Source organism: Neltuma alba, unplaced genomic scaffold (assembly GCF_004799145.2).
Source record: "Neltuma alba isolate B1F8T4 unplaced genomic scaffold, ASM479914v2 tig00012699_pilon, whole genome shotgun sequence".
Taxonomy (NCBI): domain Eukaryota; kingdom Viridiplantae; phylum Streptophyta; class Magnoliopsida; order Fabales; family Fabaceae; genus Neltuma; species Neltuma alba.
The window spans coordinates 127,907-245,140 of record NW_021637126.1 but is presented as its reverse complement, the minus strand read 5'-3'; the positions used below and the strand labels follow the sequence as shown (position 1 = coordinate 245,140).

Below are 117,234 nucleotides of genomic sequence, written 5' to 3'. Positions count from 1 at the left end.
ATCGCCGAAGAGGAGGAAGAAGGTGGGGACAGTCTGAAAGGCAACAGGGCAAGTGGAGAGGCCAAGTGGGAACGACGTCGTGCGGACGTGGAGGAGAGCTATTGGTGAGCTAATGCGTAATGCTGACAAGGAAAGCAAATTGGCTCTGAAATGTCCTTTTTGGTGTTTGTAATTATGTGAGTAGATGCGCGTGCCCCTCACTCTCCGGCACATCGGAATTTTGAACCCAAAAAAAAAAAGAAGACAGAAAGAGAAAATAAGTGAGTGAGATGGGGTGGATTTGGATTTGTGAATAGAACAATTTATTTGTTTGTTGAATATTATAATGATAATTAAGAGGAGTATTTCAATTTGAACTTGGACTCTTGGCCCCTCTTTTTGTTCCTCAACTAACTCCCCAGTTCTTTTGGGGCGTAAAGAAAAAGCAACACAAGTACCAAATGGCTATCCATTAAAAAAGTCTCGTGTTGGGGAATTTGTCTGAACTTAAACAGGAGTTATGGATATCATGCACCAATCCTTTTATAGTATGCCAAATGTCCAATGCTTCTGCACTCATGTTTATCTTTTCAGTACTTTTTAAAAAAAAAAAATTTCTATTTACAAGAAAACTTTCGTGCCATTAAATTCTAAAGGCAAAAAAATAACTAAGTATCTTTATAGTTTTGCTTATATTATCTCAATTTTAAACCCTAACTCCATATAAGTTAGTCTTAGAGCTTATTACAACTCAATCTTTATAATTTTAAAGATTTAAAATATTAATCCCTATGCTTTAAGAAATAACTTTAGAGTAAAATAAACATTTGACGCTCAAATTTTATTTGTGGTACACTTAGCACACTAACGTTATTTTACGGTGCGTCCAGGACTGTAGATCATAAATAAGATTAGAGTGTTAAATATAAAAAAAAGTTGAGGATGCTAAATGTATTATAAATAAGATTAAGCTATTATGATACTGGATGCTACTAAAAAATAATATTAAGGTGTTAGATGTTACTTATCCTAACTTTAATCCTTATAATTTTATTTTCTAAAAGAGACCAATATTTAAATGATTAAATTTTAGGAATTAAATTACATTGAGTCAAAATTCTATAATTGAGTTTTACTCCTTTTATCCTACTTATAAGTCACTTTCAACATGTTTCATATAGAGTCAAGAAAAATCTTAAGCTTCATTAAATCTCATTTAAAACCAAAATAACTTTTCAACTTTATCTCTATTTGTATACATTATATATTGTGCAAACAAAATTAACATAATAATAAATGAAAAGTAAAATTACACTTCATATGAAAATGTATTCTCTTCGTGCTGTATAAATAGGACCAAAGAAGTAAGTTCTAATAGGGTCAAAATTATAAGGAATTGGATTTTTAACTAAATCAAGATAATAGGTTAACTGTAACTGTGATGTTATTGCTCTCATTTGGTTTCTTTGATTCTCAACTTCATCAAATCCAATTTCAAAATCAGGTTAAACTTGGAAATAAGTTACATGTTTAAATTTCTCTCTAGTTACTTGGTCCCTTACAAAAATGATACAAATGATCCCACCTCAACGTGTTGAATAATAATGAAAACTCCAAGCAGCTTTTTGGACATTCTAAACTCTAACCACACACACATTCACTGATATAAGAGAACACACGGCATCCACACGCTTGAATTGAAAAATCTAAGCAAGTTGACAATTGAAGGACGACGGTTTTCCTTTTCTTTTTTTTCTTTTTTTTTTGTGAGTGAAAGGATGACAGTTTTCTTTGGATAAGAAGATTGACCAAATTAAATTTGTAAAATCGGTGGGCGCACATGGTATTGTGCAAGACGCAGCGTTTTAATTGTGAATGGGAATATATTATGGGCACGAGTTTTATAATTCGAACCTTGAACATTTTAACAATTGTGTCATTTTTTTTTTCTTCAATAATTTTGCTCATTGAGTTCGCTTTCAAAAGGAACGGTGCAGCACGCGTGCCTTGCACGGGTCCACCCGTCATTATTGTTTATTGTGATGCAACTATCCCAACTTGTCCGTTGCTTTTCTTCTTTCTTTTTTCAAAAAATTATTCAAAGTGTACACTAATAAATAGAAATAAAATTGGAATTATTTTTATTAATAACTCTCTTAACTACCTCAAATTTCATTTAACCATTTAAGTTTAAAAAGTATACTTTTAATTACTAATCTTAATCTAATGAAAAATGCTGACTCCTTCAATTTAAATGTTGACATTACAAATTAAATGTGCACAAAGTATGTTTTAAATTTCAATTCTTTAATTTAGTATAATTATTATGATGAATCCTATAACTTAATTTGGCTTCTTTTTTTTTTTTCGTCTCATGATGATTGCTTTTATAAATTAGGAGATTTTCTTTATAAACTATATTATATTAGCATTTGAAAATTAAACTTAATATATTAGTATTTAAAAATATTTTATTACTATTTAAGATCTTAAATTTATCATTTTTATTAATAATTTTTATATTAAAGGACCAAAGTATGTCTTTTAAAGTTAGGAACCAAATTGAAATCTTATATAAAATTAAATAACTAATTATATACTTTAGCCCATGATTGAAAATGGTATTTTAGAAAAATTAACTTGTACTTGTTACTAATAACTAAGTTAATTAATTTTCTTAACATACTCAAATTAGTTAAGTAGTTGTTATATCTCCGATCCTAATATAAGATTTAGTTGAATTAGATAGATTAAAAAAATTACTAAATTACTTTAACATATTTATATTTATTATTTTTTAAAAGCTGATTTGACTCACTTATAAATTAATATATAATCTAATAATATGCATAAGTATTTTAGAAATATAATGTAATATAATTGGGTCTTATATTAAAAATCATTAAAAATCAGAGGTAGTAAGAATTACATATAGTTTAACTTGAAAATTTTAGTAAAAATCTTAAGAGTTAAGATGTTGCATAGAACTAGTAAATATGCACCTCACACCGTAATATTTATTTGGGTGTAAAAATATTTATTAAAATTTTAAAGGAATGCAAACGTGTCATAACCATTAACTTAAACACATGTCCATTAACTTTTATAAAATAAACAGACGAGAAACCACTATTAAAAAGTAGCCTATGTTTGCTTAAATAAACCGTTGTAGCATTTTGTCATCCTTCTAAAATTTTTTATGAGCATTTTTATAGCCAAACGAATATTATAGTGCTAGGTGTGAATTCGCAAATATTTCATAAAAAGTTTAAATCTTAATCCTAAAATAAATTAAAATACTGCTTACTCATTATTTTAATTATAAGATTTTATTTATAAACTATGAAGGTTTTAATTAAAATAGGAGGGTAGTACAATATAATATTTTTATTCTTAAAATTTATTAAGAAAAAGACATAAAAGAGCAATGATGGAACTTCTGACTGTCGCAGGAGACAGCCTTCAATTCCCTTTGAATTGTTTTTTGGACCCCGAAAAAATGAACATTAAAAAAAAAAAAAAACAGTTCGTGCGGGGTAAGGCTATCCCCAAAGTCACCCGCACGAGGGCTCTCAAAATGACAGCATGTAAAGCCGTGACAGTTAAGCCGACCCTATCCCTAATGTTTGAATTTGAAACTTTGACTTTGACTTTTCTTTCTCCAGCTTTCGACCCTTCCTAAGCCACACGCCATTTATTACTTTTTTAAAAAAATTATAGAGTACTCTACATCATATTTTTTTAATAAGGAAATATGATTTTATAATTTATTTATTGATTTTTATCTTATAAAATAATATAAATGTATTTGAATCAAATTTCACAAAAAAATTACAATTTTTTCCATACACACGTTCATCAGTTACCATGTTTTTTTTTTTTTTTGGGTCAAATCATCTTGCATTTGATATTTTAGAGTAATCAGGATTTGAGAGGGTGAAGCCAATAATAAGGCTTAAATCTGAGGCTTTGTTAAAAATAACACGTGTTGAATTTTTTTTTACCACTCGATTTAACAATGATTGATTAATTTTGCTCCTTTCAATGATTCAATAAAAAGGTAGAAAAATAATTGATAGAAATCAGTGATGCAACCTTTTATTATTAAATTAATAAAATATGGACAAACACAGGAGGGTCTTGCTTGCACGCATTCACATTTGGACTGGGGAGCTGTGTGAAACCGCGACCGTCAAATTGCTTTTCGTGAGATTCTTTTCATCATTTATTTTAATTAATTAATTAATTCACTGCACTGATATTAATATTACTGTTATCAATGGGGTTAGGTACAGTGAAATAGGCTAATTCTCAGTAATGTGTAATGTGATTAACAAATGTTTGAATCTTTATTCGAGAGATACTCATATTTAATACTCTTCCGGTCCTTAATGTAAAACCCATTTAACTAATTTGATTAGATTAAGGAAGTTAGGTAAATTAGTTAATTATAAGAAAAGTGACACATTTTTCCTAAAACACCATAATCATCTTTCTTAATACCCCCTCTCTCTCTTCTACTTGATTATAGTTGAGGGAGTATTCATAGGGGTAATTTAGAAAAAATTGATAAATATGATAAATGGGTCTTATATTTAGGACAAAAGCCAACTCAAAAATTAGATCCTATATTAAGGACCGGAGGAGTACTTAATAGTGACTTGAACATGATTGCTTTTAATGAAAAAATATCTGTGTCTACCAAAAAAAAATACTCCTCTAGTTATTAATATAAAATTTAGTCAACTAATTTGATTAGATTAAGAAAATTAGGTAAGTTAGTTAATTATAAAAATGTGACATGTTTTTCTTAAAATACCATAATCATTTTTATTAATACTTATTCTCTTTTACTTGATTATATTTGATGGAGTATCTATAACGGTAATTTAGAAAAAATTACCAAATATTCACACTGTAATTAAATCAGTCACCCTCAGTTATCTCAACTCAACAGGTTTTATATTTAGAACCAAAATCAACTCAATAACTAGGTCTTATCTAAAAAACCGGAGTATTACTGTTTTGTTTTCACATTCACGAAAAGTCAAAGAACACGCAGCACACCATTGTCAAATACATATTCACACTGTAATTAGATCGGTCACCCTCAGTTATCTCTTCAAGTCGTTGAGTTCTCAAAGATGTTGATTTCTTTGTGGTTTACGTTAGCTGCGCTTCTGGAAAATTTCAGACCACATGTTCGATCCGTTCACAAACAAATGGCCTCTCCTCAGTTGCTTAATTAAAAAGACAAACAGAAGCGACTAGTCACTAGCAAACAAATCAAAATTTTTTTTTTTCGTCAAAAGCAAACAAATCAAAATTTAAAATCTTCATTGACAGAGGTAGACACATACAGTGCTTGACAATATCTTTAATAAGATCGCTTTTAATAGAAAAATATCTATGTGATCAAATGAAAAAAAATAAAAAAAGTTTCCATGGAATCATGTCATGTGAAGCGCTCAATTATATGTACTTCATTATTAATTTTCAAAAGTAGTCAGGGCAAAGCTTTGGTGAACTGGGTAGGGAACCAAAAAAAAAAAATTTCAGAAGTATCTAATTAAAATATATCTACCAACAGTTTTTGTCTTAAATATATCTTCCCATGGATGACTAATTTCTTTGTTGTTTAAGCAACGACCCACAAAAATTTCGTCTACTTGAGAATCATTTCCTCATTTTCCATTGGAAGAAATATTTTAGTTAGTTACTCTAGGCGCGAACAAATCCCTTGAGTTTTTTGGGATCAACGTGCCTAATCACTGCACTAAAATCACTAAAGTATTTGGATTATTAGTTATATACTGCTTCCGATTAATAATATAAGACATATCTAACTAATTCACACGTAGCAATAACAATAGTTAACATGAAATTTGTCATGAAATTTAAATGATTCCTAATTTTACTTTTACTAACCCAAAAAAAAAAATCCTTCTTGAAGACTCATAATAATATAGACCAGAGGGAGTAGATATTTGGCTTCATGTTGTAAATCGTTAAAATCCTTTCCTATTGAAGTAAATTACTACTACTAGTTCTAAAATCACGATTTGAATGGCTTTCGATGTGAAACCAAAGAAACTATAAGCCGCCACATTGAAAATCTTAATTTTCACTTAGACTACTTAAGTAGGAATTTCTTTGGCCTGTAGGAATTACACTTTAACTATTCTCATCGCTGGTGGACCACATTTTAAGTTTAATTAGTCAAGCAATTAATTTAATTAAAATAACAAGAGATTAATTATCATATGTAGCCAGTATGTGGCTATGCTCACCAACTTTCTCATGCCATGAATCAATTTGCAATTCAAATAGCGTAAACCTATTTCTCTCATATTTATGTTTCACATAATCAGCCTTTGAGCTAGTAACACTCGTAATCCCAACCCGCGGATTACATGCCTAGAAGCAAGAAATGCCATATCATTTATTTGGTGCCAGACAGAGACTTCCTCTTTCTCAAGATTTCCCTAAACAATAGGCAAATTGGGGAATTTTTTTAATTTATCTGTTTAGCAGGAGTTGCTTGGATGCCCCTTAAAACCATAGTTTTGAAAAAACCCCATCCAAACATCACGATTTTTCGTAAAATTATTTTTGGAACGAAAACTATGATTTGGGAATATATTTATGGTTTTCCATAAGTGATTTTTTTTTGGGGGGGCTTTTGGAGGCATAAAACCATGATTTGATACTTTTAGAGTATATACACATATTAATTATTAATTAATTATATCAATAATACTTCCAGTTCTTAATATCAGAGCTAATTAAAGATTTAATTTGATTTTAAACATAAGGTTATAATTCACTTCAACCCTCATATTTATTTATTTATTTTTAGTAGTTCTCACAGTAATTACACATCATAATATCAAATGATAGTTTTAATGCGTATGATTAACAATAATTTTCAGAAAAAATAACACACATTTATCATAAATAATTATCTTAAATAATTTTTTTATTATCCACAAATTAGTTATTAAGATCTCATATGATAAAAAATTGCCCTTATATATGGTTATTTAACTTTTCTAAAATTATCGTAACACACCCGGGGAAAAACAAATAACGCATTAAAAATTTCCAATGTACAAATATACAGAACGTGAAGAATGAATCGCGTGATAATCTAAGCTATTTGGTGGTTAACCAAATAAATTTAAATTAATTAAATTTTGCAAAATTGAATATTTTAAGAAATGAGAAGATAGGTAGGTGACAGCTATTTACAAATTTATTATTTCATACAAAAGTATAAATTAAAATATATATTTATGTAATTATCATATTAATTTATGTCATTTTAGTTTGCATATAAAAAGAGTGATTTTGATTATAACTATCCAAATATTTTTATTTTATCAAAATTATTTTTTTTCCTTACAAAATTTATTCTTCTAAATCTATTTCCAAAATAACTTTTTTCTCTATAAACCATTTTTCAAACTATAATTTGGTTTCCCTCAAACATCTCCTAAGTTCTGACTCGTATCTTTTAATGAGTTTTGATTTTGGTTCCTACATTTTTTAACGAGTTTTGGTTTGGTCATTGAGCTCGACAGTGTTAACAAGGTTAATACTACTAAAAAATCACAATTTGAAATTATAAATAAGGATGAAAATCAAAATTCAATTAAATTATAGAGATCAATAATAGCACTTACAGTAATTAACTACTACCAAAATCATGATTTCGATGGCTTTCCATGTGAAAGCAAACGAATTATAAGCCAACTCTACAAAAATCTTGTGTAAGAGTTTGACATAAGCTTTTTTAACGAAAGCAGTAACCATTCTTAACTATTGTTGCTGCTACTAGGGCAAGCCACATTTTAAATTTAAATGGTGAATACATGATAATCATAAAACGGCTATGTTAAGCAATCAATTTACATCACAAGAGATTATTTATTATATTTAACCAGCAATGTGGCTATGCCAATTTTCTCATGCCATGAATAAATTTGAACTTCAAGTAACAGAAACCCGTTTCTCTTGTACTGTTGTCATTTCTTTCATGTGACATAATCAGCCTTACAGTCATGCTAGATTCTTTCTACTGACCAGCCCCAGAACACTACTTTAGTAAATTACTTTCTTGTTAACCCAAAAAAACAGAAAGGTGAATGCTTTCAAGTTATGCACTCACCAAGTATCTATAACCACTCATGATCACCAAGTTCTATGTCCTGTTCATTCCAATATGCAGCCAGAAGTAGCAGTGAAATAATGATCCTTTTACTCACCAGTGTACTTTGGTTTCCGCTTCTCAGCAAATGCAGCCAAACCTTCCAACCGATCTTTAGTATTCAGCACCTCATCATAGCATTCTTCTTCCAAGGCCAAACCTGACTCCAGATCAGTTTCTACTCCCTCATTAATGGCTCTCTTTGCCATCCTAATTGCGACAGGACCCTGTTAAGAACAGAATTACCATTTTTCAAGTAGAATTATCATTTTGACTTCATAATTGCTCATCGTCTGTCACAAATTTTGTTAGAACTTACGATGAGACCAATAGAAAGAAACAAAATAGATATTCTTTACTTAGCAGATATAAGTATCAAAAGGTTCTGAGACCAAATTATACAAGATAAAGATCTGAGAAACTAGGGTCTCCTCTTGATCTGTTTTTAGTCCTCGCAGGCAGCAAAAGTCAGAGGAACAAAGGAACAACATGTAAACGATAACCACATACCATTGGACCAAAAAAAAGAAAAATCTTTTTCTTTGTTTTATTGAAGTTAGCTCCATGCAACTTACAAATTTTAGTCAACTACAAAAAAAGAAAATGCACCAAAAAAAAAAAATCCAGAAAATCAGTCATTACCATTCATGTACAGAAATTCAGTGGCACATAGCTTTGGCTTTAGTTATCATTTCAAGCGCAAAAAGGTTTTGCTAGGGAGATACCTTCTGACTTATATCCTGAGCGACAGCAAGTGCCTTTGAACGAGCTTCACCAGAAGGAACACAGTAATCAACTAAACCTGCATCAATGTAAGCTTCTTCAGTAAGTATTATTGATCTTATTGGTAGAAAAAATTGGCAGGTCTCGTTTGGCACAAAGCATCGAAAATAAGGAGTAAGGATTGGAATTGAGATTGACAAAATCATTAAAAGAGTGTTCAGTATGAGAGATGACTTGTTACTTGGGATTGAATAAATTGATATAGGTGGAATTGGAGAATACCATGGGGTGAGGTGGTATTCTCTAATCCCACCTACATGGATTTGTTTAATCCCATATAATAAGCAATTACTCATACTAAATATTCTTTTAATGGTTTTTCTCAATAATCTCTTATTCTCAATGCTTCATACCAAAAGATATTGCAGTTCCTTGCTTTTTCCTCCAAAAAGGAAAAAAACTAATAATTTGTTAGTTTTGAAAAGTTGCACATTGGCGCTGATCTTTCTCCTAGCTTCCCAGGAATTCACTGGTGATGGTTAAGACTTCCAGGATGTTTGCAAGAAAGCCTAGGCAAGCACAATAGGAACCCCAAAATATGATACATCTCCTAGAGTCAATACAAAAAGGAAGCTTGCTGAACACTAGCTGGGAATTCTAGTTATTACTTTGCGAGGTTATGTCTTTTTGGAGAACCTACCTCCGCATTCAGGATTCTTTTTTTCTTCTTTTTTTGGGGGGGGGGGGGGTGCTCTTGAACTAAACTGTAAGTTTAGAGGAACAGTATGCATGTAGCTCACAACAAAAAGGTGGTATATTATGACCACAAAAAATGATGCTCTTTTGACCCTGTACTTTGTGTTTATTGAGTTGAACAGAAATTTACCAATCAGCCAACTAAAACTCTGTCGAATTTTATGAACATGGATCAGAAATTTACCAATGAGAGAATGAAATGAGTCAAATGCCCAATTTACATACCCATAGACAGTGCATCTTTGCTATTAATCTTTCGACCAGTAAATATAATATCCTTAGCTGTTGCCTTCCCAACCAATCTAGGGAGTCGCTGTGTCCCACCTGCCCTGTGCCAATTAGGATTCCATCAGAGCCAATCTCATTTTTCAGCAAAGTTAAAAGTGCTATCTCCAAAATTTTATCCCACCGACCTAGACGATGAAATATAGTTTGATCTCTTAACAACCAATCCTTGATTTATAACTTCCCACATTTTTAGGACTGTATACTTTACTATCGAAAACGCAGCCATGTCTCCATCCATAATTAGACGGCAGAACTGATGAACGCAGTTACAAATGGCAGTGTTAAGGATAGAAGAAGTGAGGAGAGATACCCTGGTATTATAGCAAGTCCTGTCTCCGGCAAACTCATGAGAGCATCTTCTCCTACGCCATAAAAGAGAAATAATCTAAGTCGAATACTCATATGATGTATCACATTCCAAGCATACATAAAGAGAACATATCAAAATGCTCCACATTTAACTACCACATATTCGAATATCACAAGCCAGAGCCATTTCAAGTCCACCACCAAATGCGACTCCTTCAATAACAGCAATAGTTGGTACGCAAAGTGCCTGGATAAAGCTCAAACAAATTCGTATAATGTTAGTTTTCAAGTGTCAATGAAGATGAGAAAGATGGAAAAACAGAGATGCCATGAATTATGCGACAAAGTACAACTCAAGCAACAACCAACAAGCATCACTGACAACCTATAAAAGCTCTTCAACGGAGATATATTCATCAATGCAGACCAAAAAGGAAAACAAACCGAACATGTTTTGCTTTCTTTTTTTTTTTTTTAAAATAAAAAAAGGAGGCAAAATCACACACATGTTGGATGTGAGTGGTCAAAAATAAAATTGTTAAAGACGGAACTGTCAGAGAATGCAAAAAGGAAATGGAACTAAAAATTAGAAAGTTTATGCTAAGAGCTGCCTTAGGTGTCGTCAGCCTGAATTACACATGGTGCTTCATCTGCTACCTATTCATTATACATAATTGAAAACCAATTAATGATGTGAACTAACCTCTAGAAAAGAGAATGTAGAGCGAAGAGAATTCACAAAATCTTTAGTCTCTGATGGACTCATTGTCCGGCGCTCCTGTGATTCAGTAAACATAAAACTCTCAGACGCACACATTAGCACATTACTCTGCTGTGTGAATACAAGTAAAAGGAAATCTAATCAAGTCTGTCTCATAGCAACAACCAAATCAACAGTTGCGAAGGCATTTAAATGAAATTTATCTATTTTTTGATTTGGCATAGCTTGGATACATTACTACATTAGTTCTAGGCTTATAAGAAGAGTTGAGTTACAAAATACAAAGAACCTAGTCTTCTTTTCAAGATGGACATGAAACCTCGTGAACTACCTTTAAATCGGCCCCAGCACAAAATACCCCAGGAACTGAGCTTCGGATCATGGCAACCTTTGCAGATGACTCTCTATCAATGAATTCTAATGCATGCCTCAGACCTCGCAGCATATCTTTCCCTATAGCATTTTTAGCTCCAGCCCGGTCCAAGCTAACTTCAAAAATACCTGTAAAATGTTTAAATGATTTTAAAATGGACCTGTAATTCAAATTACACCCTTCAAACTGCATTTCAAAATAATGCAGGAAACCATGAATAAGAGTTTTTGTGATCATGAGGATATCTCCTTCCCCCCCACCGCACACACGTAGAGGAGCTTGATAAAGTTCGTAGAGTAGCACAAGATCGATGCAAGAGAGTCACATGCACAGAATCAAGAAACGCCATTAAAAATAACTCATACTTAGCCCTTTTATTTTCATCAAATTTAGATTCGAAGAGAAGGTAATATAGTAAATCGCAAGCTGAATCATTTTCATTTTTTTTTTGGGCCAAAAGCAACCATTTTCAAGTGAATCCCGACAGAATATAGAAAAACAGTCAATCAGTTTGATTTTTATGTACTATTAGATATAGATTAGAGAGCCACTCGCAGCGATTTTTGGGGAAAGCTTTACCGGAATCCGGGTCAGCGAGTCTTTGAAGCTTGACGAACTCAGAAGCGAAGGACTCCAAAATGAGAGTCCTATGATTCTGATACTGAAACTGCCATCGATCGGAATTGCATGGAACAATTTGCTGAGATATAGTCATGAAGCTTAGAAATGGCTGATTGCGAGTGAGGTAGGGTTTGGAATTTCCACGCAAGCAGCGTCCTAGAGGCCTTGCCAAAACCCTCAAAGCGCCCATTTTTATGTTTTATGATTACACCATATGAGCCCTGCAGGAAGTTGGAATCGACGCTCTCTCCTGCTATGGATTAAACAACAGAAAATTTTGCAAGAGACCGGAAGTCCTCAACGCAATGTGTAGAATGACATGGTGAAAGTGACAACAAAGTGCAGTAAACTCCAACAAGTGTAGATATCCTCAAACTTCAAGTTTTATCATTCCTTATATTTTCTATTCTTCACCATTTTAACAAAAAGGTTTGGTGGCTCAATATTCACGAAAGTTTTGGTGGGATTTGCACCTTGTTAACAAAATAGATAAAATAGCTCGGTGGCGTAATTTTAAGATCCAAGAAGTGGTTTATTATTTTGTCACCAAAAATCATGGTGACAATTGGAGTGGTTGGCTTCAATAGAGAGCAGTCACCTGTGGGAGTTGTCGACAGCACCGAAGCCCTGGTGTCGATTAGTGACCAACACCGGGACGACAAAGGGGTGGCGAATGGCTAATTAATGTCATAATTTTTTTTTATTATAATCACATCTCATAAAATACATTGAGTTGTGCCGTAAACTCTCCCTGTTTTTTTTTTGAAAATTATAATCACTTCTTATAAAATACATTTGAGTTGTAATGCAAATTTTTTCATTGAAAAATATATTTAAAAAACTTTTCAACCACGTATCACTTGAAAATTTTGAAGTTGCGTAGATAAAGTTATATCCTTTGAGTTATCTCAAAGAGTAATACTACTTTTATTTTTTAATATAAGAGTTAGTTAAAGAGTTGAGTTTAGTTTTAAATATAATATCTCAATTCATTTTATCTCCTAAATTTATGATTTTTTTAAAAATCTAAAATGTCCCTATTGATCGTAAGAAGTTCCTAACAAGGAATGATTCTAATGCACATGATTAGATAGGATAGTTTAGAAAAATCAACGTAAATTTATTATAATTAACCAACTTACCTTATTTCCTCAATTTCTCTAAATTAATTATTTAATTTTTAATGTGTTAGGTTTAAAGCTTCTCATGTTAAGAACCTCGGTTTTGCTCAAACACGCACTTATATTCTAATTTACTAAAAAATATTTTAAAATTTTCAAAAAATTGGTAAAAATTAATATCAATGCTAGTTATTATAATTCATAGTATGAGTGTGTTGTTATTTCTATCATAGCAGAGAGCGCATTTGCCGTTTAAAACGAAAGAAAGGGAAGAGAGCATGGCCACCGGATAGCAAACACGAAGTCGCAGCGGGTTTAGCGCAGCGGGCGAGGCGTCTTTGTGCTCTGCCATCGTTAGATTGGCTTCGCGATTTCAGACATCATACATGAGTCTACGTGAAATCAAACAACAAATATATCTTTAATGAGGCCTACATAGAAAGAAGTTTAAAAACCTGGTGTACAAATTGAACATGATTGATATCTATGATCTAACTTAAAGGGGAATATGAGAATTCCAAAATTTATGCTCAATCATTCACGCTTTATGAGCCTTTATTAGTTGATTCTTTATTGTTGCAAATGTCTTGATTTACCTTGATTATTTTTTCTATTTTACTCTCCGCGTGTATAATACATCAATACAGTATAATACGAATTACTCAGAAACCGTCTCCTTGCTCATAACATCACCAATATAAGGAATTAGTGTGTGTGTATAACTGAGTAAAGCAATAACTTCTTTGAGACACCAATAAATAATTTTATTGAGTTTTTAACCAAAGAAAAGTAAACAGCTTTGGAATGTTTTGGTTATGGTTAGGACGTTCCTGTTAGATCCGAAGAGATTCCACTCAAGTTACACATGTATAGATGAAATTATTAAATCATCTTTGTCTTTACCAATCCGGAGTAATTTAATTGATCAAGCTTTGTCGACTTATATATATATGCATATAAAATAATTGAACCGTTTGTAATGACAAATTCTAAAATAAGAAATGACAACTTCTAACTTGTTATTATGACTTTTTGATTGTTGTATTCTTTAGGATCTTATTGTAATTCTTCTTATATATATTTTCACACATAGAGATAAATTAGTTTTATTTTAATACATGGTTAGGGATAAATTGTGCAACAAGACAACAAAATCAGGTTCTGCCAAATCTTAGAAAGGCTTCTATCTTTCTCCTTATATCCTAGTCTGTTTTCAAAGAACAAGTTTAGACTCTTCTCCCTAGACTAGAACTTTGAACCCTATGTAGGATTTTCCCTCTAACCTCAAAGCAGAAAGTAACAATGAAAAAAAAATATAGTAACTAAAAACAGGAAATGCAAAAACTAGTCTCTCGCCCCAAATTACTAGAACTGGGAAAATGGGCCAAGATCGTCCGGTTGGCCTGTTTAAACGCTTTTAAGTTGAGAGCCGGGCTTGTAATTTGGGATCTTCAAATAAAACTTAGAGTTAAAAGGACTAGTCCTGTAGGGCTGAAAAATAAACGGGTTGACTTGTTTAAACCTGCCAACAGTAATTTTTTTCTTAATTTATATTTTTTTTCTTGACCCTAACCTAAGTCCTTGCCATTTTACACACTCTCCCTCTCTAAGTTTCACTTTCAGTCTTTCACTCATTCTCAGCTCACATCTCATCCTCTAATGATATTAAAATAAATAAAAATATATTCTCCATATCATAAATCAGATTTTAAATTTGTATTTATTTGAACCAACAATTACATATTAAAATAAACAAAATATGTTCCCCATATTAAAACAAAAATTTTAATGATTGAACCAACAGATACATATTAATTTGTATATATGTTAAAATTTTAATAAATAAGTTAACCCTTTTTTCTACATCAAAATGTTTACTTTATATTTAAATAGAGTTAGACAAGTGAGCTAGACAAAACCAAAGAAGGCCATCCTGAACAAAAAAAAAAGAGATGAAATAGTTAAAAGCATACTATGGATCAATGCAAAGTGCTAAGATATTTTAGACTTCTTATAAGACTGTGCAACAAAGTGATTTTCACAATTAAAGCCTAAGGGAAAAAAATACCTTTGCTTTTAATTATAAGGCCTTGTTTGTAGGCCGAAGGTAGTAAGCAGATAACACAGAATTAATCCCCAGTGGTTGCTAAGTTGAAACCTATAAAACAAACTTAACATTGATACTTTTAAATAAACTTACTGGTGGGCAAAAAATTCAGTTCAAAAAGACAAAAGAAGACATATTAAACTCTAGAATAGCTAAATAATATTGAGAAGAAATCATTGATATTTTTGGAAGTTAAGAAGAGCCTATTATTAGTGAAACACAATCAAATATTTTTACAATTGATGATAGTGATGATAGTGTTTGTCCACAGTTTTTTTTTCTAGTGAAAATGTTTGTCTACTTTTAATAGAACTTTTGGATGTCTCTGGTATTGACTTATGTCTAATGGATGTTTTAGACTTTTGGTATGTTGACGGACATTTAGATATGATGATTTTTGTATTTGTGACTTAATTTTATTCATATTTATATCTAAAAATCATATTTACGTCTCTTACTATGTTGATAGCCCTAAGCCCATTTGTTTAAGGGTTGGAATAGCAAATTGTGGTATTTTTTAAATTTCGGCCTTGTAAGGTCAGACCAACCCGTTTTGCCAACTCTAAGAATTACATTGAAAGTGTTGGAACTTTTTCAATTCTATTTCACAACTAAAACTAACAATTGACTTATTTCAGAATTTTCAATTGGAAGAAGATAGTGTGAAAAAGTAATAAAAGATTAATTTCACTAATTGTATTTTTTTTAGTAGATTTGACATGAGAATACCTTTCCCATGATCTATGCATTTGGTTGATAGATTTGACAAAGAAAGCCACATAAATGTAAAAGTACTAGATTCCATGACTATTATAGCATGTGCTTTCTCAAGGTATAAAACAAAAACATTTTTTTTTCTTGGTGAAAACCCTAATGGGCCAATAGGTCGTCTGTCATAAGTAACCTAGGGTAAATCTCTCCAGATTATTTCCAAAGTTAGGTAGCCTAAAATTATGGGATTTAATTCCTGATTTTCCAAGATCGTAATTCTAATTTTATTATATCATAATATGAGGCTAGCATCTCATCGATCTCTCTTCTCTATTATTGAGAGCTTGCATCTATTTATACTTTGTGCTTGGTCAAACCCAAAAGCCAATTTGATGGGTCTTGTAGCCACAACTTAGCCTAAAGGCCAGACCCAAATTGATACCAACCATGTCTCCGTCACTATTCATTGACTAAATGGAGAGAACTATTTACAGTGGGCAACAAGTATACGGCTCTATGTCATAGGAAAAAGGAAATACAGTTACCTCACAGGTTCCGCACAAAAGCCTCTAAAATATATGAGAAATATGCGACTTCGGAGGTAGAAAATTCAATAGTTCAAGCATGGCTGATCAATTCAATAACCACTAAAATTAGTAGCAACTTCTCGTTCTTTCTAATTGCAAAGGAAGTTTGGGATGCTGCTTAAGACATGTTTACCTTACTAAAGAATAAAGTAGCCTTGCTAGAAATTGAGAGCTTCCTTCGTGACTTCAAGAGAGGTAACATCTCGGTTACATAGTATTATATTGAGCTATTTGTTAAATGCAATAGCTTGACACATACAATGTGCATGAGTGAAAGCATCCTAAAGATACAACTCTCTACAAAAAGATAAAAGAACAGAGTCTTTAAATTTCTCCTTGGCCTAGACACATAGTTCGAAGAAGTAAACAGGAGAATTATAAGTCAAGAAGTTCGTAGAACCTAATGGCGTGATCTTTACTATTTGACAAGAGAAAAGCATAAAGAAATTAACTTCAGGAGAGTCTACTACTGAAGTACAACCCAATGCCCTAGTCATTAAAGGAGGGACACAAGAAAGGGACAAGAACAAACAAAATCAATGGTGTGATCATTGCCAAAAGAAAGGGCATGCCAAAAAAGTTTGTTGGAAATTGCATGGAAAGCCTCTAAGGAGAGGAAAACCAAAAGGGAGAGCATATGCTAGAACTAGTGCAAGCCTGAATAAGGACGAAATTGAATTGCTGTGAAAGATACTGGATAAGCATGAAACCTTAGAAAAGGTGATACCTTTTGGTTATGTTGTATACACAGGTAAATCTATTCTAGCCCTCAAAGCTAACTGTTGCTCTATCTACTGTTTCATCCAATAAAGATGTGTTACTATCACACTATAGGTCACGCCACCTAATTTTCATTACATGTCAAAAATTCCCCCCCTATGAATAAAGATACTTGATCCTTTTCTTGTGAATTTTGTCAACTTGCAAAGCATATTAAAACTACCTACAAAAGTCATCCCCACCAATTTTCTCAACCTTTCAATTTAATTCATAGTGATATTTGGGGACCCTCTTGCATAACATCTCTTTCATATTCAAGGTGGTTTGTCACATTCATAGACGATCACACACACCTCTTATGGATTTATTTCATGAAAGATAAATCTGACCTTCCTTTTACCTTTCTATATTTCCACAAAAATGATTACCAACCAGTTTCAGACTTCTATTCATGCTTTAAGAAGTAACAATGGGAGAGAATACATGAGTGGAACCTTACAAAATTACCTCAAAGAAAATAGGACTCACCACTAAACAAGCTGTGTCAATACCTCCCAACAACTGCCAAAAGGAAAAACAGACACATGCTTGAAGTAACTAAAGCAATAATGTGCACACATAATGTTCCCAAAAACTTCTGGGAAGAAGCCATCCTCATTGTAGTTTACCTTATAAATCGAATGCCATATAAAACCCTAAACTTTGAAACTCTTATTAACCTCCTCCTTAAACACTACCTAGATACTACCCTTGAAACCAACATTCCAATGAAGGTATTCAGATGCCTATTAAATTCATCTTTCTAGGATACTCCAATATACAAAAGAGGTATAAATAGTACTCCCCTAAGTTAAAGAAATTTTTTGTCACAATGGATGTCACTTTTGAAGAATACCTGGCCTACTATCCAAAGCCATTCATTCAAGGGGAGAGCAATAGGGAATAGAAGCCCTTAGATACACCAAACAAACATGAAATTACACCACATAGCCCAGAAATTATACTAGACAGCCCTGCAATGGCAACAGATAGCCCTGAAATTCCTACTATCAACCGTGAATCAAGCCAAAGTGCCCATCACAATGATCAACCCCAGTTTGAACCATATTTAGATCCTCAAAATGCCTCTTTAATGCCCATTAACACATTAGACAATGGGGAATCAGCAAGGAGGTGAAGAAGAAGGAGACATCAATGAGACAGAAGTCCCAAACAGTGATGTTCTATGCAAAACCAGGAGATAACTCCAATCCCTAAACCTGATGATCTTGGGTGGCCTATTACTTTAAGGAAAGGAATAAGAAAATGTACGAAACATTCCATAAGTAATTTTTTTTCTTATAATAAGTTGTCTCTATGTATGAAAAGTTTGGTAACTAGGATTGAAGAAAAAATTCCAGCTATATTTGAAGAAACAATAAAAGATCCTAGGTGGTATAAGGTCATAAATAAGGGGTTAATGACCCTTAACAAAAATCAGACATAGAGAATTGTGAACCTTCCCATGGGAAAAAAGACAGTTGGGTGCAAATGGGTCTTTACCACAAATATAACCCTAATGGCACGATCAATACATTTAAGGCAAGACTAGTGGCAAAAAGGCATTACCAAACCCAATGAATTGATTATCAAGAGACATTTGCTCCTGTGGCAAAATTAAATACCATTTGACTTCTTCTCTCATTGGTAGCCAACCTTGATTAGCCTTTACATCAACTAGATATAAAGAATGCATTTCTAAATATAGACCTTGAGGAAGAAGTGGATATAAGGATACCTGAAGGTGTTGCCAAATATGGAAACAAGAATTTGGCATGCCAATTGGACAAGTATGGACTGAAGCAATCGCTAAGAGCTTGGTTTGAGTGGTTTACCAAAGTAGTAAAAGGATTAGGACATACACAATGCCAAGCAGATCACACTTTGTATGTGAAGCATATAGGAGGAAAAGTCTCAACTTTGATTGTTTATGTTGATGAGATTGTAGTGATAAGAGATGACCTTCAAGAGATACAAAAACTCAAAAGGAAATTGGCCACAATATTTGAAGTAAAAGATCTAGGAGGCCTAAGGTACTTTCTAGAAATAGAAATTGCTAGATCACGTTAGGGAATTTCTATCTCTTAAAGAAAGTAGAATGCTTGGAGAAACCCATCACCAGTACTAATAGACCATTCCATTGATTTAAAATACAAAAGGATGGAGTGCCAGTTAATGCTGAGAGGTACAAATAGTTAGTTGGAAAACTAATCTATTTGTCCTACATTAGACCTGACATAAGCCATGCCATAAGCATGGTAAGCCAGTTCTGATCAAAGCCACAAGAACAACATATGAAGGCTATATACACTATCTTAAAGTAATTAAAAATGACACCTGGAAGAGGAATCTTCTTCAGCAAGTCAACAGCCATAGGAATAGAGATATATATAGATGTAGGACATGGGCGTGATCTAGGGAACAAAAGATATTACCTTTGTGTAGGGTAATCTTGTAATGTGGAGAAGTAAAAAACAAGCTATAGTATGAAGAAGGAGTATAGAAGCTTAACTTAGGGAAATACCAAATGGAGTATGTGAAGGAATCTAGACCACACGAGTACTACAGGAATTAAAAATCAACACATAATTGCCCATAAAGATATGGTGCTACAGCATGTCAGCACTGTAAATGGTTCACAACCTAGTCCATCATGATAGGACTAAACATGTAGAAATTGATCAACATTTTATAAAGGAAAATATTGAGTCAGAAGTAATTCATCTATCCTACACAAAGTCCTCTCAAGCAGCAGACGTTTTCACCAAACAACTAGACAGAGGCAAATTCGAGTTTTTCATAAGCAAGCATGCTAGCTTGGGAGGGAATGTATGCCCTAATGAGCTATCTGTCATAAGTGACCTAGGGTAAATCTCTCAAGATTATTTCCTAAGTTAGGTAGTGACAGAACTAGTCTTTGTATTGCTATATAATCATCAATAGTTGGCTATAACCCTTCCTCTCACGAGAAGCAGTAAACAAAGATAATAAAATAACTATAGCCAATCCCAGAGTTACAATCAATGAAAGTAATAAGAAAGATAGATAAGACCAGCAAGCTAGTCCTCCAAGAGATTTGAGAGGCTGGAGCTCTCCACCCACTTCCTAGTCCTTTTCCGGCCTCCTCCACTTGTACACCTCCCTAGATAACTATCTTGCCACTACTCTAGTCACTAGTGGTCCCCTGTCTCGAATCCTTAGCTACCTTGTGGTCCCCCCTCTTCTCTCCCACCTCGGCTTACCTTTGGGTAGGCCTTTGTAATGTTTCCTCTTGTAAGTTTGAGCCGGAGCAGGGTTGGGCCCATTATCACCACCCCCTAAAAGTTTCACCTTGTCCCCAAGGGAAATTGAGCTTCCATAATGGTCATATCTTCCCACGTGTTCTCACAATCAGGTAGGTTCTGCCACTTAACTAAGACTTGTCTGGTTCCATCGGTCATAGTGCAAATCTTGAGGATTTTTTTCTAGTTTGACTTGTAGCTTATATTCTTTTGATAAAAAACTAGGTAGCGGTTGTACTGAGACTGTGGAGGAGAGTGATTTCTTAAGTTGTGACACATGGAACGTCGAGTGGACCCTTGCTGTAGGTGGTAATTTCAATTTGTGAGCAACCCTTCCGATACGCTGTAGTATATCGTAAGGCCCATAGAATTGAGATGCCAATTTTTCATGCTTCTTTTTGGCTAGATTCTTGAGTTTGTAAGGCTGTATCCTTAAGTAAACCTTGTCCCCAACCTAAAACTCCACATCTCTTTTATTGTCCGCTTGCTCTTTTATTTTGACTTAGGCTTGTTCCAGATGAAACTTGAGTTGCTAAAAAGTTTCATTTTGTTCATTCAACTGGTTATTGACCTCTTCCACCATAGAATTATCTTCCTTCCACTTGAAGATCGTGGGTGGATCTCTCCCATACAGTGCCTTGAAAGGTGTAGTACACAACGAATGGTTATAAGTAGTATTGAACCAGAACTTAGCCCAAGGTAACATTTTGATCTATCTTTTCGGGCACTCTCCAGTAAAGCATCTCAGATAGGTCTCTAAGCTTTTGTTAACTACCTCTGTTTGGCCATCTGTTTGAGGGTGATACCTTGAGCTTAAGTGTAGTTCCCGATTGAGTAAATAATTCCCTCCAAAATTGACTGATGAATATTCGATCTCTGTCCGAGACTATAGACTTTGGGAATATGTGTAACTTGACCACCCCTTTGATGAAACTCTCGGCCACATCCTTAGCAGTGAATGGGTGTGAAAAAGGGAGGAAGTGAGCATACTTTGTAAATATGTCCACCACCACCATAACAATATCATACCACTGTGCTTTAGGTAGCCCCACAATGAAGTCCATGCTTATGTCTTCCCAAACTTGTTGGGGATGAGTAGAGGCTGTAGTAACCCAGCAAGGCTGGTGGCCTCATATTTGTTGCATTGACAAATTTCGCATCATGCAACCTGATCCTGAATATCTTTCTTCATTCCCTCCCAATAGACCATCTTGGCCAACCTTTTATAGGTGTGTAAATACCTAGAGTGTCCCCCTAGAGGGGAGTTGTGGAATTCCCTAATCAGTTCTACAGTTTTAGGAGAATGCCGAGATAGCACTATCTTGTAGTGGTACATCAAGCGACTGTTCTTCAAAGAGTAGCCCACAGGTACGTCTTGGCCCAGCAACATTTACTGTCTAAGGGTGCTGAGTTTCTCATCCTTGGCCAATTCTAATTCAAACTCTTCCATCCCGTTATACTGCTATAATGAAAAAGCATTCATAGCCTTGTTGTGCTATTCTTTTCTCGACAACGCGTTCGCTGCTCTATTCTTTTTACCCGGTTTATATTGAATTTCAAACTTACAGCTCATCAATTTTGAAATCCACTTCTTTTGATCTGGGTCCATCACCCTTTGCTTTAATAGGTACTTCAGGGCCTTTTGATCTGTCTTTATGATGAAAGGTTTTGCTGTTAAGTAATGTTGCCATTTTTTAATGGCCAACACGATAGCCATTAGTTCCTTCTCGTAGATAGACCCTTGTTGAGCCTTTTCAGATAATTGTTAACTAAAGTAAGCAATCAGACGGCCTTACTACATCACTGCTCCTACCCCTATTCCACTAGCATTAGCTTTTACTTCAAAGGGCAACTAGAAATCTGGCATTGCCAAGACAGGGGCATTGACCATAGCTTGCTTTAATTTTTCAAAAGCTAACTATGCAGCACTTCCCCATTAGAATGTGTTTTTTTTTAGTAAGGTCGTTAATGGAGCAGCTAGCTTCCCATAATCCTTGATGAACTTACGATAGTAACCCATGAGCCTAAGGAAGCCTCTCAAACCCTTGATGTCTCGGGCACTGGCCAGGTCAACATGGCTTCAATTTTAGTGGGATCGGCTCTACACTCCTCCAACCGAGATGACATATCCCAAGTATTCCAATTGTCGTTGCCCAAAACTGCATCTCTTAGGATTAATGACGAGCTGGTATTGTTGGAGAATTTTCAGGGTGGCATCAAGGAGCTCCATATGCGATGGGTGGTCCCTGCTATACACAAGTATGTCATCAAAAAACAACAAAATAAATTTTCTCAAATAAACATGAAAGATATCATTCATTAAGGACTAGAAGGTAGAGGGGGCATTAGAGAGGCTGAAAGGTATGACCAGAAATTCGTAGTGTCCATCGTGAGTTTGAAAAGCTATTTTATGCTCGTCTCCAGCCTTGATTCGAATCTAATGATACCTTAACTTTAAGTACAGCTTAGAGAAAATGTAGCACCCCCAACTTATCCAGCAATTCATCCACAGTGGGTATAGGGTATTTATCAGGTACTTTGACCTTGTTGAGAGCCCGATAGTCCACACAGAAGCACTAGCTTCCATCCTTCTTTTTAACCAGGAGCACATGACTTGAGAATGCTCTGTTACTGGGTCGGATAATCCCTGCTTTAATTATCTCCTTCACCATCTTTTCGATCTCTGTTTTGTGCAAGTAGGGAAACTTGTAAGCCTTACATTAGGTATCTTTGCTCCGTCCCTCAAAATGATAGCATGATCCTTAGATTGGTGGGGAGGTAGGTTAGTGACTACATGACAGAGTGCACTGCAACAATTGTTATATTTAGGGGGCAATTTGCGTGTCACCACCTATTGCTTTAGCCTGCAATTTCATCCTATTTATTTCTAGCAAATATCCTTTAAAATTGCCCTTAAGGATCCTTCAACAGGCCTTACAAGTTGCTTGCATATGCGTCAAGTTCGAGTCCCCTCTCAAACATACCCACTGTTCCCCATTCTTCATTTTCATATAAAGCTGCCTCCAATTCACTCTTACTTCGCCCAACGATTCCAACCAAGCAATTCCCAATACCAAGTTGATGTTGGCCATAGGAAAAGGGGTAGAATATTTGAACCACACTCAGGCCTTGTAGGTTCAATGTCAAATCCGAACACCTTCTGCTTTCTAGAACATGTTAGCCATCTCCCACTACCACTAAATAGATTCCGGTTAGTGTCACCTTCACCCCTAGGCTCTTTATTAACTGATGAGAGATGAAGTTGTGAGTTGCCCTATTGTCAATCAGCATGACCACGACTCTCCCATTGATGACTCCTCTGACCTTCATGGTCTTATAACTGGAGATGCCCAGTATGGTAGTTGGAGATAACTCCATGGCAACATACTCTTTGTCAGCATCTTCCCATTCTAATTCTTTAAAGTCGCACTCATTAATGTTGTCCCCCGACCCTTAATCGACTACTATTAGTTGAAGCTGCTTCTACTTGCATCAGTGATTCGGGCTCCACTTTTCTTCACATTTGAAGGATAATTCCTTCTCCCTTCTACAGTTCATTTTTGCCTCTGACAGTCACCGTGTACTCCGGTTGCTGCTGCTTTTGCCATGGGTCATCAAGTTTTGAGTGGCAGTGGTGTTGCTCATGACTTCAGAAACTTCAACACCTTTGCTGGAGTTAGTATGATTCCCTGATAGAGTGATAGGGCCCTCAGATGTCTTAGTGAATGGTGAAAACTTGGGTTGCAGAGATACTAGGTTCACCCACTTAGCTGGGTTCTCCTTGCGTCCTAGCTTGGATTCTCGTTTCTGCCTAGCCTTTTCAAGGGTCTGGTTTCGACCCTCAATTTTTATGATAATGTCCATAAGGTCTTGAAGATGATTGGGCTTTAAGACCCTCAAATCGGCCTTGACTTCCTCCTTGAGCCCATTCATGAACATGCCCATTAGGGATGCCTCGGACACATCATCTAGAGTGGTTGAGATCATTTCGAAAATTTCCTGATATTTTGCCACCATCCCACTCTGTTTAAGTCTGGCCAGTTGCTCGTGATTGTTCCTAGTCTGGGCGATGTGAAACCACTTGACTACACTCCGCTTAAACTCCTTCCAACTCGTAATCGGCGACCTCATCTCAATCCATTAAAACCAATTCAATGCCTTTGCCTCTAATCTTACCACTATAGCGTCCAACTTCTCCACCTCCGATACTGCATTAACAAAGAAATATCACTCCATTGAAAAGGTCCACACTATTGGGTCTTCCCCATCAAATATGGGCATCTCGATCCTACGGAACTTCTAAACTTCCTTCTCCCTAACAACCTCAATTGTCGGCAGTGGATGTCGGCCACCGACCACCAGTGAGGGCTGAGCGTTTTTTTAAGAAAAAAAAGACGAAGGGCATTTTTGTTATTTCACCGAATTTCAAAATTCCAATTTGGGAAGGACTTCCCTCTTTGTCATTACATTTTCTTAGCTTCCCAAATTAGAATATCATATATTCCACTTTCTTTATCTATCATTTTCCCAAATTTTAAAGGTTTAAAAGCTATCTATACCCTGAAAATATTCATCAATGATTAATGAGTATTTAGAAATTTTTTTTATCGTGCCAAATATTAAAAAAAAACAAAAAGGAAAAAGAGTAAAGCCACCTACTCCATTTCTTTTGTCACTTTTAGCTTTTCATTTATAAATAGTTGGTATGCAAATTAGAATTTCATAGTTTTAACTTTTAGACTTACATAAAGATTTATATATTTTATTAAATACATATAATTATGTATCATATATATAAATAAATAGATTTTTTAGTATTTTTAATATATTAACTCTTTTCATTTTTATAATTTTAATATTTTTCTTCAAAATATTAAATTATATGAAAATTTTTTTAAAAAATACTCAACCACAAATAAATTACACAATTTTTGTTCAAACCTTAGTTTGCAAATTGTAATTTGTGCAAACTTCAATCTTACAAACCTAATCTAAACAAACTGCAAATCTTAACTACTGCTCTTCATCTTCTTTTCTCTAGATGTGAGTGCGCCGATGACTCAAATTGTTAAATTGAAAGATCATTCTCTATTACCTTCAGCCGTTAATATAACAACTAAATAACTAATTTGAAGATATTAAAAAAATTAGTTATATTGGTTATTTGTAAAAAAAAATGTGAGTTGACTTTTCTACATTACTCTATTTAATCATGTACATTGAAACTACCTTTTTTTTGGTAAAAACCCCTTACAAGCAATAGGAATATTTTTTAAAATTTTTTTTTATAAATTTAGGATACGAAGTAGATTGAGATATTATATTTAGAACTAAATTCAATCTCTCAATTAGCCCTTATATCTAAGACAAAAAGTTAATATATACTATTCTATATATTCAAATATTCTCGCAACTTTCAGCTTCTCAACTCTTCCGTTGCAATACCAACGCACCCATATACATTAGCCAAGCAATATCAACCCAGATTAGAACCCCCAAAAAAAAAATTGTTATTTTAATACTAACTTTTGTATTTAATATAAGACTTAGTTTAAGATACATGAGTTAGAACCATATAATTCATCCAACGTGCATATTCTGAGAGCACCAGGATGGCTTACCAACCTGTGAAGCTTACTTCCTGGGTAAAATGCTGATTCGGGAAACTTCATTAATTTATCAGGGACAATGAAAAAAATTGTTGAAGGATACATTGAGTTCTCTCAGTTAATCAGGAAAATCATCAGGAATGATACCTTCAAATTTGTTGTTACATAGATTGAGGCTTGCCAACCTGTGAAGCTTACTTCTTTCTGTAGGTTAGTAGGTAGATGCCCTCTCAAGTTGTTGTATGAGAGATCAACAGACACAAGACCAGAGTTTTCAGCAAAAACTAGCAGGTAATTTGGAATTTGTTGAAAATATACTGATCCGAACATTGTGTGAGAGGTTAAGCACAGTCAATTTGCCTGAGGTGAAAAAGCTTGGAAGGAGGACCCTAGAAAGTAGGCTTTGGCTAAGATTGAAGTATCATTCTATTTACTTTTTAAAATATAAGTCTGGAAGTGTTACAACCTAAACGGATCACAAAATAAGCATGTAGATTAAAATTTTGAAATTTAATTTTCGGGTTACTATTTACTGATAAATTCTAGATTTTTTATACAATCTTAAAAATTCATAACTAATTAGAAAAAAATCGTATTAAGGTGATTTAATTCTTTATTTAAAATTCTTTCAATTCTCTACAAAAAAAAAATACTCATTAATTTATTTCCTTATTCATTTCAAAATTAAACATAAAGTTGTACTGTTTATTTGGTCAAACAATACATTTCTATATTCTTTGCCCTAACTTTGAGCAATCATATCTCTTAGTACACACATCCATTTTAGATAATCTATTACTTATTTTAAAGTTTAGGATGTGTACTAACTGCTCATCAAATTTCATGAACAGATTTATTCGTTTACTTTACCTTTATTCTATCACAAGTTTATTGCTCATGATGAGAAAGTTTATCCCTTTACTTGCATTAACATGTTATAAACTTTTTTTTTATTTTGCATGCTATCATTTTAACATACACTTGATCATTTTCATGCGTCATCAAACTCATTCATGCATGCCAATATTATAATTCATCTGTATATAACATTATAAACATATTCATTACATCTATCATCGTAAGAAATTACATAACATAAAATAACATAATATAACATAACATTTCTTAAATTTTTCTCTTCGTTTTGACTTCATACATTACCAATCATCTTCCTTGTTCATGAAACCTACTATGATTTGTTAAATGAGGGTGAAATTTCAGAGAATCTCATTAGTAAACAATAACTACCCAAATATATATGACAAACTTAACATTCATAATATGTTTACAGCTTAACATCTTTATAACATAACGATATGTTTGAAAATCATCATACATTTATGATAAAACACATAGGCCAATATTCACATTCATAATACATGAGTTCATAAAATCATATAATTATACAAACATGCCATATGTGCAACCAAATACCAAACATATAAAATAAGATAAAGTTTACTATTTTTCGCCTTTTACATTTAATTTGTCTTCTTGCTCTATTTGCTTCCAACCATCAAGATTGTTTGATCAACCTTTTCTATTCATCTTTCTTAATGTCACATAACTTTAATTACATTAACACATCATTTCCATTCATTTATGAGAGTCATATAATAATACTTTGCTCTTTAACATACTTTAACATTTAACTTTTGAGCTTTCATTTTAATTTTTTTAAAATTAATTTCACATACTATTTTCTTATAATTTTGCATGTAGAATTTATCTGCAAGCTCAAATTAAAACAAAATTCAACTCTTTCCCAATGAACTCAATATAGTCGAAAGTCTTAGAGTTCAAAGTTTCCTTTTTAAGTTCTTATATTTTCAAACTTACTTTCTCACCTTTATCCCACATAATTTTTCATTTAAATACATTAAAATTATCAAAATCATCAAAATTCAATTCTAACATCATTCCTAGTCTTGGCCAAAAATATACATAACATAAAGGGAAATTAGATTCTTTTAATTTTCATCACAAAATCACTTGATTTTTGTTCCTTTTTAGTGTTTAAACATGATTCCATCATCAATCACTTTTTTCTATGACTTCAACATATTTGGACAATACCTTCTCTTAGAGTTTCATGTTTCCAAATATCAAAAATCATAGTTAAACTTTGCAAGACATAAAGCATCATAAACTACTTAAAAAACTATGATCTTACCTTGTCTTGAAACATGGTCTTGCATAAAACTTGAAACTCTTCATCTTTTCCTTCTTGGCCTCAAATTTCATGCTCTCCCCTCAAAACCTCTATTGGCCAAAATCTCATTAAATGAGAGGGGGGAGGGAAACTTATAATAGTCTTTATTTACTATGTTACTTTAGGGTTAATTCAAGTTACCACTTACCTTAACATGTGTCTATTGATTAGGCCTTGTCTTCCATGATCTTGCTAAGTGTTTCATCGAGTTTGCTATGTGTTCCCTTGCATTATCATCCTTACATCATCTACCTGACATTATTGAACTAGGTGTCTTTAACATATTTATCATATACCTTATAATATATTATTTTATTTCTTTTTCAAGGTTTGCCTTTGACAAAATATATAATTCTACTATAATTTTGACTAAATACTTTCTAATCTTTTCTAGCTCCAGAAATTTATAACTCTACTTCATTAACTCCCTTTCATTAAAAGAAGTTTCTGTAATTTTTCTTAGGTCAAAACCCAATATATAAATACCTCTTTTACAAATTTTCCAGATACCCCCCTTTTTTTTTTTTTGTAAAATTCAGCTTTAAATTTCTTTAAAGCAAATTTCTATACTTTCAAGGGTTAAGGATAGTTTTACAATCTGTCATAATCTACAAACTACTTTTTTTCTCATTTTTTCCTGATTATTCGAGGCCTCTTCATATTTTAAATAATTAATTTTGACTAATTTTTTTTAATTAGGTAAAATTCTCATAATTAGCCAATTTACTAAGAATCCATTCTAAGGACATTTTTGTTATTTTTAACCTTAAATGGGCCTCAACACTTTCATTTCCCATTTTTTGAAATTTTTCTGAATTCTACTATCTGATGTTACTCTTTTGAGCTTGAAGTTTTCAAAATTACAATTAAATTCTTACTAGGGTCTAGGTTCAAGAACCATCCCTTTGAAGTTTTTAACATAACCTTTGACCCATATTTATCCTCATCTCTCTTATTCAACCCCCTAGACTTCAATACAGCCTTTAACTTTTTATCTCTTGATCTTAGAAAACTTTTCTTTGCAACTTGATCCTTAAGAATCCTTCTTATCTTTTCAGAGAACTTCTAAGACTCCTTCTATTCAGGCTATTTCTTCCGCCTCTAGGCTCAAAATTTGAAATGTTACACAAAGATCAATCTCTTTTAGTTTTGGGCATGTTCCCAAGACTTAAGGGCGACTACCCTCTACTGAGTTATTAGATATCTTTAGTCAACCTCAAAACTTGTGTAGCTTGGTTAGGAAGCATTCCTGTCAATGAATTTGAGCTAAGCTAAATCACCTCCACATAATTACTCCAATACTGAATTCTCGACAAGTTCCCTGATAGCATGTTGTTGCTTAAATCTATTATGGCGCCGTGGCCCGCCTTGACAGGTAAGGGCCCTGACAGTTTGTTTGAAGATACATTAAGCTTCTTCAAAGTTACAGGAGTAGTGCTTCCAACAGGACCTGCAGAGAAGAAAAATAATGTCTTTAAGGAAGAGAAGCAAGGGAAAAGGGGATCTACTAAAATATCAGCAAACTCAACTGGATCATAGTATAGGACATTGCTACATGTCAAACTAACATTTTCTACTTGGGAGAAAGAATATGATATGTTTATGCATGAAACTTCGAACCAAACTACCGTCAAGCTTGTTTTGACTAAGATCCAGTTCAGACATCATTGAACTCTCCTTCAATAGACCTTCTGGAAGAGAACCAGGTAACTGGTTGCATCCAAGCCGAAGAACCCTTAAGAGATACCACAAATGTGCAGGAAGGTATATTACCCACTAATTGATTATTACTAGCATCAAAGACCTCTAAACTGTCAAGATATGGCATCCCATCATGAGCAAACAGATCACCAACGAGGACAGAAAAGAGCTAATTCCAAGTCCTAAATCCAGTGAACCAGAAAACCTGTTGGCGCTTAGGTCAACATGAACAACGCCACCCATGAGAGAAAAGATATGCATAATATCAGAAAAGTTATTAGAGCACAAATCTAAATACTTGAGTTTGCCAGAGCCAACAGGAACTGTACCATCAAATTAATTTGATGAAAGATTTAAATACACTATATTATGTTATTCAAGCAAGTCAAAGGGTCCCAACCCATGAAACTTTTTGACTAAGAGATCAAGAAATTCTAGTGATTCCGTTGGACCAAAATGTGATACACTTCCCATGAACTGGTTGTTTGAAAGTGACAAGTTTTGAAAACTTTTACGCCCATTAATGGCAAGGAAATTAAACTCTCCAACCAAACCAGCATTATCCAGAGTCATCGATATAACATTGCCTTCAGCACACGATATCCCATACCAATTCTGAGGACGTCCATCAGAAGCCAAAGATGTGGAATCCCAAGAATTAAGTAGTCCAGAAGGGTCATTCTGAATGCTCTTCTTGATTTCAAGTAGTGCATCAATATCTGAATTCCCTAACACAATCATTTCATGCAAGTAAGAATACCAAACAGATGGCCTGCATGCCTTCCCAAGTAGCACCTACACCAAGCATCAACAGCGATATGAGGAAAGTACAACATTGCACGTAAAACAAACTTGAACGCATTATCGCAACGATAATTAAGGATCATAAAAATATTCAGAGATATCTGGATTCCAAGAGGCATCCAAAAAGTCTGGTATCATCCAATACACCAGAGCACACAATTCGAACAATAGGAATCTCACATCCCTACTATATGGTCTTTGAACTTTCATCTCAATTCTCATGTCAAACAGGAAAATCTGAAATATCATGGAAAGCATGGAATGTGAGATAATAATGTACCCAACTGCTACACAAAAGCAAACGCACGTCCAGGTAAAGGCCAAACAGTGAAAAAAAGACAGTCAAAACATTCCTTTTTGCTCCTATAGTTGCGAATCTCAACTACAAATTTTGCAAAATTGAAGCTTTTACTGGGTCAACTACCGCATGAATGAGTTCAGCACTCTGAGCAACAAATCACAGGAATTAGAACACAACTGAGAAATGCACTACTTAAAGTTAAACTTGCTGCAATTACAATGCAATCCTACCTCGTGGTTGAAACCCAGTGAACTTAAATGACGAAGCATACACGCGTGAAGCACAAACCCAGAAAACCACGGAACCCCAGTGAGAAAAAAACAGAGAGGAAGCTGCGCATCGTGAGGAGGAAAAGGTATAGTAGTACATTGCTGTGAATGGAGAGTGAAGAAAGAGGAAGAATCTTCTTGAGAGAAAGCCATGATGAGAATGAGTGAGACGGAAAGAGTAAGAAGAGGCACCGATAAACTGAGGAGTTGGGGGGTGGTGGTTTGGCTTTAGCAAGATTGGGAGAAACAATAGAGTGACTTGTTTGGTCAGAGCAAAAGAGGAGAAGTGCTTCCAAAAAAACGAAAGAAGAGGAAAATTACGGGGCGTTGGATTTGGCGGAAGATGCCCCGAATCCTACGGTTCTTGTTACTTGGGCCCACCTAGAGTCTTTTTTGCGGTTCTCATCTTGCGCAGTTGTATAAAATGAATGAAAATCAAAATCAATCTTCCCCACGATATCTTCCTAATCTGGTATGCCTACGCATATCATCTTCAAAATAGAAACTTTCCGAATTTGCTTCAGACTCGTTAATTTCTTCGTTTCTCTTTGATTCACTTCCTGTGTCATCAAAATCTTCCAGACTAAGGTCTGATTTCGAATTTAAGATTTACGCTCATAGCTCGAAAACCAGTAGTAGCGTTGGCAGGCTCTGAATCTATAGAGAAGTGACAATAACGAGTTTCAAGCTGTTTTTTGGTTTGCTGGATGACTATGAAAGTCCTGAGAAACCTGAGTACTTCTTTTTATTCCGATCCCGCACCTACATGTTTTCAGAAACCACAAAGTACACGACATTATTCGAATCGGTACAAATCAAAAGGGAGCGAAAGAGAGGACCAAGAGCACCTAAAGCACAAAAGGGGCAGTGGATTGAGAAATCGGATGCATCCAAGCTCTGTTTGATTGCTGGTATTGGTGGAAGCAGCACATAAACGTAAGTTATGCTAATATACGCTATGCACCACGAGATTCGGTCGGTAAAAATGTTTTCTCGACATGTTCTTGCAATCAAACAAATGGAAAACTGTTATACGTGAGGAAATTGATACTTGGGAGTTGCAGCATTGAAGACTGGGGTTGAATGCATTAGCGGCGGGACCAAACAGCGTAAATTGGTTTGGCCGTGCTATTTACTTTATTGGAATGTTTTATGGTGTTCTCCAAAGATTTTGAAATTTTTTGATGTAAGATTGGCGCTACTGATCTTTAAGCGCATTTGTTTATACTAGGAAGATATTTGGACTTTTTTTTTTTCCCCTGTAAATGTTATCGACTATAGTACACATTTTTTTAATACCGAATGGTTGTTTGGAGATTCAGATATCTGGCAAACGTCTTGACGAACGTAGGTAGAAAATTAATTAGAGTTTTGCAACATCAGTTTCCATATAAAATTTCAATTAAAGGATAAATGATTTGATACGACTGATTCAGAGTAAGTTATATTTTGTCTTAATCGAATTAGTTGGTATGACGACTCTATGTAAGCACGGTCTTCCAGGCCACTTTGGCATAACTGCTTACTCGGTAATTTTTCCAATGAATATTCATCAATTTTTCATTCCTTTACAGCTTTAGAGTTTCAGTTTTTTTTTTTTGGGTAGTTTCTATCAAAATATTCCAGCCAATGCAAGGCCTTACCTCTTATTTATTATTAGTTTTGCACGACATGATCACTGCAAGCAGTGAGCTTTCTAGTGTGTTTGAAAGCTCTTGGAGGCCAATGAGGTCAGTTGGTATTTGCTAATTTTACATGTTCATCAAAACTTGTTGAACGTAATTGTTGAAATCTTGTCGTGTTTATTATATCTATTGATTGCAAAACAAGTTGAGCACCTGATTATGTTACTAGGTACATAAAAATTGACATATGTAGAAAAGTTTCTGCCACAGTTTCTTTTTTTTTTTTTTTGGTCAGCATATTAGTTTACTCGAAAGCATGCAGCAAAACTACAGAAAATAAGCTACCTTCTGACGAATTGGACTGTGTTTTATGCACTTGCTATTCAGTTTGTGCTTTACCAGGTGAGTTGGTGAAATGCTAAAACTCTTGCATGAGATTTCTTATGCTTAACAGTAAGATCTTGTTCTGCATACTTACAGCATTATCAGACAACAAAACAATAGAAACTGCTAATAATAAATTCTATTCTCTGTTTACCATGCAAAATCTTTAATATAAGACCTATTTAACTAATTTGATTAGATTAAAGAAGCTAGGTAAGTTAGTTAATTATAAGAAATATGGTATGCTTTTTCTAAAACACCATAATCATCTTTCCTAATATCCTCTTTCCCTTTTACTTGATTATGGTTGAAGGAGTATCAATAGGAGTAATTTAGAAAAATTTATAGATATGATAAATAGGTCTTACGTTTAAGACCAATATTAACTCAACAATTAGGTCATATGTTAAAGACCGAGGAGTACGACTTTAAATGTTAAAGAACATGATAAAATATTTTTACCCGGCATATTAAGGTGTGAAAAATTCTCAGCTAGGCCTTATGTACATTCTTACTCCTTTCTGTCGCACTGTGTCTCGTCAAAAAATGGTGCACCTGGCAGGAGATTCAAATGATAACTCTCTTATCTTATTCTTATCACTGAAGAAGTGGTTTAAATGAACTTAATAGCTGTGTAGCATGAGGAAGTTTACCATTAAAAGATGGATTAGACATTGAATGAGTGAAATAGAAATGCTTTGGGCAAGTATTATTTGATATTCACTTAGGTTTCTCAGTTGGCTGTTTGACTGAACTTACTCTAAATAACATAACACTTGGGATGTATTCTTGCTAGCTGTTTGATGAGAAATCAATAAGATATGCTTTTTATGGTTTTGTCAATGCAGATTACTTAAACCAGAGGGGGACAATGCATTTGCACAGAATTTACAATGAATGATTCACGGCGGTGCACGCATGTGTGCACATACTAATTAATATTAATTTGATTCGATGCGACTATCTAATTACTTTTTCTTTTTTTTTTTTTTGGCAACATGGAGGCCAAGTCCTTTTCTACATAAAGACCTCATAGGACAGACCCTTTACTTGCACAATTGCCTTAGGGAGACCCATTTCAAATTTTAAAACTTTCAAGTCAGTGCTAGCAGTGAATCACTTAATAGGACAAGTTGCTTACGATCCCAATTTATTACCCAGTGTCTTGTCCTTCCTAACAGTGCAACGTATCCTTTTCTTTTGACAAAAGCACAGAAAAAGAAGAGCACTCTTTCGGTCTTCCCCCGGTATCAATCTTCCCAATCATATCTACTTATATAACAAATTGCTCCACCTAATTGAAACATTTGTGGCAAAATTTCTTAACAATTTTATGCTGTGCAGGCGTTTGATCAATTTATAGATCTGCTTCTGTGAATTTGCCCATCGAGAATTTAGGGTGAATATCTTGTTTCCGAATCAAAGGCAAGTTTTTTGCAACCAATTTCAATTTCTGATATGGTAGGAATTCTAGGGGACAAAAATTCCATCTCACCTGCTCACGAAAGAGTTCATATCGTGCCTTTGAATCTCGCAAAGGGCGCTTTATTTATGCATACAATGTCCATTACTGTGTTTTTCTTGATTGATACTGATGGAGGCTTGGTAGTATTTGATATTAAGTCCCATATTGAGTAGGCTGGGATGCTTAATAGGCATTTTAAGTGAATCGGTTGTCCTAACTCAACGGCCTTTTGGGTAGAATTCCCCATCCCATTAGCTACCTATCAATTGATATAAGAGCGAGGTTGTTGATGGTTCCAGAGAGGGCTGTCATGATCTAATTGACTTTCAATCTTTACAATTCACCGGTGTAGCTTTCTGCATCTGTGAATTGGACATAATTTTTGCTATAATCTTTTCTTTAGTGACATTTTATCTCACAATAGATCTTATCTGAAAAGTTCATTTTTAGTCTTTGAAATATACTTTTACAATCTATTGAAGAAAAAATAAAAGATTCTTTGTTTTGGCCCACCCTAGTTTTATTCTTGAAGAAGCTTTCAGACAGGAAGTTTTATTAGATAACAATAAAGGTCTGTTGATTAGAGTCTTGCCTCCCACTATTTATTAATTGAATTTAGTAATTATAATGAATATTCCAAGAGAGATAAATTTGACAAAAATGGCTAACTTAAATGAGAAACTATGGTAAGTCTTGATCTTCATAGTTTGTTATGAATATCCCAAAATTGACAACATGAGTCCATTTAGACAGAGATATTAGCAATTTGTAGCATGAGGAAGTAAATTGATGCCAATCATTTCCAGTAATTCAAAAGCTACTGTATGAAGAATCAAATATGTTTGCAAGAAGCATGTTACAAAATAGTTGTATTTGCATAGAACAAAGTTGTTGCTTTGGGTTTCAGTGATCTAAGACGTAGGGAAAGTAATTTTGTTTGGATCTTGTGATTTCAAGCAATAACTTTAAAGGAGTATTTTATCAAATTGAAGAACTGAATTATTACTCAACAAATTCAAATTAATACTGGGTGAGATCGCAGCATGTTGCAAAATGGCTAGATTCCGCAGAAGGAATTTTTTTGGTTAGCCTTCAGTGGACTAATAGCGAATAAAGGGAATGTAATTTGTTTGGGTATCGTGTTTTCAGACAACATGTTGCAGAATTGTAGATCTCTATAGAAGATGGTTATTGGTTTGGTCTTCAGTAGTCTGATACCACTTATAGGGAAGATTGTTATTGTTTTGGGTCCTGTAGTTGGAGCTGTTTGGCTACTTACTTTCTCAATTTATACCAGTGTACCAAGGTTGAGGTGGGCAGATATGATGGTTGATGAAAATTCTTTTTATCCAGATCTCTCTTTCTTTCTCCTTTCATCTATCTTTCTTCTTTTTCATGACAAATGGTATTGGAGCAATAGTCCATCGACCATGAAGCCATGTGTTTAAAAGCTCCAATGAGAGAGCAAGGGGGCCAAATTTGTCTTCCTATGGAGCAGTGAATTGCATATTTGATCGATCAAGTTCTGTCAAGAATGGAGCGCAGGATGTCAAATATTCTAGAACTGACAAAAGAGATATCAAAATAGATAACCTAGTTGATGAGGTCAATGGTATCAAGTGGACAGCGTGTTTGGTATTCATGGGCAGGTAAAGACTCTTATCCACATGATCATCCCCTGAGGAACTTCCAAAATCTTTTCCAGGGGATGTGCTTGGTGAGTTCCAAGGTAAGAGATGTACATATTAGTGATCAAAAAGACGAAAGATCCAATAAAGGATATGATGCCACTGAGGCAAGGGGGAGAATTAATGAACATTAAGACTGAATATGCTATCTTTTAAGGTATATCTTACTTGAATCGAGCTGATCAGTTGCTTCCTGCGTGGACTAAAGGAGGAAATTTAGCAATGGGGTGTGGCTATTCAGACCACAAAGGGGATGAGAAGTAAGTTACCTGGGTAGTTGGAGCTTAGGGCTAATTACTCTCTCAATATATACCAATATGACAAGGGCTGAGGAGGAAGATATGACGGTTAATAATGATTCTTTTCATCAAAATCTCTCTTTCTCACACCTTTCATCTGTGTGTGTGTGTGTGTGTGTTGTTCTGTTTTTTTCAGTAACAGTTTTTCAATTTATGAGGGACCACTCACTGCTTATGTGAAGAGTAAACATTTAAATGTTGCCTCGTGTAACAAATAGTGATACAAATGAACAGTTTGGTCTTCCATTAATATTCATTTTTTGATCCATTTAATTTGATTTGCTGATTCATCAGTTAGTTAAATAACTCAATTTATTTTTGTGGATTTATGATCATAAAATTGATTTACAACATACGAAGAATTCTTCTCTGCTTCCGTTTTTTCATCACTTAAAGATTAGCAGTTGTAACTACCATGGGAGTTAAAACTCTTTGCATGCTTTTATCAGAGCCGAGCTGTTTGTTCCTCATCATTACTCTAGGAAAGTTGCTGGGACTCAGCATTTGAATAATTTCAATAAAAAGATGGGTAGAAATACAAAATGAAAGGATAATAATCTGCATATGGTTATAATTTTTCAGTCAGTTCTTTTTCCCTGTCGCAGATATTTTGGCAGAGGTGACAATAAGAGAGGAGAATCTTGAGTCACTAAATAAATAATATGGCCTACGCACTTAGGCAAAGAAAGCAAAACACTAATTATGCAGATTCGGACAGTCCTGGAAGTGATTCAGTTGGTTCCGATACAGACTATTTATCAGGGAGCTTTAGTAGACAAAAACGGAGAAGGAACTTGACATTATGCTCTCCAGCTACTAAGGAGACTAAAACGGCAAACTCAGGTGTAAATTTGACAGCAAGGCATCGACGAGGTCGAACCTCAAAGAAGAGGGCACAGGAAATAAAAAACAAGGAAGCCAGTAATGCTACAAGTTCAAACAATAAAAACGGAACATTATCTGCTGAACAACCAAGTTCAAACAAACTAACCATTTTATCATGGTTGTTAGATTGCAATGTTGTCAAGAAGGGTGAACATGTCACCTACTCGAATAAAATAAAGGGAAGTACGGCAAAGAGAGGAACAATTGCCGGAGGTGAAATTCTCTGCAGCTGTTGCCAGAGGGAATATTCTGTGTGGGCCTTTGAGAAACATTGTGGAAGTGACCTTAAACAACCCTATGAACATATATACCTTCCTGAAAAACAAAGATATCTTCTGGAGTGCATGGTGATTGCTTTGTGTGAGAACAGTGAACCGAAACATCAGGAAACACATTCCTTTGTATCCAAGAGAAATGCAGGAGATAAACATGATTATGCTTGTCCTGTTTGCGGAGATGGGGGAGAGTTGATCTGCTGTGACAAGTGCCCCTCCACATATCATTTAAACTGTTTGAATTTGGAGGTAATTAAAATCCTTTTCGTTTTCTTTAAGGGTGGATTTGGGGATCTCCTTGAGTATTTGGAATTTCTTTTTGGTGTAAGTTTGGAATTAGTTTTTTGTTTATGGTTTAATATTTCATTTTCTGAACAAATATTGTGGATTCATGGCGTTTGAGTTGCAGAGGCTTCCTGAAGGAAAATGGTTCTGTCCTTATTGTGTATGCAAGCATTGTGGGCTTAGTGATAAAAGCAAGCAACTGATTAAGTGCTTCCAATGTAACAAAAAATGTAATATTTTTTCCTCATAGTCCATTAAGCATCCTTATATAGAGGTCTTGCAAAGATTTACTGCTTTTTTCACATTTCTATTTTCCCTCCAAGTCTCCAACTTGGTATTACTGACAAAGCAATTTTCCGTGCTTCTGTAGTTGACTGGGGATGCTTTAAGGAATTTGAGAAAGAAGCTCTTAAAGATGCCTTAGACATTGACTGTTCGAGATTATACTGTCAGCAAAGTTGTAGAAAGGTATTATTCTGTCTAAATATGTCTGGGAACTCTATTTATTGTGTACTACCTCTAGTCCAAAATATAAGAACTAGTTAATAGTGTAATTAGGTCTTAAATATAGGACCAGAGGTAATAAAAGTTTTGGGGGATTTTATGCAAACATAGAAAGTTTCACTTCTCAAGGGGCTGAGATTTTTCATGTATTTTGACATTCTTGCTTTACTTGTTTCAAATTATAATTCAAACCATGAAATTTTAAAAGTTACTTTTAGCAATAAAAGAAACTTTGAGTGGTCATGCTCTCTCCATGGATTACTCTAAATACAATGTCCACCACCTTTACTATTCTGACTGTCTGCTTTGTGAAAGACCCATGAGAAATTGGAGAGTTTAGTTGGAGTCAGGAATGAAGTCGATGAAAGCTACTCTTGGAGAGTTATTCGTCAAATGGAGAAAAGAACATCAACTGTCTCTGAACACCAATATGTTGAAAATAATGCCAAGGTTGCAGTTACATGGAAATTAATGGATGAAGCTTTTGAGACAATAGTTGACAGATATACAGGCCTCAATGTGGTTCGAAGTGTACTATGCAGTCTTCGGTAAGCACATTGATGGCGTTTTTCTACACTGTTACTCAGCTTTTCATACTTTGCACTTTGACCTATACAACTTACTGCTGCTCCTTTCGTCAACATATTTTATTTTTTCATTCAATGCTTCTCTGATTCTATATATTCTACTGCGACCACTTCCATGCTAATATCCAATTTAGTGCCTTCTGATCATTCCTAATTCTAATGCAATTCAGGTCAAAGTTACCCAGGGTTGATTATAGCCGTTTCTATACGTTTATACTGGAAAAGGATGATGAAATTGTCTCTGCTGCTTCTGTGAGGTGTGTTTCTTTTCTTTTGCTTGTGAACACACTTTTTTTAACACCAGGCCCTCGTCCCTCGCTACTTACATGTAAATCTTAAATTCTGTATCATCTGAGATTAAGTTGAATATTTTATTAAACTTCCACAAATTAATTCTATAGAATCCATGGGCGGAGGCTTGCAGATATGCCCTTTATGGCCACACATAAAAATTATCAAAGAAAAGGATACGGTAGATATCTTCTGGCAGTGGTGGAATCGGTAAGTCATAAACAAGGTCACATAATCTCCTCTTGTATCTTAATTCAACCAAGTACAGCCGTGCAAAGGTTATAATAAAGGTTCAAGCATCAAGTTAAATTTTCCCCTGGCATTCATGAAAGTATTCTTTCTTCTGAAACTCCTTAATTTTTTTTTTTTCCCCAAATATAATTGCCAAAAAAGGTAGATGTTTCATTCTGATTCAGTTCTGTGACTGGTAATTAAATTGTCAGAATCATAAAAGTAATTGAATTTCTTGGTATGATCTTTTAGGTTATGAAGGTTCCTTTTCCCTTTCTTTGGCTTAGCCCCCTCATGTAATTTGATTAGGATATTGATTTGTTTAGAGTAATATTGAAAAGTTCGTTATACTGACAGCTTTTTATGATGACTAACTTTCTAGTTGCTCCGCCATCTTGAAGTGCAAAACTTAATTATTCCCTCCATTCAAGAGCGCGGTAGCATGTGGCGGGAAAAGTTTGGATTTGGTGATCCAAGTTTAGAACTGAGAAGTGAACTAGCGTCATGTAGTATTTTAATGTTTTTTCAGTGTTTAATGCTGTGGAAAGACTTAACATTGTCGCCCGCAAAATCAGGTCAATAACTCTCTCTCTCTTGTGCATGAAGTTCTGCTCCCTCATTTTTTCTTCACTCTCATCTTCCCCTTCTACAGTTAGCAATGACCAAAAAGAAGAGAGGCAAATTGGCATTCTGAATGTCGAGGAACCTCGAAATAATCCAATGGACCGTTCCCTTCTAGACCTTAACATATCCCCTCCTGAAGAATGCACAAGGACTGTGGAAGATGATGCGTAGTTCGCGGCTAACGTTGCTGATTGAGTAGTTCTTGGCATTGAAACTGTTAGTGGCTGGTGTTGATATTCCTACCTATCTAATTGGAGAGGTTCAAATAAATGTTTCTTTTGGTAAAACACTTTCAAGAATGTTTGGTAAAACATTCTTTTCCTGATTTACATTTTATTTTAGGATTAATTATTATACTGGATGACATCTTTGTGGGTCAGCTTAAGTGCTCAGCTATCATATTCACCAATCTTTTAAAAAAAATCCCTCCAGTGTTGAACAATATCAATATGCACTAGTCATTTCGTAGTAGTAACAGCTGTTCTATGGTCTCACAAAGCTTTCGTAAGCCTTCATATGGTGTCTTTTTGTTCATCAAAAGACACCAACAGCAACAACTATGCTCCAGTAGATAGCAAGAGCTTCCTGCATTCGAATGAGGAACAGTCATGGTCATGAAATTAGTATTCATGAGTTTGGTACACATGCCAGTCAACGCACTAATTGCGAATTTGAATCCAGCAATTGTATCTTTCTTGAAGCAGATTTCCTTGCCACAGTTCATTTTCAAATACTTGGTGGATTTTCAAAAATTGCCTATGATGTTATTCATTTAATTTGTTTGTGAGTTAATTCACTCTGCGGACTGAAAAATCAATATGAAGTCTTGCGAGAGGTCAATGAATTTACCTATTAGTCTTTTCGATACACACGCTAATCTCTATGTTAATAGGGATATATTCCAATGCCCAAGGCCATTCTTATGATTATGATTAATTTTCATCAACGTGTTACTCAAATAAGTTCGATGTGTTTTGAGAGAACCATCTCCCCCTTTTTTTAATCTCGTTGGCTTGTTGCCTCCCTTCCTATAAACTATGTTTATTCCCTAAAATCTTTAATATTAAGGCCCAAGAAAGAGCATATTTCAATGTTATGGTTTCATCCGCATCGTCACGGGAAACCAAAATGTCACCCTCGACAATAAAAATGAGAAGTTTACCTTTTCAAAATTTGGATTTTGAACAGTCAGTGCACCGTCTAGTTAGGCTATGAAAGGATGTTTTAAAAATATGTTACAAGACTGACAATACTTACCCTCCGTTTGGATGGGGAAAAAAGTTGGGAAAAAAGAAAATGAGAGGAGAAAACAGGGAGAAGAAAAAACTGGAGAGAAAATATTATCACATTTCATATTTGGATAGACAAGAGAAAACAAAAATGAGAGAAAATTAGTAAATATATGAATAACTAAAATACCCTTGCTACTATATCAAAGTATATCTTGATTACAATCAAATTAAATATCATAATAAAAAACCATACATTAACATAATCAAATCATTTAAAATCAAATTATTTGATAAAGATATATTATCATGTTGTAATATTTTAACATCAAATACTTTTGTACAAGAAAAAAAAAAAAACATTGTGTGATGTAATGCTAAAAAACCACCTTTCAGTTTATTTTAGAAGGATTTTTACAATTTTAGTTATTTTATTTTTCAATCAAGCAAACACAAAAAAATAATAATAATAAATAAAGTGAAAAAGAAAAAAATAAATAGGCATTATTTTGCTGAAAAGACACATATAAGGGTGACGAGGGAAAATATATGGAGAGAGAAAAGTTGGAAGGAAAATAGGATGTAAGACTCACCTTATTTTCTTCCCAACTATTCTTTCCTCTCACTTTTCTTCCCTCCTTTCCAGTTTTTTTTCTTCTCTCATTTTCTCTCCATCTAAACATAGCATTAGTGATTACTGGGTTTTAAAGGGACAGACGAGAACATAAAATTAAGGTAGCTTAGATGAGAATTTGGTGTAATATCTATTAAAGAAAAAAATGACAAAAAAATCTATCAAAGTGATTAAGGTACGTACAAAAATGGCCGCCAATGAGGGGGTGAAACAGACACCTGACTTGGTGATACGAAGTTTTGACAGATGCCACAAAGCATTAAAAAACGGTTGAGAAGGAAAGACCAAATTTCACTTATATAACAAAATGATACATTACATCGTTCAAATGTAGTTGAAAAAATAATTAATAAATTACGATTGGAAATACAAGAATAAGATTGTTACAATCAAGAAAAATACAAAGGGAAGATGGTGTGAACTCTGTCCCTTGAAGCAGTTAGCCTTTAATCTTCAATTTTTGCTCTCATCAGACACCTCGTTTCTGAAACTATCTAGAACTATACTGCAGTTGTTCATTGTGGAAGCATCAAGAAGGCCATGATTCCAAAGTTTGATCATGAATAGCCTCCAACACCTGCAGCAAGAATATTCAACTTCAACTCAGAATTCCGAGAATAGGCTAGTACTTAGTAGCAGGCGACCAAAGAACAAATAAATAAACAAATAAATGGTTAGGCACTTCAGGTTTTGGTCTCATAAAACCGAAATGAGGAAGAAAACTATGATCAAGGCATTGGGTACTCATCAAGATAACGACCATATAACACTTGTATGTAGGTTCGGTTAGCATCTCTGAATTGAAGGACAGGAAGTGGAAACAGAAGTTAAGATTCTGTTGTTTGGCATCATTGATTGCATGTGGAAGCCAATGCCGTTGAAAACCATGGAACTGGCTTCCTCACCAGTAACCCATCATGATAGAAGTCTCCAAAACTTCATGTGACACATCTGCCCCACCTCAAACTCCACTTCCCTTGCCACTTCATTTTGTTCCTTTCTTTTATGTGCGTGCGTGTGTGTCCACAACACAAACCAAACATCCCCTAAAGGAAAATTAATCAATTCAAGCAGGAAAAACAAAAGTCGTACCAAAATAATGCAGGAGATGAGATCAACTCCTTTCCATGAAGCTTGGAAAAGGCCTCACAGGCCCAGGGAACATGACCATCTGCCAGCACACTGCCACGATGAAAAAATACATGATAAGTATGCACATTATACAGATCATTAATTTCACTCTACGTGCAAGAACCAGCTAGCAACCCAGTGTTACTGGTAGGAAGAAGAGAAACAAATAAGAATAGAAAGTATAAGCATCCTAATAGGGGAAGCAGTAGTCACCTTTGCCTCCTCACAAAAGAATTCCAGAGATGCATGAGCTGCTTTTCATCTTTGGAAACGTCAACAAAATCATCAAGCATCTGCAACATGACAGTTTGATTTTAGGTTTTGGGGACTAATCTGACCAAGTTCATAAAAAAGAAATACCCAAGAGCAAAGCTGCCAAAAACCTTGAGGAGCAATAGGATACAGAGGGTACAAAAAGAGCCAAAAATTCATGTTAAAAAATGGGGGGATGTCTTCAATAAATATTAGTCATTGTGACTCTTAGTATTACACAAAACTCATGAAGACCAACGTAGTATGAGATGCCAAGTCTTATATTGAGTAGCTTAGTTGGGGTTTTCCAGTAGTTGGCCTCCACCCCCCACCCCAAACAGCTAGATTTACAGGGAGTCAAAACCGCACTTAATTATTTGCAATTGCCATCAACGCTGGTGGTTTGCTGTTATAGAAAGGGCACCCACTGAGAGCTCTAAACACTAGTGGGGCCAGTTGAAGGAAGCTAGGGTAGTAGGGGATGCCTAGTTCCCACCTTAGATGGGATGATCAATGGGATATTTAAGTGAAACATAATTCTTATGTTCCTTACAGTATTGTCTTATGTTGGATGACAATTTCAATTTGATAAAAGAATGGAGAAAAGGAAATAGAAACTACAAATATTTTTCAGCTTACTCTTCGATCTTCAAGATCTGCAATGTCATCATCAACTTCATCTTCACTGTCTCGATCTGATAACACTTGTTCCAGTGCCATAGGCTTCAAATACCATAGAGCAGAGTAAGACGGAGAAATGAGAAGCAAATTAAATCAACTATAGTATGCCACACCGAACAAGCATTTAATATTGAAAACAAGAACTACTACAACAACAATCCCTATACCACCAGCATTTAACATTAAACACAGTTAATCCTATGTCATTAAAGCTAGATTCACATGCAGGGAAACCACATGAGTAGAATTCAATTAGAAACCATGCTAAACAGAACAAACAATAAGTATCAATCTCTAGTAAAACTAACTGCTTAGACATCAAAACATCCATAGAAAGTCAATAATTCTCTCTACCATGCTGGAAAATGAAACCCCACGTGAAAATAAATTAACTAGCCAAAGGAAGGGAAGGACCCAAGGGGGAAAAAAATTCAAAGAGATCTAAGAAAACTAGTCACCTGAACTCTGTGAGAGTGAAAGAACTGTCTTTTCTGCAGGAGCATACGACTGGAGAAACAAAATTTTACAGGAAAAAATAGATTAGCACACTTATTAGGAACTTGACAAGGATAACAGGAATTATTGCCATGAATAATCTCTTTCAAGCTAATCCTATAGTAGAGGAATTAAATTGATTTAAGAGACAATCTTCAGATATTTTCCATCATATGGCTGATGCCAAAGGTAACAAAAACATCACATAGGCATGGTTAGAGAAACATCATTGCAAAAGATAGGTATCATATTCAGAATTCGGTTATAATCTGACATGCAAAGAAAGTAATTACAATATAATATAGACATTACATAGAACCAAGCTGACGGAAGAAACATCATTGCAAAAGATAGGTATCATATTCAGAATTCATAGCATGCACCAAAGAGATTGTTCATAACATGATAAGTAAAGGGGAGAAATAATTTTTTTTTTCCAATCATACAGCCAGCACGCTTTTTATCTTTTGTCAAAAACAAATGAGTGGAAAAAATTAAAACTCAAAAACTGCAAATACACACACACACACGCACAAGGTTTAAGTCTTTTCTAAAAACTGAATATCATTCTTAAAAAAACTAATCACAAGAATAAAAATAAAGAAGCAGGCAGTAGGTTATATGAGAATACTTTCTTGAGTCTGACCGATCAATGTTCATCTTCCTTGTCTTGGCAGGCAAAGCAGAATCACATCTAGATACTGATTTATTACATTCAGGGTCCCTAGAAGTTTGGGGCATGGCAATTGGAACACCTGGAATGTTGAAACTAGAAGCAACATGTTCCAAGTCATCTGTAGTACCAGGATAATGAGGACCATATTTCTCTCCATCCAGTCTTCCATTCTGCAATTCTTTCTGACTGGGAGATATCTTGTACAAGTCCCCACCTCTGCCGGACAGGGTGTCTACAGAAAACTAAATATCAGTCTAACCCACAAATAATGCATTGATAAAAAAGTTACATGAAAATTATAGCTGGGAAAGTGAGGACTGCTAAATATCAAGGTTGTGCACAATACGCTATATGCAAGGGGCAGGTATTTCATACTTCCCAGCTATGCGGTCTCCACTCGGGTATCAAAAGAGATGAATGGAATTTTCTATTCTCTCATATCCCTTCCAATACTGCTTTGCTAGCTGTCGATTAACTTAATTTCATTTTTAGCAGGCCATAGATTTGAAGTACAGTGCAAATGAGTCTACTTTCAAGTTACCGGGTATCTCAGGAACATATCCATTCTTATAGATAATAGTAGTAGGCACCCAAGTACAATCATTACCATGGTGCTTCTCATGAAAACCATTCTGCATGCCTTCTGTAGCCAGCATGGGTGAATCCAGCTCCAGAAACTGTATATTAGCACACTTATCATTTTGATTAGAACCTTTGCGTACACGTCGTCGAGGCCTTGCACTGTTCAGTTAGTCGTTAATTCAACATTTCAAAGTCAATAATTTCACTAAAAATTATATGAATTTGCCAGTAACTGCTTTGAATATAGATACACAACCAACCAGAAGAAGAAGGTTTGTGACTGTGGATTTATCCCATCAGTGACATTCTGCAAAGTGCAAATAGATAAATGTTAATACAAATGATAATTAGCACATAACATTCTTTTCAAATGAAAAATGAAGATTTCACATAGGCTGACATAAGGTTATTCCCATCACTATATCAAAGTGAAGCCAAAAATTATTCACAGAATTCAAGTCAAAGTAAATACCTAACAAATTTAAGACAAATTATTAGTAAAAAGCTGCACAGCATAACAGATTATGCATGTAAATATATACTCACTTAAATTTACTGTTCATTCTTTTACCCATTGCCCATAAGAGCAAAATTAAGTAATCGTTTCAGGCAAAGGTGAGACTAACATAATATACATCTGTATACAAGGTATCAAGATGCTCTTCTTAAGGTAAGGCCATTAACTAAGCTTTAGTTGTAGAAAACAAATATTTGGATAGATATTCCTTAAAAATAACAATTACAAAACCATGATCAATGCAAAATGAACAAGTCTTATCCCACCAATTAAGGTCACTTGCAAGGATTGCACAATGCCATTAGACTCTATCACAAGCTAACTCTTCATATATATCCTTCACCAACAAATCCTCTTAAATAACTTCCTTAAGTGTTCTTCTTCTCTCTATCTATCTATATACACACACACATAATATATATAATCTTTTCATAGAGCTAAAAACCATTATCAATACAAAAGATAGAAACCAAGAAACTCCAGTAGAAGCAATCAAGACAAGCTAAGCTAAATAAAAGCACTCTTCCTGACTATCACTGCAGAAACCAGATTCTAGCGGAATAAAATATTATGAATCCAGCAGGAGGATGCACCCTCTACAACTCTACCTGAGATAATGACCAAGTTATCACAGGCCTCAATCCCAACTAGTTGCTTGTGATTAACACTACATACGTGTATTAATCCCTAAGGAAATCAACCACTTCCCATTCTTTAAAACTAAATAGAACCTGACCTCTGATCTCAATATATCAATCTTCACAGAGACGTTGACCGCTTGATAGTCCTCAGTCACCTACAAAATAGCTAAGTTTTAAAATATATCCAATAAATTAGTAAATAAACAATGACATTATAGTTAAAGTTGCAAACCCAAAACTCAAAGTTGAAGAGATCATGTGATGCACAAAGATGAAATCGCAAACCCTGCACCAAATAAGCCATAGTAAGTTTTGCTCCTTCAAATGATAGACCAATGCTGAAATTAAATGCCTTTTTCCACCCAGGAAGGTTCTCACCGTCATTCTACAAACCAGGATAAGTGAATAAACAAAGAGTGATAAAATCCCCCTTCCTAATCTTCAAAACTATAAATGGAACAAGTGATACAGGAATAAAGCTCACAATATACCCTATGTACCTTAAAGCTTGCGCATTGCATCAAGCAAAATGGACAAGAAAAGTCCTCAGTCACTGCACTTAAAAAGAGTTGGGAAAATTCAATCAGTATTGCCCGGATCTAATCCCTTCAAGTAATAAGTAAATGCAATTCTTCTCCACAACACTTTCAGCCACATGATGCAACCACAACATCAGTACACGGTAACAAAGACAAAAATGATGAGTTGCTGACCAAATAGTTTAATTGCACTTTAGAAAATATAATTATTGGAGGCAGTGATAAGATGCAATGCAACATTGAACCTTACCAAAGAGAACAAACAATATCCATACCTTCAGTCTTTCGAATCGTGTTGTAACAGTCCCTATAATTGAATATCACAATTCCAGCTCTTAACCTACACAACAGTGCAAAAGAAACAAGAAAATTTATAACGTATAAGATAAAGCTTGATTTACAGGTGCTCTTTCATTAACAATACATATATTAAAGAGTCATTCATATTAACTCATCACCAGCATAGAGAAAGATAGTTAAGAGTTAAAGTAGAAAAAAGGAATAGGTACCTCTTTTTATGCCTTCCTCGTAATTTGTAGCGCAGACATCTCCTAAGAAATGAAGGCTGCTAAGAAGATTAATCATAAATCAGAAAGTTGAAAGTTCTAAGAAAATTACACGGATAATTCTTGAAGATGTACAACAGCATCTAGGTAAGTACGAAGAGCAAGGTGCCTAGGAGAGGTATCTATAATAAGTAAATGGATAAATTTTGGGCTCTAAAAGTTTGTGCCATGAGAATATACCTAAGTGAAATACGGGCCACCCTCACAAGTTTAAATCGTACGGGGTCCAAACATAAAAACATGCAAAGTGCGCTAATAATGTCAATACAAATTTCTAATTCAAGTATTCAACGACAATATACACAAGAAAAGAAATACAGGGTTCTGCTCTTCAATGTGAGACACGCTTTCTAATTATGGCGATTAAAAGTAGCATTCCGATTGTCCCAGCATAAATTATAAACAGTAAGTAGAACGCATTATATTACATTATGAAGAGAACGGCGGGAGAGAATATTGTACAGTTCAACAGGCTTGCAATAAATTAGAAGGCTCTCATCAGCTGCGGTGTCTTCCTCAGTAGAATGGTGTACAGGAGAATTTTGACGGCACATGTCCTCCTCTAAAATAATTATAACCTGCAGAACATTATGTATATTGAGATGAGAACAAGTGAACCTTAATGCCTCGTACATATCGTCACATACTTTTTCCAGAGTTTCGGTCAATCATCAAAAGAAAAATACCCCGTCATCTATTGAGAAGGCTACGTTGATACATAAGATTGTTCACAAAATGCAGAGATTAGCAATTAAAAGGGGGAAAAGCAAAGATAAACACAATTAAGTATTTGGTATGGAAGAATGAAGGTTTCCGTTTTGCCCTTTCATGATCATAAATTAGTCCAGGTCAACCCTCCCGAACATTCATATTAACAATTCAAAGATCGAGCTGATTTTTCCGCTTCCTGGTATATTTCGAAAACAGAAAAGGCGGAAAACGGAAAAACGAAGGAGACAGACTTACAGTATGAAAAACGAGGAGACAAAAAACGCCGATGAGTTGTTAGTCGTCGATGTTGGGATCTCGCGGGGAAGAACAAGAGCCTCAGTCGTTCAAGACTTCAAATCTGGAGGCCTAGAGTTAGACGACAATCCAGTCCAGCAATAGTATAGTGGGCTAAAGTCTGGGCCATAATGATGGGCTTCAGCCTGGCCCACAATAAGATCTGGAATCACAGCCCAAGTCCTTCTTTCATAACGGCCTGACCGTATTTATATTATAAAGTTGACATGACAATATCTCTGTCAAATACTACTAGGAGGGTAATTGGGTAAGAATAAAACAATGATTTCAGAAATACTTTTACGGTATACGAAGTAAATATGTGGAAGAGTTTATCTCGATTTGCGAAAAAATACTTATGGGATTACCCAAACATCTCCTAAGATTAGATTTAATAAAAGAAGCTAGTTTCCCACAACAAAGGCCAACCATCCAACTAGTTTTCCATGTTGCGAAGCAGAGGGAGTATACATTAGAGATGTGCATGGATTAGACTAAGTCGGGTTTGTTATCAACCTGAAGTCTGGTTCAATAAAGACCTCAGGCTGAAAAAGACAGCCCGAGGTCTGGTCCAATCCAGTACCAACTTGAGGTTGGTTGGACTGGACTTGGTCCTCTAGACTGCTTGGACTGGATCTAAATTTAATTTTTTTTAAAAAAAATTTCTTTAATAGGAGGCAAGATTGTAACTTACCATATAAAATTTTGCATATATTTTAATCCAAAGTTTATCAATTTTGATCATTCCCTTTCAATTTTCCAATAATGTCATGTTTTATTTATTAATCCTCATTGTAGTAAATATATACACATGCTTATTGCTCAAGAAGTTAATAGATAAATCTTGATTATTTGAATAGATAAAAAACTAATATAAAAAATTAAATCATATTAAAATTATATAAATAATAATTGAAAATTAAAAAAACCGGACTGGACTGGACTAGACTAAATGGTCTGAAGGGCCAATCCCTAGTCCAGTCTAGTCTAGTCTTGTTTCGTACCAATTTTTTTATAAATTGGACTGGACTGGATTTGTTCAGGTTAGACCAAACCATATCGGACTATCGGGTTTCTACAGAGCCCCATATATATTACACTCTGAAAGAAAGCAGCTGGGAATAAATGAATAAATTAATTAGTAGAATTGTACTCGGCTTCGCTGACGAAGAACAAGTAGGTGAGATGACTGATCAATCTGGGCCTGGGTCAATTGTCTCTCCCAGCACACATAAGTCATAACGGACCCGCAATCATGTTCACACAATTATCAACTTGACTTTTGAGTTTTTATATTAATATTTTAATATGGCAAAAGCAAGTGTTATGAACAATTATAACAGATTGGCGAGCAAAAAAAAGAAAAATTATAACAGGTTTTTTTTGGGGAAATTGGGTATAGATCCCAATTTGAAAAATTTATTTGGGCATGGTCCCTAGAAATTTGTGAAGAATAAATGTCCACAATGCCCTTGATGAGGATAGATTGCATACACGAAAATTTTAGTTGCTTTTGAAGGAATATACTTTGCACGTATAGAAGTTCAGTTGCACTAACATATTTTGAATAAGATAAGAGATACGGTGCATAAAAAGAATTTAGTTGCACTTAAAGAAAGATATTTTGCATGTATAAAAGTTTAGTTGCACAAAAGAAGTTAAAATATATTGCACACAAGGGAACTTAAATTGCAGTAAAGGAAAAATGATTTGCACATATGGAAGTTCAATTGCATGAGAGAATGGAAGTTATGTTGCACAACTTCTCTTGTGCAACTGAACTTCCATCCGTGCAAAGCACTTCCGTCAACTACAACTAAATTTATTTGTATGCAATGTATCTTCTCCTGTGCAACCGAATTTTTACACATGCAAATCTTGTGTAACTGAACTTTCATATGTGCAAAGCATCTTCCATCAAGTGCAACCAAGTTTCTTTCTGTGCAATGTACCTTTCCTTATGTAATTAAATTTTTATACGTGCAAAGCATTTTTCACTTAATGCAATTGAGTTTCTTTCCATGCAATCTATCTCCTATTTTATTCAAAATATATTATGTGCAACTAAATCTCTATACGTGCGAAGCATCTTCTTTAAGTGTAACTAAACTTCCTTATTTATTCTATTCAGAATATGTTGTGTGCAAACAAACTTCCACCCGTGCAAATAATTTTCCTTTAAGTGCGACTAAGCTTCCTTATATGCAATCTATCTTTGCTAAGGGCATTATGGTCATTTCTTGAGCATATTTATTGTCTTGAAGGACCTCAATCTTTCACAAAATTGTAGGGACCATTCTCCGGTAAAGTTTTCATATGGGGATTTATCCCCAATTTTCCCTTCTCTTTTTTTTTTTTGGGACTATTCTTCTTCTTCTTTTTTTCCGTAGTCAAAATATTGTTCCAATTTCTTTCCACAAATTCTTTGGTTGATAAATGGGAAGGGAACAACATTTAGCTTTCTGAATATCAATATCAATGTATTCGTGCTTGGCCAGTATTTTTGGATATCAATGAATATGTGTGTGTGTTCCAACAAATTAGGTTATTAATAATTAGATGAGTAATGGAGTCTTATTTTTTAAACAGAGTAAAGTGTTTGGGTACTTCGAAAATATCTATGAAGAAACACTCAGTATCTGAAAGTTTTTTTGGCTTGTATACACCTAAAAAATTTACTTTCATAACAAAAATATCCTGATCGTTATCTATCATTAAGTTTTACAGTTAAATTGTGCAATTTAACTGGTGTTTTTAACAGTTATTAACAACAAATAACAATTCAGAATAGACATGCTAGGAGAAAAATTCTAGGGTATATAAAGAGCTAAAAAAAATTTCAAGTGCTAGATGCTCTTTGATAGATACTTTCTGATTATTTAAGCACCTTATCTTTTTTTTAAAAAAAAAACTCCTTGCAAGGCATAGATTTAGTATTTTATTTATATTTAATAAATTTATGAGTTTCTCTTGACCGAAATTTTATAGTCATACTTGCAAGTCACACATTGTTTGCATAAGAATAAAATTAAATTAGTAGATCTCAAGAGCCAAGGACTAAAAGTCATGCTACATGTTTTTTTTTAACCTTAAAAATCATATTATTTGTGGCTTGCTATGAACCGTGATTTTAAGTATTATACATATGATATTATATATCGATGATTGGCTAAGTGAACACCTTGCACCTCATGGCTTCAAGCACCACATGGGCATTTCGATTTTTTCACCAAAAAAGAAAAAAAAATCAGGTCTTAGAAGCTACTCCCTTTTGATCCAAAATATAAGATCATAAGATAATTGATAGTTTTTCACTTTTACCTCCTGTTATAAGAATGAGAGAGTTTAAATGCAAGAGAAAAAGAAACAAGAATTTTTTAATAAAGATAAAATAGGTAACTTTAATCAATTTAAAACACACTAGATGATTTAACTAACATTCCTCAATTTGCGAAAAACAACTTAACTAGGATTTATAATTTTATAAGCACCTTATATGAATGAATATATAAGGTCCTTATATCTGCAACAGTATAATATTTTAAATCCATGGCCTGGTGGGCCATGTAATTTAGCTAAATTTTTACTTGAACCAACAATTTGAGTTAGATTACTTAGATCAATTTAGGGAAATTTTCTCCGCATAGCACCTAAAACCAAACCAAATCAACCGATTCAATTGGAAAATCAGTGAACAAACCAATAGTCCCGTCTAGTTTAAGTGTTAAACTGGTAAGAAGTCCCACCAGTATCAACTCAGTCAAACCAATGTGAACCCATGAAAATTGATGATGAACTGGTTTGGATAATTGTGTTGCCATTGATTTTATTTTTGCTCATCCAGCTCCAAATATTTTAGTAATTAAATATTTGAATGAATTTTAGTGATGATTTTTGTATCAATGATTATGAATTTTAGTTATTTAAAAATCGTAAAGATCAAAATTCTCAATATTGTTATATTTTATTATTGTTATAATCAAACTATTCTTTCCTTGTATTTTGTTATTACTAATTATTAATGTTGTTATATTTTGTTATTTTTAATTAAATTATGTTATTTTACTATGACTGGTTCAATCCCAAGTTGACCTCGATCTAACTCGTTAACTTTTGAGCCATGATTTAGTGTCTGATCTGGTTTTTTGTTCCTTGATTATCTGTCAGCCATGGCTTCACAAATAGAACAACCGTTTAGTCATATTTGTTGTTGTCATTTTATTTCATTTTATTTTTTGGGATGAAATGCTTAAATATTTCAAAAATATCCACTAAGAAGCACCTAACACCTAAAAGTTTTTGCAGCTCTTAGATGTCTTGAAAGTTTGTTTCTTGAGCATTTCTACCCTGAACTATTATTTATTATTAAGTTTGACTGTTAAAAATACTGGTTAAACAATATAATTTAATAATAGTAAAACTTAATGACAAATAATGGTCAGGATATCTTTGCTACAAAAATAAACTTTCAAGACACATAAGAGCAAAAAAAAAAATCCTAAGTATTAGGTGTTCCTTTGTGGATACTCCCAAAGTATTCAAATATGATTTTTTTTTTGGCCAACAAAGGAAGCACTATATATAGCATAGGAAAAAAAACGCAATGCATAGGTTGATTAATATTAAATTTGGGTTGAGATAAGTTGGATTATTTGAATATAAAAATAAAAGAAAGGGATGGTTGAAAATGAAAAACATATGGCTGTTTGAAAATCTACCACGCGTTCGCGTCTCATATTATTGTCACCATCTTTAATTACGTGTCAACACCGTGTCTGCAAAATGGGAGCGAAGTGGAAAACGAGTTGAACCAAATCAGGACTATGATAATAATGCAAAATAACTCTGTTCAGGTCGAAGGTACCGCGTATGAGTCTTTATTAATTAATTAATTAGTAGTAGAATAAAAAGGTTGGTTAAGCAGTATTGGTTAGTGGCTGGCCCAAAAAAAAAAAAAAGCAGTATTGGTTAGTGGTGGTAAATATTAAAATCACGTTTTGAAAAATAATGAGATTAATTACGGCTTAAACAAATTAGAAGTCAACTTAATTAATTAATTAATTAATCGTTAGAGTCAGATCAAAGAGGGTGACTACACACACGCATCCTTGGCAACACCAATTAGATGTAATAGGAAAATTTTAAATCCATAATTATAATTATAATATATAATCACATGATTCATAATTTCATATACATAGTTCGATTTAGGCTGCATATGTTTTAGGTAATAATAAATAGGAATAATATAACTTTTAGTCTCTAGAATTTCTCTTTATTATCGATTTATTAGCAGTCCCTGAACTTTAATTTAGTAATGGTCATTGTAGTTTAAGGTAAGGGTTTATAGAAGTGGGTCAGAGAATTATAAAAGAATCAGTTTATATGTTGTATTCCAAATGTATATGTTCTAATTTGTTTTATCGTGTGGCTAATAAATAATAATTATTCATTTTCATTTTTTATATTATTGGTTCTTTTTTTTATCCATATAAACTCATACATGTTTGTAGAGTTCAAAAAAGTAATTGAGAGAATGTCTGATCAAATATACCATCAATTGAGATTTTTTTTTCCTGATTTGTCAATGAACAATTAATTAAGATCAAATTTAACCATTTTATTTATAAACAGCAGATACAGCTTATGGGATAAAGAGAAGAGATAATCTTATTCATGTGTTTCAACTCATTGTGACTATCCATTTTAAATATTAATAGGTTGAATGGATGAGTGAGAGGGAAACATTTACGATAGTAAATATTATTTTACATCTTATGAATCTTTTGGATAACTGATTAAGTAGTTGGTATTAGAAATATTTTCTAACCTGTTATAATATTTTAATTAAATAACATACTTTGGAAGATCAATTCAAATATGTGATCTTTTATTTAGACAAAGCTAATTACAGCATTTAACTGATATAATCAATTAATTAATTACTCATTATTTTAATATTATGTGACAGTATTTGATTCGGCTAAATAATTTCATTAAAAATCTTCCGCGAATAGATTATACTTCGATCAGACAAATTAAGGTACGACCTAGAATTCTCTTTGTTGCATTAGTGGATGAATTAACTTAATTTGAAAGAATAACAATTAAAACTAGCTAGGGTAAAAACACAAACATGGAATAAACAACACCATTCTTCTTGCTCTTTGACTCTAACTAGGTAATAATTAAGCAAAATCATTGAATAAGCTAAACTGATTAAGAAAAGTCACAAGATTAATAATGAGAACTTACCGATTTATATTCATAATATATATATTTATATATAGTAGCTATGGCAGACAATTTGGATGGTTAGTGTTCATTAATAATGACCATTAATTGAGAGAGAGGCCATAGCACGTTTAATTTGCTGAGTCGCTTTAAGTAGTGCCCTAGCTACCTTCTTTCACAATGGAAGTATCATATAGGAGTATAATATATGGTGGGTGTGTGTGGCAAAAGTGGCTGGAATAATGCTGGATGTGTTTGAATGCACATAAACTGATAAGGAGTTTTCGAATTAATTAATTAATGATAATGATAAATTGATGATGCCAATTACACACCCGGAAGTGGTGAAAGTGGTAGGATTCCAATGATATATCCATTCGGTTTTATATAATTCTACCTCTTATCCTTAATATAAGATCTCGTTTGACTTTTATTTTGATCCTAATTATAAGACTCCAATCCATTTTGTCTCTCATATTTAAGCATTTTTTCCTAAGATAATCTTTCTAATAATAGTAGTTCCAGCCAATACATTTGATTAGCAAGGATATTTTAGAAAAAATAATACTTATTTATTACAAATAACTAACTTAACTTATTTTCTTAATCTCCTCAAATTAATCAACTAGCTAGTTCTTATAATTAGGACCGGAGGTAATACTAGTTCTGATAACTGGTTGACTAATTTAAATAGATTAATAAAATTAATTAAATTAGTTATTTATAATAAATAGGTGTTGTCTTTCTTAAAATATCCTTCCTAATCAAGTGTATTAGCTATAACTACTATTATTATAAGAACTATTTTTAAAAAAATGGATAAATATGAAAAACCAAGTGAACTGGGTCTTATATTTATAATCAAAATAAAAATCAAACGAGCTCTTATTTAAGGACCATAGATAGTATATTAGTCTTATTTATGAGTCACATTATTAAATTTTTAACATCAACACACTGATTTAGGAATAGCTTGTTTACATTCATAATAGACACTAATATTCTATCTAAAATTTTTAATACCACTTTTTATTTTTACGATCATAATTATTGGTTAGTACAATTGCATTAATTATCTACGCTATCTTTCCCTCACACAACCATTTTTCTTGTGGATATACAAGATGTTGATAAAGTTGTTCATATCTGTTATGATAGATGTTCCAATTAGAGATGTTTTGCTGCTGTTACTGTTAAAATGCATACGTACACTTATTGGTATCTTGTAGAAAACTTGGATGGAGGAGTACTGTATGTTTAAAAGCTTTGAGCACAATTTTTTCATGCGATGGTGGCGAGTATAATCATCATCGACCCACCATTTTTTAATTCGGAGAACGTGCATCAATATAATAATTAACTATTTCTTTTTGTTCATAAAATCAAAGATCAAATCATCACTCCAGCATTGCGCACTTATCTTCTAAAACCTCATCATCATTTGCTTTTGAAACTATTGCTTTCACTTTTTATTTGCATCCATTACTTTATTCTCGTGAAAATATTCTAGAATAAATTAATTAATTAATATTATGCTTTATTAATCATTCAGTTATTTAGAATTATACTAGTATATTATTCAAGATTATATTTGAATATTATATTATCATGCCTTAGAAGAATAAATATGAGACATTAGGATTGGATTGAATTAGTTAGTATCCTAAGGTTAATTTATTAGCTTATTGTACTTTTCTTCTTTAACGATTAATAATATTCTAAGACCTTTATTTTTCTCAACTTTCAATCCTTCAAATTGTAACAATTTTAAAATGTATTAAGTGGGCTTAATTAAATGTATATGTGTATACATTGTATTTAGCCATATACAATACAACTATTGTAATCTCTGTGAGACCAAACCCGAACTCTTGTACTTATAGTTTCTTCTCTTTTAGAAACAAAATTTGATGTTGGAAAGTCAGGTATAGGATTATGTTAAAAAGGAACTGAAGAGAAAAATAATCTCATATTGAATAACACTGAAGTCAAATATAAAATATAAAAGGTACTCCTCCGATCCTTAATATAAGACCCATTTAACTAATTTGATTAGATTAAGAAAGTTAGGTAAGTTAGTTAATTATAAGAAATGTGACACGTTTTTCCAAAAATACTATAATCTTCTTTCTTAATACCTCTTCTACTTGATTATAGTTGAGAGAGTATCTATAGGGGTAATTTAGAGAAAATTGATAAATATGAAAAATGGGTCTTATATTTAGGACCAAAACCAACTCAATAATTGGGTCCTATATTAAGGACAGGAGGAGTATATAAATAGAATAACCCATAACAAACAATGCTTTAAAGTTTTGAAAAAAGATATATTATATGCATATATTAGGACTAAGGTTGATCTAGAATTCTAATAAGAGTTTTTTTTTTTCCAAGCATGTATAGCATATTAAAATATTTTGTAGTTCATCTAGCTTTTTGAAATATTTTTTCAAGTATATCTAACACCATAAAATATTTTGTTATTCATCAAGCAATCTAAAATATTTTTTCACATGCACCTAACATTTTAAATACCCTAAACTCTAAATTAGGGTGCTCGAAGCATCCAAAAAAAAAATCATTCAATGTTTTAGAGATACTTGAAAAAATATATATTGAATCACTAAATATTTTTGGGTAAGGCTATTCACAAGATGAGACTAGACCGAGACAAGCCAATCCAGATAAATAGGAACAAGACAGGATTTCCGTCACACATCCCATCTTGTCTTGTAAATTTTTATCTCATGTCCCGTCCCGTCCCATTCCAAAGCCGATAGGATCAGGATAGGACACGGAATAGGATGGGACCTCTTGTTCCCTTTTTTTTTTCACAATCCATTGTACTTCTAGGCCTGAATCTTATTTTTATTTTATGTTGTAATGTTTGTTTTCATTGGGCCTTTGTACGAAAAAAATATATTATGTAGAAAGTTTAATTACATAATATAAAAACAATATCGTAAAAAAAACCATAAAACAAATACTATATGATAGCTTTATGAATTATTTTACTGAAAAAGAAAATTTTGTTGAGATAATGGTGCAACTTAAGAGATGAAGAATACTATACAAATACTACCTCCGATCCTAAATATAAGAGTTGGATTTACAATCCAGCTCTTATAATAACTATTATTAATAAGTGAATTGAATAATCTAACAATAATTAGTAACAAGTAAATTTTTTAGGAAAAAAAATGCTCGGGATGGGACGACCCCCATCTCGTGTCACATTCTGTTCTAGTCACTATTTTGCCCCGTCTCATAATAACTATTATTAATAAGTGAATTGAATAATCTAATAATAATTATTATTAATAAATAAATTTTTTAGGGAAAAAAACACTCGGGATGGGACGGCCCCGTCTCGTGTCACGTCCTGTTTTAGTCATTGTTTTGTCCCATCCCATAGTTATTATGTTACAGTCCCAAATTTTTTTTTTTTTATCCCATCCCATCTTAAATTGATCAGCACTTGGACAACGTCCAAGTAGAAAAAGCAAAAGGCATTCAAATTTCAATTTTGAATAGTATTGTGTAGTGCAACATCACAACGACTTTTTGAAGCCGAAAGTAACAGAAAAGGAAGAAAGAAAAACAAAGAGAGATTTGGCCTTTTGGTTACCACCATTCAATGGTATTTGATGGAAAAAGGTGTTGGGTACAGTTCCCAGCATTGAAAATGATGTTCACATACACTCCCTTTCAAACTGTATTTCTTTATTTTAAGATTTTTTTTTAGCTTTTATATATTCTGAAAATTTTATTTCACGGCATTTCTGCCATAAACTATTATTTATCATTAAGTTTGATTGTTTAAGAGAAAGGTTAAATTACATAATTTAACGGTTAAACTTAACAGAAGATAATAACACCCAAAAGTATGGGTTGAAAAGCATCTCCTTTTATTAGTATCTTAAAGTTTTGAATTTATATACACAAACATCAATCCTTACATAAATGATTGGTAATAAATAAGTATTGTTTTTCACAAAATAACATTGTTAATTATGTATATTAGAATGAAAACCTTTTAACATGTCCAATCAACTATTTGGAAAAACAATAAATAAATATGAAAAACAATATAGATTAGAGTCTTATATTTAGAATCAAATTGTATTTTAACCAACTTATATTTAAAACTAACATATCTTAGAGAAGCTTTAATTTGATTAGACTTTCATTTAGAATGGTCCCTTGGGATCCCGCTATAGACTAATACAAGGGTTTTTGTGCTTTTTTATTAATTTTTCTATTGTAATCTGATGTTGGAGTTATGTGGAATTTTTTTGGAACAAAAAAATCTTATCATCAAATACACGTATTTGTAATTTTATTAGGGAAGTTCAGACTAAAAGTTGGTAAAGCGGTCAAGTTAATTCCAAACTTACTCTAAGCAACCGACTCTTAAATTATTATCTCAACTGATTTAATGTTTGGTTTGATTTTTTTTCTTGAATTTTATAGAAGAACCTCTTTCGAATCAAATTATATTTGTTCCTAGCATGTTATAACATGACGTGGAGAGTGGTTAAGCACTCGAACCCAATAAAAATTGCACTAAATTTCAACCAAACTTTGACCCGTCTAATTCCAACGAGACAAAGCCAATTATCAGATACCTGCAAAGCAAACCTAAATTATCATTTTAATTTTAGGTACACAGCAAAATTAAAGTTCAGCTGTGTCGTGCATGTTCTCGACCAAAAAAACAAAACGAGGACTAGGAAAATAGCAAATAAAAATAATTATCAAATAAAAGAAAATTAAAAGAATGGAGAAGAATATAGACCAGACCACAATGGTCACAGCGTACGGCGGCTTCGCGGTCAGCCCAACAAGCGCCTGCTGAAAAATATACACCCCGAACATAAAAGCAGCCTTATTTTAAAAACAAACTGACAAATTACGTAATCCATAGATTTTTTTTATAACAAACAAATAATTAAATTATATAAGGATAACATTTACTTAAAATTAATTATATATGTAACTTATTTTCAAAAATACCTTTGTCTATGGAAAGAAAGTGAGTGAGCAAAGAAAATAAATAATGTAGTGAGACAAATTATTGGGAGTAAAAATAAAAAAGTTTTATTAAAAATTTAAGGCAAACTATAGTACTGCCTCTTATAAATAAAACATCATTTACTTTATAAATTAATTCAAATTTAAACCAAGTCAAGACTCCAATTGAAGCTCCCGACATAAAGCTATCTTTCTTGTACAAATAATATATGAGAAGTGAGCGCGTGTGAGTGCATGGTATGACTTCAATTAAATGGAATATTCAATGCTACCAAATCTAGCTCATATATTCTGCGTAAACGCGTGCAAATATATAAAAAAAATAATACTACCTCCTGTTCTTAATATAAGACTTTGTTTAACTTTTATTTTAATCCTAAATATAAAATCTCAATTCATTTTGTTTATCATATTTACTTAATTTTTTCAAGACAGTTCTTGTAATAATTTTAGTTTTAGCCAACACACTAAACTAGTAAGGATATTTTAGAAAAGACAATACCTATTTATTACAAATAACTAATTTAACTTTTTTTTAATCTTTTTGAATTAGTTAACTAGCTCTTATAATTAGAACCGGAGGTAGTAAGACATAATTTTTAGACCAACAAAGAAGAAAAAGATATTATTTTGCCAATGAAAGTGCTGACTTGTTACAACTTGAAACAAACGTACGACTGTATATTTATCCATGGGAAATTATTTTAATTACTGGTTTATTTGCTATATTTATAATTGAGGTAATGGTTGATGCAATGAGAATTGTGAATATACTATGACATGAATTCAACAGAGAACATTATTTAATTAAATGAAAATATCTGGCATGCAAGCCTAAGGAATTTGAGGGTTTTTTGCCTAAGCCGCAAGGAATTGACTCTTGAATTGCTCAACTTTCTGTGTGTTCAATGTTCAAAGTTTTTACGACAAACATTCCACCTATGAAATGGCCAATTATATGCTAGCTCGGATGATTAATATAAGAAGAAGTAGATGGCTAATTTATAAATATAAAAAAAAATTAATTGAGTTAGTTATTTATAATAACTAGATGTTTTCTTTGCTAAAATCTCCTTGATCATATATGCGTTTAAATTTCTCCTTGATAGTAATTTTATAATATGTGTAATTATCATAAGAATTACTTGAGGATAATTTGGCTAAATATTGAAGACAAATGGTTTGAGATTTTAAATTTAAGATCAAATTAAATCTCTAACTAGCTCTGATATTAAGGACCAAATATAATCCTTTTTAAGATATTTCAAAGCATATATGCACACAATCATACACACGTCAAAGAGCTTTTTTTTTTTTTTTGGGAAGCCAAGCATTACTATTCAAATATACATATTTTCTCATACGTGCAGGAGCTAATTGAATAATTTGTTGACTCCGAATGGATTTAAAACTTCAATTTATTTTATTTCCTAAATTTATTATCCCTATTATTGCATATGTTAACCTGAAAGTGGTTTTCATTGTAAATGATTAAAGAGAGTACCTTTAAAAAATCACTACATATTTTTTCTCCAAATAATCAATATAACTAATCTTTTTAATATGTATAATTTAATTATCTATTATATTTATATTTAGAAGATAACATGTGATATTTTTATGTGTGTGTGGGTAAACGGACTTTTACCAAATCTATTTGGAGCTGGGCATAAAAGAAAATTCCTTTTTTGGAGATGGCCCCAGCAACTTGATGCCGTGATGAGTCTGACCTCAAAAAAGTTTCATTATTGCGTCACACGCGCACATATAGGAATGTTTACATATTCAACGACAAATATTTAAAGAAATTCCTTATTAATGTCTCCTTTTTTTTCTTCTGTTGGACCAAAAAATTGCGTGTAAATTTTGATTTACACTTAAAAAATTGCTACGATTTTGAACCGGGTGACACACTCGCACACAGGACATTGTTCCTAATTACTTCTAATCTTAGGTGGAGAATGTTGATATTTTGTTAATATTGTAACAGTAATGTTGTCTTATATTATCATGTTTTTAATATAAAAGTTAGATAATTAATTTAAAAATATTAAAAAAATAAGTTAAATTGGTTAATTGTAATACATATGTGTTAATTTTATATTTAAAATTTTATATTTAAAATTAAATCTGACACCACTAATTATAATTAGGTCAGGGCAGTATTGGGGAATGGCAAGTGTCAATTGTCATTACTCACCCCAAGTAGCAATTTACTATTATCACATTAGAGCTTAGTAACGTCAAGTGACGTAAATCTGATGGGCAAAATGGTCAATTAGTAATCCACCATATTCAGGCGTCTCAACTAGACCGGAATGGTAACCTATTTTAATGATAACATAATCATTAATGCGAGTTTATTTGCAACAAAAATTAAGGGAAAGAATTATTTTCACTACAAATTAAAAATTTAAACGAGTGGTCATATTTTTTAATTTATAAATTTATAAAATATCTGTTCGCAAGATCCAAAACTCAAAAAACAACAACCAGTCGCGGGGGCTTATGGACCGTACTCGGATTGACTTCATTTTTTTGATCCAAAAAAGTCAAACCGCATAATTTCCAAACAGATTGCTCTGACATATTTATCCCCTCAGGGACAAAACAGTCAATTCCGCCAAAGCGAGTGACGCCGTGAGCCCGCTGCGACGCCCTTCCCCGCAGACTTTCTTGGAATGAGACTGTTCCCCACAAAGGAGGTAACATTTATTACTCCATTTCGGAGAAGAGGTCATCATCAACGAATTTCCTCATTTACCCCTCCACCCGCTTCTATCGTATTATTTTAATCCTCCCAGCTTCGTAATTATCTCAAAATTCAGTGGCAATCCTAGAACAACAGTGTTTAAATACGTGCCCTGGTCGTTTCCCCTCATTAGTTGGTTTGGCTTGTTCAAGTATTGACGCTGTCCTCACCTGCTCTCTTCTTCTTCTTCTCTCCGAATTTCAAGTTCAAGCACACAATCGAAGTCTTATTACATACAAATCTTTACGATGTTGCAGGTCAGTTCAACTATTCCATTGCACAACCCTCACATGTTTCAGGTCAGACGTGCTAGCTTTCGATGCCAATCCTCTCCGTTGAATCCTTCGACGAAACCGTCGCCGCCGTCTTCCACCGACTGCACTCGCTTGCACCTCGCAAACCTCGACAAACTCCTCCAGAAGCAGCCGTCTCCTCCGATCACCCAATTCGAACAACAACAACAACAACCACAACCAAAGCCTTTCCAGAAGGAAACTGACAACGAAAAGAAAGTGAAGAACATAATTGAAGGCCTCAGTCTAGCGAGGCTATGGCCAGAAATGAAGGCCACAGAAGAGATGTCTCCGAGGCACCTCAACCGCTTACAGCGTCTGTTATCCATGACGGCGGAATATTCCCCTCGGAACGTTCTCGGAAGCCTTTGGAGGGAATACCACGGGAGTAACGATTGGAAAGGACTCCTCGATCCGCTAGACGAGAATCTCCGGCGAGAGGTTGTACGGTACGGCGAGTTCGTACAAGCTGCTTACCATTCGTTTCACTCCGATCCCGCCATGTCACCGGAGGAGCCGCCCACGCCCCAACGGGTCGTTTTGCCGGATAGGTCCTACAAAGTCACGAAGAGCCTCTATGCCACGTCATCAATCGGGTTGCCCAGATGGGTGGACGACGTGGCTCCCGATCTCGGATGGATGACCCAGCGTTCCAGTTGGATCGGGTACGTCGCCGTTTGCGATGATAGGAGAGAGATCGCAAGGATGGGACGGAGGGACATCGTAATATCTCTTCGCGGGACAGCAACGTGCCTGGAATGGGCCGAGAATATGAGGGCCCAATTAACTGATGTCTCCCCAGAGAATGATGATAACTCAGCTCCGGCCCAAGAAAAGCCCAAAGTGGAGCGTGGGTTCTTGAGCCTGTACAAGACCCCAGGAGCTCACGTCCCAAGCCTAGCAAAATCTGTGATAGAAGAAGTGAAAAGGCTCACGGAAGTGTACAAAGGTGAGACCCTCAGCATCACGGTGACAGGCCATAGCCTCGGTGCCGCGTTGGCATTACTCGTCGCCGATGAGATCAGTACATGTGGTACTGACATGCCGCCGGTGGCGGTAATCTCCTTTGGCGGGCCTCGAGTGGGAAACAAGGCATTCAAGAATCAACTAACAGCAAAAAATGTGAAAGTATTAAGAGTCGTAAATTCTCAAGATGTGATTACCAGAGTTCCTGGCATGTTTGTGAGCGAAGAAGTTGAACAAAAGCTAAGGAAGTCTAAGGTAGGAGAAATGGTAGAAAACATGGGGTTGGGATATACGCATGTGGGAGTAGAGCTGAAAATAGATACGAAGATGTCGCCGTATTTGAAGCCGGACGCTGACATGGCATGTAACCATGACCTAGAGGCTTATTTACACCTGGTGGATGGGTATCTGGCATCAAATTGTCCGTTCAGAGCAAATGCCAAGAGGAGCTTGGCGAGACTGATGCAAGATCAAACATCCAATATGAAGAAACTGTATACAAGCAAGGCAAACGCTTTGAGTGTAAATCTTGCTAGAAAAAGCTCTTTCTCTATGCCTAGTTGTTTACCTAGTCCATCTTAAACTATACTATAACCAATTAAATGTGAATATGCAAAATTTCACCCATATTCTGTGTTTTGTCTCTTCATTTCTGTACCTCTATCATACCCAGATATCATGCTTGGAAGACATATTAAACTACACAAAACTTAAAGCATATGCAAACTTCAATTCTATCAATAAAATATCAAGCACACAAGCAAACGCTATAGTTTTTCCCTCCCAATCAATGAGTATCTCAGAGAGAGTTACTTTCAATAGTTCTGATGTTTGCTTCTAGTTATGAGGCACATTTGCTTTTGCTTGTTTTCAGTTAAAACATCCTGAATGTGTTCTTAAAGCACCTATACCTGGTTTTAGTACACATAAAAATAACTAGACCATTGCACACATATCTATTCATAACTAATCAATAATGTGGCTGGCAAAAAAACAAAACTAATAAATAGTGTGATTTTTTCATATACTACCTCCGATACTGAGCCAGTTGACTAATTTGAGGAGATTAAAGAAGTAAGTTGAGTTAGTTATTTGTCCTAAATAGGTATTGTGTTTTCTAAAATATCTTTGCTAATCAAGTGTATTAACTAAAACTCTTATTATTAGAAGGGTTACTTTGAAAAAATATATATAAATATGAAAGACAAAGTAGATTGTGGTCTTATATTTAGGACTGAACGTAATATTAATGTATTTATATATGTATCTACTAAAGAAGTAGGATTGTGTCGGTGATTTGGGCAGAAATATTAGAATTCAAACAATGCAATTTTGGTGCGGAGTTGACACTTGATTAAATTTCAATTGAACATTTCAAGATGTGACTGTATACATGAAGAGAGAGAGGAAAATAACCCTCCAGCCTCCAACAACCAACCAACCTTCAACTCATGAAGGTGTGGTGAGGATGACGTTGAAAGCGTAAAATGGCCAATAATTCAAAACAAAGTTGAGACTGACTCAGTTCCCATCTTTACATTCTTATCATATGCCTTTGTCTCAAAGGCTTCTGCTTTTGCCATTTATCATTTTTCAATGAAATATTGCTTTTTTTCAAGTCAAAAGGAAAAAATAAAAAGAACAAGAAAAGAAAGAATACTCATTTCAAAGGTCGATATTTTTGTACACGGAGACTTTTCTAATTTTGTAGAAAATCAATACCAGACTTTTGAGGAATGGATAGAAGTCAATTGAAAAAATAAATATGATTTTTTAAATATCGTTATCTCAAGTTTTTTAAGATCTGAAGCAAGTGTTTCTTTGAAATAGGTGCATTTACTATTTGACCTAATTACTGACAATTGCATGAATCAAGTGGGATTAACGTACAACCAGACAGGGAAATAGTCCCAAATAGTGACCGCTTTAACTTGCCTAGAATGATATCCACCAATGCGATTACCGGTGATACTCGATTCATCCAACTTTTGAATCTGCTAAGAATATTTTGTTAAATATTTCGAAGATATTTTTATAAATAATGTTTTATATCAATGACTCTAGCAATTGGCAGATGTGAAAAGGTCTAAAGACGAAGGGCGATGCTCTAAAAAGGACGAACAAAATAACGATTTTGGGAGGACTAGAAGATGGAGTTTCAGAACAGAAGGGAGGAAAAGCTAGATCAGCGCGATGCTTGAGCATTAGGGAGGATCTCATTTAGCACCCGTCAAGGACTTTATTTCCAGCTATCTCATGCAACGTTTAAAAACTATGGTCCCATTTAGTACGATTGAAAATAAAAAGTAAGGATTGAGATTGAGATTTAAAAAAATATGTTTAAAGAGTATTTAGTATTAGTGATTGTTTGTTACTTGGGATTGGGTAAATCTATATATGTGGGATTGAAAAATATTATGGAGGGATGTAGTATTCTCCAATTCCACTTACATAGGAGCGTAATTCTATGTAATAAGAAATCATTTGTACTAAATATTTTTTAATGATTTTTCTCAATCTCAATCATAATCCTTGGCCAGACCTATACCCTTTTCAAGGTAAGGTAAAATTAATTTCTAAAATGAAAAGACAATAATAAACTTAGAGAGAGAGAGAGAGAGTGCAAATTCACATGTGGCTGGGAATGCTCAAGAGGAACAAGTTGATTTAGTGTCCGTTTGCTTCACTGAATCCTTGGCAATGTAATGAAATGTAATGCAATGATGATTACATAAGTTTGTTTGGTACATCATTGAAAAAAGATGATGCATAGGCATAAAAACGTTTAGTTGGATTATAAAGAAAAGAAAGAATAGATAAACATAATATATCAAAAGAGAAAATTGTCCTTATTTACATATACAAATGTATAATGATTTAAAGTTCTCTATTTTTTCTCCAAATATACATGATAACCCTATCCATATATATATAATAATAAGTTCAAGCAAAAAAAAAACATAGAGTATATAATACACAAACAAATATAATAATATATATGTATGCTTTCCCATTATCTAATTCTCCCTTGCCACCAATTAATATGTACAAATATATATATCACCAAATATGTAGCAACCATTCAATTAAAGTTTAGTAATAATATGTAGCAGTGTGTGCGACTGCCAATGATAGATCAAAACTTCCATGAAAGCAAAACAAAAAGGCCATCAAAAACTGGAATTTTAAGAAAGAAAAAGACGTGACTTTCATTGTAAAAGAAACATAGCAGGGTTAATGAATGAAATATTAGTCCGGCAACGGACATAATGGCAGCAGCAACAAAATGATTGCTGATAAAGATGATAACAGCAGCAACAGAGATGACCAAGTAGCGATGACTCCTGTTCCGAGGTGATAGCAGTAACGACAAAGACGGTAAGAGTAGCGGCAAAGAGAATGGCTGAATGGACAGGCTATCAATAGGATTTATCTATGGGCACATTGGTCAATTTTAAAAATTATAGTGACAATATTGTCTTTTTAGCTCAATTACAAGCAGCATGCATCTCCATTCATCGGTTTTAGTAGTGTAATCCAAATGCATTCATTTGATGTAATCAAGATTACAAAATGTAATTTCTTTTACATTACATAAGTCTAACCAAACGTATGAATCAGCCCATTACACAAGGATTACATGTAATCTTCTCTCACGAAATCCAACCAAACAGGCTCTTGGCTTCCACAAAAATTAATTCTATTTTAGTCCCTATGAGTCCAGTGAAACCCCGAACTGTTTTGTGGCTATTGAAAATTGCATTACTTTCGTGGAGGGCTGTTAAAATTCTCCCTTAGCATTATGTTTTGTTACATGAAATTAGGATAGATTTAGTGTCTTTGACGGCCTTAATTTTATTGCTCAGCGAACAATGCAACTTCTTACACTAATATTTTATGTTAATGACAAGTTAACAAATGGAAATTGAATTTTGAAAACTAAAAAGAGGCCTATGCATTGCGACTTCTACTTTTGGAGCGGACTTGAGTTTCCGAAAGACTACAATAGAAAAGACGTCCCTATAATCAAGATAAAATAAAAGGAACAACAACAACAAAGCAGCAGCAGCAGCAATAATAATAATAATAATAATAATAATAATAATAATAATAGCTGATGAATGTTTTATAAACAAAGTACTGCATTCTAATCCGGACGACTGAAGGAAACAAAACCACAATACTATTGAGAATTTGCAGAAGCTAAAATCAACTTGCCGCTGTTTATTTAAATACTGGACTAGAGCTATTCAAATTAAATTGCACAAGCTGCTACTACACATGTAGAGAATGGGGCAAAGAATAAGGTAAATACTGCAGCTTACCAATTCCTAGTTCTGTACAAATGTATTTTAAAATCAAATACATTGAAAAGAATGGAAGTTTTAACAACGAGCTAAATCACAAAAAGCAAAGCTTGATGAACAAATTCTTCATATGATGAAAGCATGATGTGAAACGAACTAGTTTTACATGCCACGCAGACACATAAGCCTTCGCTTCAGACCACCAATACTTGCCTTCTCTAATTGGAGCAGCAACCACTCTTCTGATTCACAGGCTGTCCCCGAATCTGCACTGTTGGAGGCCTGGCATTGTTCGTTGGTTGGCTTGCCATTCTGTGCAGAATGAAACAATCAAGGACGACAACACACAAACACACAAAGTGGTCAAATATCCAGAAAATGTTCTCAGAGTATTTACAACTCCTATTGGGAAATATAAATCTTGAAAACCACACACCAATGACTACCAAAAAATCAATATGAGAACACATAATAAATCACCTGTTTTTAATTTCAGCAGCCATGGCCATGAAAGCCTGTTCCACATTGGTGGAATTTTTAGCACTAGTTTCCATGAAGGGGATCCCAATTTCATCTGCAAATGCCTGAAAAATGAAATGAAATGAAATAGCAAGCTCAAACATCAGACAAGAATAATAGAGCACCTTATAGGATTGCGAGGCTTCAAAAAATGAACCAGTCCGCACAACGTAGTAGTTCAAGGGACAATGGTCAGACTAGTCATAATTAATCTAATATATTTCTAATTATATATCTTAAATTAGGTGTAATATTTTATAAAATGATACTATACAAAATTAAATTTATAGGGCAAGTTTAAATAATTTTTTACTTTTTTGTTACTAAATATTATTTCATCAGCACATAAAAATTGAATGGCAAGAAGGTAACAGGTTGCGTTCTCTTCAATCTAGCAGAAATATTATTATTGGCCTTCAAGAATATAGGAAATAATTCTGAGATGTGATATTTATATAGTATATAATTATTTTAAAATTTATAGTTTCATAATAAATATACATATGTCTTGCGCATTTCCACACTAGTTTTTTTTTTCAATGCCTAAATGTATAGATATGCATAAAATATAGCTTAGAAACATTATTTGAATTTTTTTAAAAAATTTAAAATTAAAAAATTTCTGACCGGTTCATATGAATTCCTGCTTCACTGGTTTTCTGACGGTTCAAATCAATTCCTGATTTTATCCCATTACTGACCAGACCGTAGGTCCATTCCTGGTTGAACTAGTCAAGCTGGTCTGGTCCAGTTTTAAACATGGTAAGATTGTCTTTTGTTTTCTTATCTAGAGTAAACCAATGAATGTAAAATCACCTTTGCAGTCTCATAGGACACGACTTTATTTGCCGTGAGGTCACACTTATTTCCAACTAGAAGCTTGTTAACATTTTCACTGGCATAACGGTCAATTTCATTCAGCCATTGTTTGACATTGTTGAAGCTCTCCTGGTCAGTAACATCATAAACAACCTGCCAACACAAAAGGAGGATCACCAAGGTCACCCAAAATCCAGAAAAAATATCTAGATAAGGAACAGTTTGAAGACTCACAATAATGCCATGAGCCCCTCGATAGTAGCTGCTTGTGATAGTACGGAAACGTTCTTGACCAGCAGTATCCCACTATGTAACCAAAGAAATGCAAGAAACCTCTCAATAATAATTAAACTGAGAACAGTACATTGGGGGAAAAAAAAAACAAAACATAAATTTCTTCCTTTCTGTGGCCCCTGACTAACCAATAATTAAAGGCAAATCCCTCCCTCCCAAAGAGTAAAAGACCCCCCCGCCCCAAATAAAAAAAAGAAAAAGATTTCCATCAGGCTGTTTAAACACAATTGGCAAACAGATGCAATTTATAATGAGATAGTGAGCACAAAAAAGATTATTAGATGTCAAAAACAATCAAGGGGATTTTTTTTTTCTTTTAATGAAAAAGGGACAGTGATTAAATTTTTTAACATCAGAGTTACCTCCAAATTGTGTTTTATAAAACTAACTGACAATTCAAAGTCAATAAACATTACTTAGATTCTTCTTAAAGCAGAAAGACTTGACAGTAACTTCACAAGGTTTCCCATCAAAACCAAAAATGACTAAGATTTAAGCTTAGCATCCTTTGTTTAAGCACCCCAACAAAAGTTAAAATTCCGAATAACATCAACATTGTCAAGAACTTACAATTTGAAGTTTAATAGTCTTCCCGTCTTGCTCAACAGTACGAATTTTCTACAGAAGATAGCACAGCAAATAATTGGTCACAATATCTGTGTAATTAATAACATGAAATTGAAGCTTCATGTTAAATATAAATGCTTACAAAGTCAACACCAATGGTACTGATATAGCTGTCAAGGTATGAATCATCCTGGTAAAAATAAATTAAAATATTAGCAAGTATATTTCTTTCAATTCTCTGCAGGTGTGTGAAAGGAGTGTGTAAAATTTAGATTATTATAGCAACATACATCAATATGTAATACCACGGCTCTAATATATTATGGTTATCATTTTCAACATTCGCAAACCTTCCATTCTCTAATTCTTACAGCAGAGTTCAGCTTTTATAATATATAAGGTACAGTGGACAATTCAATTAATTTTTTAATTGAGAAAAGAAAAAGACAACCATGCCCATAGAATTAATTAGAAAAAGTACAAGCAAAAACTTACAGCAAACCTCAGAAGGAGACATGATTTCCCTACACCAGAATCTCCAATAAGCAAAAGCTTGAACAAATAGTCGCTGCAGTGAAAAATAGTGATAGTCCGTTCAAAGAGAGAAGACATTAAAGAAATCACTAATCCTTTTGCCAAACAAGGAACACTAGCACAGCAACACAAAGAAGCAAATAAGCACCATAGAAAAGAACAAAATTTGAGTGCCTTAAAGATGGCACATATTCTGCTATGAGTTTATGACAACATTCATAGAACATAGAAGATTGCAGGAGAGACTAAAGGCTTTAAACAGAAATGATTGGTCTGTTTTCTTGAGGTGTTGACAGGTAGAACATGGCGTTGCTAAAACTGACTTTGAATTATTAGATTGATTATTTTAAGGAGGACCAAATGTTGTTAGTTGGATGAATTTCAACAATCACTGAATCACCTTCTTTGCATCAGTGGAAACTGATAAACCGGATGAAAATGATTTAAAGTTAAGATACCATGTCACTAATTATTGTCACAGAATCGGAAACACACGGACAAGACCGTAACAACTTTTATAAGATGGACATTTAAGACTCATTTGGAATGACTTATAAGCGGATTTTCAATCGTGATGATTTACAGAATAGGAGACTTGTATCCAAACAGGCACCATGGCCATTATGTTTTTTTTTTTTTTGGATCTGCCACTTTGGCTATTACTCCCTCTGTCCCTTTTGTAAGCAACAACTACCATCTCCCTCTTATCCCTAAATATAAACAACATTCGTAAGTTGTCTTAAATTTTTGCAACAAATTTCCTATTTTGTCCTGATTAATTACTTATCTTAATATATTTATTATCTCATTTTCCAAACTATCATCTCTCTCCATCACACATTTCTTTTTCTCTCATAACTTTTTTTACTACAATAATTTTCTTATTGTCTTTCTCATACTCTTCCCCCCATAAATAAAGGCATTTTCAAGAAATAACTTTCAATTTCTATACTTTTATTGTCTTTAACCAATTTTAACTAACTTTTTGATCAAGTCCAAAATTGCTTATGAAAAGGGACGGAGGTGTTTGTGCATCAGTGTGTTTTTCCAACATCACTTGTTTTCTTACTAGATGAATTTTACAAAATTTACAAACATCACTCAGAATTATGAAAATTTAGTTTGCTCATGGACAAGTTCAAATCTCCAACTACATGCAAACCCAAGCCATGCAGTTTTCCCCCTTTTCCTTCTGCTTTTCTTTCTTTTTGTTCCTTTTTTCTGTGATTAGCTATGTGGTTATGCCGTGTATATACAAACAGGTCACTCTACAATACAAAATTCCCAAACGCGGAAATACCTATTGAAGAAGACATGTATAAATCAGATCACAGAAATATTTATATAAAATTTCCCAAAAAGCAATTCAGATGTGCCAACAGATCTTCCAAATTCCAGATCCAAATCAGCAAGAAAAGTTCAGAGTCAGGATCTATACACAGACGGAAACAAATATAATAAGCCACGATCAAAGAGGGGGAAAAAACCTAAGAAAACAAGACGGATCTAACAGAGCTTGAAAAGGTGGGGGGGCCTAAACGGAAATTTTCAGAATTCCGTACTAAAGTTAAGGACTTACTATTCAGGATTCATGGCGGAGCGAGGTTGAAAGCGGTGTGAATTTCAAGAAACAGAGAGGAGTAAGGGGTAGCCGGCGAGGAATTTGACCGAACTCTGAGACAGTCGCCGGAGGGAATACAGAGCGAATGTAAAAAATGAGCGAAGGGAATGCGTAATAAAATGAGTCAGATGTAGGAGCTGAGTACGATTCAAGGGTGGGAGTGTGATGACGTGTCAACTTCAACTGTGCCTTGCCACGTGTATCCCACTTGCCCATTTGGATGCTTCTCCCATCCTTTTACTTCTTTTTTAATTAAATAAACACAACGGGCATTTATTTTAATAAATATAATTTTGTAGTATTTAATATTATCAGGTGATCAAAATTTAAGTATTATCAAATTTTCTGGTAAAAAAAGTATTATAAAATTTAAATGAAGTTTCATTTACAATTTCTAAATTATCAATTGAGGTCATTTCCACTTTCAGTTCTCTACCATCCACTATGCTGTCCCTATTTTTTTTCCATAATTTTATTTTTCATGTTTTTGAAAATGTCCATTTCCCACCGTTTTAGAATGTGTTGATGTATAATCTATATCCAGAGAATATAGGATCCATGGTAGCTGATAAAGCCGTTTTAAATAACAATGAAAATTTGAAAAATTAAACATACGAGATTTCTTAGCAGATTGGGTTAATGATTAAAAATGAACCAATTTGATTAATGAGAAGTCAATGAGTAACATCTTCAGTTATCAACCTGATTTTTTTTTTTGTTAGTTCATATTCTCATTTAAACTTACTCCTCTCATCCTACTTATAAGATATAGAGAAGGTTTATTTTCCCTATTTATGAGTCATCTAATTAAACTTTTAGTAAAAATGTACTATTTTATTCTTTGTTTATCATAGGATAAGTGATTTTTTTAAAAAAAGTGTATATATTAAATAAAGATACAATTTTAAAATTGTTATATTTTAAAAGAAATCAGTTTAAAAATTTTTTTAATTTATATGAAATATGTTAAAAATGCCTCAGCTAGAACAAGTACTTCCGAAGTTCTAAATTAAAGAGAGAGAAAACATCTTTTGTTATTAGAACGAATATAATAACACACGCATTCTCATCACGTGGCTTTGAAGCTTTATGCATTGTTACTTTTGATTGTTATCTGATAAGACAATAACAGAGGGGGGAAACAAAAAGAGAAGCAGGGTATGATTTGAAAGCAAGCAATTGACTGCCTTTATTGATAAATAATAATAATAATAATAATAATAGAGGAAGAAGATGGAGTATGCTGTGTTTCAATGTTGCTTCTTCTTCCTGTAATGAGAGACGTGTACGTCGCCACTTCTGCAAATGCATACCGGATAGAAATTCTGATCATTACAATGGTCTAATATGGTAAAACCGGTGCTTCCGGGTGGTAGATTCAGAAGCCAACTTACCCCAAATAACAATAACAAGATGTATAATCTTTATCATATTATATTATAGAGATTGACTAAATTTGATGCAGTTACTAGAAGTTGCTCACAAGGGGGTCACAAGTAAAATTTGTATGTTCCAGCAATGGACCAAGCCTAACAAGTTTAGGCAAAACAATATTGTTCCTAACAGAGCACACCGCTGGGTTGTCCCACTGCAGAATAGACCCAACAAGGTTTGCACGTATGGTCAAGGGAAACACACGGGGCCATCTCTCCCTCCCATAAGACCTAAAAGCTGCTTCAATTTCAGCATCATTATTATCAGACTTCATTGCCTTTGCAAGCTTCGTAGCAAGAACCACAGAATCCTCAAGTGCACAACAGGCACCCTGACCAAGGTTCGGAGTCATGGGGTGCCACGCGTCTCCCACCACCACCACCCTGCCGGAGGAAGCAGCCGGGTTCAGGCCTGGCCATAGCCACCGGTCTACCAGTGGAGTCCTACTTACCGTCTCATCTGGGCTGCATTCCATTATGTTCATAAGCTCTGAAGGCCACTTTGCCACTAGTTTCTTCGCTTCCTTCTTTAGCACTGATGGGTCAGTGATTCTTGGACCTGATGTTTCAGATATTATTCATAAGAACCAACAATTTTGTTTTGTATACGAATGAATGGTTTCAAATTGAAGTTTTGAGGTAGGACCTGGAGATGGAGAATTGAAGCAGATGAACCAGTAAACTTTGGTGGGAGAAACAGGGACATATCCAGCACGAAGTCCTCGTCCGTAGATGTAATTGACATTTAGGCCGAATGGTTGTCCTTCTGGATAAAACCCAAGCCCACGATATGCACAATGGCCCGAGTATTTGGGCTCAGAGAAGCCCATCCATTTAGCAATTGGGGATCGAATCCCATCACATCCTATTACCATCTGTTTCGGTTACACAGAAAATCAAGTTGCAGGCGATAGAAAATCGACGAAGGACGAAGAGAAAGGGAAAGAAAACGATGAGAAAGACCTTTGCCAGAAGCTTGGAGCCATCGACGAGGTGCAACAAGGAGTCACCGTTTGGAGTGGATTCAATGTTCGATAGATTTGAGGAGAATTGAAGGGCGTCCTTTGGGAGCTTCTCGCTCAAGGTTTCCAGTAGTACTCGTCTCTCTACTGCACGGACCTCTTGGCTGCACATTGCGTCGAATGAAACATTGTGCAGTGATTGTTTTGATCTTCAATAATTTCAACATGAAATTGAGAGATATTGTGATATAGATTGAATCCGACGTAATACCTTTGATCTTCCTGTTTGAAATTGAAGGCGCGAAGCTCCCTTCCATCCTCCGACTTCACCACCATCCTGCACAGCTGATATTATGAACAAGTTCAGCTGAAATAATCTGAATTACTCCGCAGTAATTGTACCGAAGCAACAAATTCATCAGTACACACACATGATTCTGGGAGCAAGAATTTAAGACGAGGGGGATTGTGTGAAGATAGATTAACGTACCCTTGAATTTCTAAGAATTGGGGTCTGAGATCGTTGGCTACTCCGATGGCATCAAGGACCCTCCATCCATTCTTGAAAAGAGTGAGGGAAGTTCCAGTAGTTCTTAAGGACTCTGCCTGCTCAAGCACCATTGAAGAAACTCCGAGCCTGATCATTCAATAATAAATCACTACGAGTGAGGCTACGAGGAAAGTTCAATTCAATATATCTAGTTCTATCCAAAATGGATACTGTACCTGTGAAGGGAGAGAGCGGTGGCGAGGCCCGCGATGCCACCTCCGACGATGACAATATCTTGCTTGCGCACATTGGATTCAGATTTTACGACTGAGACCCTCCCAGCGGATCTGCTTCTGAGAATTCGGATTGCAGATTGGTGCCGGAAATTAAAAGGTGCTGAGCCCAGAAAGGAAGAACTGCTTGAAGCCATGGAGGTTCAATCCTACTGACCAGTACTAATGGTTAGCATGAAACGAAGGGAGCGAGTATGTTTGGGCGCGTGTTGAGCCTTCAGCCATATAAACAAGTGGTTAAGAACTGTTAGAGGCTTCCTTTTTTTTTTTTTTTTTTTGGGGGGGGAGGGTTGGGTGTTCGGCGAGTGGGATCATTATTCTTTTCATCAGGAAATATGTATGCCTACCCAAAAAAATTGGAATATGTATATGTCACCCAAAAAAAAAAATGAAATATGTTAAAAGCTAAAAAATCCTACCAAAAGACAAATGAATACACAAAATAAGGTAATTTTGGGTTAAAAAAAGAGGGAAAATTTCTTTTACGGATCACAGTACACAATTAATTTTAGTAAGCCCCAAAACTTTCTGAAACTTCACTGCAGGATCAAGAGGGCAAACTAATATTAATTTCACAAAAAAATGACACTATTATCCCTCATGTGAACAAGAGTGGAAGAGCCCATTTACAAGTGAAACTAGACAATTTGCAATATACATACATATATTTACAACTGAAATTAATCCATTTACATGTTACCTCCTTCACCTGAAGAGGTGTCCGTGGGTGAACAAGTGTGGGAGAGCCCATTTGCAAGTGTAACTAGACAATTTGTAACATACATACATTTATTTATAATTGGAATTAGTTCGTTTACATGTCACCTCCTTTACCTGAAGAAAGTGTTCATCATAGTAAACAAGTGTGGAAGAGCCTATTTGCAAGTAGAACTAGACAATTTGCAACATACATACCTTTATTTACAATTGGAATTAGTCTATTTACATGTAACCCCGCAATAAGTAGTATGAGAGGTAATAACATCATTTTCTCTGTGAAATTAATATCAGTTTGCCCCCTTGATCCTGCGGTAAAGTTGCAAAAAGTTTTTGGGATTCTTTAAAATTAATTCTGTCCTGCAGTCCTTAAACAAAATTTTTCCAACAAAAAAAAAAAAGAACTGTTTCTCCACCTGGTTGTCTCTTGGCCAATTGTCAGATGCTTTAGACTGGACAAGTCGCTAGTCCTCTGTCCGCTCGTTCTTTTTATTTTTCTTAAGGAAAAAAGTAGTGCTAGTATCTCTTTAAGAATTTTCACGCAAATAAGCATCCTCAGATTTCATAGTTTTGTATGAGGATTGTTTTAGCCCAAAAAGGAAAATGTGAGGATTGGGCTTATAATGTTAGCATTTTCTACTTTATGGGGTGGCTGGGTTGCTCTCTGCTAGCCTTGCGGTACCTCAAAATTTAACCAATAAGCCCATTTCTTGCACGCCAGATCAGGCACGCGCACGGAAGAATCCATTTCCATTTGGCAAAATTTTCAACGCAGAGGTACTGGGTCTAATAAAAAAAAACTAGTCTATTAAAACATGATAAATTAAGACTCATGTTCTTGTTAAGAGAGATACTCATATTTAATGTTTAAAATATCTCGAATAGGATGTCAGACAATACAGGGAAAAAAAACAAGTTCCTTTTGCATGAGACTCGTAGCTTCTACAGAATTGTGGAAGACTTCGACATATTTTTTCATTCAAAAGCGAGAAAACTCACAAGTAACAAAATCCATCTTCCCTCGTTAACCTCCACCTGTTGTACAGGATCACAAAAATTAGCCTCCATAAGATGGGACTTCGACTTTCCTGTAGCCCTTATTCAGCCAAGCCTTAAAACTTCTATTTTACCTCAAAAGGGTCGGAGTTACGATTGACAAGTCAGAAGTACTCCCAACCATACACGAATGGATAGAGAGTAAAGAGCTCAACCACGTTGGTTCAACTCATGGACTAGAAAAGGATAGCATATCTGTCATCCACCTAAACTTACTAAATGTCTTGCCAATTTCTCTGTTTTTTCAAGCGAGGAATATGATGTCAATCCTTAATATTCCTCCCCAGTATTATGCTTGCAGGCTAAATCACATTTTTCTAATGCTGATGACATTTGAGTATTGCTATATTTAATTGATAAAAAGAGTATTAAAAAATGTCAATAAAATACATGTTAAATTTTAAAATGATAAATAAGTGATTTTGCCAAACTTTAACATGTCAAGATCATTAAAAGAATAGTTAGCATAACATATCTGTTTTTTGAAATTCAATAGGATATTTTTTGTCATTTTTCTAAAAGGTATTGCTATATTTAAATAGGAGTAATTCTTTCAAAAACGTCTTTTATATGCATTCTTATATGAACTTGAACTACTCAATACTTCATGCTTAAACGATTGTATAATCAATTAATCATTCACTCTCTTGTTTTTATTGTTTATTATCTAAGTTTCATTTCAATTGTTGGAATTGCGTGTATTAATGTGTGTACTTTTAAATCGAAAACATATTACACAATAATTTGTTGGCAAAAAGATGTTAAATTATATTAAAAAATAATCTTTTTAATTTCTATTTTAATAATATTAATAAATAATAAGTAATATATATTTTAAACTTTCTGAATTAAATTTAAAAATGAAAACATAAATATATCTTGTTGACCAGTTAAATAACACATATAAACCTAATATTATGATGATAATAACAAATTAATGCATGCTATATCACCTCTACAAAAACAAACACCATATACAGTACCAAACCTCTTCCTTTTTCTCACGATATATATGCTTCCACATACCTCTCTCTCTCTCTCTCTATCTCTCTATCAATATATATATATATAAATATATATTATTGGCAAGAATGGAAAAGAATCAATGGTTACTTGCAAGAAATGAGTAACATGTTGTGAAATAATAAGAGGTTGAAGGTTGAACAAATTCGTGAGTTTACCAAATCTGGCATACTTACCCATAAACTTCTCCCTGTTTTGTGTTGTGATGCAAGGGTTAGGTTGATCAGCCTACCAAACTACACCCACGTCACCATTTAATATTGCATTAATACTATTTCAGTCGCAAAATTATTCTTTTCATTTATTTTAACAGTAACAAATTTTTTTTTTGCTATACACGAAGACAAATGCCTTTGGATTAATGTCCTCAAATCATTTTTATAAATAAATCAGTAATCACATGCATAGATATGGACAAATATAAAGATGAATGATTTAAGTTAATTTTACTTAAAGTTATATCAATTTTTTCGTTCTCTTACCATCGCTTTAGATTAAGAGTCGTACTTAACATGTCTTCCAACAAATGAGGAAAACAAGAAAAGAAAAGAGAAACGGATGTTGACAAAATAGCATTACATGATATAGAATTTAAACACATTTTTGTAGAGATCTAGAATAACAAAATAGGGATACCATATACTCCCTCCCATCCTATTTATAAGTTTTAAATTTGAATAGGAGTATAATTTATTTTATAAGCTTTAATTTATATTTATCTTAAAAATTAATGTGTTTTTTTAATTTCGCTTTTAATTATTTACTCTCTCACATTTGCTACACTATTTTTTTGTTATTTTTTCTCTCATTTACGTTTTTTATAAATAATCTCATGTATTTAGAAAAGATATATATATTTTTTACATATTTATAAATTTAAATTAATTTTAACTGTTTTTTATTTTATGTAAGTTAATTATTTAAAACTTATAATAATGACACGGGATGGTAAGATATAACATAATGGGATCAGAGTCCAATAATCTATGATTTTGCAGTAAACTCTGCCTTGCATCACTCATAAGTCATAAATAGTATGACTCTGAATTTTTTTTTATCACATGTGTGTGTATATGTCATAAAAATATAAATATTTGTAAGATACACCATATATTATTACCGAGAAGTTTAGCTTATGGTAAAAAGATCCGCTGGTAACTCATGGTGAGTTCAAACGATTAACCGGTGAAAGCCGCGGTAAAACTTTCCTTTATAAATACACTAGAATGGAAACTGGAACGCGTACAGAGAAAAGAAAGTATGGGAATAATGGGAGCGGCAAAGCCGCGGATCGAAGCAGTGTTAACTGTGTCGCCATTAAAGGTGACTGAACCACGACAGGTTCGTCAAGTTCAGGCGGCCCACAACCCAAAAGCTATTTCTGGCTGTCACCACATAGTTCTCTACTTCACCAAGTCGAGGAAAGATGATGATGATGGTGAGCCGTTTCTGGCTGGGTGGGCCGTGGAGTCACTGGCCATGGTTCTGTCGGAGCACCCACTTGTGGCAGGACGCCTCCGGCGAAGGGAAGACGGCGGAGAGGAGGACGATAGCAGAGCATTGGAGATTGTGTCCAATGACTCAGGCATCCGAATGGTGGAAGCTCGAATCCCCATGAGCATGTCTCAGCTTCTTGGACTGAATCGAGAGGACTTTGTCGGGGTTGAAGCTGATCTTGTGTTCTGGAAGGACGTGGATGAACACACCCCTGATTTCTCTCCTCTCTTTTACATCCAGGAAAGCATATATATCTTTGAGTTCATCACTTCATTTCTTGATTATATATATATAACTCTAAATTCATTGTAACTTCTTCAAGTCCTGAACTTGAAGCTATAATACACACACACATATATATATATATATATATAAATGTGTGTGTGTGTGTGCATATGTATATATGGCGTCATCTGAAGACATTTATGTGTGTTTCAAATTCTCAGGTGACAAACTTCGAATGTGGAGGATACTCTATTGGAATAAGCTGCAGTCTGCTGCTGGCAGAGTTTCTGATCGTTGAGAATTTCCTCAAGAAATGGTCGGACATACACAAGAACCATGTTAACCTAAAAAGCCAGAACGAAGAAGACAGTACTAAAACTGTGACACCCATATTTTACCATCCTCGTCTCAAGAATCCAGAGTCGCCTCCCCCCGACATAATCGCTCGTACCCCGACAAAGAACCAAGTCGTGAATCTCATGTTCAAAGTCACATCTCAAGACGCAGGTTTCGACGAAGATGACGAGGAACAGAAGTGGAAAGAATTAGGCATGATTTGCGTGAAGAAGGCAGAGCAGAAGCTTGAGAGAAACATGGCGAGTGAAAGCTTTTGGTTGATGGTGATGAAATGTGGTGAGGTTATCAGAGAGGTGGGAAGTTGCCGTAAGAGATCAACATCATCATCGGCTGGGCTGATGAAGAAGAAGGAGGAGGTGGTGTGGGCAACGTGGGATGAGTTTGGAGAGTACGAGGTAGAGTTTGAGGAAGGGAATAAGGCTGTGTTTGTTTCTCGGTGGATTAATGGATCAGTTTGTGACGACGATGAGGCACAGGTCGTGGCTGTTCCGTGTCCAAAAGTGGGTGTCTCTGCTTTGATTATGGTTTCTCTTCCTGTTTGATTGTATAATAATGATTTGGATCATTGGCTTATTTGTTTCTTTAACGTACTTTATCTTGCATTGAAGTGAAACGTGTTCCCCCTTTAGCAGAAGTAATTCATAATATTTGATGATGCTTTTCTTGCTTAAATATGTACAATACATCTATATTATATATGACTTTGCATTTTTCAACAGAGTAAAGAGGAACGAAGAAGGATAAAACAGGCTCCAATATTCACTTTTTACAGAAGTTTTATATTTAAGAAACTCTGGATCGAGTTCTTTTTATATATAGGATCTCGCTCTTCATAAACACACACACAGAATGAGAAAGAGAGAATCAAGTGTTATCCTTATTTTTCTCGAATTCCATAAGGAAAATAAGAAATTTGAGGCACATACATGCATAGGAATTTAAGTATTGTTAAATACACCTCTGATCCTTAATATAAAACTTCATTTGACTTTTATGTTAGTCCTAAATATAAGATTCAAATATATTTTGTCTCTCATATTTACTCAATTTTTTTCTAAGATAGTCTTTTTAATAATTGTAGTTTTAACCAACATATTTGATTAGTAAGGATATTTTAGAAAAGACAATACATATTTATTACCAATAACTAACTTAATTTCTTTCTTTAATTTTTTTAAATCAGTCAATTAGCTTTTATAATTAAGACCGGAGGTAATATAATTTCAAATGAAAAATACATTTTAGTTTAGTATCGTTTGTATTGCATCCACAAAATTTGCACCATGAAACATTAACATCTCTCTCGTCTCCCTGCCATGCAACCTAACCAACCCAAATGTGGATGTGGGTTGGTCTTGCCTCCGTTTCATGAACATCATTTAATGCATACTTTCTGGAAGCTAAAGCTAGTAGGTGAGAAGACAGGAAGGTACCATTTCATTTGAAGCATTTAATTGAATCAGAGCAAAATGACAGTCGAATTTTTTTTTTTTTTTTTTGTGGTAATGAATGAGGGCTGAGCCCGAGAATAAATTAATAAACTCAGAAGGGAACGGGTCCCATACAATCACTTGATAGCAAAGTTTCTAAATGACTAGGATAGGAATGTAAAACGGAGTTAAATGAAAGTCCTTGTTTGGCTAAAGCATCAGCCATCTGGTTTTGTTCCCGAAGAACATGAGTCACCTGCACCTCCCATGAGTAGTCAAGCATGTTCCATATCTGGAAAAGAGTAAGACTACTGCTATGAAAGTTATCCTTGGTTTGAACCATCTCTGCTAGAATCTTTGAGTCTGATTCCAGAATTATTTTCCTGAATCCACATTTCCAAGCCAATCTCAAACCTCTTAACATGGCCCATTCTTCCGCAGCAAGGATAGTACAATTTCCAAGAGTTTGAGTAAACCCCACAATCCATGACCCATCATGGTTTCTAATAATTCCACCACATCCAGCTTTGCTCCTAGTTGCTGAAACAGCACCGTCTACATTCAGCTTTAACCAACCAGGCTGAGGGGGTATCCATTTTGATGACAGTCGAATTTTAATTTCATTGAAATATTCAAATTAGTCCATCACCCCTGTTCTTTAGTTTGGATTGGGTCTCTAGCAGTACATAAAGCCCAACACTTGAGATTTCCCCATTTGCTTCTGTTTTTCGGCCTTTCCTAGCTTGGAATAGCTTGTGTATATCAAGATCATCCATACTGGGTGGAAATCTAGTCCTTGATGTTAAGGTCTTGAGGATCCGATTGCTAAGAATTACAAAACAGAATGTCGCTATGCTTCCTCTCAATATTTTTCTTTGTATGCTATTTGGAATATTAGTCTGATCTAATGATTGAGAAAGAAAAATTATGCTTGCTCACGGTCAGTTTGGTACGGGAGAAAGGAAGTGAAGGAAAAATTTTAATGAGTTTGATTTAAAATATTGAAAAAGATATGGTTTTTAATTAAATTTTTTTGGCTTTTATCTTGTATATTCTTTTTATCAACATTTCATAATCTCAATTTCCCTCCCCTTTCCTTCAGTTCTTTCATACTCCTCCGGTCCTTAATATAAGACCCATTTAACTAATATGATTAGATTAAAGAAGTTAGGTAAGTTAGTTAATTATAAAAAATGTGACATGTTTTTCCTTAAATACTATAATCATCTTTCTTAATACGACATCTTCCTCTTCTACTTGATTATGGTTGAGGGAGTATCCATAGGGCTAATTTAGAAAAAATTGATAAATATGAGAAATGAGTCTTATATTTAGGACTAAAACTAACTTAATAATTAGGTCGTATATTAAGGACCGGAGGAGTACTAAACAAGGGGTAAGAGCCTTCATTCTTACTCTAACCAAAAAAAAAAACTCATACATAAGCCCCAAATGTTAGTAGCTAGTCGGTAGGTTAAACTCTTAACTAATTACATCGTAGATTTAATTTCCGCTATTAATGTGAGGAACTTATTAATGAACGGCTATAAATAATGTTGGAATGGCTTTTGAGCTTGGATGAACACCTTAAACCTATTGATGAGTAATGTCTCTCCTGCTTAGATGAAGCGGACACTGCAAATTAAGTTAGAGAGAAGCATTGAGGTTTGAGAGAGTTTAGAAAAGATTTAATTGCTAGAGATTACTTAACGGGCTCTTAAGAAGTCCAAATTCAGATGACCCTGCACATATATTAAAGAAGCTAAGCAAATATCGTATAAACGGCGTCCACTCTCTAGGAGGGGAAATTGATTTGCTCCACTTGGCTGAGGAATTGATTTCGATGCTTTATACTCCTCCGGTCCTTATTATAAGACCCCATTTGACTTTTTATTTGGTCCTAATTATAAGACCCAAATCCATTTTGTCTCTTATATTTATACATTTTTTTCCAAGATAATCCTTCTAATAATAATAGTTTTAGCCAATATACTTAATTAGCAAGGATATTTTAGTAATGACAACATTTATTTATTATAAATAACTAACTTAACTTACTTCCTTAATCTCTTCAAATAAATCAATTGGGTCTTATAATTAGGACCCGAGGAGTATAATTTTAAAAGTATAAAATAATTTGTATCCTTGAATTTTAATCTAAAAGATTCAGAACCGCAGTGAAGTCACGGTTAAAACCACAACGCGTTGCATTTTGCTTGAAATTTGACCACAAACCAGTTTTTTTTTTTTTTACACCCCCAAAATGCAGGACTTTGACGAAGGATAAAGAATTTTCTCACGTGTCTTTGCAGTGCAATAAAATAGGAGAGAAATTGAGGAAGTTAGATACTGTTTGGTATGAAATATTGAAAAATAAAAACTGGGATTGCAATTGACAAAAATAATTAAAAAAATATTTAACATAAGTAATTGTTTGTTACACGGATTAAACAAACTCATAAATATGAGATCAGAAAACACAACTTTCCCACATGATATTCCTCTATATGGATTTATCCAATCTTATATAATAAACAATCTCTTATGCTAAATACTTTTTTAATAAATTTTTCCAATCCTAATCTCAATTCTTACTTTTCATTTTTAATATTTTGTACCAAAAGGGATCTTAGATCTTTTAGGAGCACCTCTAAATTGAAAAATAGATAATAAATAATATAATAATAATAATAATAATAATAATAGATAAGTAAAAAATTCAATTCGTTAAAAATCAATAGAACTATTTTTGGCCCCAAGAACAGAGATTACCAGGGAAAAGAAAAGACTAACATCTGGTAGGAGTTTGCGTCTTTGCGATTAAATTGACAAGTTTTAGCATATTTCAGGCAGAGCTAAGGAATTGGAATCTCGTTATTATTAGTGTTTTTCAACATTCTCCCGGATGAATATTTATTCACATGAAAATTAAGGGGAAAAAAAAGAATCAATTCTGAGCCCCATCACATGCATTATTATTGAATACAATCCAAATTTGGGATACTTCCTCCCCCCCCCCCCCCGCGGGTTCCCCATGATATGCGCACAAAATAATGAAGTGAGTAGATCATACTGGAAAGAGCTCTATAATGAGATGCAACCTCTGTTTAACTGCTTTACAGAAGAAATAAACCGACATAAATGCTACACTTGGACAGACACAGGCGCGCAGAACTGACTTTGATCATAACCACGTTATAAAGTTCCTACAACTAAAGGCAAACACATCTTCTCACCAAAAAGGGAGAATTAAAAAAGGCAAACACATCTTCAAGGGATGAATTCCTATGCTGCATTTCAAAAGAAAGAAATTGGCTTTTTCATCATTTAATTTTAAGAGATATATATATGCTTTGAATTTTAACTATATATATACACACACCACCTCTCTATATATATATAAATTATAAATGCAAGTTGTGGGCTTGTTGTAGAGTAAAATAAAACAAAGAGCATGTGATCACCACTTTCTCCACAGCATGTGAAGTAAGCCCCACCAATGGCATCCTTTTCGTATTCTTCCACTACCAGTCGTCCCATTTCTACTTTACCTCTTTCTTCTTCACCCACAGCTACCCACCTAACCTCTCTCTCTGTTCATCACAATTCATACGCTTACCTACCCCATTCATCTCTTTTTAATAGCAGAATAGCCTTTCTATTTTGCCTTCGTAAACCAAAAACTTTCAGAAAATTAAAGTATACAGATCAGTTCTCCCACCATCAGTTTAAAATATGCATAATTACTACACTAAGCTAGCTACTAGAATTAAAAAAAAAAAAAAAGAAGTTGCGAGTTATGTTAGTCTTGACGACAGCCAATTGTGTTGCAGGAATTTAGTTTGAAAATTATCAGGGACAAGAACATTTGTTGTTGTTTAAGGCTTGGCGAGCCATATGATGAACACGGGGACATTTAGCATCAACTAATAAAAAATTAGACAAAAGGCACACAGAAATTTGAAGAAAACCAGAGAAGGTCAGAATGGCCACATCCCTCTTATTCAGCTACAATGTGACAAAAGGATATGGCGTTCAAATGAAAGCTCCTAATGAAAACAGATCATTAAAAATGGTGCACCCAAGTATCATCGTGCATGAACATGAAGCAACAAAACAAAAGGGAAACTCAGAACGCTACACGAATACATGTCTCATCAATCTACATCATGGAATCCAAAAACTAAAACAATTTTAATGATTTATTCAAGCAAGCAGCACCAGAGCTCCTCCAAGCATAAGAACTAGCATTGAGAAGCTGGTTCCAAGAACAGAGGCGTCGCTGCTGGGGGTAGAAGCCACAGGGGTCTGTGACATGGGAGACAGGGATGGACCAGACCCAGGTGCAGGCATCGGTGAAGGCGATGAGGACTCGGGAGAAGGAGCTGAAGGTGAAGGTGGTGAAGAGGTGGCGCTGCTAGATGGTCCTGGGCTTGGGCTTGGGCTGAGGGAACTTGGTGATGGTGGAGGTGATGAAACAGGGGAGGTTGCAGGTGCAGGAGCCGCCTTTGGAGATGGCGGTGACATGGTGCTAGATGGCGCCATTGCCATGGGTGCAGGAGAAGGGGCTTGGCCATTAGAGAATGCTACAAAAGCCAAGGACATGGCTAGCACGAGCATGGCACGTGCAGGCGCCATGACATAACAAAAAATGAAGATTGAGCGAACAGAAAGCAGAGACAGAGAGGGAAAGAGGGAGGCAGAGGCAGAGACAATGGTTCTGGAGAAGAGCAGGGGAGGTAGGGGTTGGGAGAGATAAATAGGAGGGAAATATTAGAAAGTTTTAAGAGAATCTAGTCCTCATCTTTATTGGCATGACACTGAAATGCACGAATATTCCATGCCCTTGAAAAGAGTTTGACACGCGTTGAGAAAGAGTCTGCGTGAATTTTAAGTGGAGAGAGCATCTCGTCGTGGTGGTCATGCATCCATAGAATCCGAATAAGCCACTGGGGTGTTAAATATGGAATTAAAGTTTAAGACTTTTGATTACAACTGCCAAACATGCCTTCGCAAATGAAGCCATTCAGCACATCCTTTCATCTTTTTTACAATTACAAGACTAAAAGGCAAACTTGAGTAATTTGATGATCACAGTTAATATCCCCCAGAAATAGAAAATCATTAAAAAAAAATGCTTGGCTTATAATCATAATTATAAGAGAGATCAAAAAAAGGCAGAAGAAAAAGAGAGTAAATTGCATATAGAATCAGGTATGCAAGTAATGGAGGGTAAAGCAGAAAGAATCCAAGGCAGCGAAAGGATAATATTTGTAAGGAAAGAGAAAGAAAGGAGTGGCTGATGACACACCGCACACACAACACACACACACACGCGTATATTTTATTCGATAAATACAGTGAATGAATATGGAGAAAGAGGAAGTAGTGCTGATGATGATGATGATAAGTGGCACCACGTGGTGGGTTGAGTAAGGGCAATAAAAAGCAAGGACACAGTGACCCCATTTCTACATGACATTATACAATACTTGCTTTCCATTACTGTCTCCTCCTCCCGCAAAGCCTGCAACTTTTTTTTTTTCATCTCCACCGTACAGCCTATTCCTCCTCTGACACTCATTTCTCGGTCTGTCCCGCTTCCTACGGGTTACTCTTAGTCTTTCATCTGCTACATTCCAACTTCTTATTAAGTTTGCTAAATCCTCTGTTCAGAACACTCTTGTTTAAATCCAGTATTCGTAGAGACTAAAAAGGTTGTTATTTTGTCTAACGCCTAGTTAACGTTGGAAGTTTGGAAAAGGATGCGTAACATGTTCGTCAATGACTCTGCCTGCTGTACCACTATTAATGTCCGGTATGATATATGATATTTGATAGCTACGCCCATTTGTCCACATATTCCTCTAATGCGGGATAAATACCACACAGCTGTTTACAGGTTGGTGCAGAACTACTTATTGTCCCTTTCCTCGCACATTCAGATACATGTGCCACACCTTATCGCCATACACTGCAGGGTATACATTCTCCAACTTCACAGCTTTAATATACTTTCCTAGCTTTCTAGGTCAGACCGGCAAGCACAATTATTCCATCTATTAAATACCTTTTTTGCGTGAAAAAATGAGCAATATGGAAAAAATCAGATCAGATTAAGAAATGGCTTACAACATTCATTTTCAGACTTCGTACGTCGCCCAAAGACTCATACATGATTAAGCAAAAAGCCATAATCCAATTAAGAAGTTATGTTCCTTAGTTGAGGCCTCAGTTTCTCTGATGTTGTCCCTCCATCAGTGAGGGAGATAGATTGTATCTATGTTATATCACGGGTCACATACTGACATTGGGAGTTTAGGACCACTAGCAGAAAATGTATTCCCCAAAACTTTTCCCCCTTATTCAACTGTCAAATAAAGAGGGGAAGACAGATTTAACATTTGAATATCTCTTCCACCCTCATCTACCAGCTAAACATTACTTCCCCATTTGAAATTTATCATCTTAATACTGAGATGCAGATGAGAAAGACGAATGTCTAATTTCTATTTATACAAAGACACATGATGGTAGTTCACCAAAAAAAAGGAAAAAAAGAAAAAAATGACACGTGATGGTAAAAGATACCAGGCTGATCTTAATTCTCAACCAATTAAATGCAAGTATCATAACTGATATGTACTGAAATATAGATTGCGAATATACTATTGAAATTCTAAGCATTCATGTTACACGTATCAATCTTGTTGTTCAAAACCTGATGATAACAAGATATATCTTGGGGCTTAAGTGGGGTTCGGACTAGGAAAAGATAGGAACTTTGCCTATGCCTAAATCAGTTGGTCCAGAACCAGAAAAATAATAAAACTTACCGGGTACACAAACATCTGAGGTCATAACAAGCAAAAGCAATCGTCCTCCGCGTATCTCCAGACCAGGAAGTTGCTTCACGGTGAACAGAAATCACATTCGGAATTTGCAACCCTGTAGAGTCTAGACAAACTGATAAAAGTCCAATAACGAGTTAAATGACTACCGCAAGCTGCAGTTAAGAGCCACTGACAAAATCTTTCCCCATTCTTTTTCTCATTACAATCTTCGTATTAAGCAATACATTTGAGGGTTCATTGTGTCAAACCTGAATATCACCTGTCCCCGCTCAGCAGTGGTTGAGAAGCTGGGGCTGCAAAAATAAAATACAACATAAAAATAAAAAAACACAAGTTAGTCCAGAGTGCTATAAGCATTACTCGGATGGTCAAAAAGACAAATTCCTAATTCAAGCATTGGATTTGACATGGCTCAGAAACAAGTATATAAAGCGTGAGAATGTTCTTTTTTCCCCCCTCACACATACTTGTACATAGAAAAAGCTTCCATTTAAATCTACAAAATAATGCTCAGAGCTTCCTGGCATACTTAATTCGATTGCAGAATTTCAATAATTTATACCTAGACTCACTATGGTCTGAACTATGGAGTTTCTTACAGACAATGACTACTTTATATGGAATAGATACTGCCATAAGCAAAGTAATAGGTTGATAAAACCTGTGCAAGATAAGGAAGGATAGCAGCTGACCCTATGATTACATATCTTCTTAGAAGAAGCTCCTTAAACAAATTTATTTATGCAATTAACCCTTTTTCTAACAACAAATATTTAATAGGGGGAACATTTACCCCCAGGATTTTGCTGCCCAATGGATACAGGTTCTGGCCTGCGACTTCTTTCTGCAATTTCAGCTACGACCAAACGAGATAAAAGAAGCCCAGCGATACAAGCCCCAAGCGCTAGCATAGCAAAAACAGCATTCCATCCCATTGTTGAAAGGAACCCAGTGAGAAGAGGACCAAGAGCCGCACCAACTGATCCAGTGCCATCTATTATGGCAGTCACTGTAGCTAGAGCTCGAGAATCTCCTCTAAGAGAACTGTGTGTTCCCAAGTCCGCAGAAACAGCAGTAGTGATAAGCGCATAAGGGCCGTTCACAAGCAATCCAGTGGCGATCATAAGTGCAATGTTAACATTCATAGAAATACTTCCATAGATTCGGTATAAAAGCATAGCAGGAATTGCAGCATACATGAAACTGGCCGCAGTGGTAGCACGGGCATTGAGTTTATCAGATATGTAACCAGCAAGAACACCTCCAAATATACCCCCGACATCAAACAAAGTAGAGAGATTGCCAGCAGATTCAACAGAGACATACTCTCCACCAATTTCTGCAAGATTATCAAAGGAATAAAAAAACAAATTCAACCTCTCTACAGGCTAAACTGTGAATTACAAGAAAAAGAAATTAGTATAATAAAAAGGAGCCCACGATTGATGACGATTGAAAGATGCGGTTTACATTGCCTAAGAGTTGGATACAGTTTAAACAATGACAGAAGAGGTTATATCATAATTTTTAACCAGTTTCATTAAAATGAACCGTATTTTGGGAATCACAAAAGCTACTTGATCAATTCCACAAGAGATAATTCTTCCGCAATCATGATCACAATCCATTTGTCCCGGGTCATAAACGTCCACTTCCCAGTCAAATTCCAGTCATAGATTATTATGAAGAAGAGACTCCGTTGGATTGCCAGCAAAGTTGAAAACATAAATTGATCCATCATGTGATGGCTGTTTCTATAACTTAACCACCAAAAGTAAAAATATTACAGTAGCAATGATAGATGACGAGCTCCAAGGAACAGAAGGTTTTGAAGAAGTTGTCATATATGATATGTCAGAAAAGAACACTCTTCAGTCCCACAATGTCACTGTGTGAGAAACAAATTGGCCAAATAAGATATCCTAGTAACCAAAAGGTTGGGTGATCACAAATGCTCTGAGCTTAAGCAGAATGTGACCACATCAAATCATCTGTATCTAAACTACAATTCTCTAAGTTAATGTAGAAGAGAAGAATCAAAAACTCCCTAGAATCTGGGAATCAAATATCAACAATTTCATCAGTTAATCGAAAATCACAGTTCATGAACTGACCAACTCCTTAACCGTCATTTGCTTATGTAATTATGCGATCTCGCAATCTCAAGTAACGTTAGTATATTCCAAAAAACATGGTAAACCAAGCATGATGATCATGATAATTACCTGTCTGACTCAGATAAAATGGTAGCCAATAGAGAAACGTGTAGGCAACAAGCTTGGCGAAGAAAAGGCACAAGGCATATGGTATAACCCCTGGGATAAAGCATGCTTCAAGAAGCCCAACACTCTTCGTACGTACTGAAGCACCGCTCAAGGTACGTAGTGACCCCGGCGAGAAAGCGACGGTTGTCACTTCCCCTTTCGTTATCTGAGCTTCTTCATCAGGATGCATTGCTGCTAATAGATCCGAATCTGAGCCATGAATCGAAGTAATCCCACATCCTCTGGATAAGCAGCTAAGAACAAGTAAACAAATAATCCTCCAAATATGATCAAAGCTCCTGGTACGATGAAAGACCAGCCCCACCCATATTTCAAGACGCTAACTGCAAGAAGAGAGCCACTTATATTACCAACTGAAGTGTGAGCATTCCAAACACCCATTATCAATCCTCTCTTCCTCTTGCCGAACCAATTACCAATCACAGCAACAACAGAAGGCCAACCCGTTGCTTGAAACAATCCAGCAATCATTTGCATAATTAGATAATACGAGAAAGCATGAATTTTCCAGAAATAACCCATCCCAAAAAGCCCAACGAATACTCCACTTGCAATCATCCCCATAGTCAAGAACAAACGAAGGTCTAGAGTGTCCCCCAAATGCCCAGATACGTACATTCCCACTGAATAACATGCGAGAAACGCAACATCAATTTCGCCTAATTTCGAAGTCCCATCAGGTTCATTAAAAGGGGCCCAACCCTTATTCTTCCCACCAACAATGCCCCGATCCTTAACGAACACCTCGCCCATGGGCCAGGGTTTGAGCTTGATGATATGGCCATTGGGTTCCGGATACAGTACACTCTTAACAATGCCAGTAGGTTTTCTGGAAGCATGGAAACATACGTATGCCACGAACGTAACCAACAAAACTATGTATCTATACGTTTTGATTTTCCATCTCCTGCCACTGATGATTAAAAACCCAGGCGGAGGTGTCCTAGTCACAAGAGAACCAGGCGGGGGCATCGTCAGAAATCAGCCAAATCACAATACGAATCTATTATCAGAGCTATGTATTCGGCGAATGTTAATACGTTGATCCAAGCGAGACGGGTTTTGCAGGGAAGAGAAGATGATACGCATTAGGGAGAGGGCAAGGTGAGAGAAGGGAAGAGAGTGAGCAGAGGGAGAGCGAAAAGAGCGGACGCGAGAGGAAAGACCGTTGCTGAAAATTTGCAAGTGCTTTCCTTCATGTCAGGGCTCTCTCTCTCTGGGTGTCGCATTTGTTTTGGAGAGGAAGGTTTTGGCGGTTACATGTGGCATTCTACTCGCGCGTTTGACCGTTTTACGTTACGTATTTATTCTAGAAATAATAATAATTCATTAACAACTTTGTTCCGAAAGCATACATCATTAATCAAGTGTGAGTTTAATTATGGATTACTATTGATGAAGCGCGTTTAAAAAAAATCATCCTATATTCTGCGTGTTACGTTTTTGCTCGTTTATTTATCTGTCATTGCTATACTACTTCGTTTAATCGTGACCGTTAGGGGGGTAATTATCCGTTTTTTTTTTTTTTTTTAAAAAAAGTATCATTCAACACCAAGCAGTCGCCTTTTTTGGAAGGTGAATAAATAGTACATTTTGGATTATAACTTAAAATAATTCGTTAAAACTAAATTATAAGCCATTTTTTAATTGTAATAAGAGCTGTGAGTCCTTTTATATGTCAACTCCAAACAAGCTGCCCAGCCAGGTGGGATAGGCCTTCTGACACGTCATGCGGGACCCACTTCAAGTCTCCGCTTGAGTTTCTTTCAAATGTCATCACAAAAATAATTAAAAATAACGTCATTACTACCACGATCGGACACGTGTAACAAACTTCCCCGTCCACCTTCCTCTCTCTCTAACCCATCGGAGGTTGTCCAGAAAAACCAGAGGGAGAAATGGTGGTTCAGAGTTCAGACCAAGCAAGCGATCTCAGAGGCTAAAAAGCTGGAAACAAGAATCACTATTTGAAGCGAGCCATTGGTACTCCATGCTCCTCGCTCCACCACACATATTCCAATCGTCATTCTCTAATCTCCCTTCAACATTTTCAGCCCTTTCTCTATCCCCCATTTTGCTGGAGCTACAATTTCTCATACTGTGAATGCCATGCTTTCATGTTTTTGGTGATTAGCCTCTCAGAATAACAGCTATCTGTTACCGCCGACTTACGGATTCGTCATGAATGCTACTATTGGGAATCAGCTAATCTCTGTGACCCCCGATGAACTCAGGTTCAATTGTATGTATATCTCTTCCCACTTTTTATTTTTCTTTAGCGGTTTCTTTTTCAATTCTATTTTCGTTCCGACTGAGCAGTACTCAATCAGGAAATTGCATGCGAAACTTGCTTTTGTTTGATTTCTGAATTGAACTTGCGGCTTCACTATAGGAAATTTTTGGGTCAAGGGTAGAACTGGTGTGAAAGCCAATTGGAGGGGATACGAGGACTTTCTCCTCCCCTTGTCTTCTATTTCTCTCCTCCAAAAGTGGGGGATTTGGAAGTATCGCTATCATCCTTTTTGTTTCTTTCTCTCCATAAAATTCTTCCCCTCTTCTTCTTTCCATTGAATCAAACACTGTATCTGTCCGTGTCAAATTATTCAATGAGTTTCTTTCTTTTCTTGAGTGCAGTACTTTATTTATCATATAGTGACGCTCACAAAATCTATGTAAACAGTTGAGCTGGAGAAGCAAGCATTTTGCGACCTTAAAGTTTTAAACAACACAGAGCACAACGTTGCCTTTAAGGTATTGCCCCCCACCGGCCACCCCGCAAAAAAAAAAAAAAAAAAAAACCAAACGCACACACGCCAAAAAAAAAGTTATTCTCTTTCAGTAGACACCTTTAAGGTATTTATTAACTTAATGCATGGGAACGACTTTAGCGTTGTGATTACAATTGATTTCGATGTTATCCTACTCCTTTGCTAGGTCAAAACGACTTCTCCTAAGAAGTACTTCGTACGACCAAATACTGCTGTTATACAGCCCTGGGACTTGTGTATCATCAGAGGTGATGCTTATTACTTTTGCGAAATCATTTTTTTGATCTGAGGGCTTTTATATTTTTCTGCAAGATCTTCAGTCATCTTCTCTATTGATGTGAAACATTAATCTTCAGGAGATATCCCAGCAAAGGAATTTCAATGTCTCAATATAGAAATGCATGCTAAACAAAATTCTGAGATGAATCTGTAATATAATTAGGATCTTATTAAAATATGTAATATGCTGCTATATTGATTTTTTTTTACTGTCCCAAATTACCACTAGTACTCGGCTTCAAACAAAGCATACGTGTTTAATGTTTCTGGGATGTTATCATTGATTATATTCTCCAATTTTTGGTTTATACAGTCACCCTTCAACCCCAACAAGAATATCCTCCAGATATGCAATGCAAAGACAAGTTTCTCTTACAGAGTACAATTGTGGGTGCAATTACTGATGTTGATGAGCTTCCACCAGAAACTGTAAGAAAGTCAGCACTATGCTTATTTCACATTATGGATTTTACTATCTTATTTCACCATACTGAAGTGGTATATATTATTTGGCTTGCAGTTTAATAAGGATAGTGGAAACTCAATAGAGGAGTGCAAACTAAGAGTCGTATATGTCCCTAATGCCTCTGCCTCAGAAGATGAGGCCTCGAAGGGCACAACACCAAAAATTGATACCAATTCTGTGAGTCTTGTGTTCTCTCATCCTTTATTCAGCAATTCCTTTTGCATGCTTCTTCTTAAATTTGAAAGTTAATTTGTTGAGCCATCTTTTCCATCATATAAATGCAGCATATCTCACATATTTGCAATGACAAAACCCTGAGAAATTGGAACAAAAGGATTTCTACGGATCACTAGCCTAAAGATAAAAATGAACAAATCACTCCAAACCTCACTGTATTTTAGATCTCCACGTATTAGGGTGATCATTCATGTGGATGGGGCATGATGGACTTGGAGGAAACAATAAAATTTGGGTTACATTTGGCATAGAAATTCTTTTAAATTTCTCTTGAAACTAAGCTTAGGAAACCAAGAATACCATGGTTGGTGTAAATTTTCTTATGTGGTTTCATGAATCTTAGTTTCCCTCGGAATTTCATTCTCCACAAAATTTGGGCAACTTAATCTAAAAGACGCCCATGGGATTTCAATTTCTTGTATTATTTTCTTTGAATATTGGTTCTGAACATGATTTTTATTGATTGTTAGGGTATTTACTTCCTCGGATTAATGGTAAAAACACATTCCTGAGATTGAATTGCCTTGCAAACATTTCCCAGTGGAAAATTTAAAAACTTTATAACAAACATCCCCACAAGGCTCTCTTTTGAAAATAACTGAATAATATTCTAATGGGGTTATCGATTGGTTATAAATTTGGGCAAGTGTGACTTAATTTGAGACCTATTTAACTAATTTGATTAGATTAAGGAAGTTAGGTAATTTAGTTAATTATAACAAATATGACATATTTTTCCTAAAACACCATAATCATCTTTCCTAATATCCTCTTTTCCCCTTCTACTTGGTTATGGTTGAGGGAGATCCATAGGGGTATTTTAGAAAAAATTGATAAATATGAAAAATAAGTCCTATATTTAAGACCAAAATCAACTCAATAATTAAGTCTTATGTTAAGGACCGGAGGAGTATATATGTTACAGACCTAGAACATTAGTGATCAAGTGATGGATTTTACGAAACATTCATGCGTCCACTATTCCAATACTTTTCCAAACAAGGTGTTAACAAACTATCCAGCATTTTCAGATTAATTAGTCATGAGAAAAACCAGATGATATATATTTTACCTGTGCTCATATATGGACACAAAATGGGTGATTACATGATGAGTTTATCTAAGTTTGGCGATCACCTCTGAAAGGATATGAAATACTGCATATGTTTTATCTATTTATTTTTGTAAAATATAAAAAGTATTAGAATGAAATTAAATAAAACAAAGTCTGGGCCACAAAGTCATAGCTCAGTTATCCACTAGGAATGAAACATCGGACAGGAAAAGAATTCCAAAACAACATAATTGTCATGTGACATGTAACAGCAATATTGGCAGTTGGCCAACAACATTAGCTATTTGTTTGACTTCCCCAAAAATGTGGCCCCACTTTGGATTCCCACTCTTGCTGTGCTTTAGCTTCCTCCATAGAAATGAGGTTATAAGAGGCAATTATTGAGCTTTGTCGGCATTTCTCATCATTTTCACTACTATTAAGGCATCCAAGTCGACAAAAATAGGCAGAAGATTATGCAGTAGCTGCAATGCAAGAAGAAGCTAAATTTCAGCGGCCATGTTGGTTGTGTTGCCTAAATTTTCTTGGGACTTGTTTCCTAATTTCCAGAACCACTTTAGACAACAGCTTCTCCAAGTTGTGGGCCAAGGTTGCCTTTAGCCTTTATCTGCGCTATCAAAGTTAGTTCATAGTGGCCATATGGGGTAGAAATCCTGTTTAACTATCACCTTCCTACGTGTCCGTACTTATTCTCACCTCAGCGTGTTCACGTTTTCCCTGGTGAATTATCAAAATTTCTGTGAATCATTTCCCGCATTATAGAATTTCTTCCCCCATATTGCAAGTTCATTAAGTCGCACTACTGTAGTCTATCTGTATTTGCTAGATGTGCTTGAATTAACTTTTACTTTTTACAATGAGTCAGATTTTACAGCAATTGAAGGAAGAAAGAGATGCTGCTGCCAAGCAAACAGTTCAGCTGAAACAAGAATTGGTAACTAATTATGCAAGCTTCCTCGCATTACCCCCTTTATAGAAATTCGATTAAGAACTAAGCCTCCAAATATTTTGCTAGACTGTCTAAAACTGTCAATAATTGGTACAAGTCCCCCCCCCCCCAAAAAAAAAAAAAAGTAAAATGGAAACAACATAGGCAAGTAAAAAGCAGAGGGTAAAAACTTGGAGAGGCTTGTGGGGAGTTACTTCACTGATTCAGGGAGATGCTGCTTTGAGAAGAAAATGAGTTGTGGGGATCAATTAAAGCGGGATGGGTTCTGATGATGAGGTGTAAAGGAGGCAAAATTGTTAGTAGAACCTATCAATATCTGAACTCACATTTGCTCAACAAAGGGTTCTTCAGAACGGTTGAATCTGAAATTGTTGACTGCCCTTGCAAAAACACTAACCCAAGGGTTTTGTCAATGTGCAGGACATGCTGAAAAGGCGAAGAAAAAGAAACGATCCTGGCTTTTCCTTCACCTTCGCCATTGTTGTGGGTCTCATTGGACTTATACTAGGCTGGTTTTTTAAGCTTAGCTTTGGAAGGTCTTCACCATCTACTGAGTTTATACCACCTGCTGGGTTTTCGCCATCTACTGAATGATTTCATACAATTCAGAATCTCTATTTGTTCCCCTGTTGTTCACACTGTAAATCTATTTCTGAATGGATATTTTATTAAGCTATTTTTTTTTATCATAATATAAATTAATTTAAAGCATCTTCTACAGTCTAGGCCCAACTTACCCATATGGCAACTTTGAGTACATCCCCAAAAGATTTAACCTTGCGCGTATCAAAGGAATTGCTTCCTTCCTCCTACTGTCCAGCGCTTTGTTGTTGGCATCAATATTATGTTGGGAGAAGCAGAGAATTACAATGAGATAAAAAAAAAAAAGAAATTACAAAATAAGTCCAGAAGTTATCATTTTTTATTTTGGATCTTATCATTACAAGCTACTTAGATTATTATTGAGACTTTTTAATAATTATTATTTTTTATTGAGATCTTATTATAATTCTCCCAATATTTCATTATTTATAGGTGATGGAAAATGTAATTATATCCAAACTCTTTACAAATGCTTAGAGAGCATGCCCAACCCTCACAAATGCCAACATTAATTAATGTTCGTTCAGTCGTGTAAGGATATTTTTGAATTAGCAGTGGCATAAACAACTTTTTTTCAATATGGTTTTTATATATAATATCATTTATGTTTGAATTGACTTTTAAAAAAGTATCAGTTTTTAAAAGTAGAAATTGTTTGGATTATTACTGAAAAAATAAGTTTAGTTGTAAAATGATTGAAAAGAGTATTAATTTTATTAAATAATAGTCCCTCCGGTTCTAAATATAAGACTTCGTTTGACTTTAATTTTAGTCCTAAATATAAAACTTTAATCTATTTTGTCTTTCATATTTATATATATTTTTTTAAGATAGTCTTTTTGATAATAATAGTTTTAGCTAATTTACTTAGTTAGCAAAGATATTTTAGAAAAGACAACACCTATTTATTACAAATAACTAACTTAACTTATTTTCTCAATCTACTCAAATTAGTCAGTTAGCTTTTATAATACATGTATTTCTATTTTTGCTAGAATATATATCATACTTATTAAATAATACATATTTTTTCTCAGAATATATATACTATTATACATATTGTATTTACATAATATGAAAATTTTAAGAGAAATGTGAGAAAACAATAATAGAAATCTTCTAGCAGGCACGTACGATTAATCCCTCCGAAGTCATAATGGTCTCCCTTGTTAACATTTTTTTGGAGTAAAAATTATGCAATATTAACATCATCAATAATTTATTATTGAACAATAGTTGTCACAGTAAAATACTACTAATTGCCAGCTGAGCAGAGAAAAAAGAGAGACAATAGAAGGACAACTCCTGGAAATTAATTTTCATAGCGCATTGAATGTTGATAAAAATATCTCATCGCATCGTGCTGTGCTCCAAAGTAGAAAAATTTGGCTTCATCCTCAATTGAGCTTTTGGAACAAAAGCCGTTTAAAAGTTGTTTGGATAAAAAATTATAGTTTGAAAAATAGTTTCTGAAAAATAAATTTTGAGAGAATAGATTTTGTGAAGAATAGATTTTTTATAAACATATTTAATCTTATATTTTATAAATATATATACACATATTAATTATTTATTAATTATATTATCTTGTATATTATTAATTATGTTGGTAAAAATATATTATTAATAATTTTATTTCTTCAAATTAAAATATATTATAAAATATATTATTTATATAATTATCATATTAACTTATGCCTTTTTTAGTAATTTGTACATATAAAAAGTGCTTTTGATAACAATTATTCAAATACTTTCATTTTATCAGAATCACATTTTCATAAAATCTATTCTCCCAAAAATCTAATTTCCAGAAGTTATTTTCTAAATCATGATTTGGTTTTATCCAAACATCCTTTTTAAATAAAAGAATATTTAACTTTGGGCAATCATTTATTTGTTGCCAATTGTTTTTTCTCAAAAAAAAGAAGAAAGAATAGCAGTATCATGGAAAAAATGGATGAAAACGCAAGAAATGTATTGTCTTTTTTGAAATAATCTTGTTAATTATGTGTATTAGTTAAAATTACTATTTAATAGAACTTTTAATATATGTAATTAATATGAAAATTACTTTAAAAAATAAATAAATATAAAAATAAAATAAATTAAAAATCTTATATTTACAATTAAAATAAAAATCAAATTAATTTTTATTATGAAGTACATAGTATTTTATTTAAATTTTTATCAGGTTAAGTAAAAAACCTCTCAAAATGGGCGGGCTTCGGCACATACGAAATATTGAACCCAGAAGTGTTCATTGCTTCCCGCCTATTATTTCTTCTTCCATTTCCGCGAAATACCTTCTCTCTCATTCATCCTGCTCCATCTCTCACCTTCGATTTCACGGCATCTGATGGGATCTCTTATCGCCTGCCAAGTTCTCGACGCTTCGACCTCCTCTGAGTCCGAAATGGCCTGGCACTTTGCGTCCCTTCTTCTATCCCTCGGTCATCCAGCACATCCCGCCGACCTCGCTTCTCGATGCACATTATTTACTGCTTCTCCTGAACTAGTTGAGTTCCTCTGCTTGATCCCTGAATCTCCCATCTTGCTGACCTCCAATTTCTATGTCACTCTCTCTGCTGTTGCTATAGTCGCTGTTGGACACTTCGTCTCGGTAGCCGACTTTTTTGGTAGTTCTTTTATACCTAGATTTGGAATCAGAGTTTCCTCGACGGACGGCTGGGGAAACAGCTGTAGAAAACGGAAACGAAGGCTTATTTTAGATTCCGATTTCCTTCCCGTGGCAAAAAGAGGGATAAGTTATTATTCTGAACATGGTAACAAGTTATTCTGTTTTTGGTATGTTTTGATTATGTCCATTTTAATTTGTGTTTTGGTTTAATTTTATTGTTATTATTCGAATGGCGATGCAGTAGATGAGTTGGATCCAATGAAATTGCTTCCTCCGAAGAGAATCAGCGATGACTCTTCTAGGGTAATTTGTTTTCTCGGTTACTTACCAGCTAGAATTACGTTTTTATTTTTTGATGTAACTAAGTACTGATTATTTTTATCAATTCATGTCATCTCTGACACTGAACTGGTATTTCTGTTTCATGACAATGCAATCGTGTTTTCCCTTCAGATTATTTTACAGTCACATGGCACGCTAAGCATTGAATTATTCGAAAGTCCCGATCAATGCAAGGAAGTTAAAATGGAGGAAACTTCCGGAAGTAGAACAAATTTCAATGATACATTAAAAGATGTTAAATCTACCAGTATGCCTCCGTTGGTCGATGACAGGATTAATGACAATGAAGTAGTTCCAGACATTAGAATAAGTGATAGCAAAGTATCCTTGGAATGCAAGCAGATGTCTTTAATGAATTCCGGTAGCACGAAACCTCTTCAAAACATAGTACAGCCATCACATACTGCTGTTTTAGAAATGCCGCCCAAAGGTGACATTGGAAGGATTCATGATGGAAACTTCGATGAAGTTAACCATTTGAGTGGAAAGTCAATGGCTGCAGATATGAAAAGTATGGACTTCTCTATGGGTCCCCTTTCTGCACAGAAGTTTCCTCAATCCTCTTTCAAGACAAATGCGGTGCCCAGCGATGTTACTGTTCCTAGTCTGCAAAACACGTCCAAAAATTTACATAATGAAGAGAAGCGGAACTTCAATAGAGGTCAGCCATCAATGAGTAAGGGACAGAAAAACAATTGCACTGCCATGCATTTCAAGGAAAAAAGGGGAACTTCGATCTCAACGTGTCCTGAGGTGTGTTTTTAAATTTGAGACACTGCTATCTTGTTGACTTTTGGCTAGGATATATTTTTACAATTATGCTGGGAACTCACTTTTTACTTTCTCTACAACTCATTAAATATGTTTAGTCGAAGTTTTTCTGACGAAGAGCTGGTGATTCCTGTCATGTAGGATCAAAAGGAGCGTAAGGATCTTCCAACATTTGAATCGTACATTGTGGAAGAGGAAGAAGGCTCAGGTATTAAAACGTTGATCGGTTTCTGATTTGGCCGCTGCATCCACATTGATCCAATTCTTTTTGAGTGTATAAATTTATTGACAGTTCTTCTAATAAAACTTAATCTTGCAGGTGCTTATGGCATTGTTTACAAGGCAAGGAGGAAGAATGATGGAGCCACGGTTGCCCTTAAATGTATCCATCAAAATCAGACCTTTCTATCTCTTAAATCACTGAGGGACTATATAATCTTTGTTGATTGAAATATGCCAAAAATCAGAGCACACTGGAACAGCGTAAATGAGCATACAAACATAGCAACGTGATGAAACTTGAAATGTTTGTCTACTTTTTAAACTAAGGTTAAGGTGCAAATTTTTTTTTTTTTTTCAAAGTTTTCACTTAGGAGCACTAAGCATTAGAGAGTTCATCTTGAAAGTTTAAAATCATAGCAATGTTGCCCTTTACTGATAAAAATGTCAACGGTTGATGTTACCATTTTAACAGTCAACTTTGGTCTTTCATGGCAAATATTGCTATAATTTTAAACTTTTGAGACAACTTGGCACCCAAAAAAACTTTTGAATACCTAGTGCTTCTGAATGAAAATTTTTAGGATAAATTTGCATCTTAACCTTTTAAAGTATCACAATTATGTAAAATGCATATGCCCAACCCACATTAGGCATGAAAGTTGCTCATTATCGAATTTGACAGTTCAGAGTTCATAGCACATTGCTTATCATCAATAGAACTAACTCGAGCATTCTTTTTCATGCCCCATCACCGTTTATTTTATAAAAAATAATTAAAGCGACATAATCATTAGTACTCCCATCGGGCAATCTTGGAATTCTCAGCCATACAGGATCAAAATTTTTCACATCCATTTCTTTCATTCAGTCCATGTTATTGACCACGAAACATTCTTCGTTTTCACTATTCATGAATGACACAAGTTATGACCTTTCAGAAGTAGAAAGTGCTAATTTTATCATTGTGGCTTTTCAGGTCCTCATGCTAAAGCTCATGGGCAATATGTTACTAACGAGCTCAAAGTGCTGGAGCGATTTGGGTAAGCACAATTCAGAAATATTTCTTGAACATTTTGAGTTGCCGGTTTAGCTTTGAAGTTAATGACGTTTCTATTACAATGACTTCATAATTCAGAGGCAAAAACTTTATCATTAAATATGAAGGCAGCTTCAAGAATGGCAACACTGATTGCTGTGTTCTAGAACATATTGAGCACGACAGGCCTGAGGTAAATTTCCCACATTTAAATGGAAGTTTTTGTGTTATTTTCTGTTTTCACTCTTATATGCACATTTTTTCCCTCAAATAGGTGTTAAGGAAGGAAATTGATGTTGTTCAACTCCGATGGTATGGTTACTGCATGTTCCGGGCTCTTGCGGCTCTTCACAAGCGGGTATGGAGACTTATATTTTTGTAATATATGCAACACTAGGAAAATTGGAGGTTCTAACGATTGCTTATGCATACGCAGGGAGTAATACACAGAGATGTTAAACCTGGCAATTTCCTTTTCTCCCGTAAGCTCAACAAGGGTTATCTGATTGATTTCAATCTTGCCAAGGTTTGTATTTTGTTTCTGTAGCGTAACATAAACAGATTTTTTATGTTGTTCAATGTGAAATTGTTTTATCTTGTAATTTAGCCTATTGTTGCTGCTTTTCTCAGGATCTGCATCAGAAGCCGGGAAATATCGGTAAGCTTCCAGTACTCTCTTAGCTTTATACGTACATTCCCGAATAACTGAAGTCCTAAGTGAATGATAATTGAATTGCTAAGTCTTTGTTTAGGAACAAATGAAGGGGAAAAGAATTAGGGGGAACCAAGAAGAAAAATAAGAAGAATGGAAGTTAGACAGTGCCACTGTAGATTCGTTTCCCCTCATATTTTGTTTGAATGTCATTAAACAATGATAAAGGAATGGCGAGATCACTGTAAAATTCCACGTTCGCATGTGATTTTGACTGAGTTAATATCTTAAGAAAGTTGATCGGGTAATTTAGAATATCATTAGCTTATGTTGTAATCATCTGTTGAATTTTCTGTGCTTGTGGAAAGATTTGATTTTGTAGGAGTTAAAGATAAATACTGTTTTTCATTCCTTCCCTTTTCAATTGCTTTGAATGAGATGTAAGAATTTTGACAATTAGGTTGTTTGCACGAAGACCCCATTTCTATGAGGCTCTACTACACGTCATCAGCATAAATAATTATTTGGGCAGCTTTCTGTTTGCTGGAGCTTATAGTATAATTTACAATCAATGCAAATAATTGCAATGGTGTGGTTCAATCGCTAATTACATCAAATTTTTTGTTGAAAATTTCTACAGCTTCAACCAAATGCAGAAAGTTCCCAAATGTCAATTTTTTGGAAGCTGCCAATCAACAGATAACTAATGCCTCCAAATCAATATTAGATCCTAAGGACAGCAGAAGAAAGGCTGTGGCGCAGTCGAAGACTAAAAATGACCGAGGTAGTGGGCAGGTGATGAAAAGTCAAGGTGCAGACGGCTCTGGCGTAACTTCGGCGAAGGACGTCACCAGCGCAAGAACATCACTTGAAAAGAGACTGAGTCTGGTAAGGCCAAGGAGGAAAGAGTTGATTAACATCTTGCAAGAAACGCTGTTAGGTCCGAATCAAGAATTATCAAACACTCCTATGAGAAAGCGGGTTCCTGCTCCTCGTAATAAGATGGAGAGTGAGCATGTCTACATCTCTCCCATGCCTTTGAACTCAATTGGCAATGATGCCACCGGTGCTGGATTTCTGAAGAGTAAAGGTTAGATGCTTTTATTCGAGGGCTATATAGATGGATGGTGGACAAACAGAAATCTTTATATTTAATACTTTTCTATTTGCAGGGAATGGAAAACAGACAAGAGAAGGTTCTTGTGTGGGAACAAAAGGCTTTCGGGCTCCAGAGGTAGGATGAATGTGAGCTTGTTGATGAAATGAACGGAGCAGAAGTGCATACTTTTTTATGTCAACACCATAAAACTATTGCTATATTACACTTTCAGAGACATGTTAACATGCTCACACATGGAATATCTTGCATAAAATGCTATCCTAATAACTCTAAAATTAAATTTCTTTATTTTATCGAATGTTGCTTATTACCCTTTGCAATTCCTTTGATAAGGTAGAAATTGTGTTTTTCATCTTGTTTGGCAAGGATGGTGTATATAATTATTAGTCTCTGTAGGAACATTAGAATTAGTGAAAATTCTGTCACTGTAAGAGGTTGTTTTTCTTTGTATATGCTGTTGTGAAAATAAAAGTATAGCGGACTTTTTAAATGTCTCCTTTTTCTTGGATCGAAAAATATATGACTTGTTTATTTTTATAAACAAGCAAGAAGCTTGATGTTGAACGGTGAGTACTCTGTGCAGGTATTGTTCAGGTCTCCACATCAAGGTCCTAAGCTTGACATCTGGTCTGCCGGTGTATCCTTGCTCTATCTCATAATCGGGAAAACTCCTTTCACTGGAGATCCTGAACAGTAAGAATTTCTACTATAATCCAACACTTCAGCATGTATGGCTTATTTACCTTCACTAGTCATCCTTACAATTTCCGTTACCCGTAATCTTCAGGAACATAAAAGATATAGCTAAACTGAGAGGCAGTGAGGATCTATGGGAGGTTGCTAAGCTACACAATCGGGAATCCTCGTTCCCTGCGGTATCTATCATATAAGAATGGAATACACTCTGAATTTTGATTCAAAATCCTTATCACAACTAAAATTTAACTGCTTGTGTTGTAGGACTTGTACGATAAACACAGTTTGCCATTTTTGCGACTTCGAGATTGGTGCATAATGAACACTAAGAGACCAGAATTCCTGGAAGTCATTCCCGGTTCACTGCTTGATCTCTTGGACAAGTGCTTGATGGTGAACCCTAGACTGAGAATCGGTGCAGAGGAGGCTCTTCAGCATGAGTTTTTTGCTCCATGCCATGAGAGCTTGAGGAAGGAAAGGCAATGCAAGAAGGAATTGAGTTGAACCCACGTGTTTTATATCACAAATCATTACTCACTAGCATAGTTCATGTTCTGGAGTAGGAGTTTGTGATTTTGTGTAGCTTAACATAGGTTGTTTTACATAAATCTAAATACAAAATTCTTGCTGGCAGGGCCCCCTTCCTGTCATTGAAACAAACATTAGGCAATGAAAGTAACAGTGTAAATATCTTTCCTCCGAGGTATTCTTTTGTTTATTACAATGTCACTTGTAATGAATCAGAGATGTAATGGATGTCTCCAATGGTACAAGCTGAAATTGTGCAGTGCTGATAATGTGTGCATTAAATTAAATACTTTTCTGGTTTTATTTATAAGACATTTCTAACATGTTTTATACAGATTAAGAAAAATTTTAAATTGCATTAACTTTTTATTAAAATATAACAATTTTTCAACTTTACTTTCATTTAATATATATACATTTCAAAAGAATAACTATCTATACTACAATAAATAAAAGACAAAATAATATATTTGTGTTAAAAATTTAATGAAGTGACTTATAAATAGGATTAAAAAAAAAAACTTCTCTTTTGTTTCATAAATAGTACCAAAAGGAATACTTTATAATGTTGTGTTATCTAGTGAGATGGATCTTTTTTCTTGTCCCACAGCCCAAAAGCAGACATTTTAGAATTTCCTAAAAATGCATCGATTTTACCAATGATTTCACCAATAATAAGTCTTGGTCTTTAGCAAAATAGTTTAAGTTTTTGTTGAATTATAAGAATTAATATTTTAAATAAAAAGAAATTTGAGAAATTAAAACATATGATTTAAAACTTGAGGGACTAAAATCAAAATGAGAATAAATTTAAAAGAGATAAGTTTGTATTAACCTTTACTATTTTTTAAGAAGCTTCCAGGATTATAGTCTCCCATCTGTGTGAGTGAGATCATCAATGAACCTGTGGCGTTCCTCTAAATTTTACGAACTTGCTCTTAGTAAAGTTGTTTGCAAATGCAATAGGGATATTATAGTAACTAGCACGTGTTTCCCATGCAATGTGCAAGATGCTTGTAATTCTGAAATAGTTTCATCTTAATTGTAATTAAAAAAAGCTCATACTTTTCACACTAAACAAATATTTAAAACAAATACATTTCATGAACTAATTTCAGCAACCAACTTCATTATGCTTAATTGATTATGACAACAATATATCCTTACATGCTTTTCTTTATGTAGCACATTAAAAACTTCATATTTTGATGTTGTTTGCAAATTTCTAACTTTCTCATGGTACAAAATGTTAGTAGTTATTTTTTTCAGAACAGTTTCGACCATAATGAAGAACTTCTTTTTTTTATTTTTATTTACATTGGCCTTAATGCTTTCACAATACATATTGTTTGCAATTTTTGTTTATTCGCCGTCATCACCTTCATAGGGCCTTAATGCTTTAACAAATTAAATTTTTTGACATTGCTATTGGAATGAATCATCATTAATTTAGCAAAAAACCCATTCTCTCTCAGGCCTATAATTCGGACAAAAAAATGGAAATATTTGAAACTAATGAAACCTTAACTTAGGATTCATTTGGTACGAGAAAAATAAAAAGAAAGAAAGTTAAGGAAAATTTTAATGATGTTGACTTAAAAAATTAGAGAATTGGGGTTAAAATTTTTTTATTAATTTTGGTTATTCTTTTTATCTTACATCTTTTCTTTATTAAAATTTTATAATTCTATTTTTCCAATTTTTCAAATCAAACTTGTTAAATTTTTCCTACCTTCCTATAAACGAAAAAAAAAGAGGTTCTTTTCTTGATTTGTTTTACAGAAATCGAACTCTCCCAATTTGAATTCATAATTGGAAGTTCCTATGATATAATCGATCGGTGACTCTTGAAAAAAGAAAGACTTTTCACAGTACATATTTTATTATTAACTGCTTATTATTGTTTATAACTAAATAATAATTACTAATGTGCTCATAACAAAGTGCTCAATGATGCTAGTGGAGACAAATTTCTCCCTTCCCATTCATCTCCATGCGTTGCAACAATGTGCTACCCCGTGACTTCGACTCCTTATTCTCCAACTTCATAATGTCAAAGTGTTTTGAGGAGATTTGGTATTATAAGAAAACACCAATTTGAGCCTTTTGCTATCATTCATTGACTTCGACTGCTCTAATATGACTACGCATTATAAGAAAACACTTGAGCATTGCAGCAACACCACAGTGATATACTAATTGACCATCATCTAATCTGAACAACATAATCTAATCTTTGATCTGTAGATGAAAAACCAAGAGATTGAGAAAGAAAGATGAAAACAACTAGAAAATAAGAATCCTGAATCATAGACAATAAAGGGAAAAATTGATCACTTGCTCAAACTTTTAACATTATAAACTGCACTTAAAGAGAAAAGATTGCATCCTATTTGATGATCCTGAGGAATTCATCCAATAATGTCAATTACAATATCAGGACGAGTAATATAATGCTATTTTTTTCACAACTTCTATTGGGTGTGATGCAAGGGGGTTAGCAATTATTTACGTTAAATTATTAAAAGAGAATCATTCGAATAATACTTGACATGACCATAATTGAATACTTGCTAATAAAATTCACGTGCGTGAGTAGAGGATTTTATCCTGCAACTCTACTCAACTTAGAAGGTGTTTGGATCCTTTTAAAATTATTTTTTAAAAATATTTTTCACAAATCAAGATAAACTCATCCATATATTTATTTTATATACCGTAAAATTATTTTTAATGATTTGGTTTTCATTCAAACATGTTTTTTAGTGGACGTGTGACTTTATAACATGGGTGAGAAAGGCCGAGTTGTGGAATTTAAATGAAACAAATCCAAGCTTCAGCTTTGATTATGCTCGTGATACTGACAGAAACAGGACAATAAGTTTGCCTCAATTCAGGAAAACCATCCAATAAACCTGTTGTTAACTGTTATGTTAACATTGTAAATAGTGTTACAAAAGTTGTTTACCGTTATACTGAAATTGTAAAAATTTTTAAAAAAATTGTTTGTGGCCGTCGGAGCTCCAGTGACCAATTGTTGAATTTCCTAAAAAACTTATTGTTAACTGCTATATTGAAGCTGTTAATAGCGTTACAAAAGTTGTTAACCGTTATACTAAAGTTATAAAAATTTTCAAAAAAATTGTTTCTGACCACTCGAACTCTGGTGACTAATTGTCGGCCTTTCGTAGGAGCTCAGGTGATGGCTACTGGTATCGGTGTCAGAGCTCAGGCGACTGGCTAGCTAGTAGGGGTTTTGGTTTTTTAAAAAACAATGAAGGAAATGAAGGGCAATATGGTCATTTCAGTAAATTTATAAATGTCAAATTGATTATTTGTGACTAAATTAAAATTTTACAAATTCAAGTGACCATTTTGACATTTTTAACCCATTTCTTATTGATCACGTGTCAAGCCTTATTTACAAAGTAAAGAAAGAGAATTTTTTTTATTTTTAATCTAAGTCACATCATTTAAATTTATTATATGAATGCACAATTTTATTTTTAATTTATTGTTTCATAAACTATTATTTTCTTAAAAAGTATATATATTTTGTGATAGGAAATGTGTATATATATTAAATAAAAGTAAAGTGAAAAAGTTGTTAAATTTTAAAAAAGAGTTAATAAGTTTTAATTATTTTTTAATTTTAATGAAATATGGTAGAACATAGAAAGTAAGATTTGGAGGAGTAATTTAGAATGCGTGAAGATTGAAAATTTTTGTTTTTCTGCCAAGTCTTTTTTTGGGGATGTAGATAAAATAATGTTTTTTATTGGATCAAGTGAGATTAATTAAAATGTTATTACTAGGGGTGAGCAAAACCGAACCGCAACCGAAAACCGAACCGAACCGAATTCAATTTCGGTTTTTCGGTTCGGTTATTTCGGTTTTCGGTTATATATTCGGTTTTTATTTTTTAAATAATTCGGTTTCGGTGTTCGGTTCGGTTAGTAGAAAAAAATTTCGGTTATAACCGAATAACCGAAATAAATATATCATATATTTATATTTAATAAATATTATTATAATAAATGTATAGGTGGGTATATGTGAACTTTTTTAATATATTTATATTCAATAAATATGGTTATAACAAATATTATTATAATAAATCACATTGAATCATGAAATATTTATTAATTAATAGTTGTAATTGTGTTTTATTATTATTTTTAATTTAAAATAATTTTTCATATTTATATATTTTGGTTAATCGGTTAACCGAACCGAAATTTTCGGTTAATTCGGTTTCGGTTAGTTCGGTTAATCGGTTTCGGTTCGGTTTTTAAAATTTACTCTATTCGGTTATTCGGTTAGTTCAGTTATCACCGATAACCGAACCGAAAAACCGAATACTCACCCCTAGTTATTACAACAAGTATTGATCTGGTCTCATAATTATAGGCAACATGTGTCTGTTGGGTTGCAAATCCCGATAAGATCCCACTATTCCCACTTTCCCTTTTCTCTCTTTCTTGAGTAGTGTGTTTCTTTTCCCCCTAGCAGAGAACCAATTAATTACTCACTGAATCGTTGGCCCAAAACAATAAGGGAGAATTATAATGAGATCTCAAAAAAAAATAAAATTACAAAACATGTCCTAAAAATTGTTACTCCTCCAATCCTTAATATAAAACCCATTTAACTAATTTGATTAGATTAAGAAAGTTAGGTAAGTTAGTTAATTATAAGAAATGTGAAACGTTTTTCCTAAAATACCATAATCATCTTTCTTAATACCCCTCTTCCTCTTTTACTTAATTATGGTTAAGGGAGTATTCATAGGAATGATTTAAAAAAAATTGATAAATATGATAAATGAGTCTTATATTTAGGACAAAAATCAACTCAACAATTAGGGCCTATATTAAGGACCGGAAGAGTATTCTCTACTTTAGAACCTGTGATTTTTTTTTTCAGGGCAGATTTGTTCCAAACAGCCTTACGTTTTCTCTTTCTCTTAATTAATGCGTTTTTTACCCTAACGGTGAACTAATTAATCATTCGTTGAATGGTTGGCCCAAAAGAGTAAACCTAATTTCCAGCTCACCCGAGTTTATTTTATGGCAAGAGAATATTATTGGATAGATCACATTTATTTTTAATGCACCTTTCAATAGGTTATACTATTCTTTTCTAAACATTTAGATTTCCTATAAGAAACTTAATTTCTTTTTTAACATTAATTAATTACGCCTCTTGTTCGTTGTTATTGGATTTTGCTTGTCTATATCTCGCACAAGAAACCTCTAATCTTGACAGCAATATACTAAGCCGGATTCTTAATATCAGATTTAGTTTGTAATTTAATTTGAACTATAAACTAAATTTTATATTGAGAACAGAAAGAAGTATTTTTAGAAAAAACATATAAAGAGATACAACATATAATTATTTGGTTATATAGGCACCAAGTACTAGAACCTTTTATTATAAATTTTTTTTTTAACGCAAGAAGTAGACTCCGACAACATAGTCTTCTCAGCTGTAGTCGTCCATGATCACCTAAATGACTTCAGAAATGGAAATTCTCCTCTTACCACACTCTTTGAGATGCTTGCTCCTCTTTCTTACTGGAGAGGAAAACTCTGGAAAATTCTCAAAGAACATAATATTTGGGACTTACCAACTCCCAAACAAAAATGATTTTTTTGTCTGTATACCTTTTTCAGGAACTATGGTATAAGTGCTGACCAGAGGCTCTACACAGACAACCGTCTGATCCTCCAAGTCACCATCCCCTCATGGCCAAGAAAGGAAGCATTGCTAATGGAAAAAATTGGCAAGACATTAACTGCACTTAACCAGCCTGACACAGGAGAAGACACTTCATGTCTTTCTCTCGGACCTTTCCCTCCAAACTCATCGTCTGCCAACAACACAACACTTGAAGAATTCTAGAGAGATTTCATCCTGAGTGCTGTCAGACCTCCACCAAATAGGTCACAAGTCCCTCCACCGACAGAAGCCGCCGAAGACCCTTATGATGGTGACAAAGACTCACAAATTCAACTCACTCAGCCTGAAGGACTCTATCTTCCTCAGCCAAGCTTTCAGTCACAACTCCCATTCCTCACAGGAGAATCCCAGGACCCCAACCAAGAATTCATCTGAAAAAGCACAATATGTTCTTCCTTATTCTGAAAGCGTCATGAAAAAGGTATACAGACAGAAAAATCTTTTTTGTTTGGGAGTTGGTAAGTCCCAAATATTATGTTCTTTGAGAATTTTCTAGAGTTTTCCTCTCCAGTAAGGAAGAGGAGCAAGCATCTCAAAGAGTGTAGTAAGAGGAGAATTTCCATTTAGGTGATGTTGGATATGTGGGAAGTTGGAAACTAGATGGATAAGATGGATAAGGGTCATAGATGGTTTGTGAATGATCCTTTGCGATGTCTGACTCGATTCTTTGCAAATCCTTTCAGATTTGTGATAGTTCTTGCTCTTTTCTTGTAAATTCTGGTCCAATATATCCTTTCTCAATAAATTGCGTTAAATCTGTATCCAGTTGGTAAGCCTGAGAAGTCAGAGTCATATAAAGCTGCTTGACTTGATCAGAGACCTGGTCAAGTCTGCTCGTCAGAGTATCAGTTGTAAGAGTCAGCATGTCAAGCTTTGAATCAATCTTTGTCAGAGTTCTATTCTGGCCGATCGCATTCTGGGTCTGCCAGTTGAGAACTTTTTCTGCTGCTGAGACTGGTCTAGTTTCACCAGTAGGAGAGATTTCTGTTGGAACAGAGAAAGGTCTTGCTGTAACCTTTGTTTCTCTGTTGGTTCTTCTTTCAAGAGGAGGAAAATCCTGCTCATAGGGATCCATCATTGCTATACACGAGACGGATTGTTGGATGGCAGGAATCATTGGATCTGGTTTTTGTCTAGGCAGGAGGTCTTCATGACCTGTTTCTTTAAGCAGATCATATAGAGATAATCTGCTAGAGGGAACAGTAGGGACAGGAGCCTTCCAGCTTCTAGCCTTCTGCTTCGGACCATGATCATCATCATCATAGTGATGATGGTAATGTTTGTAGGAACAAAGAGATGTATTCTTTTCCTTTTTCTTCTTTTTTATGGCATATCTGATGGGGTAAGACCATCCATCATCATCTTCATCGTCAGAAGCTTCCCACCAGTATGGTGTGTCACAATCACAGTCCGGATCACATTCTTCTGGTGCATGATCCCAAATGAAATGGCCATTTATGTGAGACACATAACATGGCTTGGCTTTCTGGTCTATCCAACCAATAGGAGGTTCTCCCTTAGATGAGACATAGGCCGGGGTGATAGTGAGAATACGTCCGGAAGATACAGAAGAACTTTCCTGGCTTGGCTTGGTGAACACTGTCTTGACAGTGCCATCTGGAAGCCTTTTTATCTCAGGAGGGGTAGAAGTATGAACATCCCTTTGTACACCATGAAAGTGTTTTTCATAGTTGGTGATCCACTCAAGAGGCATCAGCTGAGCAAGTTCCTCTTTTGGGATTTTTCTAGGAATCTGGATGATGGAGGTATCATCATCTCTATCAGAAACCACATAAAGAGCATCTTTGGTGGAATTTGGGAAATGAAGATCAAGAGCATGGTTCTGGAGTCTGTAGAGAACTTGATGATGAAGGGTTGCTGTGATAGCTCTGGGATCTTGCTTTGCTCCAACTATCTGGACTTGGATTTTTAGTCTGTTCGTCAAAGTTGGATCTGAAAGCTTGATATTGAAATCAGGGGCCATGGTAAGGATGACACTACCATTGCTAAGAGTGGTCAGAACAGCGCCAATCAAAGCATTACTGTAGGTAGTATAGGTAGTATCAACTAAAGCAATTTTAGCAGTGGCTGGAATTCCTTTTCTCCCATGGAGTGTAAGAATGAGGCGCACAGCACCAATATGAAGATGGGTATAACCTTGAGCTATCCACTCGTTGATCAATGGTTGAGGTATGTCAATAGTGACATATTGTTCAGAGGAAGAAGTAGGAAGACCACAATTTTCTAGTTTGGTAGACTGGACTACTTCTTTAACATGAGGTCTCTGAGTGGAGATCAAGCTTCTAACATTTCTAGTGACACGATTGGTACGATGATAAACGCTGTATGGACTAAGAAGAGGTAGATTCGTTTCTTGGACTCTAGCATCTTCAGGAAGATGATCTATCTCAACAAGGTTTTCTATTTTTCTGGAAAGAGTTCTCCGAACAGAGAAGGGAAGTCTTTATGGAGTAAAGGAAGAAGAAAGGCGAACGGGTTCAAGACTGTTTAAAGTTTCACTCATGATAAGACGGTATCTTCTTACTCACCTTCACTAATGATATCTCACGTCTGTCAGGAATTGTGCTAGCTCTGATACCACACGGGGGTGTTAGCTGAATCGAACCAAGCTAACATAGTCTGATATTCAAGGCTCCAGTCCAGGTAAGGCCACTCATTCTCAACTCATCAACAGGCCACGTTAGGACTCTCAGCTTTGAATACCAGAGCTAGGATAACTGGAAAGATTGTCACTAAACACTCCTTCATGGATCGTGGTCAGATTCTATTTTCTGATGCACAGGATCCTCTTAAAGAGGCAAGTACAGAGCATACTTAGAATCTCTGGTGACAGAAGAAAGATATCATAAGTGAGGCTTTCAGAAGAAGAGAGAAATTTAGAGAGAACTCATGAGGAAAGCACACTAATATTATACAAGGAAGTCGATACAACTCCTTTTGCCCGTAACTGAAGGCAGAGTGGGGTTTATATAGGGGTTCGGGGTCACTATATGACAAAGGCCTAATAGTACATCTCATGATGACGGGTAGACGTCATTATGACCTATCCTAATGATGAGGTTCACTTTAATGATTACAAAAGGACGAATAGACTACAGGACAAACTACTTTAATAAAGCTACTTTTACAAAGCTACTTTTCTAAAGATACTTTAATAAAGTAAAAGTAGATGACGACATAAGTGTGGATTATCCTCAAGTCTGAATTTTTTATTGCAATAAAGTTCTCACAAAATATTCTACATGCACACCTAGCACCATGAAATTTCTTGGGGGCAACAATACAAATGAATGTTTTCAGCAAAAATGTCACATATGTTATCTACACATAATGTTGGTTACCTTAGTATGGTGGGGTACACTTGGTGCAGTATTATAAAGTAAAGGATATTACCTACATTTAATATAAATGATAGTTTTACTTCATTTTAAAATATTCATGTGTAATAATTGTTGCATCTAAAGAAATTCATAGCGACTACGCATAGTAAAGTTCTTCACGAATAGATTTGCATGTTAATCCCTTTTTTGATCTCACAAAATTCATAATCTTACATTTTCATTATGAAAAACTTCACAAATTTATCAATCCATGTTAGAAGAAAATAGAGGGAAAAAAAATTCTGATGCACGCTTATACTTTGTGATTTATATCTCTATACGGATAGGAAAATTTTACAAGAGAAGGATGGGAATTTTTAAATATACTTTGTGTATATAATCTTTAGACGTCGACAAAATATCTCGTAAAACCATTATCTATAATAGAATAATGCTGCAATCCTCAAAGACAACCATGCGTTTAGGAGAATCATAAAGTGGAAGGAAATGGATTAGGAAATTGATTTTTTTCTTTTTTATTTTTCTTCTTCTTCTTTTGTATTTGTGTAAAAGTCAACAAGCTTACGTATGTTTTGATAAGCGTAGCTTCATTCTTCAGCATAACTTTCACGTTTGGAATCAAAAGCAACGATAAATAAATATCTAATTATCTCTACAACCATTTTTTCTAAGTTGTGGTTGTGAAACTTCTGCTGATTTTAGTAAGCTCCCAGAAATCAGAATCCAATTTATTTAAATTCCTTTTTAGAAAAAGCAGTGTACATTTTTTCCGGATGAGGTTTATTTTGTATCTGGTGATATAATTGGGAGTAGAGCTGGGTCATTTCCTGGCCATGTTTGTCATGTCCTTAATCAATAGAAGTCATTGTATTATAATTTTTTTGTTTTCACGAAATTTAAACTGGAGAGTTTATTTAAGAGGCATTGGGTCGCTTCCAGGTTTCAAGTGAACAAATATTTTATATCAAATGAAATTGAGTTATATACATATTTGTGCGCGCGCCTGTTTTGTGTGATTAATTAATATCTTAGATTGAGAAAAAAAGTTCATCCAACATTTCCGAACTTTAATATTTTAGACACTGATAGTCCACTGAATTGCATATTTGTAATGTTTTGTGATGATTTTTATTTGAAAACATGGCTTTAAGCCATCATTCCTAATGAGGAAGAAAACAAAGAAAGAATATATAAAATCATGTCAGCGTGCTAAATTGAATGATATTCATTTCAGTAAATATATTAAAAATTAGATAACTTTATATATTAAAAATTAATTAAATTATTTATTTGTAACAAGTATGTATTGATTGATAATTAATTGACAATAAAAATATTTTTTTTACTCATTTTACAATCTGTAAAAACTCCCATGCAGTTGATTGGCGCATCATCAACATCATGCACGTCGTTGTACGATAGTTTTATGGATGTCATCATCAAAATTGTGGGGCGGTGGAGTGATGATAAAGCACCAGCAAGCCCGACGAAGCTGCTGGTGTGTCTTTTCACTTTCAATTAGTGTGTGTGTGTGTCAGAGAGAGAGTGAAATTGAACCCTACTTGTTGCCCACTTGCATCTCATCAAAGGTGGACGTGGACATGCATGTGCTTCTCATGGCACTGTTCATCCATCAATCAATGAGTAA

General features: G+C 34.5%; 10 protein-coding genes, 1 long non-coding RNA gene and 2 pseudogenes across 18 annotated transcripts; 6 read left to right on the top strand and 7 right to left on the bottom strand.

Annotated features, from left to right (window-relative positions):
- Window positions 1-7,971: 7,971 nt before the first annotated feature.
- On the bottom strand, window positions 7,972-12,314 carry LOC114730045 (probable enoyl-CoA hydratase 2, mitochondrial). Its single transcript, XM_028917066.1, has 8 exons — window positions 11,938-12,314; window positions 11,317-11,486; window positions 10,968-11,042; window positions 10,421-10,511; window positions 10,266-10,317; window positions 9,893-9,996; window positions 8,914-8,990; window positions 7,972-8,415 (listed from the first exon to the last, which is right to left on the bottom strand). Exons 1-8 carry the CDS (start codon window positions 12,167-12,169, stop codon window positions 8,239-8,241), a joined length of 978 nt encoding a protein of 325 aa, XP_028772899.1. The 5' UTR covers window positions 12,170-12,314; the 3' UTR covers window positions 7,972-8,238.
- A 12,363-nt stretch (window positions 12,315-24,677) lies between these two features.
- On the bottom strand, window positions 24,678-30,929 carry LOC114730029 (probable inactive receptor kinase At5g10020; annotated as a pseudogene).
- Window positions 30,930-34,308: 3,379 nt separating this feature from the next.
- Window positions 34,309-37,175, top strand: LOC114730038 (uncharacterized). Its single transcript, XR_003738805.1, has 2 exons — window positions 34,309-34,697; window positions 34,795-37,175. It is a non-coding gene; the product is annotated as an uncharacterized LOC114730038 (long non-coding RNA).
- A 761-nt stretch (window positions 37,176-37,936) lies between these two features.
- LOC114730037 (increased DNA methylation 1) lies at window positions 37,937-41,546 on the top strand. 2 transcript variants are annotated; one of them, XM_028917060.1, is made up of 8 exons: window positions 37,937-38,311; window positions 38,472-38,577; window positions 38,718-38,815; window positions 39,167-39,399; window positions 39,609-39,695; window positions 39,840-39,939; window positions 40,490-40,535; window positions 40,613-41,546. In XM_028917060.1, the coding sequence occupies exons 1-8, from the start codon at window positions 38,132-38,134 to the stop codon at window positions 40,753-40,755; spliced, it is 993 nt and encodes a 330-aa protein (XP_028772893.1). In that variant the 5' UTR covers window positions 37,937-38,131; the 3' UTR covers window positions 40,756-41,546. The 2 variants fall into 2 exon arrangements, with proteins under 2 accessions (XP_028772893.1, XP_028772892.1); XM_028917059.1 differs by having other exon boundaries at window positions 40,343-40,535.
- Window positions 41,547-42,717: 1,171 nt separating this feature from the next.
- Window positions 42,718-49,576, bottom strand: LOC114730022 (polycomb group protein EMBRYONIC FLOWER 2). 4 transcript variants are annotated; one of them, XM_028917040.1, is made up of 15 exons: window positions 49,494-49,576; window positions 48,956-49,105; window positions 48,471-48,529; window positions 48,237-48,301; window positions 47,923-47,975; window positions 47,655-47,708; window positions 47,518-47,577; window positions 46,525-46,571; window positions 46,290-46,423; window positions 45,638-45,914; window positions 44,970-45,018; window positions 44,470-44,553; window positions 43,792-43,871; window positions 43,540-43,629; window positions 42,718-43,024 (listed from the first exon to the last, which is right to left on the bottom strand). In XM_028917040.1, the coding sequence occupies exons 2-15, from the start codon at window positions 49,079-49,081 to the stop codon at window positions 42,901-42,903; spliced, it is 1,302 nt and encodes a 433-aa protein (XP_028772873.1). In that variant the 5' UTR covers window positions 49,082-49,105; window positions 49,494-49,576; the 3' UTR covers window positions 42,718-42,900. The 4 variants fall into 4 exon arrangements, 3 of the variants coding, with proteins under 3 accessions (XP_028772873.1, XP_028772875.1, XP_028772874.1); XM_028917042.1 differs by having other exon boundaries at window positions 45,653-45,914; XM_028917041.1 differs by having other exon boundaries at window positions 48,471-48,526.
- Window positions 49,577-63,697: 14,121 nt separating this feature from the next.
- Window positions 63,698-65,438, top strand: LOC114730025 (phospholipase A1-Ibeta2, chloroplastic-like). The gene has a single exon (XM_028917045.1). It carries the CDS (start codon window positions 63,801-63,803, stop codon window positions 65,391-65,393), a length of 1,593 nt encoding a protein of 530 aa, XP_028772878.1. The 5' UTR covers window positions 63,698-63,800; the 3' UTR covers window positions 65,394-65,438.
- A 3,534-nt stretch (window positions 65,439-68,972) lies between these two features.
- Window positions 68,973-73,559, bottom strand: LOC114730046 (ras-related protein RABD2c). Its single transcript, XM_028917067.1, has 8 exons — window positions 73,431-73,559; window positions 71,813-71,885; window positions 71,460-71,507; window positions 71,321-71,368; window positions 70,691-70,762; window positions 70,454-70,609; window positions 69,599-69,702; window positions 68,973-69,430 (listed from the first exon to the last, which is right to left on the bottom strand). The coding sequence occupies exons 1-8, from the start codon at window positions 73,442-73,444 to the stop codon at window positions 69,337-69,339; spliced, it is 609 nt and encodes a 202-aa protein (XP_028772900.1). The 5' UTR covers window positions 73,445-73,559; the 3' UTR covers window positions 68,973-69,336.
- Window positions 73,560-74,718: 1,159 nt separating this feature from the next.
- Window positions 74,719-76,819, bottom strand: LOC114730026 (monooxygenase 2). 3 transcript variants are annotated; one of them, XM_028917046.1, is made up of 6 exons: window positions 76,591-76,819; window positions 76,358-76,507; window positions 76,139-76,204; window positions 75,869-76,031; window positions 75,552-75,780; window positions 74,719-75,464 (listed from the first exon to the last, which is right to left on the bottom strand). In XM_028917046.1, exons 1-6 carry the CDS (start codon window positions 76,785-76,787, stop codon window positions 74,941-74,943), a joined length of 1,329 nt encoding a protein of 442 aa, XP_028772879.1. In that variant the 5' UTR covers window positions 76,788-76,819; the 3' UTR covers window positions 74,719-74,940. The 3 variants fall into 3 exon arrangements, with proteins under 3 accessions (XP_028772879.1, XP_028772881.1, XP_028772882.1); XM_028917048.1 differs by having other exon boundaries at window positions 76,358-76,504; window positions 76,594-76,819; XM_028917049.1 differs by lacking the exon at window positions 76,591-76,819 and having other exon boundaries at window positions 76,139-76,212; window positions 76,358-76,493.
- Window positions 76,820-80,698: 3,879 nt separating this feature from the next.
- LOC114730048 (protein ECERIFERUM 2-like) lies at window positions 80,699-82,241 on the top strand. The gene is made up of 2 exons (XM_028917068.1): window positions 80,699-81,183; window positions 81,390-82,241. Exons 1-2 carry the CDS (start codon window positions 80,707-80,709, stop codon window positions 82,065-82,067), a joined length of 1,155 nt encoding a protein of 384 aa, XP_028772901.1. The 5' UTR covers window positions 80,699-80,706; the 3' UTR covers window positions 82,068-82,241.
- A 4,612-nt stretch (window positions 82,242-86,853) lies between these two features.
- On the bottom strand, window positions 86,854-87,667 carry LOC114730043 (vegetative cell wall protein gp1-like). The gene has a single exon (XM_028917064.1). It carries the CDS (start codon window positions 87,591-87,593, stop codon window positions 87,162-87,164), a length of 432 nt encoding a protein of 143 aa, XP_028772897.1. The 5' UTR covers window positions 87,594-87,667; the 3' UTR covers window positions 86,854-87,161.
- Window positions 87,668-90,582: 2,915 nt separating this feature from the next.
- LOC114730028 (putative glycerol-3-phosphate transporter 4) lies at window positions 90,583-93,066 on the bottom strand (annotated as a pseudogene).
- Window positions 93,067-94,115: 1,049 nt separating this feature from the next.
- LOC114730033 (vesicle-associated protein 2-1-like) lies at window positions 94,116-98,579 on the top strand. 2 transcript variants are annotated; one of them, XM_028917054.1, is made up of 7 exons: window positions 94,116-94,336; window positions 94,775-94,845; window positions 95,029-95,110; window positions 95,455-95,570; window positions 95,662-95,784; window positions 97,785-97,853; window positions 98,289-98,579. In XM_028917054.1, exons 1-7 carry the CDS (start codon window positions 94,276-94,278, stop codon window positions 98,460-98,462), a joined length of 696 nt encoding a protein of 231 aa, XP_028772887.1. In that variant the 5' UTR covers window positions 94,116-94,275; the 3' UTR covers window positions 98,463-98,579. The 2 variants fall into 2 exon arrangements, with proteins under 2 accessions (XP_028772887.1, XP_028772888.1); XM_028917055.1 differs by lacking the exon at window positions 94,775-94,845.
- Window positions 98,580-100,849: 2,270 nt separating this feature from the next.
- Window positions 100,850-106,455, top strand: LOC114730027 (cell division cycle 7-related protein kinase). Its single transcript, XM_028917050.1, has 15 exons — window positions 100,850-101,257; window positions 101,354-101,415; window positions 101,566-102,207; window positions 102,367-102,433; window positions 102,545-102,607; window positions 103,424-103,487; window positions 103,583-103,676; window positions 103,758-103,841; window positions 103,920-104,009; window positions 104,114-104,141; window positions 104,776-105,225; window positions 105,308-105,369; window positions 105,839-105,948; window positions 106,043-106,130; window positions 106,216-106,455. The coding sequence occupies exons 1-15, from the start codon at window positions 100,888-100,890 to the stop codon at window positions 106,453-106,455; spliced, it is 2,514 nt and encodes an 837-aa protein (XP_028772883.1). The 5' UTR covers window positions 100,850-100,887.
- Window positions 106,456-117,234: the final 10,779 nt, after the last annotated feature.

What these genes read in the sequence shown, in the direction of transcription:
- LOC114730026 (XM_028917046.1), bottom strand. Translation starts at nt 76,787, where the DNA reads ATGGCTTCAAGCAGTTCTTCCTTTCTGGGCTCAGCACCTTTTAATTTC. An exon ending in CAATTCTTAGAAATTCAAGG is followed by an intron (nt 76,205 to 76,357) that starts GTACGTTAATCT and finishes TCAGCTGTGCAG; the next exon opens with GATGGTGGTGAAGTCGGAGG. An exon ending in GCTCCAAGCTTCTGGCAAAG is followed by an intron (nt 75,781 to 75,868) that starts GTCTTTCTCATC and finishes TAACCGAAACAG; the next exon opens with ATGGTAATAGGATGTGATGG.
- LOC114730033 (XM_028917054.1), top strand. Translation starts at nt 94,276, where the DNA reads ATGAATGCTACTATTGGGAATCAGCTAATCTCTGTGACCCCCGATGAA. An exon ending in AGCACAACGTTGCCTTTAAG is followed by an intron (nt 94,846 to 95,028) that starts GTATTGCCCCCC and finishes CTCCTTTGCTAG; the next exon opens with GTCAAAACGACTTCTCCTAA. An exon ending in ATGAGCTTCCACCAGAAACT is followed by an intron (nt 95,571 to 95,661) that starts GTAAGAAAGTCA and finishes TTTGGCTTGCAG; the next exon opens with TTTAATAAGGATAGTGGAAA.
- LOC114730046 (XM_028917067.1), bottom strand. An exon ending in GTCTCCTTCTGAGGTTTGCT is followed by an intron (nt 71,508 to 71,812) that starts GTAAGTTTTTGC and finishes TATTTTTACCAG; the next exon opens with GATGATTCATACCTTGACAG. An exon ending in GCTGCTGAAATTAAAAACAG is followed by an intron (nt 69,431 to 69,598) that starts GTGATTTATTAT and finishes CATTCTGCACAG; the next exon opens with AATGGCAAGCCAACCAACGA.
- LOC114730027 (XM_028917050.1), top strand. Translation starts at nt 100,888, where the DNA reads ATGGCCTGGCACTTTGCGTCCCTTCTTCTATCCCTCGGTCATCCAGCA. An exon ending in AGCCACGGTTGCCCTTAAAT is followed by an intron (nt 102,608 to 103,423) that starts GTATCCATCAAA and finishes GTGGCTTTTCAG; the next exon opens with GTCCTCATGCTAAAGCTCAT. An exon ending in TTCACTGGAGATCCTGAACA is followed by an intron (nt 105,949 to 106,042) that starts GTAAGAATTTCT and finishes CGTAATCTTCAG; the next exon opens with GAACATAAAAGATATAGCTA.
- LOC114730037 (XM_028917059.1), top strand. Translation starts at nt 38,132, where the DNA reads ATGGTGATTGCTTTGTGTGAGAACAGTGAACCGAAACATCAGGAAACA. An exon ending in TAAACTGTTTGAATTTGGAG is followed by an intron (nt 38,312 to 38,471) that starts GTAATTAAAATC and finishes TTTGAGTTGCAG; the next exon opens with AGGCTTCCTGAAGGAAAATG. An exon ending in GTCAGCAAAGTTGTAGAAAG is followed by an intron (nt 38,816 to 39,166) that starts GTATTATTCTGT and finishes GCTTTGTGAAAG; the next exon opens with ACCCATGAGAAATTGGAGAG.
- LOC114730022 (XM_028917040.1), bottom strand. Translation starts at nt 49,081, where the DNA reads ATGTGCCGTCAAAATTCTCCTGTACACCATTCTACTGAGGAAGACACC. An exon ending in TTTTCATGAGAAGCACCATG is followed by an intron (nt 45,915 to 46,289) that starts GTAATGATTGTA and finishes AGTTTTCTGTAG; the next exon opens with ACACCCTGTCCGGCAGAGGT. An exon ending in TTCACTCTCACAGAGTTCAG is followed by an intron (nt 44,554 to 44,969) that starts GTGACTAGTTTT and finishes TGGTATTTGAAG; the next exon opens with CCTATGGCACTGGAACAAGT.
- LOC114730043 (XM_028917064.1), bottom strand. Translation starts at nt 87,593, where the DNA reads ATGGCGCCTGCACGTGCCATGCTCGTGCTAGCCATGTCCTTGGCTTTT.
- LOC114730048 (XM_028917068.1), top strand. Translation starts at nt 80,707, where the DNA reads ATGGGAATAATGGGAGCGGCAAAGCCGCGGATCGAAGCAGTGTTAACT. An exon ending in CTCCTCTCTTTTACATCCAG is followed by an intron (nt 81,184 to 81,389) that starts GAAAGCATATAT and finishes TCAAATTCTCAG; the next exon opens with GTGACAAACTTCGAATGTGG.
- LOC114730025 (XM_028917045.1), top strand. Translation starts at nt 63,801, where the DNA reads ATGTTGCAGGTCAGTTCAACTATTCCATTGCACAACCCTCACATGTTT.
- LOC114730045 (XM_028917066.1), bottom strand. Translation starts at nt 12,169, where the DNA reads ATGGGCGCTTTGAGGGTTTTGGCAAGGCCTCTAGGACGCTGCTTGCGT. An exon ending in GTGCTGGGGCCGATTTAAAG is followed by an intron (nt 11,043 to 11,316) that starts GTAGTTCACGAG and finishes ACTGAATCACAG; the next exon opens with GAGCGCCGGACAATGAGTCC. An exon ending in CTCAGGATATAAGTCAGAAG is followed by an intron (nt 8,416 to 8,913) that starts GTATCTCCCTAG and finishes TGTTCTTAACAG; the next exon opens with GGTCCTGTCGCAATTAGGAT.